Source organism: Lycium ferocissimum, chromosome 7, assembly GCF_029784015.1.
Source record: "Lycium ferocissimum isolate CSIRO_LF1 chromosome 7, AGI_CSIRO_Lferr_CH_V1, whole genome shotgun sequence".
NCBI classification, from domain to species: Eukaryota; Viridiplantae; Streptophyta; class Magnoliopsida; order Solanales; family Solanaceae; genus Lycium; species Lycium ferocissimum.
Genome location: NC_081348.1, coordinates 40,077,042 through 40,218,346, shown reverse-complemented (window position 1 = coordinate 40,218,346; position 141,305 = coordinate 40,077,042). Strand labels below are relative to the sequence as shown.

General features: G+C 35.4%; 12 protein-coding genes and 1 pseudogene across 20 annotated transcripts; 8 read left to right on the top strand and 5 right to left on the bottom strand.

Moving 5' to 3' along the window:
* Window positions 1–9,075: 9,075 nt before the first annotated feature.
* LOC132065011 (uncharacterized protein At1g01500-like) lies at window positions 9,076–12,682 on the top strand. Of its 4 annotated transcripts, none has more exons than XM_059458224.1 (3): window positions 9,076–9,171; window positions 9,983–10,792; window positions 12,031–12,682. In XM_059458224.1, the coding sequence occupies exons 2-3, from the start codon at window positions 10,079–10,081 to the stop codon at window positions 12,253–12,255; spliced, it is 939 nt and encodes a 312-aa protein (XP_059314207.1). In that variant the 5' UTR covers window positions 9,076–9,171; window positions 9,983–10,078; the 3' UTR covers window positions 12,256–12,682. The 4 variants fall into 4 exon arrangements, with proteins under 4 accessions (XP_059314207.1, XP_059314205.1, XP_059314206.1 ...); XM_059458222.1 differs by lacking the exon at window positions 9,076–9,171 and adding an exon at window positions 9,379–9,455; XM_059458223.1 differs by lacking the exon at window positions 9,076–9,171 and adding an exon at window positions 9,598–9,622.
* Window positions 12,683–13,288: 606 nt separating this feature from the next.
* On the bottom strand, window positions 13,289–17,424 carry LOC132065010 (BTB/POZ domain-containing protein At3g05675-like). Of its 2 annotated transcripts, none has more exons than XM_059458220.1 (2): window positions 16,008–17,399; window positions 13,289–13,795 (listed from the first exon to the last, which is right to left on the bottom strand). In XM_059458220.1, the coding sequence occupies exons 1-2, from the start codon at window positions 17,304–17,306 to the stop codon at window positions 13,523–13,525; spliced, it is 1,572 nt and encodes a 523-aa protein (XP_059314203.1). In that variant the 5' UTR covers window positions 17,307–17,399; the 3' UTR covers window positions 13,289–13,522. The 2 variants fall into 2 exon arrangements, 1 of the variants encoding a protein (XP_059314203.1); XR_009416676.1 differs by lacking the exon at window positions 13,289–13,795 and adding an exon at window positions 14,583–15,043 and having other exon boundaries at window positions 15,874–17,424.
* Window positions 17,425–27,536: 10,112 nt separating this feature from the next.
* On the top strand, window positions 27,537–32,800 carry LOC132065009 (probable receptor-like serine/threonine-protein kinase At4g34500). Its single transcript, XM_059458219.1, has 7 exons — window positions 27,537–28,273; window positions 29,306–29,410; window positions 29,503–29,625; window positions 30,034–30,204; window positions 30,295–30,424; window positions 30,605–30,814; window positions 32,428–32,800. Exons 1-7 carry the CDS (start codon window positions 27,720–27,722, stop codon window positions 32,545–32,547), a joined length of 1,413 nt encoding a protein of 470 aa, XP_059314202.1. The 5' UTR covers window positions 27,537–27,719; the 3' UTR covers window positions 32,548–32,800.
* A 3,290-nt stretch (window positions 32,801–36,090) lies between these two features.
* On the top strand, window positions 36,091–40,922 carry LOC132065007 (cyclase-associated protein 1). Its single transcript, XM_059458215.1, has 10 exons — window positions 36,091–36,615; window positions 37,543–37,711; window positions 37,786–37,850; window positions 38,690–38,999; window positions 39,071–39,218; window positions 39,300–39,409; window positions 39,506–39,561; window positions 39,657–39,713; window positions 39,849–39,992; window positions 40,499–40,922. The coding sequence occupies exons 1-10, from the start codon at window positions 36,331–36,333 to the stop codon at window positions 40,583–40,585; spliced, it is 1,431 nt and encodes a 476-aa protein (XP_059314198.1). The 5' UTR covers window positions 36,091–36,330; the 3' UTR covers window positions 40,586–40,922.
* A 4,928-nt stretch (window positions 40,923–45,850) lies between these two features.
* Window positions 45,851–65,960, top strand: LOC132065008 (glucan endo-1,3-beta-D-glucosidase). Of its 2 annotated transcripts, XM_059458218.1 has the most exons (8): window positions 45,851–46,101; window positions 46,815–47,189; window positions 48,087–48,376; window positions 50,638–50,961; window positions 51,530–51,713; window positions 51,820–51,875; window positions 52,466–52,629; window positions 65,702–65,960. In XM_059458218.1, exons 1-7 carry the CDS (start codon window positions 46,032–46,034, stop codon window positions 52,520–52,522), a joined length of 1,356 nt encoding a protein of 451 aa, XP_059314201.1. In that variant the 5' UTR covers window positions 45,851–46,031; the 3' UTR covers window positions 52,523–52,629; window positions 65,702–65,960. The 2 variants fall into 2 exon arrangements, with proteins under 2 accessions (XP_059314201.1, XP_059314199.1); XM_059458216.1 differs by having other exon boundaries at window positions 45,852–46,101; window positions 51,530–51,875; window positions 52,466–52,627.
* Window positions 65,961–69,025: 3,065 nt separating this feature from the next.
* Window positions 69,026–74,048, top strand: LOC132065005 (guanine nucleotide-binding protein subunit beta-2). 2 transcript variants are annotated; one of them, XM_059458213.1, is made up of 6 exons: window positions 69,026–69,294; window positions 69,374–69,468; window positions 71,812–72,236; window positions 72,361–72,721; window positions 72,993–73,106; window positions 73,684–74,048. In XM_059458213.1, exons 1-6 carry the CDS (start codon window positions 69,189–69,191, stop codon window positions 73,717–73,719), a joined length of 1,137 nt encoding a protein of 378 aa, XP_059314196.1. In that variant the 5' UTR covers window positions 69,026–69,188; the 3' UTR covers window positions 73,720–74,048. The 2 variants fall into 2 exon arrangements, with proteins under 2 accessions (XP_059314196.1, XP_059314197.1); XM_059458214.1 differs by lacking the exons at window positions 69,026–69,294; window positions 69,374–69,468 and adding exons at window positions 70,877–70,900; window positions 71,017–71,151.
* Window positions 74,049–75,666: 1,618 nt separating this feature from the next.
* Window positions 75,667–76,808, top strand: LOC132065004 (transcription termination factor MTEF1, chloroplastic). The gene has a single exon (XM_059458212.1). The coding sequence runs from the start codon at window positions 75,959–75,961 to the stop codon at window positions 76,787–76,789; it is 831 nt and encodes a 276-aa protein (XP_059314195.1). The 5' UTR covers window positions 75,667–75,958; the 3' UTR covers window positions 76,790–76,808.
* A 265-nt stretch (window positions 76,809–77,073) lies between these two features.
* On the bottom strand, window positions 77,074–86,911 carry LOC132065003 (coatomer subunit gamma). Its single transcript, XM_059458211.1, has 18 exons — window positions 86,621–86,911; window positions 85,363–85,460; window positions 85,172–85,222; window positions 83,461–83,574; window positions 83,170–83,370; window positions 82,976–83,077; window positions 82,216–82,323; window positions 81,857–82,087; window positions 81,213–81,463; window positions 80,927–81,098; window positions 80,645–80,800; window positions 80,513–80,563; window positions 79,426–79,566; window positions 79,151–79,348; window positions 78,925–79,056; window positions 78,669–78,842; window positions 77,761–78,000; window positions 77,074–77,590 (listed from the first exon to the last, which is right to left on the bottom strand). Exons 1-18 carry the CDS (start codon window positions 86,664–86,666, stop codon window positions 77,396–77,398), a joined length of 2,661 nt encoding a protein of 886 aa, XP_059314194.1. The 5' UTR covers window positions 86,667–86,911; the 3' UTR covers window positions 77,074–77,395.
* A 1,570-nt stretch (window positions 86,912–88,481) lies between these two features.
* Window positions 88,482–94,025, bottom strand: LOC132065002 (putative proline-rich receptor-like protein kinase PERK6). Its single transcript, XM_059458210.1, has 9 exons — window positions 93,894–94,025; window positions 92,736–93,573; window positions 91,398–91,958; window positions 90,830–90,916; window positions 90,658–90,728; window positions 90,470–90,546; window positions 89,703–89,844; window positions 89,393–89,554; window positions 88,482–89,037 (listed from the first exon to the last, which is right to left on the bottom strand). Exons 2-9 carry the CDS (start codon window positions 93,496–93,498, stop codon window positions 88,825–88,827), a joined length of 2,076 nt encoding a protein of 691 aa, XP_059314193.1. The 5' UTR covers window positions 93,499–93,573; window positions 93,894–94,025; the 3' UTR covers window positions 88,482–88,824.
* A 1,443-nt stretch (window positions 94,026–95,468) lies between these two features.
* On the top strand, window positions 95,469–100,002 carry LOC132065000 (ras-related protein Rab7). The gene is made up of 7 exons (XM_059458209.1): window positions 95,469–95,617; window positions 96,218–96,244; window positions 96,401–96,500; window positions 98,140–98,286; window positions 98,692–98,772; window positions 98,965–99,110; window positions 99,651–100,002. The coding sequence occupies exons 1-7, from the start codon at window positions 95,565–95,567 to the stop codon at window positions 99,718–99,720; spliced, it is 624 nt and encodes a 207-aa protein (XP_059314192.1). The 5' UTR covers window positions 95,469–95,564; the 3' UTR covers window positions 99,721–100,002.
* A 518-nt stretch (window positions 100,003–100,520) lies between these two features.
* Window positions 100,521–110,445, bottom strand: LOC132064999 (SWI/SNF complex subunit SWI3D). Of its 3 annotated transcripts, none has more exons than XR_009416675.1 (8): window positions 109,801–110,445; window positions 107,980–108,509; window positions 106,914–107,504; window positions 105,957–106,123; window positions 105,311–105,879; window positions 103,308–103,498; window positions 102,317–102,760; window positions 100,521–100,735 (listed from the first exon to the last, which is right to left on the bottom strand). XR_009416675.1 is itself a non-coding variant. In XM_059458208.1 (7 exons), exons 1-7 carry the CDS (start codon window positions 110,309–110,311, stop codon window positions 102,428–102,430), a joined length of 2,892 nt encoding a protein of 963 aa, XP_059314191.1. In that variant the 5' UTR covers window positions 110,312–110,445; the 3' UTR covers window positions 102,076–102,427. The 3 variants fall into 3 exon arrangements, 1 of the variants encoding a protein (XP_059314191.1); XR_009416674.1 differs by having other exon boundaries at window positions 102,321–102,760; XM_059458208.1 differs by lacking the exon at window positions 100,521–100,735 and having other exon boundaries at window positions 102,076–102,760.
* Window positions 110,446–125,884: 15,439 nt separating this feature from the next.
* Window positions 125,885–127,607, top strand: LOC132064998 (BURP domain protein USPL1-like). Its single transcript, XM_059458207.1, has 2 exons — window positions 125,885–126,034; window positions 126,173–127,607. The coding sequence occupies exons 1-2, from the start codon at window positions 125,981–125,983 to the stop codon at window positions 127,424–127,426; spliced, it is 1,308 nt and encodes a 435-aa protein (XP_059314190.1). The 5' UTR covers window positions 125,885–125,980; the 3' UTR covers window positions 127,427–127,607.
* Window positions 127,608–133,540: 5,933 nt separating this feature from the next.
* Window positions 133,541–136,758, bottom strand: LOC132062208 (cysteine--tRNA ligase CPS1 homolog, chloroplastic/mitochondrial-like; annotated as a pseudogene).
* Between the last annotated feature and the right edge of the window lie 4,547 nt (window positions 136,759–141,305).

The following is a 141,305-nucleotide window of genomic DNA, read 5'->3' as shown; positions in this document are numbered from 1 at the left end:
GAACCCACAACCTTGGGGTTTTAGGCGAAGGTCAAAACTTAAATGCCACCAATTTGAAGGACAAAAATTAAAGACCACCCCAAATGAAGGGCAATCCGCGCAAAAAAAAAGAAAGTCATCACTTAGAATAAACCTATCCAATCGGGCTCTTAATTCATTTATAAAAGGGAAACTTACACAATTAGTAGTAAATAAGTATTAAATTATATAATCTACAACTATTTTTTAATTTACAAAATCTACAATATATACTCTATAAATGAGTAAAGAAGAAATCTTTAAATATGGAATCTTCGTATAAATGAGGTAATATTTTCCGTATGAATGGATTAGGTATAGGTGGAAGGAGATGAAACCTGACACATAAGTAATGTAATGATAGCTAAGGGCTTTTTTTTTTACCGGTTTGAAAGAAAGAGTGTGCCATGGTGAAATGCAAGACAGAAGAGGAAAGCTTTGGATGTTTGCTTTAGCAACGACGGTAAAGGCGAGTTCTGTAGTCAATCGCACTTGGTCACTTCTCGCTTCCGTTCGGATCATTTGATTTTCTCAGTTCATTTAAGTAATTAGTTTCTACAAATTCTCCCTTCCTACCTATCAATAAGGAAACATTACCATCAAACCCTAGAAATACTCCACTAACAGACATTACAAATACTCTACAATTTGCTCACGCGCTACGTTATTTTCTTTTGAAGATTTTTCCACTTTCCTTTTAAACTTAATCTTCAAACATAGACAGTATTAATATAACATATATTGAACATAATATAACATATATATATATATATATATATATATATATATATATATGCGCATTGGTATACTATTTAAGTTAAGCATATAAGTCCATCGATATACTATATATTTTAGGGGAAATTTCATAAATATACAACTTGGTCACTTACATTGCAAAGCTTTAACCCATGTACAATATTATAACTGATACACCCATATACAATATTATACAATATTATAACCCATATAATTATATATACTCATGTACCCATGTACACCCATATACAATATTATAACCCATATACACCTGCGACCAGTCATCGCCGGAGCAACACCAACCACAATATTTATACACATATACACATATACACCCATATAGCATCATATATACCCATATACACCCATATAGCATCATATATACCCATATACACCCATATACCACCATATACACCAAAAGGGCACTCGTCGGTGTTCATGGAGGTCATCGGAAAACGCGAATCTGGCCAGATCTGTAACAATACAATTAACATTTAAACAAAAACAAAAGTCACTGGTGACTGCGTTAAAAAGAGTCCGGTCAGATCTGTAACAATATAGATCTGACCGGAGATGGCTTGCTTCACCGGAGTTAGACCGTTGACGGCGTTAAACAGCGAATTTGGTCAGATCGTTGGTCGTTGTTTGGTCGGAGATGGCTTGCTTCGCGGGAGTTAGCCTGGTGGAGTATTGACGGCGATGGAGGTGCGAGTGAGTGCAGAGAGAGGAGGAGGAAGTAGGTCATTTTTTGTAAAATTTTTAAAAAATGGGTCAATTTTGGTATCATTGCTACCCTAATTGACATGGGGTGTAATTTTCTCTATATTTTATGCAATGCATTAATATAAAAATGCCTTTGATAAACATTTCGAAACATCTCTCTCTCTCTCTCTCTCTCTATATATATATATATATATATATATATATATATATATATTCATATGTGTGTATTGATATACTATTTAAGTCCAGTCCAATATAATATTTCCTCTATATAGATTATATACATGTATATATGTGTGTATATATATGTGTGTGCGCGCGCACGCGCATCAATTTAATATTTCCATTATATAGATATTTTAGGAACGTCAAAAGTTGTATTTGTGTAATTAAAAAGTTAAAATTTTAAATAAATTGTATTCAAATAATTTTTAAAAAGTAATTGTAATCTTTTTAATTACTATTTTTAAAAGTTGTATTTGTGTGACTTTTCCTTTATAAAAGCTTGGTCCAACACCTTATATCTCTAAAAATAAACATTTCTAAAAAATAAATAAAGTAAGTAATGTTTATGTGTATAGTAATTATTTTATATTTTGACTTTTCTTAATAAAAATTAATTACCAACCACTCCTACAAATCGAAGGATCAACTAAATTTCTAACGAGACAATGAAAAAAGGGTTTGCAGAAAATTATTTCCGTAGAAAGATAGAATGGTTAGAATTCTTCAAGTATTGCTAGTTGAAGAACTCTCCTTTGTTCTACCGTGAAAGAATACTAGTCGTTAGTCTGATTACGTACAAACTATAGGCGGGGGCAAATCATTTGGGTCAGAAAAAGTTTTACACGCCTCAAAACCTTACCAATTACTATCATACTTTATTCATTTCAATTTATGTGGTAGTATTTAATAATATATAAAATTTAAAACTTTTTTTCAAAATTTATTATCTAAAAAAATTATAATATTTATGTAAGTATAAATAAAAATATTAGATTTTTTAAAATTACTTTTAGATGAATAAATATGACATCACATGTAAGGGTACTCCTTCCAATTCAGTCATTTTCCTCATTCAATGGACAGTGCTTCCAAAGAAATATTTTCCAACAAAATTTAAATGATTTGACCTGGACATAAATAAACGGCTGAAACTTAACCATCGTGTATAGAAGTACAAAAGAACCATCTTTACTGCATATTTAAGCACACACGTCTGCTAGTTTGGCTTTTAACTAATGATTAATTTGCGGTGTAATAATTAGAGATAAGGGTCAAAAACACACCTTAACTATCACTTTCTTTTTTTATTCATACTTAAACTATCAAAAGGTTAGAAAAGTACCTTTTTTATCACTATTTTTTTTTTAAAAATAACTCTTCCATTTTTTAAACTATTTTTTTAAAAATATATTTTTTTACAATAAATGTAGGAGCCGAATTATTTATCCAATGCGGACAACAATGGACAACTTTTTATATAAAAGACAGATCATACGAAAAAATGCAATTTAAAAATTTTTCAAAAAATTATTACGTAATATTTATGCGTACGTAATCGAATTGTGGGAAAGAGTGGCACCTATACAACTGTAAATTAAGAAATAATATTTTTTATAAAAAAAAACTGCATTATTTTTTTAAAAAAAAACTGCATTATTTTTTTTAAAAAAATCAGCATTTTTTAAAAAAAATAGCATTTTAAAAAATATCAAAACAATTAGAAAATTAGAAAAAAAAAAAGATTAAAAAAATGGAAAAGTTGATTTTTTTTTTTAAATGTGAAAACTAAATAATCAGTTTTTTTTTTTTTTTTTTTAAATAACTTTTCCATTTTTTAAACTATTTTTTTTTATTTTCTATAATATTTGATATTTTTTTACAAATATTATTTTTCAATTTGTTTTTTAAAACAAATAGTTTTTTTTTTTTTAGTTTCCATGTAGGAGCCATTGTGACATTATTTATCCACGTGGACAACACTTGACAACATTTTTATATAAAATGGAGAGTGTAGATCACATGCCATTCAAAAATAATTTGAGGTGTGTTTTGCAAAGTAGATAGTAATAGTTTAGCGTCCCTACCACCCTCCATTTTCTTAGTAGCTTTCTCAACCTTCTGATAGTTTATGTATGAAACAAAAAAAAAATGATGGTTGAGGTGTGTTTTTGACCCTTATCTCTAATATTTAAGGGTGTTTTGCTCTTCTTTACTCTCTGTACAATATTTACAGCAAATTATTGAAATTAATGACGAATGGTGTTTGACCACTGTTGGGAAAAGAGAGTTGAGAGCGTTTTCCTCTTTGTCACTCTGTTACAACTATAACTTACTCCCTCCGATTCAATTCATATGATACTTTTCATTTTTCAAGTGTCAATTTGACTAAGTTTTAAATCTAATTTAGATTAGATTAATTTAATATCTTGAGATTAAAATTTATATATATATGAACTACATGAAAAGTACTATGCAACTTTTTTCATATCATTTTGGTTAAAAATACATTTTAAAATATTGTTCAAAGTTCATGTAATTTTAATATCAACAAACAAAAAGTATTATATAATTGGATCAGAGGGAGCAGTAAAAATCACTCGTGTTTGTTTTGTGTGTCCCCTTTCGATTCTTGAAATTTATGAGTAATGGTGTTTGACCACTATGGGGACCAAAAAAGTTAAAAGGGGTTTTCCTCCTTTTTGTGCTGTACTAGAGGTGCATTTCCGTGCTGAGCACGGGCTCCATGTTGTAACGGTAAAATAATATGGAGCTTATATTTTCTCAACTTTTAGGGCCCGTTTGGCCATGACTTTTTTTTTTTTATTGAAAATATTTTTATTTTATTTAAAAATCGACCACATTTGGCTTGCAGAATCAAATATGGAGCTTGTTTTCACTTTCAATACATTCAAACAATCAAATATTTTTTACAAAAACTATAAGCAAACACAACTCCAACTCCAAAATATCAAATAAAGTGAAAAATATTTGATTTTCATGGCCAAACGCCTAATTAATCTATGCAAATCTATTTTGTCATTTAAAAAAAAATTAACTTGAACTTTTCATCTTGTCTATAATGAGAAGTTTTTATAGCCGTACAAGTTACAAATAGAAGTTTCAAAAGTTTTACGACTACACAAATGTTATGACATATTTAAGATCACAAATTTTAAGAAAAAATTCATTTCTTTCTTAAATACGGCACGCACACACCTGCTCTTTAGAGGGGTACATAGGCATAATCCTTGAAAAGCTTCTTGAAGCTCAATTTGATCTTCTCCGTGTGCATGAATCGTGATGCATACCACCATTTTGAAACTAAATTTCAGTTTTTTGTTAATCTATTTTTTGGAAAATGCATTATGAAATCGACAAAGTTAAAAATAGATAAAATTGTATCATGACATTTGCGGGATTTTTAACACACCCCATGGTAGAGAGGAAACGACATGTCTGCAATTATTCTTCCAAATTAAATCATACAAAATATATTTATAATAAAGTTAATAGATAAATAAACATAATATGAGATTTAAAATAAACAAAAGTTTAAACTTTTGATAATCCAAAGAAGTGTTTGCAGATGTCCCAAAAGTAATAGCATTCGAAATCGAAGAAGTAATTTCTCCGCAGCTGGAAAATGCATGTTATCGAATGATGCGTCCCTACCACCCTCCATTTCCTTAGTCAAGGTGAAATAATTAGTAGTGAATTGTCTTAGTATTACCTGATAAGATTCTCAAGTTGTATAATTGTATATGCACGAATTTTCTAAATATTATATTACTTACTTGATATTGACATTTCATGTCAGCTCTGATCCAATGGGAGTACTTGAAAACGTATGCTAATTGCTATATAAAGGGACTTAAAGAAGGTCTTATTTAAGCCCATCTAATCGGGTTCTTAATTCATTCATAAAAGCTTGGTTCAACACCTTATCTCTTCAAAAGTAAACACTTCTAAAAAATAAATAAAGTAAGTAATGTTTATGTGTATAGTAATTATTTTATATTTTGATTTTTTTAATAAAAATTCTGGCTCCTATAAATCGAAGGATCAACGAAATTTCTAATGAGATAATGATTATGACATTATGATTATTCTTTTCCGAGTGAAAGATTGATTAGAATTCTTCAAGTATTGCTAGTTGAAGAACTCTCCTTTGTTCTACTGTGAAAGAATACTTGTTAATCTGATCGCGTACAAAGTGGGGGCAAATCATTTCTAAAAAACAAAGTTTTACACGCCTCAAAAGTCAAAACCTTATCAATTACCATCATACTTTATTCGTTTCACCTGATGCGGTAGTATTTAATAATATATAAAATTTTAAACTTTTTTTTCAAAATTTATTATCTAAACAAATTATAAATATTTATGTGAGGTATAAATGAATAAAAATTAAATTTTTAAAAATTACTTTTAGATAAATAAATATGACATGACATCTTTTCTGAACGGACTAAAATCACATGTCGGACATCTTTACTGGACATATATAAACATATTTAAGCAAAAGAACCATCTTTACTGCATATTTAAGCACACACGTCTCTGCTAGTTCGGCTTTTAACTCAATAAAATAATTTGCGGTGTTTCATTTCACCACACTTGAAGACAATAAATATTTAAGGGTGTTTTCCTCTTCTTTACTCTCTGTATAATATTTACAGCTAATTCTTGAAATTAATGATGAATGGTGTGTAACCACTGTTGGGAAAAACAGAGTTGAGAGCGTTTTCCTCTTTGTCACTCTGTTACAACTGTAACTTACTCCCTCCGATCCAATTCATATGATAATTTTCGTTTTTTAAGTGTCAATTTGACTAAACTTTAAATCTAATTTGGACTAAATTAATTTAATATCTTAAGATTAAAATTTATATATATATATATATATGAACTATGTGAAAAGTACTATGCAACTTTTCTCGTACCATTTTGGTTAAAAATACATCTTAAAATATCGTTTAAAGTTCATGCAGTTTGAATATCAACAAACAAAAAGTATCACATAAATTGGATGAGAGAGAGCAGTAGAACACAATTCGTGAAATTTATGACTAATGGTGTTTGACCACTATGGGTACCCAAAAAAATTAAAGGGGTTTTCCTCGTTTTTATTCTGTATATCGTATTTACAGCTGAAACATAAAATTGATTAGCCATTCTTGAAGTGGATGAAGGTGTCTTTAATTTGATATTTTTCGTGTCCCTAATAGTGAAGCTTGTACAGTACAGGCAAAGAGGTGAGTTGTATGTTTTGTAAGGAAAATTGTTTGTTGGGTTTTGTTGCTGAATGATGATGCTGCCTTTCACACATAAAAGCAGACCTTTTTTTTTTATGAACATCATGAATGAATGGATGTTTGATCAGAAAAATAATATTATAAATATAATAGTATAGTATTATTTAAATGTTTGACAAAAAAATCTATCAACTGTAAGTGAAAAATAAACAACATGCAATGTAAAATAACAAATCAATTGTACTAAAGTAAATAAATTAAAATCGAAAATATAATCTAAATTCAAAATCCCAAAGAAAAAGTTTAACATAATACTCTTATATCAAATTGCAATATTATATAAATAAGTTTTAACGTGACTCAAGTAAATACAAGTAAGTTTCAACGTGATTTAAATAAATATAATTCAAAAGAAAGAAAAAATAAAGTCTATAACCTCATTCATAATGAAATTCTACTTTAATAACATTACTCATTATATGCTAAGTTTGTTAATGACTCATTCTTTCTAATATTAAGAGGTGTAGTTTCAAAAATTAGAATAATAGCACGATTATACTGAATTAATAAAATAAAAAAATACGAGCAATTACATGAAACCACAAAAAGTAAAAGTTGGAATTAAAAAGAAAGAAAATGAAAGATAAATAATATAAAAAGAAAATATATTTTCAAAAATAAAAATAATTAAAAATAAAAAAGAAAATGAAATCATAGAAATAAAAAATAAATTAAAAATAAAAGTAAATTAAAATAAAACAAAAAAGAAAGAAACTAAAAAGTATCCCTGAAATTTCAGGTGTAATTACATTCAATTCTCAGCCGCCTTGAGAATTGGAGAGTATAATTACACCTCTCAATTACACTCAATTTTTAGCTAACTGTGTAATTATTTGATCACATAAACAGAATAAATTATGTAATTACACCCAATTCCAATTACTTGGGTGGCTTTCCAAATAGGCCCTAAGGGTGTTTTCCTCTTCTTTACTCTCTGTATAATATTTACAGCTAATTCTTGAAACTAATGACGAATGGGGTTTGACCACTGTTGGGAAAAAAGAGTTGAGAGTCTTTTCCTCTTTGTCACTCTGTTACAACAATAACTTACTCCCTCCCACCCAATTCACATGATATTTTTCGTTTTTCAAGCGTCACATTGACAAAACTTTAAATTTAATTTGAATTAGATTATTCAATATCTTAAGATATATATATTACTATTATATATAAGAGGGAATGTGAGGACTTTTGTAGTCCTCACAATAATTTCCCAAATTTTTAAAAACTTTTTAATTAATTACTTTTATGTCCTAATTTTATTTATTTAAATCAATTTTTTTGTTTTTTTACTTTTTAAAGTTTCTTTTCAAAATTTGTGCCTGAAATTGACTTTTGTAGTCCTTACAATAATTTTCAAATTTTTTAAAACTTTTTAATTAATTACTTTAAGTCCTAATCTTATTTATTTATGTCAATTTTTTTGTTTTTGTTTTTAAAGTCTACTTTTCAAAAGCTATCGAACCTCCTACCTCATTTTTCACGTTCTTTGATTTTCTGATTGGTGCTCGATATCCGCATTTGAGCCCAATTAATCCGTATAATTCGCATCGCATCGCGCCTTTATTCGGGGGAGCGCTTTCTCCAAAGATTTTTTTTCATATCCATGTTCGAACCCCTAATCCCTAATTATGAGAGGAGCAGCTCCATCTGCTGCACAAGTTAAATTATGTATTTGTCTTAAAAATTCATTAACTATGTATAGATTATTTATTAGAATTAAATAACTGAAAATTAGGATACATAAGTTATAATGTCAAATTTTGGTTCCAAATTTGATTTGAATTAAATAATTTCATCAAATGGAAGTTAAAATATTAAAGGAGTGGAATGAAAATTTTACTTTTATATAACTACCCACTTATGGGGACTACAATGGGTATATGATTGTTGTTATTGTTATTGTACACTTGTACTAACACAAATTATATTTTTTTAGTTAAAATATCTGCTTTTATATCTTGAATTTGGGCCGTAAAGACGGGCCACATAACTAGTATATATATATGAACTATATGAAAAGTACTGTGCAAATTTTCTCATATCATTTTAGTTAAAAATATATCTTAAAATATTACTCAAATACATCTTAAAATATTATTCAAAGTTCATGCAGTTATCAACAAACAAAAAGTATCACATAATTTGGATCAGAGAGAGCAGTAAAAAACAATTCTTGAAATTTATGACTGGTGTTTGACCACTATGGGGGTTTTCCTCCTTTTTACTCTGTATATCGTATTTACAGCTGAAATTTAAAATTGATTAGCCATTCTTGAAGTGGATGAAGGTGTCTTTAATTTGATATTTTTCGTGTCACTAATGGTGAAGCTTGTACAGTACAGGCAAAGAGGTGAGTTGTATGTTTTGTAAGGAAAACTGTTTGTTGGGTTTTGTTGCTGAATGATGATGCTGTCTTTCACACATATTTTGTGTTTTATTATGTAATTTTGTTTGTGCACGTGACGTCTACATGACTCTGTCGTTTAGTGCTGCTGTGTCTTTTGTTGGAATTTGGTTTGCGTTTAAGTGCTGTATAAATGACCCTCTCTGTATACAAAAAAAAGATAAAATTGGTTTTGGAATTTGAAGGTGTTCACACACACACTCTCTCTCTCTCTGCTCTCTTGATCTGTGGTAATACATTCATCTTCTTGATTATTCACCATTATCATTTCTTGCTAATAGCTCTCTTTCATAAGGTTATAGTAATTCAAGATTTGAAATTTACGGTTACTGTGATGGAGTTTAGCTTTCTTATATCTCCAATTTATCCTTTGTTATCAGTTTGGCTTGCTGTCAAGGTGGTTTAGGCCTTCTTTATTCTTTGACTGTTTCATTGCTATTTTAACTTTTTACCAGTTATTAAAATTTTGCTCTATAAAGGTCCCACCTTTATGCTCCCAAGCTTTTTCTCTTTGATGAGATTCACTAGTTATAGCTCTCTTTTATTGTGCGTATGGCAAAGAAAGATTTTACTATTTAGATTCTTTTATGCACCCTTATAGTTATGAGCTACTCTGATTGGAAATTCATTGATTTCATCTCTCTTTCTCAGGAGTTCAATTAGTTGTTGGTACTTGTTTCATATTCTTTCCTTTTCTTAGTCCTTCAAATGTGTGGCACTCATAAAAATTCTGTCTTGTTGCTTTTTCTATTTCCAGGTTCTCTTCACTCTTATGAGTCCTAATAGTGGGGTTCCTAACAAACTAAATCTTGATGGATTTTGGTGAGCAATAAGCCTTACTTTTTGTGAAGGAATGGAGAATTCACACGAGAACGGGAATGGAGTAGTGGCTGAAAATGGCCACATCCTCATGAAGCACTCTCCTTATCAGCCAGGATTTAAGCTATCTTTACAATGGTTAGATCTGAGAGTGTTTTATGTTAGAATTAGCAAATGTGAGCTTGATGATTTAACCGCGGAGTACCTCACAATGAATCATGTTCCACTGAATCGTGATACCTTATTGGAAGTAAATGGTGCGCGGACTGGAATTTATTCTGATGGTGTGTCCACGGTACTTAGAAGAGATAGGTATGATAAGAAATCCGAGGAAGTTACTTTTGTTAGTACGGATAATATAAGTATGACAGGAAGTGTGAAATTCGAGGTTTTCGATAGGGATGTTGTTGTGTTGTATGGCTCATTAGAACTATGTGATAGCAATGGGTTTATTAATGAATCGGAAAATCATGGACAATCTTGGAGCATCAATTGTGAGACAGATGTGCTTGCTGGTTCTAGCTCTAGTAACTTTCTCAAAGGAAACCAACACATTGGGACGGATTTGGTTTCTCCTGTAATTGAAGTTTATGTGGCTGGTTGTTTCTCAGGGAAACCAATTATACTGACAAGGACCCTGGAACTCGGCCACCGGAAGAGGCAACTAAGGCAGGGAATGCTGGAATCTATACCGGAATATGAGGCAACCAAAAGCCAGTACCATGTTTCCTCTTCACATGCAATGCAGGTATCCTGGGATAATTACATTTTTGGACCTCTCAAAAAGATAATAACCGGAAAATATATATGTTTTGTATATTAAGTATAAATATATGTATAATATACATACTATATATACGATCATTGTATATGTTCTGTATATTTTGTTAGCGTCCGTAATTAATTTTGGCCCACAGGCCAAAAATGAAAAAGGCCCTATACTGTTTACAGTGATTTGATGTTTACACCTATACATTGGTTGGAGTTCTAGCTTTGCTTGAGATAATTTATCACTCAATGTTTAACCACTAGTCAATTAGCAATTTTAACCCTTCATGCCAAATAAGTTTTGTTTGTCTTTTGGTTGAACTTGCTTTTCCATATTTTATGTAGTAGCTTTTAGCTCCTCTATAATTGTATTTTCTTATCTTGTGCTGTCAGTACCCAGGACCAGCCAATAATCCTCGAGACCATGAGCAAACTTATCCTGAACTCTTGGGTAACAAAGGATAGATTCTGCTCCAGAATTATATATAATATAATTTATATATACACACACTCCTGCGGACATAGATGAATACCTATATGCACACACATATACACATATATGTATCTTGCCTTTTCGTTTTGTGTGTTGATGTTTCTACTTACCAGGATACCACATGGGTGAGAGGAAATAAAAAACTTTCCCTGCTATCTTGCATGAGCTAGCAGTTAAAATGGTATATGCTGGTGATTGAGATATTGCTTCTCTTATTACCTAATTAACCAGGAAACTGGCACCCACCATAACCATATTTTTTCAGTTACCAGAACTCCTCACAGTGCTCACGGGCTATATTACTGATTGCAATTTATGAAAATAGAGAGAAAGTGGAATTTAAAGCAGTAAACACTAGATCACAACTGACTAATGAGACCTTTGACTGGTTGAAGGCAGAGCAGCAATCTGCATGTATACTATAAGATTCCAATGCACTTCTTTTTTGCATAATTTAGGGATCAAATAAAGTCGGCTGTTAAACTAAAAAATAAAAAAAAAAAAAAAAAAGTAATAATAGATGGAACTTGTTAGAATTTGCAATGCCTGAACAAGCATTACTGAACTTTCACTATATGTGAGAAGCCAGTTCTCCGTTTATCTGAATGGGATATGTAATCGTGTCTTTGCTATGACTTTTTGATGTGTTATGCACCATCACCTGTTTTTTCTTTATCAGCTATTATGACTATGTTTTCACAAGTGGGCAAATAATGCATGTGCAGGTTACAGAGCATGCAAAACCCAAGCAGGAGCATGATGAATACAACAACCTTTACTCTAGGATGGAATATATAGAAGGCGAAGATGGGGAACTATCCTGGTTCAATGCTGGTGTAAGAGTTGGTGTTGGAATTGGCCTCAGTATGTGTGTTGGAATCGGTATAGGAGTCGGGCTTCTTGTTCGCACCTACCAAGGAACCACAAACTTCAGAAGGCGTCTATTATGAATTTTCGGACTGTTTGACTGCTATGACTCTAATGTCATCTATCCCAAGTAACCTGCTAACACGATGATTTTGACTAATAACTTTCGCTCAAACTTAAGCTCTATAGGATCCTCTTGAAAGCAGAAATGTCATGCCCTTTTTCCGTTTCTTCCTGAGCTGTTCTTTTATAAATAACTCGCAGCAGTAACATCTGGACATCGAATAAAACTTGAATCTTGTGCACTTGAGCTACAGTATAGGCATAGACCTTGTTGATAACTGTGGATACTCGTTAGAACCGTCTTCTCTGAATCATCTTTCTCATAGGTTTTCTTTCTTTTTTGTGTCAGTGATTCTTAGGTCTGCTGATGGCATTGTAACATGGTCAAATGTAATGGTGAACGTTTCGTCTGTTCAAAGGTTTTAAGCTAGTTCATGTTCATGCGAATTGGATAGCAGATTACTGTTTACAGCTTGGAAATAGTTTTAACTTTGTGTTTCTGGTTTCTCATCCTGCCATAGACCTTATTTTTGCTTTCGAAGCCTGTCTTATGCACCTTCTATGGGTGTCTAAATTTGCAAGCTTTATTATATACTTAAGCCTATAGATTCAAATTATTCATATTGAATTTCAATTGGTACATTTACTTCTCCACTAGAGACCCTGAGATTACACTAGGTCTGTTGTTACTTCTCCACTTTTATTACACCAGGTTTATTGTTGCTTGTTTTTACTTCTCCACTTGAGCTAAAAAGGTAAAACCGTTCAAGCTCAACCAAAGTTTAACCGATCAACTATAATCATAAATATGAATAGAACCTTTTGAAATCGTCAAAATTTCTGCAACCTCCGATTGCATGAATAAGTTTTGAAAGCTCCTAACAATGCCTACAATATTAGCTACACGGTTATACTATCCCTGTGAGTTGCGAAGTTTCCAGTTGCGCTTACCATTGATTAGCACCTTTAGCAAGGGGGCTATTGTGGACAATTTATATCTCCCCGTGTGAGAAAAGAGAAGAAATGCTATTAATAGATATAGAAAGGGGCAGATTTCATACGCCATAAGTCTATATACATGCGATCCATTCTCTTAAAAAACCGATTCTTACAGTCAAGGATACAGCGCAGCACAAAGTAACCAACCTAAGAGTCATGCAATCCACATTACTACCGGTAAGAAGGTGAGGGAACACTTTTTATGTACAAATAGCAGTGTCTCTTGGAATGGAGATACTAGTATGCACATTAGACACCAAGAAGTCTCCATGGTTATCCACCGAACCATCACATATCTGGTAAGGGGAATTTATTTGCTCGTCGGAACCAGGTGGTAAACGCACTGATTAAGTGAGGACAGTCTTCAACGTTCCTAGTTGAAAAGCTGAGACACTTTTGCAATAACTCCTGTGCATCAGACAAGGGAAGTGTGGATATAATCCTCAAAAACGTGTCTTCCAGCTCCACATATACTGTCTTGTGACTTGGCATCATGGGTGTTACATTGTCTTTGCACAAAATCAACACTGGAAGCCAGTCTTTCACGATCTTCATTCTAACCTGTTTAGTCATTAGAAAAATGAAGTAAAGCAGAAGCCATCATGGAAAAATTGCATCCCCATCTACGTCTATGATTTATTTTTTAGGCACAACATTCACTTGACCAGGTGATACAGAACAGACATAGCAGCAAAAATCAAAATGAAAGCTATTATTGCAGAATGCCCATGTTCTGGTTTTGAGTAAGTTTACCTTTAATAAAAATCAGTAATTTTAACAGTGTCAAATAAAACAAGGTACAAAATAAGGAGAAAATCTTGTCCATATCCAAACCATTTCTTTGAAACAATCCACATCATTTAAATGTTCAGCTGAAAAGGGCATAACTATATCCTCCTCTGATCTTTCCTTAGTACTTTTTAATTTGGGCTGAATGTTAACTAGAAACATAAATCATGTGCTACATCCATATATTAAAAAATTCAAGTTGTTCTGCAGGTGTAGCGTTATTAAAAATTCATGTGTATCGAGATTGACATTAGTACAGCAAGCATCCAACACCGGCACCTCCAACGTTCAAGAAGTAAAGCCAAGGAGCAGGTTGGCAAGACATAGCCAAGGAAATAACAGTTAAGCATTACATAGGCTAATAATAGGTGTCAAGCCTTGGCTTCAGGGGCGGATTTACATATAAAAAAATGCGGCACGTGAACACATGATCTCCCCGTAAAACTAGATACTTTATGTACATATTTTATAAAATGGATATAATATTAACTTCTGGCACCCATGCTCAAAAAAGACTGACTGGTGCACTTGGTTGAATGCTTAGTTATTTAGCTAGAGGATTAGGGATCAATTCCCACTTGCTACTTCTTTTTCCTTCTTTTTTAAGTGGTGCACATATGTTCTAGAAATCCTAGATTCACCTCTACTTGGCTTTAAGGTATGCCTTCAAGAACAACACTTGTTTCACTATGAGTCAATTTTTTTTTTTAACTTGTTCTTGCACTTGAAATTAGTGATCAGCCGAGGGTCTACCGGAAATAGCCTCTCTACCCCACAACAAAGGTAGAGGTAAGGTCTGCGTACATCTTGCCCTCCCCAGACCCCCCACTTGTGGGATTACACTAGGCATGTTATTGTTGTTGTATTAGTGATCAATAACGGGTAACTTTGTCTTTTAAGATTAGTAACTGATAAAGGGGTAACATTTTCTTTGTAAGCTCATCTGCTTCATCTATTTAATAAGTAAAAGGCGGGACAAATTGAATATTCTAGTTTGCAGCAGATGACCTGGGAAATGCTCTTTACCTCTCCTGCCCCGTCTTATCCTCTCGCACCCACAATCCTTATTGAGGACTTAGTTATGAAGATTATACTGCTTAGTTACTCCTATAAATATTCAACATTGAGAAGAGGGAACACAACAGCTATCACAAAAATAATAGGAAAAGAACAGAACCACTATGGTTTAGCAGCAATCCTTATACAATTAGTATTTGCTAACACGGATTCAGCCTATGAATAAACATTAAACCTGTAAAGCATTCATGATAACAGCTATATGATACCATAACTTGCAGTTGCTTTGACGAAGCATCACACCAAGTCCATGAATATCTAGAACTTACTGAAGTAGTTCACATTGTCATATAACATCCATAAGGCCAACTAACACGAGATGTCGCAGAACATCTAAAAGCCAATCACCATTTGGATAAAGACCCGAGAGACATGAAGTTGAATATAGCAAATGGATGGGAGAACTTCTAATTGATGTCCCACTATTACTTGCATTTAAAATTACAAGCCAAAATAGCTGAAAGCTAATGAAACAGTAGCACGAAACTCACTGCTATCCAATCTTAGAAGTATCCTTTGCTAATGCTACAATATGTTCAAGTGCAAGATGCTCCTAAGTCCTAAAGGTGTCCATGCGTTGCAATTAGTGAACAAGAATGTTGCAATAAGCATAACTTCTAAAGCCCTCATAGCACACAATTAACAGGTGCATTCCATAGGCTCTATTTTGCTGTCGTTATTTTCCTTTCTATCCCGCTTCAATTACACTTCCTTCGAGCTGAGGGTCTTTCAGAAACAAACTCTCTACCTCCACGAGGGTAAGGTCTACCTACACTCTACCCTCCCCAAACCCACCTGTCGGAGGGTATGTTGTTGTTGTTGTTGTTGTTATTCCCTAGGCTCTATGTTTAGCAATTACATATACTAGAAATAATCAACTGTAAAATTGAGAAAACGAAAAACGGACCTGTCTAGTAGCCAAGATAGTTCCCGTGGTGATTGCATTAGAAAGCTTGCAAGTGCATCGAAGCACAACTGCAGGGAGTCCCGGAACGATATTCCTCCACGCATCATCCCTTAGAGCCCTCAGCAAATCAGCAGTAAACGACGCCTGATTACTCCACTCTTGTACAGCAGTATCCGCAACTCTCAGTTCAACCATCCTCTCAACCAACCACAACAAATGCCTCCCATTCGTCATTGCAGTATGCAAATTCAACCTCTGAATCGCCTCAGTCTCATTATGATCACCTCTAAAATCAGGACTCGAATAATCCTCCAACGATTCCTTCACAATCTTCAAGCTACTATAAAAAGCGCGATCCAACACTCTCTTCGCTGTCTGTTTAGACGAAAAATCCCTCATAAGCTTAGCTACAAATGCCTTAGCAAATGCCATGTTAGGATGATTATGAAGTGCTGATAATATCAATCCATGAAGCATTTCTCCAGACGCATCGTTCCTATCAATCGAAACCCTAGCTAGAAGCTCTTCAGATTCCTCTTTACCTAACAACGGAACGATACTGAGTATTTTTCTTTCTTCATCTTCAGTCCATGGAACAGCCTCAATAAACCTCACACAAGCCTTAATACAATCCTCAAATATTAATTCCAAAGCCACAGGAAGTAAACACAAAGCTATCGAAACACTGTTTATAGTAATCGAAAAATCATTTGTATATAAGAGCTGAAGAACAGTTAAATGATGATCAATTGATCCAGTATGTGAAGGAACACCGAGATTAAGCTTTCGGAACATTCTAGAAGAGTTTCCTGAATCAACGACGTCGTTTGATTCCTTTTGCCAGCGATCAGATAAGAGAGCATCGAAATACTTACAACGACGAAGAACATTTGAGTGAAGATAGATCTGGACATCAGATTGAGATGAATCAACGGCTGAGATCGATTCGGAATCATCCGTATCGAATAACGGTAATTGATCGATGAATAAACGGAGCATGACGTCAGCCGTGGATGAATCGTTAAATCCACCGGTAGCAGTTATAACGGTGTAAGACGATGTACGGCGAATGCTTGACGGTTTTTGAGTCCGTTCCGTAAGGGTATTATCGGGACGAGAAGAGTCGATTATTCCGATAGTTGAAGAAAGTCGACTATTGCTACCAACACGGTGTCGTTTTTTGCCGGAGGTAACTCCGCCGGCACTACCAGCGCCACCGCCGACCGTCATGTGATTAAGTTTTGGATAAGGATGATTGGGATTTTTTTCTGATGGAAGTGTTGAGAACAGTATGCGCATGTGTAGTGAATTATTAAAAGGGGATATTTTAATTTAAAATCTTATCTTTTGCTAATCAAACTTGAATATATGGTTTGAGATGGCCGGATTTGATTTAGGAATATTTACTTGGCATAGCTAACTAAGAGATATTTATGATTGGTAAATATTTTCTCCATTCTAATTTGTGTGAATTCATTTGACTGGGCATGACATTTAAGAAAGAGTGAAGACTTTTAAAACTTGTGGTTCAAAATAAGCTTTGAATATTTGTGTGACTGTAAATTATTTCATAAAGTGAATTTATTTTCAAATTAGCAAAGAGGTCATTCATTTTGGCACGAACTAAAAAGAAAATAAGTTCACATAAATTGAAACAAAGGGTCTTCTCCCTCACCTCTCTCTTGTCAGATCTAAAACTTCTGGCACAGATGAATCGAGATCTGGCTCCGATAGCTTGCTGGAGAGGATAGATCTAAAGCTTTTTAGCACCGAAGAATCGAGATCTAGCTTCGATATCTCATCGGAGAGGATATATTTGAAGCTATCCGGTACATATAAGTCGAGATTTAGTAGCAATGGCACAAATCAACATTCTTAATGCATTTTCGTTACAATGATTGTTGTTGTTTTCTTCGCAACAACCTCAGGTCAGGAATTGGCTCAGGCACCGATACCTGACTCCGGAGCTGCGTTCTCTCTGGCTCATTCTGGTGCTTTGATGGCTACTTCTCTACTTGTCTCTATTGTTTCTCTCTTGAGGCAATAAGTATTAATGTATTTGTTTATTTTGTTCCTCGATTTTGCGAGATCTATTATTATACAGAGAGTTTGATTCGTTAGGGATTTAGGAACTTTGGTTGTTATTATTACTGGCAATAAATTTCGAATTTAAGTGTATTTTTATTTTTTTTCGTATAAATGACTTCTTCTCCTTTTTGTATCTCACATCTGAGTGTATTTGCGTGTATCGTCATTTTTTAGTGTAATATAAGTTATATATGTATTTGAGCTGATCGTATTTTTGGGCAAAACTGGATGTATTTTGACTCTATGTGTTGATTGTAGATCTATATACATATGTTTGTATACAATTTTTTTGGAGTAAACACAGTGTATCTGAAAATTTCTTCAAATACATTCAACCTTTGCGATGTCCGGCAACGAGCTTTCTGATTGAAGCTCGAATACATTCAAATACAGTCAAAACAAAATAATTCATCAATATATAAATACATTGGAATACACAGCTCTGTCGTGTATTTAAATAAACTTGAATACAATCATTTTTAATACATATGTATTCAAAGAAATTAAAGTTGAATATATTCAAATACATTCAAATACACGCGACATCAAATAAGGTTGGATACAACTGAACAGTGTGTTCAAATACACTTAAATACACGCGAATTGCCTAAATGTAGCTACGAATTGTAAATTTTAAAAAGGTAGCTATGGATGGTTAAAAGCTCCTAAGCTATAGCTATTTGTGAGATAAGTGGATAAAATCGAGTTGATGATCTGACGTGTTCGGGGTCCATCTTCTGATAAAGCCACTTTGTTTTTTGGATCACTGATTTTGAAATCTCTAATTGGGCATAGCCCGCAAGTGCACAAAATAATCGATTTTGGAATCTCCATTTAAGCCAATCGCGTAAGTTGATAATTTTTTAAAAAGTTTAGCTATTTCAGGAGGGGTAGAGGTAGGCCAAAGAAGCATTGGGAGAGATGATTAGATAGGACATGATGCAGGTCCAGCTTACCGAGGACATGACCTTAGATAGGAGGTTATGGAGGACATAGATTAGGGTAGAAGGTTAGTAGGTAGGTAGCGTTGTTCTACTTATTCTTCATACTAGTAGTTGTAGTATTACTCTTGTAGTTTATTGTTCTTTGATTTCTGCGACTATCTAATATTTTCTTGTGCTTCAATTATTGTATGCATTTGTGGTAGTTTAAATACTTTTTTTTTCTCTCAATAGCTTTATCATGCTTTTTATATTATTTTGCCATGACTTTTTATATCCACTTTGTCACACCCCGATCTTGATCAGGGTGTGATGGGCACCCGACCCTTTAGCGAACCACTACGACTCTTATTCCATGCGTAATTTTTTTTTTCTTTCCTCTAAGTTAATATACATGACAAAGCTTATTTCTTCATACTATATCGTAGTTGGCACACATAGTACTTTGGTACTCTTGTAGTCTTATTGTTCTTTGATTTCTGGAGCTTGCCAACCATTTGGAACATGACTATCTAATATTTTCTTGTGCTTCAATTATTGTATGCATAATAAGAGTTGTAGAGCATATCACGTGTAAAATGATAACCTGTGCGGAGTTAAATATAGACTTTTTTAAAGGAGTAACACAGCATGCGTATAGTGCCGCTTTCGGGGGCGGAGGCCGTGCGTACCTAGCTTTCCTTTTTACGATAGCTTTTTTTATTATTTTTTTTGTACATAGAAAACATGCTTTTTATATTATTTTGCCATGACTTTTTATATATATATATATATATATATATATCGGAAACGAACGCCGCGTATGTAAACTCCCATAAATCCCGTTTTGATAAGCCGGTATGGACACGGTTGCCCTCCCCCCATTCCCCCACATATACAATGCACACATTTACATTCTCTATACCTAATAACGACATAAGCCCAAGGAAAGTCATGTGTCTATCGGATGACGTAAGGTCGGTAACCCGATTACATTATAGATTGACGGGATCGCTTTGTCTCGCCTTGAAGGAACATTTTAAGGCGAGACTATCTCAATGAAAAGCAACATCATGAACAACGTAGAATAGGGTCCACTATTTCGGGAAAACAGTCATCATACTTTTTCTCATCTCTAGCATCATCATTATCATCATAGAACCATAATCGTTGTCTTAGTCTTTAAGGCTCTTCAATATTGTAAAACTTGATTTTTGGAGAAACAATGAAAATTTTGGAAAACATTCGTTGTTTAGTTAGAACTATTATAATAACAAATAATAAAGCCTAATGGAACAATAGGAGGGAATTCGGGAATAGTGGGCCCACCTCGGTCAAATTTGGCATGTGTGAAACACGTTTCGTGACACTATTTATAGGAAACAATATATTCGACAATACCTCCCCAAAATATTACACGAAATATGAAAAAGAAGGAAAGTAAATCCAAATCCAAGTTGCAAATCCGCCAGAATCTATGAATTGGTCACATTTACCAAATAGTAATTAGATCCTTTAGAGGTTAAATCTTGAATCAATATTCATCTACAGAAATTTCGGCAGCATTTCCCCTGTAAATGCGCCATCCCCGGATTCTAACTCGGCATTTTAATCACCGGCCAAACCAACAATCATAAAACAATATCAATACTCGACTCACAACCGAACATCTCGAACTTTCCAAATGCCATAAAATTCCAACAATGCATTTATTTCTTTCAAACTCATAAACTATATCACAATTTCATACATTTGCAGTTCCATGAATTCAAAAGAGCATATTCAAATCATATAACGTCCTAAATCAGTGTCCACCTTCAAAAAATCGAAATTTTCATCCTCAACAACAAGAAACAAAATATCAAGTAAACTCAATTTATTCCGAAGTTTGATAAAACCGAACTTTCATTTTCTAAGACAACAAACAACACACTACATAACATTAATCCACTTCCTTCCATACAACATAACACACACCGAAATTTAATACATTACCCCAAAAAAATTAAATATAAAAGGGAAGGTTGGATCATACCTTCTTCATTCCACTTTTCTACACGGCTAAACCTTGCTTAAAACGATTGGTTTTCTCGTTCCAAAAACTCTCCAATTAGTAATTGTAACAAGTCCTCTCTTTCTCTTCCACTTTCTTGAATTAAAAAGATGACCACACACACATGTTTATATATATATTGCATGAATGTTTCTCTCTCACTTCTCTAGATTTTCCTCTCTTTTTCTTGAGAAAATCAAATATCCTTATAATTTACAATTAACCCCGGGCACACCGTTCGTGACATTCTCCAAGAATTTTCAAGACTGTGAAATTCCCATTTTGGTTTAAATTTTCCAGGTCCTTTTTACTCTTAACCTTTCTCTTAATTATTAATGCTCATAACCTACTAATGCATTAAAATATAGAACATAGTCTTGTCCTTGACTTCTTGTTAATCCTATGCAAATGTGCAAAAATGCGAGGTGGTTGTCTTTATGATTTTCTATTCTCAGCGTATCCTCTATACCTTTATTCCACTTTGTGGGATTATTTGATTTTAATTGCAAAATTTTATGGTCTAGAGTTACAAATTTTGTGTGATATTTTATTGCTTTATTACACGAAATATGAAAAATAAAATCTTTACAGTAGACTAATAGTAGTATAGAAGTGTCACAAGTAGGGCTAGGCATAAATACTGAAAATCGAAAAATCGGACCGAATCGCTTCAAAAAATCGAATAAACTCATATCAAAAAATCGAAACCGAAATAGCAAACCGAAATAAAACCGAACCAAACTTCAAAAAATTAAAATAGTCGACCCGTTAAAGCCTAAAAAAACCTAATTGTAACAAGTCCTCTTTTGCTTTTGTATCCCTAATTTTCCACTTCAGTTGAGAAAATCAAATATCCTTAACAAAGGAAAGTGACTAGGATGTGTCTTTAGGTTTAATGTAGGTCCTTTATGTGTTTTCTTAATTATTCTTACGGTATGTATATAACACGTAGTAATCCTATATCATGGTTATGATTTTCTATTCTTGTGTATCTGGAGAATATGAATTAGTGTAAATGGAATCGCTAATATCATATCAAAAAAACCGAATTGAAAAAGCAAATCAAGCCGAAAAACTTAAAATCGAAAGCGAAAATAACGACAGAACTAGTTTGGTTCGGTGTTCAATCGAAACCGAAATAGTCGAACTGAAGTTTGATAAAATCGAACCGAAAAATCGAACGCCCACCCCTAATCACACTTAAAATTTCATGCGATGATTTATGTGTTACTACTATTTTGCAAACTTCAAATGTGAGAGGATATTTTATCCTCCACGCTATGGCCCTTCCGACAACATTTGAATTTGGTGAGTAGGGGACACACGGTACCAAAGGCGCCTAGTCAATGAATGCAATAAAAGATCTGAACCTATGAATGCTCTCACGTAGTCTGCCTCATTTCAAATTTCTCATCAATGAACTTCAGGGGACCGTCACACTTGTTTCGTTTGCTTGTTGCATTTGGCACCTCTTTGCTGTTGTATTACAGATATGTCCTTGTGTAATATTTCGTTGATTGTATTGCAATAATTAATCCTAGTGTAGAATTCCATGTAAGCAGATCGTACAATGGTTGGTTGACCGAATCAAAAAAAATAATCACCACATAATTAATATATTATTTGGTTTAAGATATGAAGTGATATCAATATTAATTTATGTGATAATCTGTGTAAAAATATGTGCATTAAAAAATGCAAAGATGAAACCATTTAAGATAAATACTCTTTTAGAATAAATATTTCACATATAATAATTTTTTCATTCATTAATCCCAATCATCATTAATTACTATATCAATAATCTATTATAGATTTTGTGTAACTATTATGTAACCAAATGATCTAGACCTTAGCTTATGGAGTCGAGGGAACACTTATACTTCTAATGTAAGATATTTTGAGAATTCAAATTTAGTCAACTCTAATACAAATACCAAACACCATGTGGGAAACTATAAAAAATGAGGTGCATCGAACACGTGGACTAACCAACCAAAATAATTATCGATCATTTTAAGCAATATAATATATTCAACCAAAACAATGACACAATCTTTTTAACCTACTCCTCATGCATCCCAATTTATGACTGTAGCTTTTATAATTTATTTTTACTTTAGAAAATCAAAAAGCAATCCATGTTCCCTTCACTCGACATGTACATACAAAAAGAAGATAAAAGAAAAACTTTAGGTAACACTATTCTCTTAATAATTGAGTGAGGTTTCAAACTATATACTACTATATAATTGTGGAATATTTTAATATTCCCTAAATTATTTAGCCACTATATAATTGTGGAATATTTTAATATTCCCTAAATTATTTAGCCCACTTACGTAATATATCTTGAATTGGATATATGGAATATCTTTCAATAATGAAAGAATAGCCAGAGAACTCCAGGAAAAAAGAAACCAAAAAACAAATTGTATAGTAGTAATACTCTTTTAATTCTTTCATTGACTGCTAGTCTACGCGCATGGCTGAGTAATCCATATTTTGCTGTAAATTGGGTGATGCTATGTTTCATATAAGAGAATTTAGGACCCGTAAAATAGAAAGTGTAGAATGGTATTAAATAGTTTCAGAGAAAAATAAAATTATAAAACATAGAACAAATCAATATTGACTAACTAACATGCTAATTTGTGAAAGGGGAATTATCGATTTTCTTAATTATTTGCTTAAACTCTCACATGGCACGCCAATTTTTTTCCCCCTTTGCACCACTAATAATGATCTTAACAAAGAATTTAATGGTACATGTGCATCAACAGTGTCCTTTTACCTACTTCACCAAACTTCTTTCGCTTAAGATATCGGTGAAAGGGAGAGGAGAATTAGTACTAATCAGAATTTAATTCTCATTTAAGCTATTGGTTTAATGGTAATTGAAATTATAACACACTAGAATTAGGTGCAGAGTTAACACTCGGCATCCACGTTCAAGTAGTTAACGTTCAGTCAGAGACTCCTTCAATTGCAGGCTAAAATTTTGGAGATATGTATACATAGATTGTGTTCTACGTAAAATGGTCTTTCGCCATTTTCATTCTACAAAATTGACTTTATTTAAACCATGAACAGTGCAAAATATACTCCTAAATATAAGTTGGAAAAATATAGATATAGGAAATTGTCTTGTTGCGATCTATCTAGCCATTAGCAAGTTTCTTCGGATATCGTGGATTTGAATTTTGATTTGTAGCAAAATGAAGATTTTAGGATCTAATATTCCTTCAATATCAATAACTGTTTGGAAAAAAAAAAATTGGGGAAAATTATCAGAGTTTTTGTTTGTATAAAACGTGCTCGGGAAGTCATTTTTTTCTTTTGAAGCTTTCGGAAGTGGTTTGTTAGTAGTATATGAAAGGAATTTGTCAATTTAATTAAAGAGGTCATAATATGTGAAGAAACAGGTAAATCTAAACTAATAGATTGTGTGTAAAAATTAACGGAAAAGGGCCAAAATTACCTCTGAACTTTGGAAAATAGTTCATTCATACCCTTCGTTATACTTTAGGGCTAATTATACCCTTATCGTTATACTATGGGATCAATTATACCCTTATGTATGTCTACAATTTTATACGTTAATCATCCAAACCTTCAAAATTATTTTTACTCAAATAATTTTTTACCCACTAAAATAACCCAACAAGACCCAATTTTTTTTTTCCAGTCAAACTGATACGGACCCAACCCATTACCCTTTGGCTGGGTAACAGTAGCTTGAGTAAATAAAAATGCCTAGCTAGGACAACGAGGATATCATCTACTTTGGTTGTTGCCTTCAGACTTTGCTTACTCAACACTCAAAGGAAGCCCTTCCCAAAGCAAAAATACAAAAGCAATTAACCAATATGGATATACATAACATGTAAGTTAATAAAGGTGTCTTTTGCATTTATAAAAAGCTTGTGCCTTGTAATATACCATAAATAAAATAACGCGTAAACAATCATCGTTTCAATTTGCTTGTCTTAGTTCTACTTGGAGAGTTAAATGGTATTTGCTTTGATCATAATTTTTTTAAATACTTTCTAAATATTTTGAATTGTTAACTATCGTGACTTATAATACTTTTTATGTAGTTTTAAAATAGACTTTTAAATATATAAATTTTATTTCAAAAATTCTATATTCGAATTCACACTGAACATTAGTTAATTTGACTTTCGTATTCCTAATTAAGCCAAACAAATTGAAAAACAGGAAGTATTAAATAAAAAAGTTCAAACAATTAGCTTCTTAGTTTAAGCCTACATAAAACTTAAATTCCTAAGTCAAACATATTGATGACCTCAAAAATGTAAACAATCTACTGTCAAACTAAACCATCAAAGAATTTTATACCATTAGATCATCCGAAAGATAATTATGCTTATATCACTATTTATAATAAATGGCATTAGCAGGGTAATTCTAAAAAGAAGGAAGACAACCTGTTACGATATAGTAAATTGTATTAAAATGACTCAAGCTACATATACTAACAACATAATTATTTTCACTATCTATAAAACTTGACTGATTATATTACCTTATGATATGAAGAGCTATATTGTTTGCTAAATCAATTTAGGGTGCGTTCGGTATGAAGGAAAATATTTTCTAATTTTTTCATGTTCGTTTGGTCAAAAATTTTGAAAAATATTTTTTTTAAGAAAAACAATTCTCAAAAAATGAGAAAAATGACTTCCTAATAAAAGTAGGGAAAATAAGTCATGAAGTGCATTAAATCACTACCCACCCACCCCAAACCCACCCAACACCCCACCCCCACTCTCGCCCCACCCCACCCCGCTCCCAAAAAAAAAAAATTAATTAAATTTTGAAAAAAAAGTTTTGAATTTTTTTTTTTTTTTTGGTTTTTGCACCACGCACCCTCACCCCCACCCCTGACCGCCAAACCCCAACCAAACTTGACACCCCACCGTTCAACCACCCCGCAACCCATGACCACTCCCCCACCCCGCACCCCGCCCCATCCCCCACCCCGAACCCCACCCTCCCACCCCCAACCCCCCGCCCCCCCCCCACCCTGTAACTCCCCGCCTTTATTTTTTTTTTAATTTTTCTTTTGGGTTTCTACACCACCACGTCCCTTCCCCTCTCTCCCCCCAACCACTCCCCCACCCCCCCCCCACCCGCCCCCCCCCTGCCTCGCCCCCTCCCAATTTAAAAAAAAAAAAAATTCTTTTTTCGTTTTCTACACCACCACATCCAGTCCCCCTCCCGCTCGATCCCACCCCACCACTCCCCCCCCCACCCCCCCCCCCCCCCCCCCCCATTTTTTTTCTTTTTTCTTAAAACGAGTTTTAAAAGTTTTTTTTTTCACCCGACGACCACCCCTCCTCTAGATACCCCCCCTCCCCCTAAAAAGAATTAATTTTTTAAAAAAGTTTTGGGAGGAGGGGTTGTGGTTTTGTAGAAAAACAAGAAAAGAAAATTTAAAACTTCAAAAAAAAAAAAAAAGGGAGTGGCGTGGGTGTGGTATAGGTCCACGCGGGGTGGTGAGAAGGGATGTGGTGGTTTAGAAAATCCAGAAAAAAAAATTAAAACTTCAAAAATAAAAATAAAAATTGGGGGTTGGGGGAGGGGGTGGTAGCGGGGGGGGGGGTGATTGTGGGGGTTGGTGTGGTATGGGTCCATGAGGGGTGGGAAGGAGGGATGTGGTGGTTTAGAAAATTCAGATTTTTATTTTTAAAACTTCAAAAAAAAATTGGGGGTTGGGGGGGGGGGGGCGTGGGTGGTTATGGGGTATGGGTCCACGGGGGTGGGGGGAGGGATGTGGTAGTTTAGAAAATCCAAAAAAATAAATTAATTAAAACTTCAAAAAAAAAATTAGGGGGGTTGGGGGGTAGAGGTAGTTTAGAAAATCCAGAAAATAAATAAATTAAAAACTTCAAAAAAAAATGGGTGGGGGTGTGGGGGTGGGGTGGGGTGGGGATTGGGGTGTAGTTGTGGGGCTTGCGTAGGTATTTTTCTGAAAATATTTTCTACCAACCAAACGAACACGAAAAAATAAGACAGAAATTCACTTATTTTTCGCTATCCAAACGAATATGAGAAAATAAATAGAAATATACTTATTGTCCAAGAACACATTTTTCCTTCATACCCAACACACCCTTAATCTGAAGCATTCCAGTTCTTTTCAGTGTCATTACACAAAACATGAATTCTTACATTAACGTGTCAATTTTTTTTTTATTTTTTTTTTGATAATACGTGTAACAATTCTTTAGTTGAATAGAATGAAATCCGAAAAAGTACAACATGATCAGCTCTCAAACTTTTGACATTATGAGAAAGATCAATTCCTAGGCCCCATTTATGTAATCAGTGAAATAGGATGATCAAAAAATTCAAAAGTAATTATCATAAAGGACGACAACGTCATTTCATCTGCTCAAACGGTCTCTACAACTCTCTCTATTTCCCTTTCTCTTTAGTCCCCACACTCCATACAAATGGCATTTCCTTAACAAACAAAAAAACATCACTGTATAACGTTGCTCAAACCCCTTCTACCTATAGCCAAAAACCTCTCATTCATTTCTTCTCTTTCTCTCTCTACAATGCTAACAACATATTAATCTCCTATACGCTTTGTTTCTTACTCCATTGTTACCGGAAATAATGGCGTTTTCCGGCAATTTTTTTACTTCAAAAACACCCATTCTAGGTCTTCAACTCTATATCGTGATCGCCGCCACCATTATCATTATGGTTATGATACTTTTCCTCATCTTTATATTTCTCAGATTAAATCGAACCTCAAAACAACGTCCTACCATAAGTAAGAAGAATAACACGTTGTTACCTTTATCTGATGTGATTCGCGAAAACAAAACAACAACCGATCTCAATAAAAAAGAGGATGAGACAATTGCGATACTACCGAAAGCAACTGATCAAGAAGTAATGGAGATTGAGTCTGAGGGTATAAAAGGAAGTTCAGGTAGTAATGAATCGAGTACTAGTCGAAGTGACACGTCATCATCGGCGATCTCTGGTTCTAATGAGTCGAATAATATTGGGTGGGGTCGTTGGTATAGTTTGAAAGAACTTGAGATTGCGACTAATGGATTTCGTGCTGAGAATGTGATCGGAGAAGGTGGATACGGTGTCGTCTTTCGAGGAGTATTGCAAGATAGTTCAGTCGTAGCTGTCAAGAAGCTTCTAAATAACAAGTGGGTATTATTTTAATTCTTCATGTTTTTGCATGATTTAAAAATAAGTGTCTAAAAATCCATTTTCTTATGTTTGAATTCGTATCTGTTTGTTTTTTTTTTTGGAATTTTTTGTTTTTCAAAATTCAAACTGCATGAGAAAAATTATAACTTGAAGTATTTTTCAGTTTTCAAATATATTAATTTCATAAAACATTAAGTTAGTTTAATTTAATTTAGCTTCAAAATTTAGTCATTCTGACTCTCGAAAATCGAAAAGTAAATAGAGTATTTTTAAAATTTATGCTCTTTTTCCATTTTTATCTTCTCTTCCCTTTGAAGTGTTCTGGTTGTTTGTTTGAGTTCACAGCTGGTGTAGCGTCTACATCTAGTTTTTTTCCTTGGAAAGAGAATCCAATCTTCTTAGATCTGGATTTATGTGATTATTTTTCTTTTTTTGTGGGTCAAAGTACAATATTTGTTACTCCAGAGGAAAAGAAAGTAAACGTTAGCTCTTTTTTATCCCTTTTTGTTCTTTTTTATCCTCTCTTTTACTTTTTTCCTCATCCCTTTTTTGTTCTTTTTTTTATCCTTTAACTATTTCTCTCTTTTACTTTTTCCTTTTTTAATTTTTATTTTCTTGTTATCATTCTGATGTACTGTACCAGCCCGAATTATGTTCTTTGCTAAAATCTTGACATATGATTGCTTATTTTGCTAAGGAATGATTTTACTTCCATTTACGCCAACCTTTATTAGCCGTAATGATGGTTGGCAACAGTGCAACGGGAAATTGAGTAGCTTTGCTCACTGTTATAATCAAAGTTATTGTGTTACAGAGGAAACTATAATGAAATTACTTCATTAGCTAAATACCGAATGAAAATTAGAACCAAATTGTACAGAAGTTGCAGTTATTACTTCTGTTTCTTTGCATATGTGGATGAGGTGTTCAAGGTTATTTTTTAAATACCTATTTTATGAATTTTCCTCCCTAAAAGTTTCTAGTTTAGTCCATTAATTGTTAAGTCTTTGTGACTTGATTGTCTATAGGGGTCAGGCAGAGAAGGAGTTCAAGGTGGAAGTTGAGGCCATTGGCAAAGTGAGACACAAAAACCTTGCCGGTCTTCTTGGTTATTGCTCAGAAGGTGCTCATAGGTAATTCATTACAGTTAATGTTCACAAACGTGCGTAATATGCATGTCTCTTGTCTTCAAATGTAACTGCTAAATTGTTTACTGCCTATCCAGGATACTAATTTATGAGTACATTGACAATGGCAATTTGGAGCAATGGCTACACGGTGATGTAGGGCCTGTGAGTCCTCTAACCTGGGAGATTAGGATGAAAATTGCAATTGGAACTGCTCGAGGGTAAGATTTCTACATTTTGTTTTAATTACATAATATATATCTTAATCCTTGTCATGAACTGAAATTGCTATTGACCTAAAGCATGTTCATTCCAATGCTGTTCGCTAGTGTAAACTCATGGTTATAGGAAGCTTTGTATCTCCTAACAATACCTTCATACATATCCTTTACAATATTTGTGTCTAAGATATGATATGTGTGACTAAATAGCAGTTTAAGTGCACATATTCACGCTTCGACAATTTGCTATTGGACAATCAACCCTGATCTTGAAATCTACGGGCTGCATATTTTTTCGTGTGCAAAAGAAGCAAGAGATACAATATTTATTACATTCACATGGCCTGCTTTATTTTTCCTATCTCATTCAATATCATTAAATTTTCATTTTTTTTTTTTTGGTGACAGACTTGCCTATTTGCACGAAGGTTTGGAACCCAAAGTTGTGCATCGTGATGTTAAATCAAGTAATATTCTGTTGGATAGGAAGTGGAATCCAAAAGTATCAGATTTTGGACTTGCCAAGCTGCTTGGATCTGAGAAAAGCTATGTCACTACCCGTGTTATGGGGACTTTTGGGTGTGTCCTTTTTTTAATCTTTCCAAACTTTTATAAACTAATACTAAGTAGATGCTTTGTGCTAATTATTGATGATGATTATTGCCACAGATATGTTTCTCCTGACTATGCCAGTACTGGTATGCTTAATGAGGGGAGCGACGTGTATAGTTTTGGTGTTATGCTCATGGAGATAATTACAGGAAGAAGTCCTGTTGACTATTCAAGAGCCCCTGGAGAGGTAAGAACAAGTTTTCCCTTATCATTTCTGCTCCCACCGCCAGAAAAGATATAAAAAACAAATAACAAAAGAAGTTACAAGAAGATAAGAACAGAAAGGACCTCCTCATGTGGGATTGAATCAGCTAGGTTCTGAAAGATCTTTTGGCATTATCTTGACATCATTATAAAAAAATTGCAGATGAACTTGGTCGAATGGTTTAAAGGAATGGTAGCAAATCGGCGTGGTGAAGAATTGGTCGACCCATTGATTGAAGTCCATCCTCCTCCTAGATCCCTAAAGCGGGTTTTGTTGATCTGCCTTCGCTGCATAGATATGGATGCCAACAAGCGGCCAAAGATGGGACAAATAGTACATATGCTAGAGGCTGATGAATTTCCTTTCCGTTCAGTAAGCCACCTCACACAGCGGTCTTTGATAGACTGAAAAATGTTTGCTCTATTTATGGTTTTAATTATAAGCCTTTACTATATTAAAAATTGAACATTGATTTTGGTTGACATATAATGCTCATTCGCTTGCCACTGGCCCTCGGATTACTCGGTTATCAAAAAGAACATGATCATTCACTTGTATCAGTTAGTTGTTTCTATTAGCTCTTCTCAAAGCATAATATAGGTCATGTAACTGTTTGTGAACTTGTAGCACATGATAAAAACTGCATTACAACTTATTCATCAAGACCTTCCAATTGCTGAAATTGGCTTTCTTCCCTTGTACTGCTTGCTATCACTGAAGTAGAGTAACCCTTAAAATCAGTTTGGTTAGGTGGTATCCCTTCTGTCCTTTTCCCAGTCGGTTAGAATTAGAGTGGTGGGTGCAACTACACATCAGTATGTTCACTTTACTTAAGTTAGTATGGCCCAGTATCAACAACAACGATAGCAAATTCATTGCTGAATCTTGAAACATTACTAGAGCACCAGACAATAGTTTATGTATATGCACTTGGTGAATGATGTTTCATGTTTCTCTGGTATGGACCAGGTTTTCTCTTTACATCAAATACATCATAGAAATTTACAATACCAGTAATGGATTAGAGATATATTAGGACTCTGTCTCGCTATAGCTCTTTTTTCCCTCTCCTTCACTAAGAAGGAAAGTCAGGTTCAATTTCTTAGTATCTTGGTTTTGACTTGTTTTTCCTGGGGTGGTGAGGGTTGGAGGAAGAGAAAGAATTAGCTAGCTCCTTATTTAGTTGATTTACATTTACCATGTTTCTCTGGTGTAGTGAACTCTTTTTCCTTTGTAATTTGTTTTTTTAATTGATTTCTTTTTTGCAGGAACCTCGACCAGTTCATCAGTTAGTTGTTTCTATTAGCTCTTCTCAAAGCATACTATAGGTTATGTAACTGTTTGTGAACTGTAGCACATGATAAAAACTGTATTACAACTTATTAATCAAGACCTTCCAATTGCTGAAATTGGCTTTCTTCCCTTGTACTGCTTGCTATCACTGAAGTAGAGTAACCCTTAAAATCAGTTTGGTTAGGTGGTATCCTCTTCTGTCCTTTTCCCAGTCGGTTAGAATTAGAGTGGTGGGTGCAACAACACATCAGTATGTTCACTTTACTTAAGTTAGTATGGCCCAGTATCAACAACAACGATAGCAAATTCATTGCTGAATCTTGAAACATTACTAGAGCACCAGACAATAGTGTATGTATATGCACTTGGTGAATGATGTTTCGTGTTTCTCTGGTATGAACCAGTTTTTCTCTTTACATCAAATACATCATAGAAATTTACAATACCGATAATGGATTAGAGATATATTAGGACTCTGTCTCGCTGTAGCTCTTTTTTCCTACTCCTTCACTAAGAAGGAAAGTCAGGTTCAATTTCTTAGCATCTTGGTTTTGCAGGGGTGGTGAGGGTTGGGGGAAGAGAAAGAATTAGCTAGCTCCTTATTTAGTTGATTTATGTTTCCCGGGTTCATATGGTGTAGTGAACTCTTTTTCCTTTGTAATTTGTTTTTTTAATTGATTTCTTTTTTGCAGGAACCCCGACCAGTCCAGGAAGTAGATCCTTTACCTCCACGTTCAGCCCGTACTAATAGAGTTCAAGTAGCTGCTAAGGACGGGGCGGGTGATGATGAACAGAAACCTAGAGGGAGATGATTACCCTTTATTTGGGATGAAGAATTATACAGGGTATTTTAGTATGTATATTCTTTTGAAACATTTCCGCTCAGTCCAAGTCTGTTGTTTCCTACAGTGTTAATTTTGTATCTCGAGCTGTGCTTATTGCCAATGTAGGCTCTATTTTGGTCAATTTTGTATATAAACATAGTTACACTACAGAATGTCCTTATATTGACTCGGAAAAAACATTTGCATTATCTTAGTATTTACAAACTAGTTTACTTAAGAAGTGCAGGACAGCAGACTGTTTAAGAAAAGGTTGTCCAACTTAATTTAGCCTGTGTTTCATGTCCGTTCGGTACAACTAGATAATTTCTATGGTTAACTTGATGGGTGCTTGTGTAGAGTAGCTACATCACTTTCTTGTTGTCGTAATGAATGTAGTCGTGACATGGGAAATTCAAGTAAAGGCTCCCTGGTGTTAAATTCCTCACTCATTTCACTCACGAGAACGAAATGAGTAAACCTTTGGGTCCATAATTTTATACATATTCAATTTTTGTGAGGCTCTACATTTGACATTCATTGAAATTCTTTCTTCGAATCTCCCAAATGGATGCTTTTGGTTTCATTATTTACAAGGTCACTCTGATAGGATAATTTTACGGATGGTCATTTAAATTTTACTTTGTTGCTTTAAAGTTAGTAGATTAATTTTTACTCAATTTTGTCTACGTGTGTCGTAGAAGGTCAGTAAACACTACTCCATCCGAATAAAAAAGAGTGTCCATTTAGTCATTTGGTTGGAAAAAAAAAATTAAGACTTCGGATAACTAATCCGGGGATTGTTATCTTGGAAACACTAGAGTCCAAGACAAAAGAGGTAATTTGATTAAACTATCTCTAATTAAATAGGTAATGGGATTTGATCATATATCACTTAATAGGGGAAATCCAAAAAATAATGGAATTAATTTTTTACTAGGGTTGATAAGTAGACAATCTTTTTTATGATTACAAAAAAAATTTGAATACTTGTCATTTTTGGTTGGAATTAACGGAGTGTTTTTAACCACAAAGTTATTCTGAAATTAACCCCACAAATGAAGGGACCTTTAAGTACTAAACCATTAGACTGTTACATCTAATACTAAGGAAGATGGACCCCGCGAGGACATCAAATCCGATAAGAAAATACCAAGGAAGATGTCTTTAATGAAGAATTGAAGATGCACTTTTTTTTATATTTGTTAATTTAATAACACATTGTTTCTTGAAAATATATTAATTAATAATCATATATTTGTAACTATTATTGTAAAAAATAATTGATATATAATTTTCAAATTAATAATATTTGAATTTTAATTAATTATAAAACTTAAAAGCAGACTTTTTTTTTTGTGAGAACATCATGGATGGGATGTTTGACAAAAAAAAAAAAAAATTATAAATATAATGCCATAACATTATTCAAATGTTTGACCAAAAAATCTATCAACTGTAAGTGAAAAATAAACAACATGTAATGTGAAGTAACAAGTCAATAGTACTAAAACAAATAAATTAAAATCGAAAATATAACCTAAATTTAAAATCCAAAAGAAAAAGTTTAACATAATACTCTTATGTCAAATTCCAACATTACATAAGTAAGTTCCAACGTGACTTAAGTAAATATAATTCAAAAGAAAGGAAAAATAAAGTCTATAACCTCATTCATAACGAAATTCTACTTTAATAACTATACTCATTATATGCCAAGTTTGTTAATGACTCATTCTTTCTAATATTAAGAGGTGTAGTTTCAAAAATTAGAATAATAGCACGGCTATGCTAAATTAATAAAATAAAAATATAAGTAATTACATAAAACCACAAGAAGTAAAGGTTGAGATTGAGAAGAAAGGAAATGAAAGATAAATAATTATAAAAATAAAATATTTTTTTAAAAAAAAAAATACTTAAAAAGTATAAATAAAAAACAATTTAAAAAATAAATTAAAAAAAAAAAAATTAAAATAAAATAAAAAAGAAAGAAACTAAAAGTAACCCCTCGAATTACGGGGTGTAATTACACCTAACTTGAGAATTGGAGAGTGTAATTACACCCTCTCAATTTCCACCTAACTATGTAATTATTTGATCAACCAAATGGACTAAACTGTGTAATTACACCCAATTTCAATTATCTGAGTGGCTTTTCAAACAGGTCCTAAATAAATCAACTCATTATGACTTGGAAGTACCCAAAGCCCATCCCTAAGTATAATAGTGTAAAATAATATACTCCCATAGTCTAAACGTACATTTTAAAAATCCATTATTTAATTAGAATTGCATAGAAGGATTAAAGAGGACAATTAAATCGATTGATGATGTAACTTGTAAGCCTGACTAATCAGTTATTACGAGGACGAGAGAACTTAAGACGGAAATTTGTCGTTATTTTTTCCATGAGTTGTGCTCTTCTATGTCGACTTTATTTCAGCATTTCCCATGAACCTATTACTGTGTTAACTTGACAAAATTTTAAGTTTTATTATGTGTTTCGCAATTGATAGTAGTTGTATGAGATACAATGTTTTGTCTAACGAAAAAAGTGAATTCAAATTTTACACTTTTAACTCTACAAATTTTTGTGAATCTCGCCATAATAAATAATTTTTTTAACGAACAATAAACTTTTACGTAGACTTCGCAAAACGAGAACTTGGATTAAGTCGCGGTATTTTCTAAATTTCATTGCTGTAATATAATGAAAGTATTCAGTTATGTCTTGATTAAAAAATAACACGCTTAAATCAAAATCTTAAAAAATAATACACACTTTTTCAAATAAACTTACTTCACAGTACGGCTTATCCAAACGTCTACGTATCCTTGTTTGTATTTCATTATTGTTCGCAGAAAAAAATATCGGGTTATTTTGGAGTCTTGACACCACATGAAAAAAACACTAAGTGTTGTAAAAAATAAAAGTTTGGATTGTTTTTGCTTTTTTAAAAACGCAATATTTTTCTTGCGTAAAGGTAGTTTTTGTAACTTTTTTTATTGGGATATTTTGATTAAAAGTGATTTTTTGCAAAAGAGGAAGACAAGTGGGCAGCTAATGACAACAAATGTCATTGGCTGAAATTTTTGGTTTGCTCATTCACGCACTAATTTAATTTAGTGCGTGAAAACAGATTTCAAGTATATATTTTTTTGCGGTTGTAAACCAAGAGAAGTTAAATTCGTGCGTGAATTATTTTTTTTTTTTTTTTTTAAATACTACTTTTGGTTGTTTATTTTAAGACAAAACGATGAACCTATTACTGTGTGTCAACTTTTATTATGTGTTTCGCAATTGATAGTAGTTGTATGAGATACATCTGTGAATTCAAATTTTACACTTTTAACTCTACACATTTTTGAATCTCGCCATAATAAATAATTTCTGTCAACTTTTACCTGCAAAACGAGAAGTTGGATTAAGTCAGTATTTTCTAAATTTCATTGCTATAATATAATAAAAGTAAGTAGAGTTTAAAAGGCTTTCTTCCTTGTAATAACTTGAACATGCTTTAGAAATTTGATTACAGATGTATTACAACGCAGAAAAAGCCATAAGTTTCTACTTATCCGACACGTGTACGCCCTTAATTCCATATTCGAACGTGCATTCTTCTCCTCTCAGCATTTCAGATTTTCAACCTTTAAGAAACATATAAATACACATTTCTCACAGATATAAACACTTTCTTCAACATCAAACAATCACCAGATCTGTAGCATTAAACTTCACTTATACATCGAGAAACTTCTAGAAGCTTCGCAATGCCAATGGAAGAGAAGTTGATACAGCGATTGGAATCGGCTGTGACGCGGCTAGAGGCACTATCATCCACCGGCTTCTGTTCCGGTGGTTCCGCCGTAACAGGCGATGACGTGGCGGTTTTAGATCCGTCGATTATTGCATTTGACGATCTACGGTCGCAATTCCTCGGAAAGGTTTTGAGTTCTGCAGACAAGATCGGAGGACAAGTTCTAGAAATTACTAAGATTGTCGAGGAAGCTTTCTCTGCTCAGAGAGAACTTTTGATTAAAATCAAGGAGACTAAGGTTGGGTCAATTATCTGATCAGCTCATTATACTGTATTATTCACCTCTTTAGTATGTGTTCAACATCCATCTGGCACCATTTGTGAACAAAAAAAAAAAAGAGAGTATACACCACACACCATCAGATACTAGTCGAGGTGTGTTTTGATAAATAGTTGGTGATAGTTCAGATAGGAAACACAACACGTGATAGTTCAGCCAGGAAACTCGCAAAAGAAATGATAGTATAGGTGTGTTTTTGACCATTATATCTATCCTGAATGATAGCTTTTATAGTGACACATGTTATGTCACGTTTAAGATAATAAGGTTCAAAAGTCTTATAGTTACACAAATGTTATGTCATATTTAAGATAGACAAATTTCAAAAGTCTTGCTTTCTCTTAAGCTCCATGTTGAGTCAAGTATAAATTGGAAGCCAGTGTATGTACTATTTTAGAATTCGGATGTAAGTTTTGTTTGACAATGTGCATACAATAGTGAAATTGCAAGGACTTATATTATGCAATATGTATGTTTTTTGGTTTTCATTGGAGTATCTGTTCCATATCGTTTGAGCTCAAGGAATAATCTCTTTCATTAGTCTAATTTGGAGTACAAGAACTGTTGCTTGAACCGTGTGTAGATAGAAGAATTTGAAATGAAACTGCTTGTTTGTTATCTTTTGCTAGCTGAAAAAGTGATGTGCTATCCCAGTCTCTTAATTGAACTCTGTATTTCGAGAAACAGGTGTAGGCTTTGTCAATTTGTATTGCATCATAGCAAGTCAGAAGTGTATTTCTTACGTTTTGCTTGAAATGTTTGAAGTTTATGTGTGTTAATTAGTGAAAATACAGGAAGGTACCGTCTAATAGTGCACAAAAGTATTTTCTTTGTCGAAGATGCTTTTATTTGTATACTGGTTCAATTTTTATCTCGATTGTGTAGAAACCAGACAACTCAGGTTTGGCTGAATTTCTCAAACCATTGAATGATGTGATCGTGAAAGCTACAAAAATGACGGAAGGACGCCGATCTGGTTTCTTCAACCACCTGAAGTCTGCTGCTGATAGTCTATCGGCTCTAGCGTGGATTGCCTACACTGGAAAAGACTGCGGTTAGACATTTTTCTTATCTTTACACATTCTAAGTCAGAGGGCAACTGCTGAACTTCTCATTTTTATTTTCTAGGCATGAGCATGCCTATTGCATACGTGGAAGAAAGTTGGCAGATGGCTGAATTTTATAGTAACAAGGTAATTAGGCCTTTTCTAGCAGTTCAGATTCTCCTCCCAATTGCTCTCTCTCGGTTGAAGGAATCTTTAAGATATGTTTACAGAGCCTGGACAAAATTAGGTGGAAAAGGGACTGTAGTTTTGTTATCCCCTAATTCTCTGGCACGATATGTTGGTTTTTCGATTGCTTCCCTTTCTTCTCCTTTTAAGTGATAGAACCATTTTCATGCAAAGTAGTGAATGCATTTTTTTGTCGCACCACCTTTTTTCTTGTCCTTCCCCAGTATGTTGGAGGTTGTATCTTGGAACATGTGCTTGAAAGAAAAGAGTACAGTTATTGTTTCCCATCTGAATGAAGGGACACACACAGATGGAACTTCCACATTGTCTGGAGGAGAATAGTAGGAAGATATGGAGGTGCCCTCGCATTTCATAGACTTTTCTTGGTGGTGAAGAGGGCTGAGGACTTACTATTATTGATGCTGTACTAGAATGAAAAGGATACAGTTAATAATTTCCCATCTGAATGATTGGACCTATGTAAATGCAACTTCCATATTTTCTGAAGGAGAATAATAGAAAGGTATCTGAAAAGATGCATATTGCATAGAAGTTTCATGGTGGTGACGAGGACAGATAGCTTACAATTATTGGCAATGGTTGCTCCCACATTTAGAACACAAAAAACTACCAAAAATACTAAAAAGGAAAACTATAATATTCAAGCTGCACTTTATCAATTTTGCTATAGTAAACACTTTTGGTTTTCTGAATTTGTGCACTGTTTGGTTTGTATCACCTCCTAGAAGTTTCGACGTCCTATCTTCTAACTTCTGTAAATTATTTGCAATGCATTTTAGATTCTTGTGGAGTTCAAAAGCAAGGACCCAAACCATGTTGAATGGGCAAAGGCTTTGAAAGAACTTTATCTCCCTGGATTGAGAGATTATGTTAAGAGTCACTATCCATTAGGTCCTGTATGGAGTGCTACAGGGAAAACTGCTGTATCTGCACCGTCGAAAGCTCCTTCACCAAGTGCTCCTGCTCCTCCGGCTCCTCCTCCGGCTTCTCTCTTCAGCTCTGAATCTCCTCAGGCTTCATCATCACGCCCCAAGCAAGGGATGTCTGCTGTCTTTGACGAAATTAATTCGGGAAAGCCAGTGACTTATGGTAATTTTTCCTTCCCACCCTCATGTATAATATAGATAAAAGTTTACCCTTATTTGAATGTTTCCTTCTAGGACTGAGAAAGGTAACAGATGACATGAAGACAAAGAACCGTGCCGACAGATCCGGCATTGTTAATGCTGGTGAAAAGGAAGCCCGTGTGAGCTCACCCTCTGTCTCTAAAACTGGACCTCCAAAATTGGAGCTTCAGATGGGCCGTAAGTGAGTAAAGAATAGGCTTCAATCTATCTCTATGTGCAGTTTGCTAGATCATTTCTAACTTTGCTGTCATGTTGTTGGCAGATGGGTGGTTGAGAATCAAGTGGGAGGAAAGAACTTAGTTATTGATGATTGTGATACAAAGCAATCAGTATATGTCTATGGGTGCAAAGGTTCAGTTCTGCAGATCAAAGGTAACTTAATTCTTCTCTATTAGTGAAGTAGCATAAACTGGACAATAACGAGGTGGGCTTATGTTGCACTTCTACTGATATACTGGTGTCACACAGGAAAAGTCAACAACATCACAATTGACAAATGCACTAAGATGGGAGTTGTATTCGCGGTCAGTGATGAACTTTAAGAAAAGTTCATTGAATATTGAAGGCTGCTGTATCCTCCACTAATTGGCTTACCTGATCATCTAAATTTGGTGAACAGGGTGTTGTCGCAGCTTGTGAGGTTGTCAATTGCAACGGTGTAGAGGTGCAATGTCAGGTATCAAAATTTATGGTTCAGAGGTTAAAACACAATGGTCTACAAAAGTGAAGTTTAATAAAATTTGAGTATTAACAATTATATGATTATGATTTCATGAAACTTATGTCAATCTCCTTTAATGTGGGCTACTAGGGCTCGGCTCCTACAATTTCAGTGGACAATACAAATGGCTGCCAGTTATACTTGAGCAAAGATTCTTTGAACGGTTCTATTACCACAGCTAAGTCAAGTGAAATCAATGTTTTGGTTCCTGGTGCAGGGCCTGATGATGATTGGGTAATGTTGTCTTCTCTCTCTCTCAGTTTCATTTTAATTGGTATTGTGGCTGAAGCTTTGCATTAAGTCAGATGTCGCCAATACTCCTTACATGTCTGCGTATGAAATTGAATTTGTATTTTGTAAGAAATGGTTACATGTGTAGGTATAGTGTTGGGGATTGTTATCTCTGCTAATTATGTTCTGTTTTGAGCGTTGTTTCCTAGAGAAACTAGACCATCTACAATGGCATGGTAAAGCTAAGCTACAGGGTTAAAAGGGATCATGCATTCTTGTTGCATTTTCCTTTTCTTTATTTTGCTTGGTGCTTTATCCTAATGCATTTCACCTAAGCAAGCAAGACTAGCTTTTCAACCTGGGAAAATGATCATGGTTTTCAGTGCCTCTTTCTCTTCTTTAAATAGAGATTAGACTGTATCTTATGAATCAAAAGGGTGAACTTCAAGTATCAGATTCATGTTTTAGATGAAACTAGTTAAAACTTTAATGTATGCACATTGTTGCAGGGTGAGCATGCTTTGCCACAGCAGTATGCTCATGAATACAAGGATGGACATTTCGTGACTACTCCTGTCTCCCACTCTGGAGCTTAACTGGTGAAAATTTCTACATCCAGTTGTTTTCCTTTTTTATTTTTTTACAAAATCTTTTTGTTTACCAATTTGATATGTTGGAGTGTTCGAAGATGGTCGATTCTTTCTTTCTTGATTGCAAGGTATGTTCTGTACCTTGTGCCTTTTTCCTGGAGTTCCTCTTGGCAGTTTGTTCAAAGTAAGGGGCTTTGTGACTTTTCTGTTGTCACATTTTTGTTATTTGTACCAAAGCTTGACCTTTTAGCTCATGTAATCTTACATTCAATGTTTAAAAATAGAGAAGTTATAATCAGTTGGAAAAACTGTGGTCCACAATGAAATTTTTCCGTTAAGCATATTCTAGTTGTGTTCTTACTCTTTCCGAAGCAGTGTTTGTAGTACTCCAATATAGCATGGCATTCGGTGGTAAATGAGCCTTATAGACTTAATAGTTACTTTCAGAATAATCGTTGATCATTTGTGAAGAGTTCAGAGAAATTGTAAAATTGAGATGAATTTTTAGATTTTTTTAGCTTTAAGCTTCTCAAAAAAGTGTTTTAGCTGTCTTTATATAGCAACTGGCAGATTGTTTCCCACGTGGTCATATTATAAACTCGGAACTTTCAATAGAATCCTTTAGCATGGGCTTATTTGGGGATTGAAGTTCTGGGAGCAGCTGACTGGTGGGCTAAGTGGAGATCAACGAAAAGTCACTCATCTATGTTCCGAGTGACCACTGTTTGTTTGTCTAGTCTGATAGAGTTTCTTAATAGACTTAATTAATGAATTAGTTATACCATTATGACCAACTTTTGTCCAAGCATAGCACTAACTTTCTCTCATTAAGTTGTCGAAGCAATCACATATAAAGCTTAAATACGTGGCACGCCAACGTTTGCTTAGAATGACTTCGCAATTGAGTCTTACACGATTAGATTACACGGTAACATAGCACCATGTTCCGCTGTACCATTAATATGTCTCTTAGAATAGCAAACATTTGAAACCGTTCACGGTTTAAGTTTATACATGTGGAGTAAACTCATCAAATAAGAACCCCATGGTACTCTCATACGCTATCAACTTTATCAAACTGCTTTCATAACCAACGAACAAAACAGGACACACAAACCTTAAATGTTCCTTTCTCTGACAACACGCTTTATACCATTGCCTTATGTGTGGTGGCACGTAAAATTTGGGAGGCATTGGGTAAAGGAATAGGGGCCAGGCGAGCCTGGTCCCCTAGTCTTTTTGTTTTTTCTCTGTAGCTTTTGGGATGTGGAGGTCCATCGAGTCGGAATAAAAGTCAAAATTTCTGCATTCCATCATATATTGCCATGATTATACACGTGTATTTCCTTTACATAGTAATTCCGCCATTTCAATTTATGTGATATAATTTGATTGGACATAAAATTTAAAAAATAAAGGAAGATTTTTGAATCATGTGGTCTAAAATAAGCTAAAGATATCTGATGGTTATAAATTATTTCGTTAAGCGTGAAAGGTAAAGTTTAAAGTTAAATTATTACCAAATAAAAAAATGTATCATTCTTTTTGGGACAGCCTAAAAAGAAAAGTGTATCACATAAATGGGGACAGAGCTAGTAGGTGATATGTTATTAGAAACTAATTAATGATTTGTAATCGTAACATTATGCCATTTGTTAGTTAGCATTCAGCACAAAGGGAAAGGAAACCAGTAATTGACATAAGGAGCTTAAATGCAAAGATTAAGGATATTTCTGCACTCTACGACAGAGTCGTATGCGGTAACGATTCCCTCCGTTTGACATTATTAATAGCTTCTTCAATTTAAAGATGTGTGAGAAAACTTTGTGCAATACAACCATTAATTTAGAAGGATACTTCTGTGTAGCAAATACTCCTATGTTTTTCCAAGGTTAGAGAAGCATTTTTGGAAACTTGACAACAACCCCCGACAAGAAAAGAGTGACAAAACACATGATTTATAGTATTTCGGGGTAAAGAATAGGTGCACTTTCTGGGTTTGTACGTTTATTAGGCAAAATGGTAACGATTCAGCTAAACTTCTTTAAATGGCTAGTCGCGTGAAATAAAAGCCACGCTAATGGCCTGCTTTATGTCGTCTTTTTTTTATTACACAAAACATACTACTATTACTAATGTTTACTCTGTTGCAGATATGTTTTTCGTATTTTAAAATCAAACACCTACCCGCAAATTACACTTATAATATGACTCACTTACAAGGAGCATAAAATTGATCTCGGACTCTTTCAATATTTTTCCTTCTTTCTTGTGTTTTTCCTCCTTTCCCTTCTACTTCTTTTCCCACCATCTTTGCTATTTTTATCCCAGCAAGCCTTCTTACCATTGGTTGTCTGCTTTTACTTGTCCAAGTAATTAGATCCATAGTTAAAAACTGGTAATCCCTCTTTATCAGACATAATTCTCTGACCCTTTGAATTCTAATAACGCATTTTCCTTTTGAAATATCCGAAAATATTCAGCATCATTTTAAAAATATTTTTCTCTGTAACTTTTACTCCATAATAATGAAAAATCCAAATAAAATATATCATGTTCTCTAAAACTAAATTTTCATTAATTCCTATTGTGATAACTTCTTTCACAATAAACCATATAAATAAATCCGACTATATAACTAAGACAATCAACTACAACTAATGACCACACTTCAATTTCAAGTAAGTTTTGAAGTTGAGTCGATTATATATAAACCTTATATTGTTCATAATGCTCCATTTAAGTTCATTTCAGTACAATATAATGTAAATCTTGGGATCCGTAAACACTAGAAGTTATTTGTAGTTTTTACTAGTAATATTTAATTCTATAACGAGGCTAGGCGTCTCCAAAAGAATCTAAAGTAAATAAACTAATGTGACTAAAGATCAATCTCAACTAATTCATGTCGCCTCTATAGTACTTTTTGTTGCATTTTACCCTATTTTTTGCTAGGTGATCCGCTTAAATTATTTACATGTTAGGTTTTTGAGTTAAAAAAAAAATAAAAAAAAGTTTTTTCGAGATAATTTTTTAATGTGATTTTATTTATCTTTTCGTCTAACATTTTAATTTACCGTAATTTCAAATATATGAACTTAAGATATGACAAATTATCTAGTAGCAATACTTTCACATCAAACAGTGTGGTAATATGAAAATTGACCAAAGGAGCAATAAGTCCGCCTTACCAAAGACCAAGACCTTAAACGAAACCGCTGCGAAACTTTCTGTCCTGTGTGCACACGGCCACGTTCATCCCCCCAAACTTCTCATTTCTTACATCTATACTCCACTTTCTCTACACTGGCCCTACTCTACCACCCAAAGTTCACACACAAACAAATCATAAATGTCAGAATTAAACCGTTAAAATCCTACTACCATTAATATATGTCTCTTAGAATAGCCAACATTTGAAACATGTGGAGTAAACTCATCAAATAAGAACCCCATGGTACTCTCATACGCTATCAACTTTATCAAACTGCTTTCATAACTAACGAACAAAACAGGACACACAAACCTTAAATGTTCCTTTCTCTGACAACACGCTTTATGCCATTGCCTTAAGTGTGGCAATGATATCTTTTTGGATAGATTAAAAAAAAATTTAAAGTTTAAAGTTAAATTATTTCGTTAAGCGTGAAAGGTAAAGTTTAAAGTTAAATTATTATTAAATAAAGTAATATTTTTTTTTTTAAACAGGCTAAAAAGGAAAGTATATCCCATAAATTGGGACAAAACTGATAGATGATATTGTTATTAGAAACTAATTAATGATTTGTAATTGGTAAAACATTATGCCATTTGTTAGTTAGCATTCACCACAAAGGGAAAGGAAACCAGTAATTGACATAAAGAGCTTAAATGCAAGATTAAGGATATTTCTGCACTCTGCGACGGAGTCGTATGCGGTAACGATTCCCTCCGTTTGACATTATTAATAACTTCTTCAATTTAAAGATGTGTGGGAAAACTTTGTGCAATACAACCGTCAATGTAGAAGGATACTTTTGTGTAGCAAATACCCCTATGTTTTTCCAAAGTTAGAGAGGCATTTTTGGAAACTTGACAACAACCCCCGACAAGAAAAGAGTGACAAAACACAAGATTTATAGCATTTCGGGGAAAAGAGTCGGTGCACTTTCTGGGTTTGTACGTTTTATTAGGCAAAATGGTAACGGTTCAGCTAAACTTCTTTAAATGGTTAGTTGCGTGAAATAAAAGCCACACTAAAGACCTGCTTTATGCTTGTCATTTTTATTACACAAAACATCCTAATACTAATATTTACTCTGTTGTAGATGTGTTTTTTGTATTTTTAAATCAAACACCTACATGCAAAATACTCTTATAATATGACTCACTTATATGGAGCATATGACCGATCCCCCCTTTTAATATATTTTTCTTCTTTCTCGTGTTTTTCCTCTTTTCCCTTCTAGTCTTCTACTTCTTTTTCCGCCATCTTTACTATTTTTATCCCAGCAAGGCTTGTCTGCTTTTACTTGTCCAAGTAATTAGATCCATAGTTAAAAAACTAGTAAACCCTCTTTATTAGAGATGATTCTCCGTCGGCCCTTTGAATTCTAATAACGCATTTTCCTTTCGAAATATCCGAAGATATTTTTCTCTATAAATTTTACTACATAATAATGAAAAATCCAATAAATATATCATGTTATCTAAAGCTAACTTTTCATTAATACAAAAACAATGACCACGCTTTAACCACAAATAACTTTTGAAGTTGAGTCGATTATGTATTAATCTTATTGCTCTATTTAAATTCAATATTGTGTAAATTTTGGCTTCTCAAAACACTAGAAGTTATATATTTGTAGTTTTTTATTAATATATAAATCTATAATGAGACTAGACATCTCCTAACTAACATTGAATTTAAAGTAAATATAGTAATGTGACTAAAAATCAATCTCAACTAATTCATATCGCCTATATAGAACTTTTTTTTTTTGTACTGCATCCTATTTTTTGCTGGGTGATCCGCTTAAATTCTTTACATGTTAGATTTTTGAGTTTAAAAAAAGGTTTTTTGAGATATTTTTTTGATGTGATTTGAGATTTATCTTTTCGTCTCACATTTTAATTCACCATCATTTCAAATATATGAACGTAAGATATGACAAATTATCTAGTAGCAATGCTTTCACATCAAACAGCACTCAAACAGTGTAGGAATATGAAATTGACCAAGGAGCTCGATATAAGTCCACCTTAACAAAGACCAAGACCTTAAACGAAACCACACCGAAACTTTCTGTCCTGTGTGCACACGGCCACGTTCATTCACTCAATCTTCTCACTCCTTACATTTATATTCCACTTTCTCTACACTGACCCCAGTCTACCACACACAAATCATAAATCTCAGAATTAAACCGTTAAAATCCTATTACTTCTTTTTCCATTCCACAAAGAAGCTTCAATGGCTACTCAAAAACTTCTCAGTTTCTTCCTTGTTTTCCTTGTTTTGTTGCAATTTCTTTCTTCCGCAGGTAAATCTTTTACTTTCTTTTTCGATTGTTTTCACTGGTTAAGACGTGGGTCAACTTTTTCCTGAGAATATATGCTTTCTGGATAAAAAAGCCTGGCTTCTTTTCAGCTCCTTAGCTTCCTTTTTTACTTTCTGTACACATATCCACAGTTTTTTTGCTTGAATTGTACGTATGATAAAAAATTAATCAGTATTGTCTAACCGCTTACGTTGTTATTACAGTTAGTGCACACTTGTTCACAATTTGTTCAAATAGGACAGCTCACAGAGGCAAAAAATTAAAATAAAATTCATTGTCCTTATCTGAAAATGATATGATGTAAACTACTTCCAAAGCGATTTCGTGCTTTGCACTGAGTCGACTCAGTCTGAGTCAGCTAAATCAGAATTAATTCACTAAGTAGGCGTTAGGCCATAGAAACCAAATATTTTTCGCTTCATTTGAAATTTTTGAAATTGAAGTTGAAGATTGAGTTGTGATTTATACTTTTTGAAAAAAAAATATGTAGTTATTTGTCTCTCTACCTTTACAAGTACACTCTATTCTCTCCGGACCTCATATGATGAAATTATACTAGGTATGTTGTCGTTGTACTTGTAAAAAAATGAAAGTGAACAAAGTGAAAATAGATACTAAATACATTTTCAAATAAAGTAGAAAATAATTCCTCATGGCCAAACGGGTACTAACTACAATCTTGTTTTGCAATTCAGAGTCACAGGCTTTTATCGGTATTAACTACGGCCAAGTCGCCGACAACCTCCCACCTCCATCAGAGACAGTTAAGCTCATTCAATCAACAAGCATTGAGAAAGTGCGTTTATACGGAGCAGATCCGGCTATCATAAAAGCATTAGCAAACACCGGTATCGGAATTGTGATCGGAGCTTCCAACGGCGATATACCGGCGTTAGCATCCGACCCGAATTTTGCGGGGCAATGGGTTAGTTCCAATGTGTTGGCGTATTATCCAGCGAGTAAGATTATTGTTATTAATGTCGGTAATGAAGTCGTCACCTCAGGAGATCAGAACCTTATTCCTCAACTCTTGCCTGCTATGCAAAATGTCCAAAATGCCCTTAATGCTGGTAGGTGGTTGTTCAATCAATGTCTTTGAGGATTTGACTGATGTTTCTTATGCGGAATTTACACGTCAAGTTATCTAATTACTACTACTATTAAAACCGACATAGACCTTTTAATATCTCAAATATAATGTACCAAAAAAGTTACATACTCCATCCGTTTCATTTACTCCTCCATTCACTTTTACTTATTCATTATTTTAAAAATAAATTTTCACTTTCACATATTAAGAAAAATATAATTTATTTTTTCGATTTTGCCCTTAGCATTGATTACTTATTCTAAATTATTTTTCAAATCTAATACAATTATACACCAATTAATATGGATATCATAGTAAAATATGCATTTCATTTATTATTTTGAGTGTGCAAAATCTATAATGGACAAGTAAAAGTGTATGGAGGAATTAATCTGGTAGCGTTGTTTATTACAAAAAGAGCATGGCACTGAATTTAAAAAGAAAGACGGTTGGCATTTACAAAAATTATCCAACTTGCGGTCTTAACGTGCCGTGCCATGACATTTTTATAGCTATAGGATCATGTAAAATGCGAAGTTTAACTACAAAAATTTCTCAACATAAAAAGATGTTATAGTAAAAAGGAAAGAGAGTCTATATAAAATTTTATTAAACATATGGAGTACTATATTTTAAAAATATCTAAATAAGTGTAGTTAATAAAAAAATATTCATTTCTTAAAGGTGATAGTGTCATTATGTAATGAATGGAATAATTAACAGTAAAAATTACCCGCCCGATAATTGTACCAAGCAAATAAGTAGTAATTGCAATAGAGGTGTTACTGTAATATGGTTAATAACCAGTCCAAATTATGTAGCCGTGCTAATTTTTAAGCAAAATGGTGCTGCCAACTTTAACTACGTGAAACTGCAGCTTCCCTTGGTGGGAAAATCAAGGTATCAACGGTACACGCCATGTCCATTTTGTCCCAGTCCGACCCGCCTTCTTCCGGATTGTTCAATCCAGTATTTGGGGACACACTGAAAGCTGTGCTGCAATTTCACAAGGAAAATGGTTCACCTCTGATGATCAATCCATACCCATTCTTTGCGTATCAGAGTGATCCAAGACCTGAAACTTTGGCATTCTGTCTCTTCCAACCAAATGCTGGCCGAGTTGATTCGGGGTCCGGTATCAAATACATGAACATGTTTGATGCACAGGTCAGTAATTCACTTTTAGTACTTTTCATGTAGTTTTTAAAAATGTATAAATTTTATTATTTTATTATAAAGAATTAAGAAGCTGTACATTTGTAGTTAACTAATTTTGTTTACTGCAACTTGCATCAACTCACATTCTATCAAGTGCATGTGCAGAAAAGCTAGTGGTAGTATAAGAAAATAGTTCTACTCTTAATTTTGATATTCTCTCCCTGTGAATTGTGCCTCGTCTAATTATTCTGTTAATCAAAGAAGGTAAGAACATTGTACTTATTGACTCCTTTTTTCTTCCTCTAGTAGTAATAAATAGTAATGTGATTGATCATTGGCAAGGCAATAATAATTAATAATTGACCATCCATAATTAGAACTCAGTGACCCCTATTTCTTGGCCTTGCCTTTTTTGTTCAATTTGATGGGACCTGAAAAGCATCTACTGCTTTGCATCTTGAGTCTGCGTGTTGATGACAGGCTGTATTCCATAAAAAATTAATTGGACAAGGTTCTGATTCTCAAGTGTTTTTGGTAGTACAATATTTAATGGGAAAGCTCGCCTCTTATTTCTGCATGGACAGCAATTTTGTAAACAAAATCATTGTGACTTCATTGAACCTGTTTGGACATATTTGAACTAAACAGTGAATTCAAACTAAAACTAGTTCTGCAAAGTTGGGTGTGCAGAGCCCCGCAAAATGTGTACTTTCAAAAGAATATATACCATCAAAATTCTGTAAATGAAAGTACACATTAGAAAAAGTAGGGCACATGTTATATTTTGAAAAATCATAGAGGGTGAAAATCATTCGCCATCCAATTTTGTTGTAAAAATCAAACTTTCCTCTTAACTGAACATAGACGTTACTGCTTTTATTTATTACATACGATGTCTATTTTATCCTTGACATTTTCAATCCTCATATAATGTAATACCTTTTTATATTATATAAAATTTATTTTTTAACCTAGGTATTTATAATTTTTTATTTAAGTTCATATTATAAGTAGAATAATCCTTTTATGAATTTATCACATTATCTAACGTTACTTTATGATTGATATTTTAATATTAAATGCATTAAGTTTATATTATATATGTACATGCATGTATATACACACACACAAAAGTCACAGCATACATATACATATTACTTGTTATGTTACACACACCAGAGACACACACACGCACACATATATATGTATAATGTATATTTAAATTTAAATTTCACTTCTCTCTATTCTCTATTGTCAATATATAAATGAGTTTGGTTGTCATTAATCGAATATTTTTTAAATAATAATTTAAAATTTATTGATAATATAAATTGATAATCTTTTAGGAATTTGTTATAGAATATACCTCTATTTTTATTAATTATTTTGTATTACCTGCATTGAAATATATTTACAAAGTTATTATTACCTGTTATTTTACTTGTATAAATACAAATATTAGAGTTTTGATAATTATTAATGAAAGAAGTTCTTATTCTTCTCATTTATTTCATTATAGAACGATATTAAGTTATACGCTCAATTAATATTTTTTACTTTTATTTTTCCGCCTTGAAAATAATATTTATTTTCTTATAGCAAATTTGTTACATAGATTAAGGATATAAAAAATATCATGATTTTAAGGAAATAAAAGAAAACAAGACAAGTTGATAATTTAAGATTAAAATAGGAATTTAAAAAAAGTTAGTTAGGATAAAGGGGGACGAATAACTATTGTTCAAAGTTGAGGGCGGAGTTTGATTTTTAAAGTAAAGTTGGGGGGTGACAATGATTTTCACCCAAATCATAAATGGTACCATATTGTTTTGATATTTTCATGTTGTCCAAGTCAGAGGCAGATTAAGATTTAGAACGAATACGTTTGGAGTGGACATTATTTTGTACACATTTTGAAGCTTATTATTTTGTCATCGATTGATTGTGTGTATATATAATCCGAGATGAATATAGCTGGCAGGGAGCGCTTTATCCGTAAAATGGTCTTGTGCGAATATGGATTAGTCAGGTCCCAAGAGCGGGTGATGGATACCGCTTGGGAAACCCAAAAAAAAGTAATTTAAGACTAATATAGAGTGGTCGAATCCGCTGTTCCGATATCTTAGCCGCTCTAGTACCATACCGATAAATTCTTTTTTACTTGCTCGGAAATCAACTGCTCCAATACCATAGCTGCTTCTATTCCCAGTATCAGTAAATTGTCCTTTAGTTGCTCAGTTTAATGTGAGGAAATTCTTGTGCGTGTGCAGGTTGATGCTGTACGTTCGGCGCTGAATGCTTGGGGATTCAAGGAAGTTCAAATTGTGGTTGCGGAGACAGGGTGGCCATACAAGGGAGATTCAAATGAAGTAGGCCCAAGTGTGGATAATGCAAAAGCTTATAACGGTAACTTAATAAGCCACTTGAGGTCTATGAAGGGCACTCCATTGATGCCTGGCATATCAGTCGATACCTATATCTTTGCCGTTTATGATGAGGATTTGAAACCCGGTCCTGGCTCAGAACGCTCTTTTGGGCTTTTCAAGCCTGATCTTTCCACGACTTACGACGTTGGCCTCTCAAAAAATGCGCAGGTGAAAACAATATTTTGCCATCCAACAAGTTTCAAATACATGTTTGAACCAAAAACAGAAAACAAGTTCCTAGGACATAAATAACATAACTATTTTCTCTCAAATTATAGATTTTAGGTTTTCAAGAGCCAAATAGGCAATTTCAAAAAATCATAATCATTTCGTATTATTTGACCAAAGAAGTAATTCCTACGATCCCAAATATTAGTCGTTTTGGCGAATTGTGTATATTTCAAATTGTAAGAGTTTTAGAAAGATGAGCACTTAGTAGTTCTTTTGTTCTTCAAATTGACCCTTGCTAATGCAACTAGTGGAGTGTTAATTAAGTGATACGTTTAAGAGAGACAAATGATAGTTTCGACAATTACTTTATGATTAAGGTTATTCAAATATCTTTCTTAATAAGTGTGCAAAAAAAACTTAAGAGACGAATAATATCGACAGAAGGTAGTAGTACATGCATTAGAATAAGATGCAGGGTATAGAGAGTACCATTAGGAATGAAGACCAGTATTCGATTCATGCTGAAGATTCTTATTATTTTTGTTGTTTTTTGGTCTTTTGTTAGACTCCTACAGCTCCAGTAACTCCAGTGACCCCTGCTCCAGCAACAACTCCCACGACACCGACAACTCCAGTAACTCCGGTTACACCAGCACCAAAACCAACAATAGCTTCTTGGTGCATGCCAAAGCCGGGAACTCCTGATTCTGAATTACAGGCGAATCTCGACTATGCCTGTAGCATGTCTGGTATCGACTGTAGCCCTATTCAAGCAGGCGGTCCCTGCTTTGAACCAAATACTGTAGCATCGCATGCTGCTTATGCTATGAATCTTCTTTATCAAATTGCTGGCAGGAATCCGTGGAACTGCGATTTCTCTCAGACCGCTTCCCTCACCTCAACAAATCCTAGTAAGTTTCTTCTTGTCTTGTACCAACACTTCTCCATAACACCATTTGAGTACTCCATCAATTATGTTGCTTCTCCTTTGGTTACGGGGATTGTGAGAAACTTCATTTGTTTGCGGGTTTTTTTCGTATAGGTAATATTGGTGTAATTTATAGAGGAATCTAGGTATGATTTTATACCACATCCTATGTGGGATAACAATCCAATGAGTAGCTATACCTGAGTAAAACAAATCAAACGACAAAAGTGTTCTTCTGTCATAGCCCTGTTCAGTTAATCCAAATTTAGACCGTTTAAAACTAAACACATATTTTGGATTATACATCGTTTATATTTTTTATGCAATGAACTATTTTTTTATATAAGTACTGCACGGTCATGGAGTTTTAGTTCCACTATTACAATCCATGTATTGTAATCCCAGCATAATTGTCTCCGAGACCCCCAAGAATTCCACAATACCCTATCAAAATATTCAACAAATTGATTATTTCTCCAGTTTGCTTTGCAAGGCTGTAGCTGCCATATTTGCTACTTGATTAATTGGCCCGTCCTTTTGTCAATAACATCTCTTTTTGTTTCTTCTTTTTAGGTTACGATGGCTGTACTTATCCTGGTGGCAACTTATGACGCAGAGAATCTACTCTAGTATCTAAATATATATTTGATTATGATGGAGTAGTTTATGGAACTATAAATGGTCGATAAATAATCCCCTCCTCCCTTTTTTTTCCGCTTGCTAAAATGACCAGTAGTGTTGTTTAACCTTAAAACGTAGAACAGTTAAATTTATATGAGATGCCTTTTTTTTCCGCTTGCTAAAATGACCAGTAGTGTTGTTTAACCTTAAAACGTAGAACAGTTAAATTTATGTGAGATGCCAAAGATATGTGACTAAATTCAATTAAGGATTTAAATAACGAGATATATAAGGAAAACAGACAAAGAGTCAGATCTAACCAAGTGCTGGATACGTACGACCTCGAGCTAGGAAACCGAGGTCGATATCCTTTCGTTACGAGCTATCACGAGACACAAATAAAGTGAAATTCAAGAATAGATGGTACTAATTTAATAAAATTCTTATGATTGTTGATTTGAACTATTTCTCTCCTTGTTGTTGCCAACCCTTTTCATGAATGAAGACCTCTCTTATATAGAGAGGAGTTTCAAACCTAGTACAATTCTAAATAAAGCAAGTAAATGCGGTAGCCGCATCGTCGAGATCGACGCCGATATATCCGGGTGAGGGCGGATATTTTGGTCTTCTGTTAATGGCAGTTAATCGCCCTTCCTTTATCGCCTCGTCCTGGCCCGAGCTCGAGACCTCGTTCTTGGTGAGATTGTTGCACCCGAGCATAACCATGACGATGGAAAATCGAGCATGCTTGTGTCCTCGGTTTTACCCGTATACAGATTGTCCCCCATTTCCCGCGGTGCGATCGACGGGGGGAATGGACCCTAATGAACCGAGCGCCGCCTCTAATTACCCAGGATGGAACCTTTAAGTCAAATCTCACTCTGCCCGATGCTGGGTCATTATTACCCGCCGCCAAATCTTTTTGGGAATCCTCCTGAATCGAACTCTTGATACGCTACAGATCTCTTAAATCTCCTTCTATATAAAGCCCATGCCTTTCTTTCTCATGCATCCTCACTTCAAATCTCACTTTTGTTCCTCCTCTAAACGTACCGATATTCCCGCATTGAATCCCACAATACTCCTGATTTTCAATCTTCGTGTTCCAAAGAGTAGCGAAGATACGTATTGTTAAGAAGAACCTTCCACGATCATGGCTTACGTCACGTTATCTTGATTGGGGGGTGAAGACCAATCGTCATTCATGCCATCGAGCCGGAACCGAAGGTCCCCGATAGGAGTTAGAATCTATTGTAACGGCATTGTCCCGTCGGGTTTTAGTTACATGAATATTTAAAGTTCTCCACCATCTTCGACCCGTGGAAGATTTCGAATCTCTTATCGATGATAGCGCCATTACCATGGTCGGTTGCCATCTAGGCGCGGAGGTTGACCTTCTCCCCTCGGGGGTGTGTGTGAAAATAACTCATCATGTTCCCGGTTACTCGTTGTTGTACACGTATCCCTTTGCCATAGGGTTCATCCTCCCCGTTCATAGAATCAACCGAGGACTTCGCCGTCGATATCGAGTATGTATCGGCATATCGCCCCGCAAATTGGAGGCTCGTGTTCTGCGTTGAAGTTGGCCAACGCGCAGTGAGTGGCTTTTACCCTCGATCACTTGCTTCATTTATATATACCGGGTGATCCGAGGGCAATTATTCGATTGGTTCCCAGGAAGCGGCCTCATCGACCCCGAAGACGATTATGATCGAGGGTGGCTAAATCGGTTCGTGATGGTATGCGCGGTTCAACCGCACCGCCGTCCGTCGATTTTCCTTCCCGGGCGTGGAACCCTTCACCGAACCCAGCTTGAGCCTCGCACGAAACTGCTTCTATCTTTGAGTGGGTGATTGCCCTTCCTCGGGACTTCTCGTAGCCTTAGGCGCTCTTGGAGAAGAATGGCGCTGAAGGGTGGAAAGGCAAGGACCATGGTAACTTCTTAATCTGAATGTTTCGATCCTTATTTCTCTGCATCATGTCTTAACTCAATATCTTCGGTTTCCAAGACTTCGGCCGAGGAGGGCTCCCAAGGGGAGATTGGTAACCGAGGACGTAGCTCGTGAAAGAAGAACACATGCTCCACCGAGGTCGCCCAGGCGTAGGGAGGCCGGCAGTTTTGCCATTGTGCATTCGGGGGTCGGATCTCGAGTCCGAACTCGCCATATTATGGGGACTAGCCGGGAGATGCCTTTGGGTGAAAAAGCACACCAAACCGATTGTACTTGATGAGGAAGATTTGCGAACCGGATATCCCCGGGTCCGCTCCGAAGGTGCCGCGGGTCATGGGGACGGTATCAACCGTCATTGCCGCATCCCGTGAATATACTCGGAGATCTCATCCTCCGACTTGTTAGTTTAAGCCGATGTGGGTACGTTTACTTTTGTTTTCCAATTACTGGTCGTAGAGTAGGGTTTCTTCTTGCTTTTTCTGATGTACCGATGTACCCTGCACAGTCGGGATTTTATGAAATGGAAAAAAAAATTTAATGGAATCTTGCAAACTGGTTGTTATTGGACTTTATCGAGCATCCCCCGTGTGATGTTTTGTACCCAAACTTTTAGCATATGCCTTTGTTGTATTCTATCAATAATTGTTTATTCCATACTCCGAATGAACCCGGCGTGTTTTGCTTTCGGTTTGAATTTCATAGTTCATAAACATTCATTCCACAACCGAGTATCCAGTTAGTAAACTCGGCCAAGACCGGTTCGAAACAACACCCTTTGCGAGATATTTGTAAGCTTTACATGGTCATGGAGGGGTTTGTACGAAGTCCCGATCTAGGTCTCTTCAGAAGGTCGATCTGTTCGAGCACGACCTGTCGGTTGAGCGGACCCCCTAGTTGCTTCTCTCGTACGCTTCCCATGATCAGATAGGATCAAGGTCCCATCCGTCTGACACCGACACGTGTCGGAGCCCCGTTGGCTCTGAAAGCGGTTGCAGAAGATCAACCGTCTCGGTCCCACTCTATAAAAGCGAGTTTTCTCCATCTTTTTTCACTTTTCGATTTTTACCAAAGGAAATTTTACCTTCGTGTGCTCTGAACTCTTTGATTTTCATATCTTCAAACCTTCAAACCTCCATACCTTCAAACCTCCATACCTTCATATCTTCTTCTTAATTTCCGTTCCAATCTTCAAACCTTCATTTTAGACATTTTTATCTTCACACTTTCAAAATGACGAGCAAATCTTCAAAGGCTAAGGCCGGTGAGACATCCTCGGCTCCTAAACTTGAGTCGCTGCTGTCTGACTTCGTTCCTCAAGACTATTCGACAATTCAAGACTTCAAAGTTGAGAAGCTTTCTCAGCAGGGGGATCGAGGTGTCGAAATATCCGCCTATCTGTGCACGATACCCCCGAATAAACTCGAACAAGTCAAGGAAGATTGTGGGTGGAAAGGGAAGGAGGTCGTTATTCCCGACCAAGATGAATCCATAACGACTCACGTAGATGGGTACTTGAGTGTTTATACCTACCCTTTCACCTTCACCACACTCGACCCGGTGGTGGTCGATTTCTGCAAGTGGTACGAGATCACCCTCGGCCAAATTCATCCGTCGTTTTGGAGGATCGTTGTGCTCCTTCGCTATTTTGCTACAAACGCGAATATTCCGTTCACGGTGCCACACCTTCTCCGCCTATACAGCCCCCGTGTCTTCAGAGGGGGAATGATAAAACTTTCTAAACTAGCTGCAAAAGCGCACTTCTCCGATTTAGACGAAGATAGGGATCGAGGCTGGCAAGGCAGATTTGTCCAAATGAGGACAGCGGACCTGATCCCTGCTGACAAATTACCATTTCCCGAGAAATGAAACTCAAAATGTAAATAAATTTATATCGATGTGATTCGGCCGCGTGCCCGCACCGATTCTAAACTTTTTATTTGTTCGTGTGTATGCAACGCTGATCCGAACCCTTGGTGCGGTTCCTAACCTCGACCAATGGATTGGGAAAATATGTTCCCAACTCACTTACGCCGAACGCACCTGGAGGCGTTTATCCCGGTCCCGTTGGGAGGCCGGGACCCATGGTAAGCCTTCTCCTTAGAGTGTCGTCCTTTCTGCCCTGTACAGTACGCCACATTAGTTAAGTAACGACCGTTCTTCCCTTTGCTTCGCAGGCTTGTCAAGGCCGCCGGAGGTCGGGGCCGGTGAACCGCCGAGGCCTCGGGCGATGAAGCGGGATATCGAAGCCGGCAGGTCAAGGGAGATCTGATTGTAAGGAGTAAAAGAAAATCCTTCGAATCATTTCAAGCTCCATCCCAGGCTAAGAAAAGATCAAGGGATGTCACTCGAGAGGCCTTATCAGAAGGTATCTCGGCCCTGCTGAGGTCGTTGGTCAATTATTGGACCATTCAGACGACGATGATCAGGTTTTGGGTAGGCATCGTCTTATTGACGAGCTCCTCGAGCATGATTTCCGGTTCGTCGCAACTCTCCACCCTTTGGATTGGTGGAAAGTTCAAATCGAATCTGAGCGATATCTTGAAGTCGACGGGCCGGATCTCCGGTGTCGAAAGTTGGTCTCTCGATTGTACTTCTACCCGGGTTCGCCGAGAAATTGCCAATCTGTGTTCCGCCGGATCGAGGGCAACTTCCTCGGTATCAGACTCTAAGGTACCTACTATCCCGCCTTTGTACGGTATTGGCTCCGTCCTCCCGATACAAGCTGTGGCCTCATTTGAAATGATAATTTGCATACAAGATTCTCCGCCGCCATTGGTGGACATCCCTGCTGATGATGAAAAGGCCAAAAGCGAGGTGACCGAGCAAATGGCGGCCGGTCATGGAGATTATGAAATACCCGCTCCGGGCATGTCGGGTTTCGAGCATTTGCCCATCCCTGTAGCGGAGCATTTCGGGGTTAATTCTGGCCTCAGGTTAGAGAAATCGTTTCCTGACCCCAGTGTCGACCCGAGTCGGAAGAAGCTAATTACCTTTAAGGTATCGACCCGAGTCGGAAGAAGCTAATTACCTTTAAGGTGTCGGCCGACATGAACATGTTATCGGGTCCTTTGTTAAGTATCCAAACATTCGTATCCTTTTTGTGTCCCAAGAGGACTGTAAGAAAATGGCCGAAGTTGGTGAATCGTGTCTGTTCAACGAGGCTCAGCACGCATTGAATCGGGTAAATCTCGTCCTTATATTCTTTTTACTCAGCTTTTAATTTCATGCCTCATTTTAATACCCGTTCTCTTTTTCCTTATAGGCCTCCGTGCTTTACCATGCAAGCTTCCACCGACTTAGGCACGAAGTGGGTCGACTCAAAGAGGAACTCGAAAATAAGAGTCAGGAGGTGGATGAGCTCATGGCCCTATATGAAAAGAAATTGCAATATATCTCTTCTCTTCCCCGATCTCTCCTCAGAAATCGGATCTCGGCCGAGGCGAAATTTCGGAAGCCAATCGGGAACGTGACCAGTTGGCAGATAAGGTAAAGGCTTTCGAAGTTTACAATAGATCTTTAATAGCCGATGCTAATGCCTTCTCTTCTCAGGCCCGAGCTTGTGTTAGCCAGATTGATCAACTCCGGGTAGAGTTTGATGGGATCAAACCCGAGCTTGATTCCCTCTGCGAAACAACCATTGGTGCTGTGGCTGAACGTGATGTTCTCCGGGAGCAGCTTCGGTCGTCGGAGGAACAAGTGAACGGCCTTAACGCATCACTTGTTGCGGCCGAAGTTGAAAGGGATCGATTGAGCCAGGTCGTCATCGATCTGCAAGCTGAGCATGGAAAGACTCTCGATCAGATCTTGGGTTATGATGACATGTTAGAGCAGTACAAGGCCGACGTCACTGCTGCCGAAAAGGCAAGTAACCGACCCTCGAAGAAGTTCAAGCCACTAATGTGAACTTATCAAGTTTGATCGAGAAAGCAAAAAAGCTTGAAGCAGAATCGAAAGCTGCGTTCGACCCCGAGGATTCGGATATTGACCTCGAGTCGGCTGATAAAGAGGTCGAGGAGTCGATGAAGAATAGTTTGGGGCCTCGCGCCCTCTTTTGTTTTGCATATTTGTTTTGAGGCCACGTCTGAGCCTTTGTAAATCTTACTTTATATATGAATGAATCGAAATTTGTGTTTGATTTTTGCAAGGTATTTCCACGTTTCAGTGTTTGCTTGGTTTATGTCTTCGTTATAATTTGCCATATTGCGGCCAAGATAAAATTCGAATGGTAACGGCCCACGATCGGGCTTTGGTTCGTGCTGTCGTTAGTCGCTGCTTTATTCATAATTTGCAAGACAGACCCGATTGTGATAATTTCACGTTTTTAGACCGTGGTCTTTGATCGTTTCAGGTCGCAGTTTTCGAGCCTGCATTTGTTTTTTAGACCGTAGCCTTTAACTGTTTATGCCATAGTTAGACCGTAGTCTTTAACTGTTATGCAATAGCACTTTCTGGTATTTGGCAACATTGGATCCTATTGATCGAAGTAAGTTTTTTATTGAAAAAACCGGCCAGGGATGCATTCGTAATTGTTGCCGTGGCAAGAACAAACTAAGCGGACACGATTAAATCGATCGTTTGGTCCTTACATCTGATCCTATTGTTCAGGCCTTGGCTTTTACATAGTTTTTACTTAACTTGTGGTATAGTAGTCCCCTAGTATTCGAGTTCGAAGTATGAGGGCTCGGGTACTACTTGATCGGAATATGCAGTCCCCGATTTTCGGTCTTTGATCTATGCTCCACATTCGTAGCACGCTGTTCGGCGCTGCCTCGTTAAAAACCTTGCCGAAAACCCACTTCGGGACAAAATAGTCGAAGGAAAAAAGAGTGCAGCACGTGCTTTCAGTCCTAAGTCTATGACTTTCGAGTAGCCGGTATCTTTGTTTTATTTCCTGCCGCATCCCTGCATGGTTAGATCGAAAAAGAAAGAAGCAAAAAGAAAGTTATTCAAACCATTAACAATAATATCGCTTTAGGTGTGCCATATCCCAGTTATTTTTCAGCTGGTGTCCGTCTTTATCCTCGAGCTGATAAGAACCTTTTCCGGTTATTCTTGTTACTCGGTATGGACCTTCCCAATTCGGGGCTAATTTCTCGTGAGGGTTCTTCGTATGAAGTGTGACCTTTCTCAGTACCAAGTTCAGGATTTGAAAATGTCTGAGGTTTGTCCTCCGGTTATAATACCTTTGCATCCTTTGTTTTGTGTGGCTATCCGGATATGCGCAGCTTCCCTTCTTTCATCCACGAGATCCAAATTGACGGTCATTGCTTCGTGGTTCGAGTTCTCAGTGGCATAACGAAATCTCAGAGCTCGGCCACCAACCTCAACGGGTATCGTGGCCTCGGCTCCATACAAGGGAGAATGGAGTCGCCCCGGCGCTGATCTACCGTTGTGCGGTAGGCCACATAAACCTCGGGGCAGAACCTCCTTCCATCGGTGCTTGGAACCGGCCAGTCTCTTCTTTAAATTCTGCAATATGATTTTATTGGTAGACTCGGCCCGGCATTCGCGCTTGGATGGTACGGGGTTGATAAGATTTTCTTAATTCTGTATTCTTCAAAAAACTTGCCGACCTTGCTACCTATGAATCGCTTCCCGTTATCACACGCGATCTCCGCCGGGTACCCCGAATCTACAGATTATATGGTCGTAAATGAAATCGATGACCTCTTTTTCCCTGACTTTCTCGAGTGCACGTGCTTCCACCCATTTAGAGAAATAATCGGTCATAAGTAAGATAAATTGCGTCTTACCCGGATCCCATGCAAAGGTCCCACTATATCCGTACCCCGTTTCAGAATAGCCGTGGGGAGAGGACCGGGTGAAGCTCCTCCCCGGGTTGATATATGGACGGGGCGTGCCTTTGACATTCGTTACATTTTTGAACGAAGGTTTTGGCGTCTCCCTCCATTTCGTTCCAGTAGTATCCTGCTCTGATCAATTTGTGGACCAATGAATCGGCTCCAAAGTGGTTTCCACAAGTGCCCTCGTGAACTTCCCCTCGAACGTAGTCGGTTTCTCCACGGTCCTAGGCATCTCGCCAAGGGGCCGTGGAATGATCTTCGGTACAATCGGCCATCGACCAAACAAAATCTAGCTGCCTTGGTTCGGAGGGCTCTTGATTCCTTGGCATCCTATGGTAACTTCCCTGTTTGGAGATAGTCTATGTATTTGTTCCTCTAATCCCAAGTGAGGCTAGTCGAGTTTATCTCGGCGTAGCCGGTCTCTATGACTGATTTTGTTAATCGTACCCAGCTCGGAGGCGAACCCTTCCGATTCGACCGAAGACCCCGGTTTGCCCGGGCGTCCCGGCCGTTATTTTGATCACGGGGTACGTGCTCCAAAGTCCACTCCTTGAGCCGGCGAAGGACAACTGCAACTTTTCTTTGGTATCTCCGCATTCGTCATCTTTGATTTCGAAGGTTCCGTTCGTTTGGTTGACCAACAAGAGAGAATCGCGTTGGCCTCTACGATCTCGCTCCCAAGCTTTTAGCATTCTAAACACTGCAATCATAGCCTCATACTCGGCTTCGTTGTTGGTTAAATCGCCATACCTAATAGATTATCTTATTATATCACCTGAGGGGGGCTTGAGAACGATCCCCAACCCGGACCCCTTTACATTAGACGCTCCATCCGTGTAAAGGGTCCAGACTTCCGTGCTAGTTCCCGAGGCAAAAAGCATTTTCTTGTCGACATCGGAGATTATGGCCGGTGCGAAATCGGCCACGAAATCCGCCAATATTTGGGATTTGATCGCAGTTCGGGGTTTGTATTCGATGTCATACCCGCTAATCTCCACAGCCCACTTTGCTAGTCTGCCTGAGAGTTCGGATTTATGCATGACGTTCCTTAGGGGGTACGATGTTACAACACATATGGGATGACACTGAAAGTAAGGTTTCAATTTTCCAGATGCACTCAACAAAGCCAAAGCAAGTTTTTCCAAATGCGGGTACCTGGTTTCGGCGTCACCGAGATTTCTACTTACATAGTAAACCGGATACTGCGTTCCATTCTCCTCTCGAACCAGACACCGCTCACCGCATGATCTCGACACCGCTGTGTATAAATATAATCGCTCGTTCGTCTTTGGTGTGTGGAGTAGAGGTGGACTTGATAAGTATCTTTTGAGTTTTGTCAAAGCCGCTTGACATTCGGGGTCCATGCAAAATCGGGCCTTTTTTCTTGAGCAACGAAGAAACGGTGACTCTTATCCGAGGATCTGGAGATGAATCGGCTTAGGGCGGCTATCCGTCCCGTTAATCTCTGTACCCCTTTAATGTCGTTTATCACAGTGATATCTTCGATTGCCTTTATCTTATCCGGATTGATTTCGATTCCCCGATTTGACACCATGAATCCGAGGAACTTACCCGATCCGACTCCGAAGGCACATTTTTCGGGTTCAGCTTCATGTTGTATTTTCTTAATATGCGAAAGTTTCTAAAAAATTTCCAAATGGTCCTCTACTCGGCAGGGACTTAACTACCATGTCATCTATATAAACTTCCATGGATCTCCCTATTTGGTGTTCAAACATTCGGTTGACTAGACGTTGATAGGTTGCACCGGCATTTTTTAAGCCGAAAGGCATTACATTATAACAATATGTGCGAACCTAGTTATAAAAAGGTTTTTTCTCGATCCTTCGGGTCTATTTGTATTTGGTTGTATCCGGAATATGCATCGAGGAAACTCAACGTGTCGTGACCCGCGGTAGCATCGATCGTACGCGATCGATCTTTGAAAGAAAAAGAATCCTTCGGACGAGGCTTTGTTTAGGTCTTTATAATCTACGCACATTCTAAACTTATTCCCCTTTTAGGCACTACCACAACGTTAGCTAATCAATCCGGATATTTTACCTCTCGAATGGACCCTATATTAAGGAGCTTGGTTACCTCGTCTTTGACAAATGCATGCTTTACCTCAGGTTGTGGCCTTCGCTTTTGTTTGACCGGGGAAAAACTTGGATCCAAGCTCAACTTGTGTGTCGTCACGTCCGGTGGGATACCTGTCATGTCTAAATGGGACCAAGCAAAGCAGTCTGAGTTAATTTTAAGAAACTCAATAAATTCTTTCTTGAGCTCGGGTGTTAACCCCGTGCCCAGGTATACCTTCTTTTCTGGCAGATGGGCAAACAATGTTACTTGTTCCAGTTCTTCAACGGTGGACTTGGTGGCGTCAGAATCATCGGGCACCACAAAGGTTCTCGGTACTCCGAATTTAAACTCCTCGTCTAGCGTGTCCCCGTTTCAATCTTCCGAAGATTCCGGGATCGGGTTCTGTGATTGCTATTTGGCATTCTCCCCTTCACCCCGATCTGGCGCTTTTATGGTCTTAGCAGATTCTTCAACCGCGAACATTTCTTTTGCGGCCTGCTGTTCACCACGGACGATTTTGATACCTTCTGGAGTCGGGAATTTCAACACCTGATGCATAGTCGAGGGAACCGCTCTTACGAGGTGAATCCACGGTGCACGCCGTGCCACGCATTATATCCCATATCCCCTTCTGTCATATAAAATTTCGTCTGCTGCGTAGTTCCTGCCATGCTGATCGGTATAGTGATCTCACTTTTAGTCATTTCGCATGCCATGTTGAATCCATTGAGGACTCGTATGGCCGACACGATCTGATCTAGTAGTCCCAGCTGTTCGATGACTTTCCATCGGATGATATTAGCCGAGCTACCTGGATCAATCAACACACGTTTAATTCTAAAATTATTGACAAGGACAGATATTACCAGTGCGTCATTATGCAGCTGGGTGATGCCTTCCATGTCCTCGTCATCGAACGTGATGGGGCCATCGGGATCATCGTTTCGGATACGCTTTTCCTTCGTTATGAAAATCTTCGTGCGCTTCGTAACCGGTCCCATGGGAACGTCGGTTCCTCCCATGATCATGTGTATCACCTGATGGGGCTCTTCCGGCCTATCCTGCTTGTTGGAATCCAGGTTTTTAAATGGGTTTTTGCTCGTTCACTTAAGAATTCTCGAAGATGCCCCAAATTGAACAGACGGGCCACCTCCTCCCTCAGCTGTCGGCAATCCTCGGTTTGATGACCGTGAGTATGATGATACTTACAAATAAGACTTTTGTCCCGCTTCTCCGGGTCAGATTGGATTGGCCTCGGATGCCTCGTTTCTTTGTTTCGGCTAACGGCTGCCGCTAAAGTCGCTACATCGATGCAAAAGTTGTACTCGGATAGCCTTGGGGTTTCTCTATTTCCCAGGACTCTATCGACAACATTTACTTTACCGGTCCACGGTTGTTTGGGCCTCGATCATTCCTTCGATCGCTTCTCGTATCATTCTTGCCCGATTCGTTGTTACGCCCATTTCTCTTGATCGAGCGAGTACGGTTGGTGTCTCGTCATATGACGATCTGGAATCTCGATCCATCACTTTTCTTGTGCGATCACTTTTCTTTTCAGGAATGCCACGACACCGAAGCGGCCACTCGAGAATCTTATCGTCTTCGACCCCGATTTTCGACCCGATATACGTTATGTACATCGGCCCTGGCGATTGCGGGTATTCTATCAAGTTTTGTTTCGGTTCATAGATGTGATCGAGCTCCTCGAATTAAGCCCTTGGGTGAAAGCCTGAACGGCCCAATCGTCGGTAACTGAAGGTAAGTCCATGCGCTCCATTTGAAATCGAGCCACGAACTCGCGGAGGGTCTCGTCATCTCGTTGCTTGACGTTGAATAAATTCGACTTTTGGGTTTCAACCTTGATGGCCCCAGCATGGGCCTTAACGAAAGCATCAGTGAGCATGGCAAATGAATCAATCGAGTGCTCGGGCAAGTTATGATACCAAATCATAGCTCCTTTCGACAAAGTTTCCCCGAATTTCTTAAGTAGCACTGATTCCCATTCGTCATCGGCGAGGTCGTTGCCCTTGATAACGCACGTATATGCAATCACATGCTTATTTGGGTCTGTTGTCCCGTTGTACTTCGGGATATCGGGCATGCGAAATCTCTTGGGGATTTTCATCGGCGCCGCACTTGGCGGAAACGGCATTTGAACAAACTTTTTCGAATCTGGACCCTTCAACACTGGCAGAGCCCCTGGGATTTGATCGACCCTCGAGTTGTAGTTCTCCACCTTCTTATCGTTCGCCTCTATCTTCTTTTCAACTGATTCGACTCGTTTGATCAATTCTTCGAGCATTCTTTTCAATTCGGTATTTTGTTCGGGGAGTACCTTGTTACCCCTTGAGACATGTCTTTCCTCCGTATCCTGGGTCGGTTTCGATGGGGCAACATCGGGTGCCTGACCCCGATTTTGTAATTGCACTATGATCTCTTGCTGGGCCTGCAACTGAGCCATGGCCATGTCTAACTGGTTCTGGAGCTGTTGCAGCATGGCCCCGTTGTTCTCACCGACCGGTACGTTGCCCACCGATGACCCGACTTGAGCTGGATTAACGGGGGGCGCGTTGTTGTTTGGTACGTCCCCGCCGTGATGCTCGTGATGGCTTGGTTCCACTTGGATGTTGACAGACTGTGAATCCGACATTTCCGGTATACCTGAAATCATACCCTAAAGAACAAGTGTAAAATATCGAGTGTGACCAGAATGTTATAACCGCCACTACTATCTAAGGCCCCACGGTGGGTGCCAAACTGTTTAACCTTAAAACGTAGAACAGTTAAATTTATATGAGATGCCAAAGATATGTGACTAACTTCAATTAAGGATTTAAATAACGAGATATATAAGGAAAACAGACAAAGAGTCAGATCTAACCAAGTGCTGGATACGTACGACCTCGGGCTAGGAAACCGAGGTCGATATCCTTTCGTTACGAGCTATCACGAGACACAAATAAAGTGAAATTCAAGAACAAATGGTACTAATTTAATAAAATTCTTATGATTGTTGATTTGAACTATTTCTCTCCTTGTTGTTGCCAACCCTTTTCATGAATGAAGACCTCCTCTTTATATAGTAGAGGAGTTTCAAACCTAGTACAATTCTAAATAAAGCAAGTAAATCGGTAGACGGTACCGCATCGCCGAGATCGATCTTAAATATCCAGGTGAGGGCGGATATTTCGGTCTTCTGTTAATGGCAGTTAATCGCCCTTCCTTTATCGCCTCGTCCTGGCCCGAGCTCAAGACCTCGTTCCCGATGAGATGGTCATGTTGCACCCGAGCATAACCATGACGACGGGAAACCGAGCGTGCTTGTGTCCTCGGTTTTACCCGTATACAAGTGTCTTTAAAGAAGAACTATATAAATTTAAAGTGTATAGTTCCTTAATGCTGGAGTACATCATTTTCTTTCCACCCTTATCCAAATACCCATTGCAATTGAGTGCAATTGATTGCTGCCTCGCGTCCTTCATTTGGCCAGGAAGTGCTACTGTCGGTTTAGTACGGTTTTGAAAGACTTCATTTGATATATTCCATTTTTGGTTTTAAAAATATTATACAAATGTTATATTGAAATAAATTCGTTATGGTTTATTTTTCGCTTCTCGCTTTCAGTTTGTTCGATAACTTGTGTATTACTCTTTAAAGTTATATTTTTTTAATCAAATTTAGAATAAACAAATAAAACTTGTAATCATGATTCATGAAATTAATATTTTAGAGAATTAATATTTTAGACTCAAGCAATAAAGTAAAAGATTAAAAGAAAAGAATTAAATCAAAATGTTAATGATGTCTCATTCTAAAACAAAAGTCTGTTCGTTTGAAGGAAAAAAGTAGCCAAAAATGTATCAGAAACAATACTATCAGTAGCCAAATGTCGCGAACTATCATATTTAAAGCGAATACGTTTGCATTCATTCAACAAAATTGATTCAGGTGACAAATTTCATTTACCATGTTTAATACAAAGGAGTCGACAATATTATTATTTTTACCGAATCGACAATAATTGACGGTCAGAAAGAGAGAGCGTTTACCTTAGGAAAAGCAGTTATGTTGAAAGTCCTAGACAAGGTCGAGTCAACCATAAAACCGTCAAACCCATTCTCTTAAAGCTAAAAAAAAATTGAATGCTCGTGGATGGAGCCCTTTTTTCCCTTTAAAATATATATATTTGAGCTATTCGTAAATGAAATTATTGACATTCTACTTTGAGATCACTATCACGTGAATAAACTATGTGAGACGCTCTTTTTTTCCTAATAAATTTGAACTATTCAAAATGTATGAAATTATCTTGATTTTATGCTTGAAGAGTGGAGATAACATTTAAGTCCACTTTACTGTGAGATAAAAAGAAATCACAACTAATATCAATTGTATGAGACATTTGGGGTTTTTCTATTGGGTCAACGACTTAACATAAGAGGGTCATTCGCACAGCTATCCTATTTCGGGGGTGGTCTTTAATTTTTATCCTTCCGCACTTTAAATGACCGAAAATATCCGTGAGATTCTGGGTTCGAACCCAAGCAGAGTATAAAAAAAAAATGCAAGGAAAGATATCATAGTAATTTATGTCTATTCAAGCAAAAGTTATGTCTCATGGCATAATTTCTATGTAAAAGTATGTCTTGTTCGGCATAGTTCTGTAGAAATTAAATCATACCATTATGCCGGAAAAGGAACTACATAGTAACTATGCCTTAAGACATAGTTCTGTAGAATACTATTGAACTATGCGTTATGGCATAACTTTTTCTTGAATAGACATAGTTTGTTATGAAATTTTACCTTGCGATTTTTTTTCCTCTGTTAGGGTTCAAAGCCGAATCTTTAATCTCATAGACCAGGGAATAAAGGTATTCTTGCCTATAAATTTTCATTAAATGAGAAATAGGGACAAAAGTTAAACTCACCGATTTGAGGGGTAAAAATTAGGAATTTTTACTAGTTTTAGCTTCTTTTAAGACCTAATTATTAATAATAACTACCCTTTTACTTAATTATAATTAGTAGCTAATTCACTTTTATAAATTACAATCGGTATCTATATCAAAATACATACCCAAATACATATATGTTTCTCTATTCCCACTCACTATCCATTTCATATTTTCTATCCTCTCAAAATCCTAAAAAACTCTCTCTCCCTCTTCACTACAACCGCTGCCGCCACAGTCCCGTAGCTCCGGCGACGACTCTAGTGGATCCCAACCAAAACAACCGCCTCTCTCTCTCTCTCTCTCTCTCTCTCCCTCTCTCTCCCCTTCTCTCATCTGGATCGGCTTTGAACATTTGAAGACGAAATAACGGTGGAGAGAATCAGATCTGCTTCCAGATCTGGTCGATTTTCGGCGTCGGCGCATCCAAATACAACTAATTCACTCGCAGACCAACTGATCTTCCACGTATTATACATCATCATTAATTTTCTTTTCTTTATGTAGTTGGTTCAGATCTGCGGATTTGAGTGTTTTTTGTATTTTTTGAGTGTATTTGTTAACAGTGTATTTGGCTGAATATATGAACAATGTATATCTCAGATATGGCCGGAAAATGGCTCAGATCTAGCTGGCTCAGATCTACGGATTTGAGTGTTGTTTGTAATTTTTGAGTATTTTTGTTAACAGTGTATTTGGCTGAATATATGAACAGTGTGTTCAAATACACGGAAATTTAAATGTTAGCTTCATATGTAGTTTGAATGTACACAATGTATTTGACATTTTGTTGAAATTCATTCAAATACATTGAATATATGAACAGTGTTTTCAAATACACGGATTTTTGAATGTATTTAGCTTCATATGTAGTTTGAATGTACACAATGTATTTGAAATTTTGTTGAAATGGCATCAAATACAATGAAAACCCATAAATGTAGCTACAGAATCAATATGTATTTGAAAACAAACAAATACACCCGTTAAAATACGTACGTTCATTAAATAGTAGCTATGGTTGGTAATATTAAAAAGGTAGCCACTAAAGGTAAGGACCTACTAAAGGGTAGCTATTTATGTAAGTTTACCTAAAAATTAAAGACCCAGTATAAGAAGCTTTCTTTTGGGGAAATTCGCAGTAATGCCCTTATTATGGGGTGGTCTTTAATTTTTTACCATCAAAATGAAAGTATTTAACTTTTTCCCTTCGCCTAAAACCTCAGGGTTTCGGGTTCGAACCCCCTGCTCAGGCGAAAATTTTAAAAAAATTCGCTACGCAGAGGTTGCCTACAAATTCTGCTCCATCGGGCATAGTTTGCAGGCAAATTATGCCTAATGGGGCAGAGTTTGCCTGCAAACTATGCCTTAAGATAGAGTTTTGCATGCCTTAGCAAACTCTCCCTTAATGCAGAGTTTTGGGTAAAATTCTGCCTTAAAATTCTACCTTAAAGCAGAGTTTTGAAGACAAAATTCTGCCTTAAAGCAGAGTTTCGCAGGCAAAACTTTATCTTATGAATTCAAGTTCTACCTGGTAAATTTTTTCAAACTTTTTGATTGAGCGGGGGTTCGAATCCGAAATCTAAAAGTTTTAGGCGAAGGGTAAAAATACAAAAATTAAAGACCAGCGCACTCAGCATTAAAAAAAAATGTTCATTGTGGACCCACTAGAAAAACACGTCATACAACGTGGACCCGGCGGCTACCAGTCAAACTACAATCTGTAAAAACACTTCACCACGCCCTCACACCACCACCAACTTCCGTGACTCGCCACTAACGCCTCTCCTTTTTCTCTTCCACAAAAAAAAAAAAAAAAAAACCTAAATTCAACCAAACATTTGTTTCGAAACGTTAAATTATGTTTAAATTTCCTTAAATAATGTCAGTTTCAGAGCTGAAAGAGCGGCACATGGCCGCTACACAGACTGTAAATGATCTCCGTGAAAAACTTAAGCAAAAACGTCTCCAATTACTCGACACTGATGGTTATTTCTTGCTCCTTGTTTCTTAATTTAACGTTGTTTGAGTAATTATTTAGAGATCTGATTGTTTTTTTTTGGGCAGTTTCTGATTATGCAAAGTCTCAAGGTAAAACTCCGGTTACCTTTGGCCCAACAGATCTGGTTTGTTGTAGGATCCTTCAAGGACACACTGGAAAGGTACATACTTTCTCTACATTTTCTCAATTTTAGGTTAAAATGTCCCAATTTATATACATATACACTATTTTCATTTGGGACATATTAAATGTTTGATTAATTAATTATTAAAACTCAAATTCATTGAATTATACGAATTCTAATTTTTGATGTGATTTTTTGTTTATGAAACTAACTTCTCAATTATTATTTCCAGTGTCTTATAAATGTACTAATGTACTACGATACATAAGCTAGGTTAACATCTTGAGTCGTCTACTTTCAAATATTGTCTACATTTAACATCCGTTATACGTTGGGAACAAATATACCCCTGCCGTTACTATACTTATCACATACCCAGCTATCAAATCGTACGTGGCCTGACATTTGAGTGAGGTGGACGCCACGTGGCATGCCAACCTTACCCTATTTTATCCCCTCCGTCAATAGCTTCTCTTTCCCTTACACACCTTCCTATAATAGATAACGTTATGGTATCACAACAAGTTATTTTAGATATAACAGAAATGCAAAGACGCTGCATATAATGCGTTCTTATCTCGGAAATGCTTTGACAGGAAGGTAATTACCAGACAAAGCACACTGATAAGGACAAACTTTTCAACCTTCCATCTACTCAAAGTGAATTATGCGAATACGTACCAAATGAATGCAGATTTCTATAACATTGCTCAGTATATTACCTAAATCTGCTGATAGATGATTTGTTTAGTAACTTTATAGCAGCAACATATTGGATTTGGTCCAATGTACCCATGTAACTGAATTAGTGCATAGTGGAAACATGATTAATTTATTAATCCCTGATTTGAGCCCAAATAGAACTTAAAACCCAGATTACACCAAGTTTTCAAATGAATTCACATAATGCAGCAGCTATACACGTAAAGGGGCTTATCTATGCTGAAAATTAACTCCCAAACTAGATGGGTAGACCATATGAAAATCAACCTCTTTTTTTTTTTTTTTTTTTTGATAAAGTAATCAAATGTCATTAGCAAAGCATCAAGAAGATGCAAGGTTACAGGTGGGCAAAAGAAGCTGCTTCAAACAAAACAGGAAGCAAACTTAGACTAAAAACCTGTAAAACAGCCAAAAGGAATCCTGCCTATTGTACTCAGCTAAAGACAGGGAGGGAACTAACCAAATCCAAAAAAGTATCCACACTGTTTACAGGGGTAAGAAAATGCCAACTAAATAAGCACTCTAAACATCTAGCCTTGAGAGTGCTAATAGGAGTTGAGATTCCATCAAAGCATTTGCTATTTCTCTTCTTCCAGAGACACCAAAAAATAACTGTATGGATCATTCTCCAGATTCTTTTGATGGTTTTTCCAACTCTCCGCAGTGACCAGCTTGCATAGGCATATTTCATGGATAAGGGCATTACCCAGTGAAGCCCAGTTAAGGAGTAGAACAAATGCCAAAGGTCAGCTGCTGCAGGGCAGTGTAAAAATAGATGGTTTACTGTTTCATTGTCCTGCGCACACATGAAACATCTATTGATAAGAATTATTCCTTTCTTCTTGAGATTGTCTGTGTTAGGCAGGATTCTCTGAGAGCAGTCCAAGTGAAGCAGGAGACTTTGAGAGGCTGCCTAGTTCTCCAGACATGTTTCCAAGGCCATTCCTCAAGAATGCCATTTTGAGAGCTCCAGTAATTATCACTCTCCTTCACAGTGTAAATCCCATCCTTTGCTTTGCCCCAAAGAATTATGTCTGTATCTTCATCCACCATATGCCTGCCCTCCAATGTTGCTAGAAGATTGTGGAAGTCATTGATTTCCCAATCTTGCAAGGTTCTTCTGAAAATTGGAAGCATCATACTCGTGAACTAACACAACTAAATAACACAATGTACCAGTACTCATGAATGAAGCGAGAATATTTTATTAATCAGACTTGCTCCGACGTTTTGCTTCTTTATGTGGGTATAACTTCCTTATACATAGTTAATGTATCTGAATGGTGTGTTGATGGAGAAGCAAAGCAAGTAAATAAGGGAATGTCATACTCGTTGTGAACTAAACTATATAACCGTTAATTACCAGTATCATTAATGGAGAATACTTTACATGATCATACTTTGCTCCTGACTTTTATTTCTGTACGTGCGTATAATATTCTCTAAAAACTTTGTTGATGTATCTGAATGATGTATTGATGGAGAGGCCAATGCAAGTAAATAAGGAAACAGCATATACAGATTACGTCATATGACCTTAAAAAACATCATAATCCATGGCAACTTAGTTGTGTATGTTGGATATCATAATGTGATAGGGGTATTACTTAGCAACTGTTAAGTAGTATGACCAAACTCTTAAAAAATATTTTGCAGGTATATTCACTGGACTGGACTCCTGAAAAAAATCGTATAGTCAGTGCATCCCAAGATGGTAGATTAATAGTGTGGAATGCTCTCACAAGCCAGAAAACCCATGCAATTAAGCTTCCATGCGCTTGGGTCATGACCTGCGCCTTCTCTCCTAGTGGACAGTCTGTTGCTTGCGGTGGCCTTGACAGTGCCTGCTCTATCTTCAACTTAAATTCACCGATTGATAAGGATGGGAACCATCCAGTAGCAAGAATGCTTAGTGGGCATAAGGGGTATGTGTCTTCATGTCAGTATGTCCCAGATGAGGATACTCACCTAATAACTAGTTCCGGTGATCAAACATGTGTTCTTTGGGATATTACTACTGGCCTAAGAACTTCTGTATTTGGAGGTGAATTTCAATCTGGACACACCGCAGATGTACTAAGGTAAGTTGGTGATCAATGGGCTATGCAATTATACTCTCTCAGAGTCCTTGAACTTTAAAGTATGTTAAACGTACTTTCTGCATATATATTGGGAAGCAATCTTATTCCTTTTCCATTTATACAGTGTCTCAATTAGTTCATCCAACCCCAGACTGTTTGTGTCTGGGTCCTGTGACACAACTGCTCGACTGTGGGACACCCGAGTTGCTAGTCGAGCTCAACGAACATTTCATGGTCACGAGGGAGATGTTAATACTGTAAAGTTCTTCCCTGATGGTAATAGATTTGGAACTGGTTCAGATGATGGAACCTGCAGATTATTTGACATTAGGACTGGACACCAGCTGCAAGTATACTACCAGCCACACGGTGACGGTGATATTATCCCTCATGTGACTTCCATGGCATTTTCTATCTCAGGCCGTCTTCTCTTCGTTGGGTACTCTAATGGTGATTGTTACGTGTGGGACACCCTACTAGCAAAGGTACAAGAAAGTCACATCTTGCTTTTAACTCATTTCTCCAAAATATTGTTCTATAAATATTTCAAGACAATTCTTGTCCAAGTATACTCATAAACTCTTCTTTTTTAACCCTTTTAATAGGTAACATTCAAATTTATTACTACCATTTTACTTTTCAGATTGCATTTTCATTTCTTGTAGTTTGATTGTTTGTACATGTTTTATGATGTCTTTGTTTTTTTTTTTATCTGACATCAGCCTTATTTCTTGCCTTAACACTTTGAATCAATAGGTGGTCCTAAACTTGGGATCAGTTCAAAACTCTCATGATGGGCGAATAAGTTGTTTGGGACTGTCAGCTGATGGAAGCGCCTTATGTACAGGAAGTTGGGATACAAACCTGAAGGTAAGCTCAAGTGGTTTTCTTTTTCTAATGAACAAGAAACTACATTATAGTTTTCAAGCATCAAACAAAATTCTAACGAAATGAGGAAATCTAATATATTAGAACCATTGAATTACAGAGTTATGTGCATGTGGGAAGAACTTATATTAATAATAAATGGAGCTCCTCTCCATTTCCCCAAGTTCTGTTCTTACTTGGATGAGACAGATTCATATTTTAAAATTAGTGATTGAGATTTGATTAATTAAACAAAGCCTCCCGTCCAAGTAAGAACTTGGGGAAATGGATAAATAGAAAAGAGCCAAATGCATAAATAATTACCCTGTTCTCAGTGAGAACTATTTCAGTACCTTGAAATTTTGGGGCCTCGGGTTTGCCCTTTGGAGCAGCCTTCATGACGGTTAGCCTTGAATATCAACTAATTACCTGAAAGAAAAGATTTACAATCAAGTGATGCTCAACCGTTATCTCTTTTGTTTTCCCCGCAATAGATTCCTTTGACTGCATTACAGTTCAGTTTCCCATGTATTCTACTGTTCAAATTAAAAACAAGATCAAAATTATGTTTCTTTGGCAGATTTGGGCTTTTGGAGGGCACAGAAGTGTGATATGAGTGATGAAACACCTCATTCTGTTATTTATTAACCATCCCTCTTCATTCTCATTTTCTTTCATGGCTAGCCTTTGTTTCGCGTTTAGTTTGGCATCTTCATAACCTGTAAATCTCTTGTATTCCAGTTAATATTTCAGTCAGATTACGAAACGTGTTCCTACTTGTGATCATATGAATCTGACATGTATTACTGGACCAGCACCAGTTGTCAAGGATATAACCTGTTTGTTTGTCAAAATTGTCCAAGCTGTTGAGATACCGAAATGCTCAATTGACAGAACAGCCAATGCATAAACTTTTGCTTTTGGGGTTTAGCCTCAATGTTTCCATTTTCTCCCTCCAGCTTCAATGTTTCCATTAAATTTCTTTTTCGCTTTTTTGTAAAAAATGCTCATTGTTATTGTCAGGCTTTCTATCAAAGTGTACGGAATTTGTAAAAATTATATAAAAATTACTGAAAATGTGTTTTGAGTTGTATAAAAATTAAAGAAAAAGTGTAAGTTGCTGAAGATGATGAATATTAATCTTATTAAGTCAACTCAATAAAGCTAAGGGAGACAAAATAATTAGCTCAAAATTGGCAAGTGAGAACTTATCTTGTAGTATATATTTTAGCCGATAAATAAGGGTGTGGCAAAACGCTTGGAATTATTTCCTGAGAAAATGTTGTGGTTTTGCCCATGGAAGTGTCATTTAGCTTGCAGATATTATGAATTGGTGGTTTTTCTATGTATGAATTGGTTAGCAGGGTCATTTATTCCCTTTGACTCCATGAAGCTTGGTGTTGCAATAAAGCAGAATTTTGAAACTTAGCATGAATTTTGGTTCAAAGTTATTGCTATTGGAGATGCTATTGAACCCACTTAATCTTTCAAGTTGTTTGAGCTAAGATCATCTTAAGAAGACAGTCTAGCCGTTTCTTGATACAAAATACAACCATTGAAGATTCAAGAAAAGCTTAAACTGCAAGTTACACAACTAATTCTGGTGACATAATCAAACTAATATTTTCACCAATATGTTGAATGTGGAACTTATGCATCTATCACTTGCATTGAGCAGATGAATATATCTGGTCTTCTCGCCTTAGTCAAAGGAATTTAGTCTACATTCATTCGGTAAATTTGATTTTCGATCATGAAGCCCTATTTAAAGTAGGCCAATCGCAACTTTTAACTTTCCTTGAAACAAAAATTTCTTTCTGAGATTGTCAAAACCGTAAATCCATCGAATACCCCAATAGCAGCAATTCAATTAACCGCGGAGCAATGGAGTTTCATCTATGCATATAGAGATTAAAATTATAATTTACATGTAGACATCAGAAGAGAGGAAAAAATCCTGACTGTCGTAACGTTGAGCTTGCTTTACAATCTTGGCGATGTAAACGAGATTCTCACATTCTTCGGAGGTAGTCATTCCCGATCTTTCTGACAATTTTTTCTGTGAGTTGAATTCCTTTTTCTTACTTTTTTAGTTTAAAAATGAATGTGCACTCTCTTTCCGCCAAGCAAAGAGATTTCAACAACGATAAAGCAATGACAAATATAAATGACAACGCTTATCGAGTGAGTATGCAATCCTCTCACATGAATACATATCAGGTTAAAACGTTTTTTGTATGGCTTGCCATCAATGACGCAATAAATACTAAAGTAACGGCATATCCTTTTAGATTACATGAATAGCGATCTACCCAGTAATTCTAATAGATGTTTGGTGGTCGAAGCAGAAAAAGAGCAACAATCAGTTGGACTGTGGGAGTCCCTTATCATGCATCCGATTTAGCATAACAAAATTATTCATTTAATTAAAGTTCGTTTTTTTTTTTTGGGGGGGATGATATTTTTCTAATTCAACTTTTAACTTGCGGACTTGAAGAGAATATTGAGGGGTTCGAATCGGACACCTTACCTAAGGAAGGTAGGAAGCTCACTAAGAAGAATGCGAGTAGAACACGCAAAATTCACTTCTCGAGGATTAGAGGGTTCTCCTATTTACAGTAGTTAAAAAAAAAAAAAAAAAAAAAAAAAAAAACGTATTGACCAATATATTAAAAGGCATTATTTCACCATTTCTTAAAATAAGAAAAACTGTTAAGTACTACTCGTATTGTGGACAATTTGGGAAGGAAGAAGCATAATATTGTCATAACTAACGATGACATATGGAGCCACATGACAAATACACAATGTAGATAAATGTGGATAAAGAGAACCAAGACAAGAGGAAAGAAGCTATGTTTCTTTGCTCTTCTATCCCAACAACAAAAATCTGCTTCTTTATCTCTGCCACAAATATCCCTTTTTCTTCATCTCCAAACCCAAATTTCCAACTTAGATTTCATACTTCTCACCGTGAAAATCTACGTTATCTAAAATCCCTTGGCATTATCAAGCCTGGTACCAAAACCTATAAAATAACCTCATCCTCAGAATCTCTTTCCCAAATTTTATCCACTGTGAACTTTCTCAATTCTCAAGGCTTCTCCGAGGCTGATATATCAAGAATTGCTCTTGTTTGTGACCATGTATTTTCTCCTGAATTTAATGTTGAATCTGTGTTTGATTTCTTCAAGTTTGATTTAGCTGCAACCCCAGACGAAACTCGAGGTTTAATTATCCGATGCCCTCAAATTCTTGAATCCAATGTCCCCTTCTGTTTGAGACCAACACTGCTTTATCTTAAAGAATTAGACATTGGAAATTTGAACTTGCCAACTACCTTAAATGCTCATCTACTGAATACCCGAGTAGATAAATTGCAAGAAAAGGTTAGATTTTTGCAGGGTATTGGGCTATCATATGAAGAATCAGCCAAGTGTTGTGCTAGATTTCCTGCTATATTTGGTTACAGTATTGAACACAACTTGTGGCCAAAGTATGAGTATTTGGTTAAGGAGATGAAGAGGGATCTTGAGGAACTGAAACTGTTTCCTCAGTACTTTGCTTTCAGCCTTAGAAACAGGATTGTTCCTAGACATTTGCATCTCAAGGAAAGAAATGTTATAATTCCCTTGAAAAGAATGTTGCTATGGAGTGATCAAAGATTTTATGCTAAATGGAAATGACATTATTTATTTCTGCTTCGTGATTTCTATGCTGTATCACATCTGTATTTTCTTTTTCCAGTGACGCAATTGTCTAGTGGTGAAAGATAAATTACATGTACATATATTTCGCCAGGTCCAGCCTAATAAAATGCATCATCTTTAAAGTGATCGGTACTCTCATTTAGTGATTTATTCACTTTGAGATCCTGACCCCTACCTTGCACAATTAATGGTATAAGAAGAGGCCAAGGGGCTGAGACTCAGACCAACTTAGCGTTAAGTCTTACTAACGCACTTCCATCATCACACAAAGAATGAACCATCTTGATCGCAAAATTTAGAATGAATACAACAATCATGGTGCCAACTTTGTAAGGACCAAGTACATCAGGTAACACTTTAACAATATTAAGCAAAATATACGGGCTAGAACTATCAACTACTTCCAACACAAAAACAGAACGAGAAAGTCAATTTTATGTTTGAATTCCCCAGCCGACTGACTCATTGAAGAGTGTCTCGCAGTTCTGAACTGATCAAATTTACTTTGTAAGGGAAGAAAAAAGAAGAGAAAAATAACTTCACTTTCCATTATGATACTGATCTTCAGCCCATCTAACAAAACTAGCCACTTGCAACAATTTCATGAATCGCATCACTGACAGATATATCTTCAGACCTAACAGCCAGTTTCATTGCAACCTCCTTTGGCCCACCCACTCCAAATGACAACCGAACTAGAACCTTTACATTGCCAATGTAAAGACCAGATAATAAACATGTGTGTGATCTTGAGTTGCTTGGGACTACCTCAGTGCCCTGGAAAAACATTATAGAATAGTTTAAGGTTCCACAGAAAGAGAAATACGCATAGTTGCTGAAAAAATGTTTGACCACAAATGAATGAGGTAATCTGTAAAGTATGCCCTTGCTTTAAATGAGTTCTAACAGAGTGTTTGAGTTGATTAAAACATGAATGAAAGACAAACCTCGCAAGGTTGCATGCCAAGAAGGGTGATGACTGCATTCACAGCTTCAGTCAAGCTTTCCATTGGTCCAAGACCATATTCATCTATCTTTTCACAATCATCTCCCAAACTCTCCCAGGCATTCCTAAAGTTGGACACTCCTACTTTTAGCATATAATCTGCAGAAACAACCTCAAGGTCTTCTAGCTGGTATTCGTCTTCGACACCATCGTCTTCAGCCTCGCCAGTAGATGGATCAACCTAGTGAATCACCAACGAATAGCATAGCATATCATCACATTGCATTAGGAAAGATGTTGTAGAAACACATTTGGAAAGTTAAAAAAGAGCTACATTTCAGAACAGAACTGTTGAATACTAACGGAAAGAAAAGAATCAGAAGTTTCTTTTTTTGTTTTTTTTTCTCCTTTTGGAGGTTGGGCTAGGAAGGATTGTTAAGAAGTCATTCACTCATGTTGTTTAGTTTTGTTGGTTCTGGAGTTTAATACTGTAGTTGAATAGTAACACAACTTATTTTTTAAACTGGTGACTGTAAGTAACACAACTTTTTTCTGATGCAGCTATTATTTTGAACAGACTGAGCTAAAAGATTGTTGTCGGGATGCAGCTATTATTACGGAAAGGAGATGACTTAGTCAAGATGCTCCACAGAGTTCACATGGCTGGTATAGTTGTTAACGAGTGATCACAGCTCAAAAATCCATATCCGGACTAAAATACCAGATATAAGATTCTTTATTCATAGACAATATAAAGAAGAGTTCTCAATACGTACAAGTTACATGAATACCAGAAAAGCTAAACAACCAGACAGAAAAAAGGAACGAAAGCCCAACATGGTCATCTCTCAAGTCATAGACAGAGACTCCATCCAGATCTGTTCACAAAATAATTCAGGAGAAGTATACCTCTTTAACGATGAACCTTAACGTGTTTGAGAATTTCCCAACAGCAGGGACTCCTTCCGGTCTCTCAAAGGCCACAAATGTCTGCCCTGGGGTATCGTATGGAAGGGACTTGAGAGGTTTGGATGCTACTTCAGAAAATTCCTCAGCTTCAGAAGCATCTACTATAACACTGACCTGCAGCAGGCAAATAACACTTCAAAATGGTGATTATCTCAAATTAAAATGCAAGAAGCTCCTCCAAAGAAAAGTTCAATACATTTTCCAGCAATTGCTCAGGAATAGTGTTGGTGCAGTTGTACTGGAACACGATATGACTGTCGAAAATGTGCTTGACAACATTAACTGCATATTCTGTTTCAGCTTCTGTAAGCTCCACTGGCGCAGATGACTGATAATACATGGGGAAAAAAAATGATTAGCTCAAACAAGTACAAAAGAAATCACCATACAAAATAAATACTTATGAATATGAATCAACGAACCTTGAAAAGCTTCCCGTAACTGGAAAATTCTGGAATAGAGGACAGTAATCTTTCATATGCATCAACAGTGGAAGTGGGGGCCACAGGTGGCGCGGCCAAACCGGTTGGCTTTTTACCAGGTGCTTTCTTCTCTGCCAAGGGTTGAGATTTGACTTCCTTGGGTACAGAATGAATATCAAATGGCTCCTCCGATGGCTCCTGCCACCATTATAGCAAAAAAATGAGAAAAGAAATGCAAAGAGAACTAGAGATCACAATATAGAGAAGCCACATACATAATTCTTCAAACTGGTTTCCAGATTGGTCAGAGGGACACCGAGTGAACCAAAAAGGAATTCCTTCACCTCTTCATCAGTTTCAACAACTGCACCATCACCACCAAGGGTATTCAAGTAAAGTGTTGCACGGTCACGAACCTGCCAAAAGATTGCAACATTGGTAAGCTAACTGAAAAAAAAATTATGAGGGTGTTTGGATTGGCTTATTTTAAGTGCTTACTGGCTTTTAAGCTCTTTTCTATTTTTTGTGGTGTTTGGGAAAGATAAAAAGTGCTTTTAAGCACTTAGTTTTAGGCCAAAAAAGTACAAAAATAAGCCAAAAGTTGGGTATTCCCAACTTATTGGTTTTAGCTTATAAGCTACTTTTAAAAAGCCAATCCGAACACCCTTATAACACAAGTAGAAACACATATTGCAATTGTTGAAGCCTATAGAAGAGCTAACTGTAAAAAAAATTATAACACAAATAAAAACACATATCCAATCATTGAAGACAATAGAGAACTATTTGATTCATTTACCAGAGCCCAGAGCTACAAAACATTGTGTTTCTGATGAGCAAGGAGATGCAGATAATCAGATACGTATTTCATTTCAGATGATTTCTCACATATGTAGGTTGCTAAAAACAAGTCCATGCAATACAAATGAAATGCAAGTTGCATGCTGCAAATGAATAGAAAACATAGTTAAACTGTAAAAAACAAGGAGAACTTCCTTTCTAGTTTACATACGAATGACGAAAAGATATGGGGGAGGGTCAGAAGACAGGCTGAAGCCTCAACCATTTTTAGTTGGTAAAGGGAATTCTTATGAGTAAATGCCAAAGAGGTCTGCAATCCCAACACCATGAATGAATATCAGGAATTATGGAATGTTTGGTTCGTTCTCTTCCTTCCTTTTTTTTGGATTGGAAACAATAATACTTTAGGAAAGCACGTGATTCCTCATATATATAGGGGCATAAATTAAGCAAATTAAAGAATGGTTCTCCTGATAAACACGAAACGGAAAAGGATAAAGTAATCATTAAAAAAGCAATAAAGCATAAAAATAACCAGAGGCATGAAATCTAAGGACTAACCTCATCATCACTGTCAAACAGACAACGCTTCAACAGCACAAATATACGAGGCTGCAGCACAATAAAGAAACAATTTTAAAGTCAAGATGCAGCATTCGGTAATGACACAAACTGAAACCAGAACAATTCTACCTTCAATGAATCAACCAAGGCACCAAACTTCGCTAAGGTGCTCACCGCACTCGCCCGAACTGTTGCATTTTCAAGTATCACCCGATTATATATGTATCGTATGTACTTACTGGGGTCAGAGGTCTTAGGTCCTTCATTTCCAAGAAAGTGTAGTATCTATGGATAGATCGAGGTGAGAAATAAATCAGTACAACACCTCATAAACCAACTGAAACAAAAGATACAATGAAATAATGTAGATAGAAAAGAAAACCATGATTAGCAAGAATAGAGGAAATTAACCTGAGTAGAAAGATATGTAAATTCACAGTCCTCAATGAATTCACACAGGTGGAGCAAGCCACCTTCTTTAGCATCTGGGATATCTCTAATCAGGATCACAATTGAATCAACAATGGCCTTCTTGTACTCAAATCCACCTTCTTCCCTCAAAATATTGCTCAAGAAATTCATCCTATTGTTATTAAAAAAACATAAAATATCCATGTCAAGTGATTGTGAAGAAGTAACCAAAAATTGACATATACTAATATCCAGGTTTCTAACAGAAGTCCATGATTATACTCACAAAGATCTGTACTTAAGGGGGAACTTCAAACACAATGATCTAATGGCTTCCACCACCACTATCTTAAACTCATCAGCAATGTCAGACATGAAGTTAGTGATCTGCTTCATTAGACGATCAACACTTGATTCATTCCCGGTCTTGAGTAGAGTTGTGATGGCCAGAGTTGCAATACTCCTGTTTTGATCAGAAATCAGGCTCTCCATATCAATGTTGCAATTCGTCACAGCCATAGGATGTGTCATTGCCACCTACACACGGTTCAAAAATTAATACTTGTGCTGCCTTCAGCACAAAGCAGTTGGTACTATAATAGATTAATCTCTTCTTGTTTTTTCTGAATAATAAGCTTCTTCTTTTTTTCCGAGAACGGTAACAGCTGAATAAATTAAGCTTTCTCAGTTACAAAGTTTAAGAAGGTTAATATTTTAACCAATCAGTACTATTTTTTAGTGGCATAAAAATCAACAAACTTAAGTTCTAATATTTGTTTAGAAAAACAGACATAGGAGTATCCGGATGTGGAAGCATTGGTTAATGTGCATCATTCAACTAAACAGCTAAATAATTATTCATGAATCGCAGTTACCAAATTAACCATTCATAATAAACTAGTAGACAAATGAAATACTAAAATGAATCACCTTATTCAAAGTGCGGACAGCAGCAAACCTAAGAACTGGCTTAGAAGAGCTTAAAAAGAGCTGAAGAACAGTAATAGCAGGAGTTAATTCTCGAGTAGTCACACCATTAAGCTCTGTGATTGCCCTAGCTGCTTCAAAAATAACCATTTCCGCTTTGTGACGAAGGCAACTCTCTAAATAGTCATAGAATGGCCGATCTCCTGTTTGACTAATGCCAGATTCTCTTATAACCTGAACATATATTAATCCAATGCACCATAAAAAAATCCAAAATTAGGATTTGTTTCCAGTAGGCAAAAGCCCAATCAAATAATTACGTTAAAACTAAAACTGGAGGGGAAGGGGGGGAAACAGGACACCTGACTAGTATAGCGAATCAAAAGGCATTGAGCTAGAGGCGAGCGGACACTCCCTTTTGTCAAACTTGTAACTAGCTTGCTAACAGCTAAACGGTCATTTTGCCGAATCTGCAAATGCAGGAAAAGAATCATATCAGGTACATGAACCTTGCACATGTCAAGACAGGGAAACATAACCTGTCATGTGATCTATTAGACTATTACCACTTTATCTTCAAACATTGTAAGAACCAACCAAAAATAAACTAAATGAAAGAAAAATACTGCTGAGATTTTGAAGAATAGTAGAATATAATAAAACACAACACTTAAGCGGTGGTAGGAAACCAGAGATCAAAAGCATGTTAAAACCTGAGCATTGAATGAAAGGGAATCCACCAAATATTTTAAGATTTAGAAACATGACATCAACTACGGATATATGAGGACTGGTACTGCTTCAATACTTCAATTTTTCTAATGACCACAAAATCTATCTGGGAACAACCCTCAGGACCAATGCCTTCGAAACTCTGTGGATAATGGGTCCACTCCTCTACCCTTTTCCACTTAGATACCAAGCTTAGTTTGCATGGCACAGGGCTCGAATCTGTAACCTAAGCCAACAAGTCCCTCAACCTTTGCCACTTGAACTGACCTTGGGGTCTTCAATACTTTAATTATGAGGACTTACTCGATATGATTGTGTTAACAAGGAAAATTTTATGATATAGATAAAAGTCCAAAGAAAAATTGGTTAAATATAAAGCACATATCATACCTGGTGCAGTAGGGCCAGTGCATGGAACTGAACAAGAGCTGCCCTTGATTGCACAGCTTCCTGTACCTCATTGCTCCATCTTTTCACAATTTCTGGATTTGTCTGTTGAAAAAAAAAAAAAACATAGGCCAAGGAGAGTTAGGAAGATACAACCAAACGAGCAAAAAATGAAAAAGGGTTCTTTGAAACCTTACCTGAAGCAAATGGATTCCACTCACAAGGGCAGCACTTGCGACAACAGGATTTTTGTCAACAATGGCTTGTTTCAAGTATCTCTCTATTTGGGTGAGAAGTGTCCCATCGGTGATTCGACAAAGGACCCGAATAGCATTTGCCCGATACATATCAGTTCTGCTATTCATGTCCTTCATAAGAGAGCTCGTAACAATGATAACCTTTAGAAGGAAAAGAGCCCACATGTTATTTTCATTCATAGAAGGAGTGGAACCTTACACTAACAAAGAAGAAATCAGTCCGTATCTAACCTCGTCTGCGGAAGGAGAAAGCTCTTTAATTATCAGATACACCATTCTCCTGAGACCAATATCCTTTGACTGAAAGAGTTTTGTGACAGAAAAGAAGACTCCTGTAGCCTCAACCTATAAAATTGAAACAAATTAAGTGGAAGTTCTCATAGGCAAATAGCGGCAGATAGAGAACGCCATCAAAGTGATGTAAGGAGATCTGTTGGAGCAACTGCTTTCGTGGATTTCCCATGAAGGAATCGTAATCTCGCTACTTCCCCTTTCTGTCCTAAGCGGGGAGAAGGATTAAAAGTTCTCAATTATAGAAAAGGCAGGAATATTTAATTTGCTTCAGTTTGTAAATTAAATATGGCAATAAAGAGAATTTCTGAAAGATCCATATTATGGACGTGCAGAGATATGTACACGGGTTAAAACAAGAATTTACATCACAACCAAATGGCTCCAGTTATATTAAAAGAGGGAAGTCCGGTGCACTAAGCTCCCGCTATGCGCAGGGTCCAGGGAAGGGCCAGACCACAAGGGTCAATTATACGGAGCCTTTCCCTGCATGTTGCAGGAGGTTGTTTCCACGGATTGAACCCATGACCTCCTGGTCACATGGCAGCGCCTTTACCAATTACGCCTAGGGTCCCCTTCAAATGGCTCTGTTTACAATAAAAAGGAAATATTGTACGGCAGAGAAAAGGTTAATTTGGGCACCAAGACAAATTAAAGGAAGTGAAAACACTTCAAGGGACGGAAACTATCTTTAATTTGTTGCATCTATTGGTTAGCTGTTTGACTAGGTCTCCAATCCAATTTGGCTAATAGACTTTAGTTTAAACATGAATGCAATTTCCCCGGTTGACTAGCCAAACATATAGATTCAAAAATTCTAACTGTTGGACAGTGTCTAGAGAAGGCATCGCATAATGTGAACATAGATCATGACCATAACAGACTAGTGCTTGAATAGCAGCATTGAGATGCTTCCGAGATCATTAATCATCAAAAATTATCATTAATGTGAAAAAAATCTATCATACTAACACACTATATGTAATGCATTACTGAAAAATATCCTTCACTCCAAGAAAACATGCAATAGCAGGTGATATTATCCTCTTTCTGTTTTTATTTTTCGATAAGGTAAATCACATATGATATGACCTACAGATTACAGACAAAATCAGCTAATTCCAATTCTATGTATGGCCACAAAAATCCAGATAAAAAAGTTGTTCTGTCATCTGTGAGATACAAAGTGAAGTAAAATTCATGAAAAATTATGCCCTTCACTGTGCAAAAACAATGGACTATGCATGTCAAGGAGTTATATATTATCCATAACTTCCAAAACCCCATGCTGCAAAGGAAGATTCAGAACCTTTTTACGTTTTCTCATAATATATAGAGGCTTTACTCTGATAGCTAATTACACATCTCTCAATTTCTTCCATTTTCCTTTTACCTCTTTAAATGGCGGTTTAGGACATTTAAAGGGCAGCTTGGTGTACGAAGCATCCCGCATTTATGCAGGTCTTTTTTTTTGGGGGGTAAGGTAAGATATTCATGCAGGATCTGTTGTGATGGGAAGCTTACCCTAACGCAAGCATCAGTGTGATTCCATGGTTTGGACATTTAATTTGTAATATTTCGTTGTGCAGTCATGCCGGGGGAAAAAAAAAATAGATGTTTTACTGCCAAAACTAATAACTCTAGAGCTAACCTTTGCAAATGTCTCGCCCTGATTCAGAAGATACAAAAGCTTTGTGATGACCTGAAACACCGAAAAAGCACCCAAAAATCGATGAACAAATCAGTCCAACCAATTTAACATGCCACCAAAACAGAATGGGTGTTAATTTACTTTCGCACAGCAAAAATTTTTTCTAAAAAAAAAGGACCAAAACAACATACCTGTGAGCATCTCCTTGCATCCAATTGAGGATCATTGAAAACCCTAGCTTCCTGAAGAACAGCGCCCTTCTCAATCCCCATAAACGGGGAATAGTCCACTGTATTGTCATATAAATCCAACATGAAAATGCCATTTCACCACTAATACGTATATTCAATCCTACGTTACATAGATCTAAGCAGAAAATGATTATTCTACAGTGTAAAACTACACTGCAACAATCTGAACAAATTAAGTTCCCCCACATCATTCCAATACACGCCTACAGCACTAGTTTGGAGAACTTAAAAAGTTAAATACACTGAATTATGTATTGCCAAAGAAATCCAACATGAAAATGCCATTTCACCCACTAAAACGTGTATTCAATCCTACTTCAAATAGATCTGAGAATAAAATGATTATTCTACATTGTAAAAACTACACCGTAACAATCTGAGAAATTAACTTCCCTGGCATCATTCCAGTACACACCGATCACACTATTTTCGAGAACTAAAAAAAATTAAATATACCGAATAGAGATTTATTACTGAATTATGCAGCATTGATAAGAAGTTATCAGAAGAAAATCAAAATAATTAAAAAAAAACAGCTCATTATCGTCCAGTTTCACTTGACTACATAAAACCTAACGAAGAATCAACACTGCAATGCAGATCTATACGCAGCATCAATCGACAATCTCAGGCGAAAGCAATAATACAATCAATTAAATGCAAAACCACCGACAAATTAACATGAGAAATGAAACAAAAAGCATGTGCTACAATCTACGTTAACAGAGTGAAAATGACATTTCACCGCTAAAACGCATATTCGATCCTACTTTACATAGATCTAAGCAGAAGATGATTATTCTCCAGTATAAAACTACACTGTAATAACCTGTGCAACCTATCGCGCCACTTTTGGAGTCTTACAAAATTAAATATTCCAAATAGCAATTTAAAACTGAATTACATATTGCAGCATAGAAAAGTAGTGCTCAGAAGGAAATAAAAAACAGCTAGTAACAAAAGCTGATTCACAAATATTCCACTGAAATCAGACTTATTATCGTCCAGATTCACTTAAACACATAAACAACTAACGAAGAATGATAAACCACAATGTAGATCTATACGCAGCATCAATCGAATCAATTAAATGAAAAAAACACCGACAAATTAACAAGAGGAATCAAACAAAAAGCTTGTGCTACAATCTACGTTAACACAATAAAAACACCAATTCAATTAAGAAAATAAATCCTACTTTCGTCATCGCGATCGTCGTCCTTCTTCACTAGAGGTTGAGCCATTTCTGAAAGTACAACACAGATCTGTAAGGATTCAGGTAAAATAAAGAGAAACCTAGTGGATCAGAATGTAATCGGAAAAAAGCTGAGATCCGATTTGTGAATAACAGAAAGAATTAGTTTGTAGAGTATTTATATGGGCGAAGCAGCGATGTTGAATTACAGATCTCTCGATCTCCCTTAACGTACAAGTTCACTGAAGAGGGTTATAAGGGTGAAGTGGGTGAAATATAACCCGATCCGGTTTAACCGATCACTATTTTATTTTACTGTTAAAGAGAACGGAGGTCAGTAACTAATGGGTTGTGTCCACGTTATATCGTGAAATAAATCTCTCCATTTCTAAAAATTACATTCCACCTATATACACTTTTTGTATTTTGACAAATCCTTATATTATTGTAATCTTACACAAGTAGAATATCCTTATTTCTATTTTTCAAAATCGAAACATTTAATAGGTGTTTGGACATAAATTGATTAATATTTAAAAAACAATAGATTTGAAGTTGAAGTTGAAAAATAGTATTTGAAAGTCGAATTATGTATGGACATGTATTTCACTTGGAAACAAAAATTAAAGTTTTGTGAGTAACTTTTTCAAATTTGAATACTTGTCTTCAAAAACTAATTTACAAATCATTATAAATATAGCTAAATATTATATTGAAAAGTTTTTTCTAGAAAAAAAAAAACCAATGGCCGAACGGGGCCATCGGACCCTTAGGGCCCGTTTGGACATGATTTGGAATTATTGATTTGAACATAAGTTTATTTGAAGTTGAAATTTTATTTGGACATATAATTTGGATTTCTTAAGTTGTATCTTTTCACATAAACATAAAACCTCACACTGTGTGAAAATTATCAACATTTTCTCAACTCTTATACAATTTTACCAAATGAGCAAATTATAGTTCATAAACAAGATACCAAAAAATCCTAAGGCGCCGCATTAATAAATCGCGCATCATAAACTTTCAAATACTTGTAATCTTACAAAGTTTCACTGGTCTAATAAATTTTGCAGCTAGCTATTCTTTAATCTAGTCCTTTGACATGTACGGACAATCTATTCATGTCGAGCATAGGTTTTTTTGCAAAATTTAAAATGACGGGTCTTGTCTGTAGGCAAAGTCAATTTATCCATCACCAAGGAAAATAGGAACGAGCTAAGCTTTAACTCTTTATATCTGTAAATAATATCTTGTTGACATTTGAAATTGGGAATATCTTAAGGCATTCCATGAATGCACGTTCCTCATTAGGAGTACCAAGTGAGTACCAATGTTGTTTTCTCGAGATACTTGAACTTCTACAAAATATCTAAGTAGCAAATAATCAATTGCACACCCTCTTTATATATGTGTGTGTATGCGTTTTTATGTGTGTATATGTGAGTGAATTAAAAAAAGCAGTGAATCCCAATTTTCAAACACGAAAGATTACAATGAAATTGGTGTGTGCGAACAAAAACATTTCATGTTGACTTCCTAGTTTGTAGTATAATATTTTTTTTTCAGTGTAGCTGTTTGGCCATAAATATGATTGAAATTTGACACATGAGTGCGTTAAACTTTAGATTAAAATTTAAAAAATGACATTTGAAAGTAATTTTCTATAGTATTTATCATTTGGTCCTTTTAATTATAACAAAACTAGTTATATATTCTAACTTCATCTGATTTTTAATAAAGATGCAAACGTATTAGAAAATGGACTCGGCTAGTCGCCTTGGTGAAAAATGTAAAACAAAACTAAGATGTTAATATGGGTTAAAGCTTGCCTATAGAATATCAAATACAAATATTCAAAACATGAAAATTAAATTGCATAACATGATTCAAAATGTATTGTGCAAACTAATGCACATCAATTGTTTCCCAAATTTCAACAAAATTTGATGACGAACTCAAAAATAATTCAAACTTAAAATTTTAACCGCCTAAGCTTCGCGATAGAAGAATATTATTATTCACCAAAAGACTCAATCTTAAGTACCTGAAGCATCTTTGTGATCAAGTTCAATTGGTCAATGATTGTGTGTCGTGTCTACAATTTAATAATTATACATAAATAAATACAATTTATAATTATATCAGGAGTCGAAGTAAACACCCCTTCTTTTCAAAAGCAATGATTCTGATTAAGGGCTACATGTTCACTTCTTGTTCTGACGAAATTCACGAGATTCACCGTTCTCACTGCTTGAGTATTCTTGACTCGACATGCTGGATTTTCTGAACTTCTTTAAGTCATATGAACCTCCATCGTGCTCAGAGCTTCCACCGGAACTGAGAGTTGCACTATGACCCAGTTTTCCTCCTTCATTTAAATCGTCCAAAGTAACATCATCTTCTAAAGCACGTACAACCTGTGTGTGTAAAGTACTTCATTGATTAATATTATTTCATGATATCATAACATTACGTTTTTTCTCAAATGAGAACGTATACATAAAATCACAATAAAAATAACAAAGGAACGTAAAACATAATATACTTTTAAGTTACTCACCAAAAAAAGTAAACTAAACCTTAAACTAAGGAGGATTTTGGTTTTGAAAAGGATAATAGTACTTTTGGTCCTTCAACTATTGATAATTTATAATTGTGATGTATAACTAATCATCACATTCAACTAATTAAATATTTATTTCTAATTCATTTATATAAGATTGACCGTAAAATTAATAAAAAGGAAAAAGAAAAGATCAAAAGGAAATTAACCTGACTCATTTTTGGACGCCTTTTTGCAGAATGTCTGATTGTTGCAGCAGCACATGCTACCATACATAACATCTGTTGGGCATCAAAGTTCCCCTCTAAACGTGGATCTATCAATTCATCATAATTCCCGCCTTCCGTTGCACGCATGAGAATAGGCCTTGCCTGCATATATATAAATCGTAGCAAACTTACCAACTAATATAGAAAAATAAGTAAAAAAATAATAATATATTTTTCATAAAATATGTACTGATCATAGATAAATTATGTGGAATACATAACTTGTATTAAACAAAGTTAAGGTATATACCCATTCCACTAAGGTATCATCGTCACCATCCATGTCTATCGGACGACGTCCAGTTATAAGTTCCAAAAGCATAACTCCATACGAATAGACATCAGATTTCTCAGTTAGTTTGCCACTTGAAGCATACTCAGGTGCTAGGTACCTGTTATTCCATATAATTAATTACACTTCAGTTATTTCATTTTAAGTGAACGCACCGAGATATTGTTCAATATTTAAGAAACTAAAGTCCACACTTTAGGAAAACGCAAACATTAGAATAGTAGAAGAGAAAATTGGAATAACTACAACAACAACAACAACGTACTCACGGAAATTCCACAAAGTGGGCTTTAGGGAGGGGAGAGTATACCCAGACCTTACCCCTACCATGTGAGGTAGAAAAGATGTTTCTGGTAGACCCTCAGCACAAGGACAAACATTCAAAGCAATACGAAAAAAGAAATAACAAGAGCGAATAAGCCATAGCAAAATACTCTAAAAACATGTTAGAGCAGTCTGAAAAAAAAGAGTCCTAACTACCACAAATTAATACGATAATAGAAATATAAGAAACAACGGATAATAGTAGAAATTGAATGATAAGAAACTATAAGAGTAATACTACGGCTACTAATATGCAAGAATACGCGTGACAACGCTCAACTACTCACTAACTTTCTACCCTAATATGTGTTCTCCATAACCTCTTATCTAAGGTCATGTCCTCGGTAAAAATAAAACAAAACAAAGATGTTATTGTTAAAAATATTTTACAAAATACTCACCCAAAAGTTCCCATGATACGAGTGGATACATGAGTATGGTTGTCAGATGAAAGCTTAGCTAGACCAAAATCAGCCACCTAATAAAAATATTATTAGAATCATGATATAAGAATTTGTTTGTATATCTAAGTAAAACTGAAATTCCCCATGTAATTGGTATGCTATGTTATTTTCTTAGATAGAAATACCTTTGCATCAAAATTTTCGTCCAATAGGATATTTGCAGCTTTAATGTCTCTATGGATTATTTTAGGGTGACCTGTAATTTATATATAAAAAATGAATACTTAGATATGAAAATACATGTATATATATAAGTTAAATATTAAAAGTGAAAATTATGAAAAGTTCAAAAATTACAATCTTCATGAAGATAAGCAAAGCCTTTCGCAGCTCCTAATGCAATTTTGTGTCTTGTATTGAAATCCATTGGGGGACGACCAGATCCTAAATTAATGAAACAATGAAATATGAGATAAAATCCAAATACGAAATAAAAATAACAAGCTTTTTAAACTTAATGCCTGGTAGGATGTAAAATAACTTTCTAAAAAATAAGTCATTTTCTAGTGTTTTGTTATTTGAAAAATACTTTCTTACAAAAATATTTCTACCTAAAGAGAGAAGATGACTCCTCATACTTTTAGGTGAAAGTTATTTCTGTTACGATCATCTCAAACCTTAACTTCATCTCATTTCTTTAATCGATAATTAGATATTGTCATCAATCTTTAATGTTCAAGAATTAAATTAAAATATCACCCAGCTTGTTAATATTATTATCAATCTTGATAATAAATAATTTTTTCGAAAAGTAAAGTTTCTCTCCAACCTAGAAAATATATCAGTTTTTGAAAAAAAGTCTCTCTCTAAATTAAACATGCCAAGATTTTTCAATTTTAGTGTCTTGCAAATAAAACATACATACCGTGAAGGTGATATTCAAGAGTGCTGTTAGCAACAAATTCGTACACTAACATCCTTTGAGAGCCGGCAATGCAGTACCCAACTAAAGACACGAGATGTCGATGATGTACACGACTTATAATATCAACCTCTGCTTGAAACTCTCTTTCTCCTTGTCCACTATTAGATTTCAAACTTTTCACAGCAACCTCTTTACCATTAGGCAATACTCCTTTATGTACATATCCAAACCCACCTTGTCCCAAAAGATTTTCCTTAGCAAATCCTCTAGTTGCAACTGCTAAGTCATCATAAGTGAAACTACTTTGGTTATAACCAAGAGCCATTGCTGGATGTGGAGGTGGCAAAGGAGGTTGATGTGGACCAGAGAAAGCCGCAGAGCTCATTTCACTACTACTCATCATTGGTGGTGGTGGTGGTGGTGCTATTGGCCAACTATGTTCTGAGCTTACTTGTCCACTGCCTGGAGGAGGCATCTTATGAAACTGATCAGTTGATTGGAGTTTGTTGTTATTCTGCCAATTGTTCCCATGTTGCCCACTATTATAGTATTGTTGATTATCTGTAAAATACATAATGAATGTTAGAAATTTGATAAAGTAAAAATAAAGAAATATATATATAGAGAGAAATTAACAAAAGTCACGAGGCATAATATTATTGCACAAGCTTTTCCAAAAGAGTGATTGTCTTGCTAAGTTATGATGATAACATTGTGGCTGGACAAGCCTGCTAATTTCAATTGAAATTATAACCTTTCTAGTAGACATGTTGCTTTTCCCATCAGACATATAAACTACAGACAAGTACTTTTTAATTAAGAAAAAAATATACAAAGACGTATAAAGTCCCGTTTCCAATTTCATTTCTAACATGGAACTCTAAGGATGATGTATGTTAAATAAGATAAAAATGAGTTTCTTTTACAATCACGCTCAAACGTGAAATATAATTTCAATATAAACAAGTTATAAAAAAATAAAGCAATAGAATTTTATATTTTTAAAATTTCACAAATGTACTTAACATCATTAGTAAAGAAATAAATTGAAATTGTAAAATGAACAAAGATGAGCTATTGAGAAAGAAGCGTTTATTTTATATGATACAATCAAATAACAGGGGATGCAAAGTAGAGATGGGGAAAAAGAATGAAAGATCAAAAATCTAATTTTCATACTTTTTCGGTTTCTGTATTTATAAACCAAACTAGTATTCAACAATTTTACTTTCATTGATCTTTTTACTAATGTAGTGTTTTCCCTTAATGTAAAATACTAAGTCGAAATTAAACACACAATAACGTAAGACAACATAGAAAATCAAGTAAGATGTATACTCATAGCTCCGTGAGAATTGTCTCGATAGTAGCCCATTTGATCACGCTTTCTTTTCTTTTTTCGTTTACAACAAGAAATGAGGAAAACTATCATGACAAGAAATAATAGTCCTGCTCCAGCAGCAACTCCTATTTTGAGGGCTGTCTTGTTATCCTTATTATCCGACTTTGTTGGTTGATGCTTTGGAGGGGAGAGAGATCTAGAGTTAGGAGAATAATGTGATGGCGGAGGGGGTGGAGGAGGTGGTGGTGGTGGTGGAGGAGGAGGCGATGAGCCTCCTTTTGATGAATCTGATGATTTTGGTGAAGGATGTGACTTGTTATCAGAATTGTTACTATTATTACTGTTGTTGTTATTGTTGTTGTTGTTGTTGTTGTTACTGTTATCATTTGAAGAGGAGTTATTATCTTTTCCAGATGATGAATCATTATTAGAAGGGGGAGATTGAGAATTTGAATTATTATCGTTGTTGTTGTTGCTGTTATTGCTGTTATTACCGTTATTATTAGCGGAAGAGGAGCTATTATCTTTTCCAGATGATGAATCGTTGTTAGAAGGGGGAGATTGAGAGTTTGAATTATTATTATTGTTGTTATCATTAGAAGTAGAAGAAGAACTATTATCTTTTTCAGATGATGAATTGTTGTTAGAAGGAGGAGATTGAGAGTTTGAATTATTTGGTGGAGACGAAGAGGATGATGGTGATGAATTTGATGATGATGAACTTGATGGTGGAGAGTCCCCAGTCGATGACGAAGACATTTTTATAAAAGTCTTTGTCACGATCTGCGCTAGAACAAGTTACGCAGATTCCGCCGATCTCCTAAGTATTGATCCCTGTTCATTAAAGATCCAAACAAAAATTTACTTATCATTCAAGAATTCACAAAAGTTATCAATATAATAACAAAAAAACATGAAACTAAAGACATGATCCTAATAAGAAGAAAATCTGAAAGTAATGATAATCAATGATCCCATTATTTGAAACATTATTATTTATTTCTTAACGATGAGGATTATTACCACACGGAATCAATACTTCATATAATTATTTCCAAATGATACAAAATGCCTCTATCTTACAAAACCGAAGATTAAAGAGATGAAATCTTAAAGAGGAAGAAAGAGACACATAAGAGAAGAAAATGTGATACCTTTAGGAGAAGGGCAGTGAGGATTCTCAAAGGAAGGAAAGTAAAAACATGTCGCCTGATAATAATTTTTACCAAGAAACTAAGAGATGACTTTCCATCCTCATACTCCTCCTAAAATAAGGGAACTAATCTCTACATTTAAAGAAAACCAGTACATTTAGTTAATTCCTGTCTTATTAATTAGAGGACGAAATTTACGGGAAAAAACTTAAATATGATTTAAATAACTTTGTTTAGACACTTTATCTATCAAATTAAACGAACAATCATATTTTCACTTAATTAATTTTATACAATTTGGTCAATCTAGTTTGATCTTAGTAATTTACTTGAATAAGAAGTTAGTGCTTTTGATGTATATGATTTTTTTTCGTGTCATTATACTTTTGACCACACATATGACTTTCTTCCGTATATAACGCTCTATTATTTCATCCAAAATGTCAACCACATATTTAAAATGTAAAAAAAATTCTAAGTAGTTTGGTTTCGTTTTGAATTTACTGTTTCTTTTTCTTCCAAATTCTATGTAATGCTTTCATTTTCTTATTTGAGCCGAAGGTCTATTGAGATTTGAGAACACTTTCTCTATCTCTACGAAGTAGAGGTAAGGTCTACTTACACTCTACTCTCCCTGAACCCCACTTGTGGAATCACATTAGGTATGTTGTTGATGAGACATAAAAATTCTACCTATGCTTTTTATTTTTATTTTTTTTGAAAAAAAAAACTAAGATGGCTTATCAATGTTACTATCAGAGGTTAATATACACAGATATACCACTGATATACATGGTATATGTAGTGCAATTTTCAGATGGAGACAACAATGGTGCAAGGATGCAAGATGGTGGAGCTGGGATGCATGGAAGGAATTCAAGATTGCATGGACAAGTTACTATATCATTAGATACTTATTCATAAGTATTAGTTCATTTTTAGCATATTTTAGTATCAGCTTTGGACATTTTGGTCCTAAGATGATCACTAGGTTTAATTTCTGCATTTTATTAGTCATTTTGGCTACATTTATAAAGACACTTTGCTGGTTTTGCTAGGAGAAAAATATATAAAATCAACCCTAGGCCAAAAGCCTAGTGGACTTTTTTTTTTTTTTAAATGTTACTATCTAGTGTTAGAGATTTAGAAGTTGCCATTACAAAGTGAAGAAAGACTAAGTAGGTGTTTGGCCATGAAAACAAAAATCTATAAACTTTATTTGGAATTTTGAAGTTGGAGTTGAAGATGGAGTTGTATTTGGTTATAGTTTTTGCAAAGAATATTTGGTTGTTTGAACGTAATGAAAGTGAAAAAAGTAAAAGCAAAATTTTTGGTGTTTTTCAAGAAGTTGTATTTAGAATTTTCATATCCAAACACTTATTTTCAAATGATTGAGCATTTACTTTAATAATTAATAATAATAATAATAATGATAATGATTCCAATATTGAGCACAAACTCGACCGGGCCGGACCCGACCCGACTGTAGAAAGATGTGTTGTTGACTGTCTAGTCCTCTCAGCTAAGTATAATCATGTTATACAACTGCGGCAATCATTTATTTTTTCTTACCAGAAACGTCTAAATTTGCCAACTGTCTGTTGTCCTCACGCACGCGCGCACACACACACACACACACACGCGGGCGCAGAGTTGTCGTCAGATCGGAATATGCCTTCTCGCCGGCGAACACTTTTGAAAGTCATCATCCTCGGCGACAGCGGGTTAGTTAGTTTTTGTAAACACATACATACAGATGCTAAATATTACTGTACTATACAACTTTCTTCTAATTCTAGGGTTCAGTAACGCATCATGTTTAATTTCGCCCTTCTCTTTTTCCTGTTAACAGATTGATTTTTGAATTTTGAGTTTTTGATTATCGTGATCTATGTTTCGGATAGAGGCCTTGTTGATTTGATTACTTTGATTTATCCTGATCTAAGTTCCATAAGTTGCTGAATTTTCACTTCTTACTTCATCACATGTTTTTTCGTCTTCTAAATACAGATGCTAAATATTTTACAACTTTGTTCTAGGGTTCAGTAACGTATGAGCATCCCTCTTCATGTTTAGTCCGCCAATTCCAAGTTTTGCTTGGCCTGTTAACAGATTGATTCTTGAATTTGAATTTTTGATTATCGTGATCTGAGTCTGGGATAGAGCGGAATGATTAGAGAGGATTCATGCATACAGTCGAGTCTAACTAGTTGGCAATTGAGGCGTTGTTGGTTTGATTACTTTGAAAATTATCGCGATCTAAGTTCCACAAGCTGCTGAATTTTCAGTATCTGTCCATGAACCACTTCTCTTTTGTTTTGCAGGGTTGGGAAGACCTCGTTGATGAATCAGTATCCTCGAAAACTTTGTAGCTAACTTTTTTTAGTAGTGTTCAATTAATAACAAGTGCAAGCGTATTATGAAGAAACAGCTTGATTCACTTTTCAGATGTGATTATACCTTATAATAGAATTGCCTTATTGTTGGCCTTAAATGATTCTTTATAGATATGTAAATAAGAAGTTCAGCAATCAGTACAAAGCAACTATTGGAGCTGATTTCTTGACAAAGGAAGTGCAGTTTGAAGATCGGCTCTTTACTTTACAGGTTAGTCAGACAGTGTCTCTTTGCTGTGTATTACTGTATGAAATCAACCAAGTTGATTTTTCTGTATCAAATTGTCAATCCTAGGGCTATATTACTTTACTCATCAGTGATCCCTCATAACCCCTACAAAGAGGGCGAGAGGTGTTCCTCTGATTCACCTATGAAGACCAAACTACCAAAAAGTTAGCTGAGAATAATGAAAAATTGAATATACTTAAGTATGATGCTGTTCATTGTGTTTGTTGAAGTTTGGACATGTTTTTCTCTTTCAAGAAGACGATAATCATATTTAGCCATTTTCACTAGAAAGCTACAAAATGGGAGGAAAAGAGAAAACATCAGGGCAACTTTTACCTTATCAAAATAATGAAAAAAACTTTTACCTTAGCAAAAAAAAGAGGTCAGGATAAGGGAGGTCAATTGGTGACTTTGTATATGGCAGGCTATAGTAATTGTCTAAATTCTCTTAGCTAACCGCTGAGAAAAGAAGATGCATGTGACAAATGTCAGTTTCTTAAGGAAGATTAGGACTGATTTATCTCTATCACTATGTGTAGGTATATCAACGACTCCAAGACATGTGCAAAAAGATTCTCATGTGGGAGATTATCTTACTTTGGATGAATAATTGTGTTTATAATCCAATTTATGTACAGGTTAATGGATGGTTTTCGTCATGGACTAACCGAACTAGGGCATTTATTTTGGATATAAGATTATAGAAGTAATTTACACGCATTGATCTCCTAGAAATACATTGTGCATGATGATATTATGTCAGTGGTGGATTCCTTTTTGGGTTCTAAGCACTTATGTGTCAGTAATGGATCTATATTTCAGTGTTTCTCAAGAACTGGACTTCTTTCAGGAATGATAATATGTTATTCTTGAGAGGGAATGATAATATGCTTATATAGTGTTCTTTATCATACTAATGAGAAAAAGAAGAATTACCTTAGCGAAAAAGGAAAAAGATGATCAAAAAGAAAAAAGAGAAATTGAACAAATATTTCTCAGTCCTTTCATATAGAAATATTCTATGTGGGTCAAAGATTGGTTTCCTGGGAGTAGAGACATTTGTTTCCTGCTCCTTATCTTTAGCCATCTTCACTCCCAGTATGTTTTCCTCATTCAGCTGAGAATCTTAAGTCATACTTCAGCTTATTTAACCCCCTCTCCTCAAATTAAAAAAAAAAAGAGAGAGAGAAAATATTTTATGTACAGATGTTTCTCCTCTTTTTCCAAATTGTTCCTGTCTTTGTCCTTCGGTTTGGTTCAATTCCGTCTCTGGATCCACTGAAATGAAAACAACAGAATAAGCATTGCCTTGCAGATTCTTTTTCATTTCTCAAAATATCCAATCTAGAGAACTCATGGTGTATCCAATCCATTTCTCGCTTGGTCAAGACTTCATCTGTTTCTCAAATCTACTCTTTGGTTCATATAAGTTCTGATATCTATAAACACACTCTATTGTTTTTCAGCTTGAAAATGAGCCGTTATTCCAAACATCTGCATGTATTAGGTTTGGTATTGAGGAGAGGTAGTTGGTGGATGTTTACCAGTGTTTATATTTTACTCATGGACAGGACAACCTGGTCTGTTTCCTGCTCTAACTTTGATATTTCTGGTGGTCCAGATTTGGGACACTGCTGGCCAAGAGAGATTTCAGAGTCTTGGTGTTGCCTTCTACCGTGGTGCTGATTGCTGTGTCCTTGTTTATGATGTAAATTCAATGAAGTCATTTGAAAATCTAAACAACTGGAGAGAAGAGTTTTTAATTCAGGTATTTCTTATTTCTTTGCCTGTGATTGTTTACCAGGCATTTCTTCTGTATTTGATTCTATTGTTTCCAGTTTACATTATTAACTAATTATAGGCTTATAGCCCTATTTGCTTCTTGCTGAGATGAAGGCTTTATGAGCTTTTCCCTCACGGAGCTTGTTATGCTTCATCTTTCATGAGTTGCTAATTCAGTGCTCCTCCCTTTGGTATAGCCGCTTGTATATGTTAGTGCCCACCAGCTACGTGTTATTGATCTTTTTTCCTAGGATTACATGCAAATTGGTGGCAAAAATGATAAATTTAGTTGTTTGGTATCTTCACCATTTATCACACTAATTTTTCTTGTGGAACAACTATTCTGTAATCTCCAAATGAATATTCTGATTGGTTAGGAATTTTGCTGCAGGCAAGCCCACCTGATCCAGAAAATTTTCCATTTGTTGTGCTGGGGAACAAAGTTGACATTGATGGTGGAAATAGTAGAGTGGTAAGTTCCTGGTCTAACAAATTGTACATTGTCCCAGTTCCTCCTCTTTTTACTCCCTTAGGGTATGTTGTTGTAGTCTATTGCTCTCACCTGTCCACTTCTTTGGTCAGCCGCCTATAGGACTACTATTGTTCCATAGAGGTATACTATTCTTTTTTTTCCCACTTCAGATACTTGTCTGGTCTGTTTTAGGTGTCTGAGAAGAAGGCTCGGGCCTGGTGTGTTTCAAAGGGTAACATTCCCTACTTTGAGACTTCGGCCAAGGAAGGCACCAACGTAGAAGAGGCTTTCCAATGCATTGCTAAGGATGCCCTTAAGAGTGGAGAGGAGGAAGAAATGTAAGTTGAAACGTTATTTATACTATATGTTGTCCATAAGATTATAATAGCATGGTTGTTACCTTTTTTTAAAAAAAGATTATAATAGCATGGTGCACTGCTCAAGGTAAAAATATTTATCTTCCGAAAAGAGAGTCAAGCCTAAATAATAATGTGGGACATTATCTGGGAAACGAGGGATGTAACAATCCGGGTGTGTAATTCCGTAGGACCTAGGTGTCTTAGCACAGCTGCTCTTGCCAAGTCGAATAAGCCAGTGCCTTCTGACCATTTCTGGTTTACATTATTGTTTTCTCTCGTCCAATTTTTTTTTATTCTGGTGCTTTCCCCAGGTGTCCTATTAGGTTTTCAATCGTTTTTAAGCTAGACTGTTTGTGGGCAAGTGTTGTTAAAAATGGGTGATATTATGAGCTGAGCTCTGCCAGATTTATACTCAAATAAAAATTTGTTTCAATACAAGATATTTATTACCTTTACATTGATCATGATACTAATATGTTTTGATTATTTTTTTTCTGCTGCAACTTTTATATGGTAAAGATACTTGCCCGACACCATTGATGTTGGCGCTAGCAGTCAGCCGAGGACAGGTGGTGGATGCGAGTGTTAAACAGTTCTTCATTTCGAGCTGATTATAAATCTTGCAGCTGAAAAGATTGGATTCTCTTTTGCCCTCGTTTTGTTAATTACTTCTCTTGGTGTGCTTTTCCCCGTAAATTATCAAGTTGTACCTGTATATTAGCTTTTGCACGAGAAGCTGGTTGGTTTCTTAGTGCTCGAATTCTGTTGATGTTATCTTCACTTTCATAAACCTTCAAGATTTGTTGGATCCATGTTCGTCTGTGATGAAAACTCTTGCTTTGCAATAATCTTAAAATCCATATTCAGTTGATTTGTTTTACCTCGCTCATTAGTTCACCAAACAACGTGCTTCAGATATACATCATGTAGAAACGATGAAACTTTTGAGGCGTTTGCATATTTTGGCAAACATAAATTCTTGTACAACTTTACTGACCCATAGCAGACGGTCATATGTTCGGGTTCGTCAAATCACATTATCACCGTACCATAACGTAAAGATGTAACAAACGTGTCGCAAATCAATAAATTGATGCACGGCATGCATACGCATAAATATTTTTCTCACTTAATTATAATTAGTTAATTAATTAATATATATCTACTACGTTACATACAAGTAGATTTTTACTAAGATTGCTGCCCTGCCTGAGTTTTCTAGGAAGCTGATAAAAAGCGCAGGTGAGAAGTGTTGGAAACCATTTGTGTTTATACTGTAATCATCTAGAAGAAAGTCTATTCTCTTCATTATAATCTTACAGAACAGTTGCTTAAATACATTCATGAACTAGTGTGCAAAAGCAGATCATTCAACACCAGTCCACCAAAGGCCACAAATCCATCACTATTTGATGACGGACAACAAATCGTAACCATAACATTACAGGTACAGCGGTTTTTGGTGAAACACTGAATATCCAAAAGTTTCACTTTGAATCAATTTCAATGATCAAGAGAACATGCCAATCCCGGTCATCAGCACCCACTAGAGAAGTAAAATGGTACTATTTGAGGATAACACCAATTCAAACCAGTCGGACTATCTGTGACAACAATATAGCAGCCTCAGGTTCATGCAATTAACCAGAGGAAACAGAATGATAATCATACTGCTACATAACAAGAGACCTATACACTACCATAAAAATGTTCAAGAATAGGAGAAAGGAAACAATGTACAACACATCTGCAACGACTGCAGATTCATCTTTAAAATAGTACACATGATTAAGTGATGCAACAGCAACATCAGTCTGTTAGACGTCAAATCAGGAGGTTGTGGGGATGTGACCAGTGAATGACACAGGTGAAAGATAAAACAAAAATGTAAAGTTTACATTCATCACATATATAAGCCTAAAAGATCTGGCGTTTACAAAATGCTGACAAGATTTAATGCGTCAGAAACCATTTCCGTTTTGCTGTCCAGTAGTTTAATAGATAAAACTTAGCTTTCAGCAACAAAACAACTAGCAGATATCAATCCTAAATCACTATTGCCAGAATCTGATTAACACGTGACGACAAGTGCTAAAATCTATGGAGACACTAACTAGCAAATAAAACTGGGCAATTTCTCTGCTCTGAAAATATACCACAACTTCGCATCAGTGGCAAGTTTGAACGCGAATAGGAGAAGAAAAAGGAGCCGATATCTCTAAAATATTTCACTATCATAACTTATGTAATTCTGATATGTGATTATGGCCAGAAAACTAGTTTCAAAGCAGTTTGGATAGATGAATGGATCAAATTCAACAATTATACTTGCCATATTCAGTCAAATAATATAGCAGTATTTGCAAAATGAACTAGTAAACAGAAAAGTCGTTCTAGCTAGTAGCTAATAAGAAGCACGTCTAAACTAAGTAAAATGGGCTCTGAGCATTATCTTTTGAAATTATCGACAAATTTACCTCTAAATGGTCTCAAAACATGATCCATCAAACACATAAAAGTATTAGGTGCTTTAGTTAATCAAAAGGCATAACTAACCATTCATACAAGCCATTTTTAGCTTTAAAAATGGTGTCCACTCACCACCGGTGGTTCATCCTCATTTGATGATATCCACTTCTCAAATCAAGGTAGACAAATAACTGACCCTACTCTTAGATCCACCAGATCCCCTTATCCTTTCTCTTCAATCAAAGCTAAATACTGGTTAAAACACTTCCAGACTGAAAGGTTTGGCGACATGATGTTAACAGAATAATTGGTTGTGGAAAATGGACGAAAGCTATCTACTTCCAGTTGCAAATTGACAAAAAACGAGATACACCGCCCACAGAAGTTTGTAGCTTTAGTGAAAGTAAAATTCCCCTTTGCCCAGACATCTCACATCTGTCGTGCCCGAAATCCAGCAAGATGTGAACAAAAAGTAGACCGAGGACAATTACCAACCTATTGCCCATTCTTTCCAAGTCCCCAGATGTTGAACATTTATGTAGGTCTCAGAATTTTAACAATCAGTCCTCAGATTTCTTCTCATATAGAATAAAAAATATATTATCTAACCTAATCCTTTCAGCTGGAGTTTGGATACAAAAAGAGAACTTCTAACTTCTGCTGATTAACAAGTTTAGCTTAATGACTCAGGACAACATGAAAGGGTAAACACGTACTCACATGATGAAAGATATCTGAAGACCATTTCTTCGCTCTTGATTTCTAGATGAGTTCATCCTCATGCACTTGAGCAGATATTACTTAGTTCTAACTGAAAGAAGCTTATCCTACTTTGAAGGCTGCATTGAATTTCCTGAAACTGCTGTAGACATAAAAGAGCTTGGTATAGGAGTTCCTGCTATAATGGGTCTTGAATTCGGTAGCCTCTGGGAGCTCATTGCAGTTAGATGCCTAGGCACTGAATTAGTAGGAGGCACTCCAGGCCGGTTAGCAGGTACTGAAGGTGGCATAGAACGAGCTGAAGAACCATATCTTGATGCAATTATTTGATTACGTTCATGGATAAGCCTCTGTTTTGACCTCTCCAACAGTTCTCTGACCCTCATAACAACATTATCCATGTCATTGAAGAAGGTTAACTTGCTCTCCAGCTTGTGTAACTGCAAAGAAGAAACTTGAGTGGTTGAGACTCATTGAGACAGATCAAAGCTAAGAAAGGGAAACTCAAATCAGCCCAAAATCAAGTCAGCAGAACCTTGGAGAATATGGTCAGAATTTGACCAGACAAGTCCTAACTCAATGATTAAACTCGGGTTAGTATTCCTCCAATGTAAAGCAACATAAACATTCAACCAAAGAAAGGAGAATAGAGGACGTATTTCCCAAGAGAGAGAGACTGTCTAGTGTCTACTACTCATCTATATGACATCACAAATTTTTTGTACTAAAAGGAAGACAAACATTTTACACTCAAAACTTATTATCCATCTCTTAATTACACACAAATCATCCTGAGCTGCTTTGATTGCTCAAGATCTATTTCAGCCTAAATCTTGCATTAAAGCTCATTAGCTGACCAGTCTCAATATTGACTGAAAGCATTGCCAAGAAGCGGGTGAAAAGCTTGCATCTGTTGAATGATTCCCATAGAACATAATTGGGAGCCTAAAAGATACAATTTTCAAAGAGCTGGTTGGCCTTGATTACCTGCTTCTCTATTAATGACGTGGTAAGCTGCCGAATTTGGTCCTCTTCTTGATCTGCAAGATATTTCGCCTTGACTGCAGCAGCTGATAAAGCAGTGACTGCTGCATGTTTGATCTTATCAATATCCAGATCATCTTTGGTCTTCAAAGGATCTTTTCTCCCATCTACACTGTCTTTCGCTTCTCCAGCACCTGAGCAACAGCGCACCAAGGGACAATTCAGAATTATAGGAGGATTTACAAATTCTTAAAAGCCTCAGTTAAGTGCAGAGAGAAGAATATGACAGTTTTTCCGCTTTGGCAAGAGACCATAAAGAGAAACCCACAGTTTAGCCCCGAGGATATAGCAAGGGCACTAAACGGATATTTAAGATCCAATTTTGGTCTTTGCAACATTTCAGCATTAAGGATATAATTGTTTTAACGGCCGCCTTACTTGACCAACTTTGCCCATCATTTGCCTTCCACCTCCAGCAATCCATCAACTCACTACAGCTCCTTCTCCTTCTCCTCCTCCTTCCCCTCCCAGCTTTGGATCTCCTTACTTAAACTCCTGAAATTCCTATCCCAATCCCACATAGAATCCACTTGTCCTCCCAACTCCACACCCCTCCTGTATTATTTAAACTTTTTTTTAATTTCAAGGTCAACTTATCTCTCGTTTCTCTCTATCTACCTCTGCCTGTGGATTTGTACCAATGATTCACAAGAGGGGACTATGTGTGTAACACTCTCCACGTCCCCTACTGTGTTGGTTTAACTTATTTTCATTTCAAGCTCAACTTATCTCCTTCTCTCTCTATCTGCCTCTACCTGTGGATTTTCATCAATGATTCTCACCTTACAAAAGGGGACAATGTATGTGCACACTCTCCATAACATTTTATGTGATGCTAGACAGCTAGAGGGAGAAAGATATCATTGTATATGCCGGTTTTTTGACAAGGTAGGAAGTTTAAGATGATAATTTAACTTGAGTATTATAGTAGTGGTAGTAAAAACAGTTAGTTGGACAAAAGAATTATATCTATGTCTAAAATTTGTACAGTAAATGACTTGGAATTCTTGAAACCACAAAAGTTGTATTGTATAATGATGGTATTAATGGCATAGCGTCAAACACTTTTAGACATCCCTAAGTGAAAAGAGTGACAATATAAATTGAGCGGGAGGGGGATTTAGGTACAAGATCTTTAGCATGACAAAGGCAGTATCGGTACAGGGATTCTATAGCAACCAAAATGAATGCAGCAACCATCATTACAACTTTATGTTATATGTTGGGAGAGGGGTTGCAGGTTACAATGGATGACAAAGGGGAATATGAGAGTTTGAAGAAGAGGGAGAAAAGAGGAATTAGAGGAGACTAGTGCATTGTGGCGAAATAGGAAAGCGAGGGTGCTGGAATAAACTTCAGTCGTGTTTTAATTTGAAGATCTGGATTTGGTGATGACAACTAAAGCACTTTCACATTATCAATTACAAACTCAAAGATACTGGCGATAGTCAACAAGCTACATGCCACTGACTGAAGACTCAAAAGATCCTTTGTGATTCTCTTAGTTGAGAGATTAATTTATAAAACTACTAGATTGCTGATTCCCTCACAAATGCATGTCATGCATTTTTTTTTTTTTTTTTGATAGCTAATAGATTTTCTATAGCTTTATGTCTCTACTTTTCCTATTCACTGTCAATCATGTTACCAGATTTAATTCCAAGAATCATATCCACTCCTTTGTTGCGCTTCACTCCATGATTAACATAACTTTTTATTTAATTGAGAAATCTGTTGTACCAGCTTGGACCTCAACGGATAATAAACCCACCCTCTACCCTTCTCCACTTCAATACCAGAGTTGATTGACCAGCTAGGATTCAAACTCGTTACATGCACCTACCACACATCCTGTGCTAACTTCTCCATTGAACAAAAACCCCAAAGACAACATGATTAGCATAACTTATATGCATAAAACATAATACTAAATTGAGAACTTGGACCTTTATTTTCGTCAATTTCAAGTGCAGAGTTTGATTTCATGGATTGCTCAGGCTCCTTTGTTTGCAAAGCAGGCATCATGTCCTCGTCTTTAGGAGTATCTGGAGAATCAGTATGAATGGCCACTAAAGCTCCATCAACTGATTCCTTTTCGAAACCGGGTGGGAGCTCTAAATTAGACGTTAAAACATCTGATTCTGCTGTGGTACTTGGTGTCTGTCCCACTGCCAAGCCTGCATCATCTGGTTCTTTAAGTGATGCAGGTTCGCCCTCTTTGTCAGTAGGAATTTGACCAGATTGCTTTACAGTATCAGATTTCTCTGGATTTTCGTCACTCGTAGAAACCAAATGTGTCGCTTCTTCAAGTTCCTTTTCATTTTTCTCTTCATGGTTTTCACCATCCGGCTCTTCGCACTTTTTGTCAACGTTTGCTTCACCTTTGGTCTCTTTATCTTGTCCAATTGTCAAGCCATTCTCATCAGTAACTGATGTCAATTTTTCCTCTTTCTCCATTTCAACATTGCCATCCTCATCTTTCTTATCGTCTAGATCAACTGATCCATTAGCAGGTCTGCATAACTAAATTAGCAATTAGACTCTAAATCAATTCAATACCTGTTAACTAAAGCTAAAAGGACGAACACAAACCTATCTGAATCAGGTGATGTCTTCCCATCATCTGGTGGATCTTCCAAAACAAAACAGTGCCTTAAGGCTAGCTGCTCACCAGAAGGATTACTAGAAATGGATTTCAAAGAGCTTCGTACTGAGGCAGTGACCCTTTTAGCTTCTACCACTTTCACCAGGAACGCTGCCTAGACAAAGAAAACATCACAATGAAAACAACCGAAACATTTCCAGTCATCACTTCGGTTTTCCCGGTTTTAACTCCCCCCTTCCCCTCTACTTTTTCAAGGGCAAACAAGAATATTAAAAAAGAAAAGATGGATGGATCAGTAAGTCATTGTGTTCATCCATATATTAATAAAGAATAATTAGAGTTTTAACAGCAACATAGAAAACCAACTGGATTCTACTTCTAACAACTTCCCTCTTTTTTCTTTTTCATCGGTAAAGAGCAGCTTTTCATATATAATAAGACCAGCAAGTAGAAGTTGCTAGATAAGTTACAACCAAAAGTACACCATTACAAATTGTGTAATACGCTGATGAAGTCAATCACGGCACTAGGGTCAGGAGCATGAACATCTTCCATGTTACACCAAAAACTAAGCAAAACTTTACATTTGTGTTTGATATCAATTATTGTTCTTCCTACTTCTAAACAACCTATCATTTCTTTCCTTCCAGAAGAACAACTACCTCTTTTGAACAAGATTAAAGTATCCCATTGAAACTTCTGTGGTAGAATGAAAACCCTATCCTTTTCAAAACAAGGTCACAACCTGTGAAAATGGTGAGAAAAGACTTCCACCGGCAGAAAGATCTTACCTTGATCAAGTAAATAACACAAATTTAAAAAATTTGATTTCATTATTCAGTGAGAGGCATGTACAGATTGTTAGCTTTTAGTAGAGTGCCTTAAGTGCTCAGTTGCATCAAAATTGTGATTGAGCCTACGAAAAGTAAAAGAAACCAACATACCAGTGCCATTACAGGATTGCCAGCTTCAGCAAATGAAACACGTTCTCCAGGTGGAGGATAAAAACCAACAGCTGTAAATGCGTCCCTCAGTGCATTGAGTGCACAGTTCTCACCAACTTCCTCCTGAGGAGTTAGCCCATTAACATTCTCTGGCTTCGATGTTTCCACTGTGGATGATGTTTCCACTGTGGATGAAAACTGATTGTCATTTCCATCATCCTTACTCTCAGTCGTTTCTGGGGCATCAATACCGGCTGATGTATCATCTTTAGACAAAACTGCATCCTCATTTTCTTTAACACGCTTGTTACTTTCAGGATCAGTATCCAGGAATATATCCTCTATTGGCATTTCAATGAAGTGCAGAATACACTGAGCTTTGGTCTTTGTAGCCACATGCTCAGCAATCTCATTCCAGTTTTCCTTATAAAGCTCTAATGCCTCAAGGAGAAGAAGAGTCTCCTGATCTGTCCACTTCCCACCACTTGCACCACCAGCCTCACCAGGCTCCATAAGAAGGAAATCTGAAGGGACCATCCCAGATCCAAACTTCCCATTGTTGAAGCATTCGCTACACAAGTCAAAATCTGCCTACGTAGTAAAAACCATCAACACAGAGAAGATAGTAAGGCATTTAAGTAAGTACTCAAGTTTTGACAAGACATACTTCAGCAGTGAAGATGGCCTTTTAATATGTAAGTAAAAACAGAAATTATGAATAATACGACCTAAGGATATAAAAACATTGCATGCAACAGGTTTGCTAAGGCAGAAAGAGTTTCATAATGAGTATAATAAGCAACAAATCTACAGGGTTGTCTCAAGCACACGCCTTTTATGCCCAGAAGGAAATAATCTGTACTTCTGAATCACATTCTTCTATCTGCGACAAGTATATGACATTAACCAAGATGATGATCCCTTTATCTGAATAATGATAAGAACAGAAAGAAAACACTGGTGGTGATGCCTAAAGCAGTAGGCAAACCATAATCATTTCTCATATCAATATCTTATCTCATTAGCCCCAAAACAAAAAAGGACATTAGTGTTGAGAAAAAAATACCTCCTTTTGGCAATGATACCGCTTTCTTGAGCAGTCAGCTGAGCAAGAGTCGCAATGGTACTCAACAGCTGGGCCTTCAGACTTCATTAGTTCTTCAGCAATAGCCGACTCTGGAAAGAACCCAGAAGACACAGAAGGAGTAGCTACACTAGACCTGGGAAGAACCGGGGTCCATGTTTCATCTGATTCGAATCGAAAAAGCTTATCAATCAAAGAATCTGTCTTTGCAGCCTCGTCCGCATCAATATCAGCTTGCATAACCGAATTGGTTTGTGGGAAAGGGTGGTAATTAATTAAACCCCAGTAGTCCAAAAACTCCATCACTTCCTGTTTTACGTCCAAATCTCCTGCTGAGAGCTCGGACAAATCATTCAACTCAATTTGACTATTTGGGTCAGTGTGATACTTTTTCATGATCCAATTCCTTATCTCCATGTATATTTCTGGAGTCCTACTTTGCGACTTCTCATTGAAGAATGACGGCATTGTTCGCTTCTCCAAAGGATGAACTTTTGACCAAGAGAACCAACCTAAAAACTTTCAAAATGTCAGAGAATATCTGGAAAAGCCCTAATGCTTTTAAACTTTAGTAACAGACTATAGATAAAAAAAAAAAAAAAAAAAAAGGAGAGAGCAATTTCCAGTTTGAACTTTTGACAAACTGAAAAATGCAAAAATTGTATACTTCCTTTTGTCCCAATTTATATGACACATTCCTTTTTGGAACACTTAAATTGTTCAACGTTCCGTTTTTATATAATTCCAGTAACTGTCAAGAACTAAAATCGTTTACTGTTCAAATTCTAACCTATGATATGGTATTTTTAATGTCAAGCTAACTTTCCACCATTACTTTATTTCTTGTACTATAACTATAAAGTATTTAAGTCAAATTAACATCTTAACTCCATACCCAATGAAGCAACATGGCATAAAAGACAAAAAGAGTATTTTCTTCATCACAAAAAAAAAAGACAAAAAGAGTATTTACTATGAAAATGTAAATGAAAAAACTCCTCTTTATTGGTAAAGTAACACTAAAATCTATCTCAAAAATAACTTAACCTCGGGACATTGAATTCCTTGTTTCCAGCATATCTTCAGCTTACTATATCAACATGTTTTAACTTTTTCATTCCTCAATTTCCAATTTTACAAAAATCTATTTAGATCTAAGCTCGCGTTTGGCCATAGATTTCGGATCAGATTTTAAAAATTTATCTTCAAATATATCAGATTTTGAAAATTTATCTTCAAATATCTGTTCGGCCGTTAAATTAGATAAGATTTTGAAAATTTTATCTTCAAAATATTTTCAAGTTCCATAAATTGGCTCACAAAATATTTTCAGACCAGTTTTTGGGAGAAATTTCACTTTCACGCACAAAACTTCAAATTTCTTCCACGTAAAATGCATGTTCATACACAACTTCAAGTTCTAAAAATCACAACTTCAAAAACTTTCAAGGTTCAACTTCAAAATCTATGGCAAATTGAGGGTTCAAAGACAGCAATTGAAACTCACCAGCATGAGTCGGCATTAACGTGTACATTAGGATCTCGAGATCTAATTGCCTCCATTTCAGTCTCTAATTCAATGTCCTGAGGTTAGGTTTTATATTTTTGAGATAGATTTAGTGTTACTTTATAATTAAGAGGAGTTTTTTACATTTACAGTTTCCAGCATATCTTCAGCTTACTATATCAACATGTTTTAACTTTTTCGATTCCTCAATTTCCAATTTTACAAAAATCTAGCCCTAATAGCAAGTAAACCTACTAAATTGAGAGTTCAAAGACAACAATTGAAATGAAACTCACCAGCATGAGTAGGCACAACATGAACATTAGGATTTCGTGACCTAATTGCCTCAATTTCAGCTTCAATTTCATTCTCTAATGCTTCCAAATCTTCCTTCGCTTTATTCGACTCTTTGTCAACCTTCACCGCCTCTTCTCCGCCGCCCTCCGCCTTCGGCGGCACCTCCGATTCGCTCTTAACACCAAAACCTAACGGAGAACCAGCTCCGGCGGCGTTGTTTGGCTGTTGCCTAGCTCTTGTGAGCGGTCCATTGTGGATCGGTGGGAAAGGCACTACTAACTGCTTCTCACGTGCCTCACGCGCCTCACGCGCGTGTCGTTTCGAGGAAGTTGAAGGAGGAGTTGAACTAGCGCCGCTACTTCCAATGGCGCTTGCTTTTCGTTTATGGCCGCCACCTCTCCGGCGAGATGTAGGTGCTTCAACGGATGGAACATCAGGCGCGTGAGAAGCAGCGTCGGTGGCTGCGGGTGGTGGTGGAGTTCCGGTGTTGTCTTTCCGTTTGTCTTCCATTATTTGTGAGAGCTGAACGAACTACGCTCAGATCGTCGTCTTCAAAAAGGATGTGTGTTTTTTTGAGCCTAATAAGGGTTGATTCGGTGCGCCGGCGGTACATGTAATTTACATGGACTGTTTAATCAGAACCGTGGATATTTATCTAATTAAATAATTCTGAACCGTAGATGATTAATGCTACCAGTCTTTGCTTTCGGTGGGAGAGGGGGAAACAAAATTTTAAAGAATTTTAGCAACTTACTGAAATTGGGTTAATTAATGGTGTTACTATCTTTTATTAATTGTTAATTGATTACCTTTTGATAAATTTGTAATGAATAAACAACACTTAACATCTTAACTTAAATTTTGTGTGATAAAAAGGTGCGACCAAAACTTAAAAGGCAAATTCTACAAAGTGGTGGTTAGACCAACTTTGTTGTATGGGGCGGAGCGTTGGCCAGTCAAGAACTCTTACGTTCAAAAGATGAAAGTCGTGGATATGAGAACGTTGCGATGGATGTGGGCACACTAGGACAAATAGGATTAGGAATGAAAATATCCAAGACAAGGTGGGAGTGGCCTCGATGGAGGACGAGATGCGGGAAGCGAGACTGAGATGGTTTGGACATGTGATGATGAGAGACACCGATGGCCCAGTGCAGAGATATGAGAGATTGGCTATGGACGATTTCATGAGAGGTAGAGGTAAGCCGAAAAAACATCCGAGAGAGATGTTTAGACAGGGCATGGCGCCGTTCTAGCTTACCGAGGAAATAACCTCAGTAGGAGGCGATGGAGGACTCGTATTAGGGTACAAGACTAGTAGGTAGTCTCGCTTATCCTTCTATACTAGTAGTCGCAGTTTTACTTTATAGTTTCTTGTCCTTTGATTTATGTAACTATCTTTTATTTCTTATACTTGAATTTTCTTATTTATCCGTGGTAGCTACTGCTCCTTTTTTCAGACTGCTTTATCATGACTTTTTCGCTTTCATTATTTTCATTTCATTTTCATACTGCTTTGAATTACTTGTCCTTATCTAACATTTTTTGCCTTGCTTTTTCTTGAGCCGAGGATATTTCGGAAACAGCCTCCCTACCAAAAAGTAACAATAATGTTGCTTATCAATCAAAATTTTACTTTTTTTCCCGTAGTACTTACTCTGTCTATTATAGACCACCATCTACAATAAGGAGCCGTTTGGACATGAAATGGAATCTTTGGACATGCAATTTGAATTTCTTAAGTTGCAGTTTTTTTTATAAACATAAAAACCCCACAAGTTGTGAAAACTATCAAAATTTTCACAATTCTTATACAATCTTACCAAATGAGTAAATCATAGTTCATAATAAAATTAATATGCTACTAGAAGGTCTTTCTAAAAAATATAACATCAATTGATCAAATTTTAGTTCAATAAAAAGGAAAATTTAACATGAATAGTAATGTAACTACTCTTTAATATAATTCTCTCAATATTACATTTAACAATATATCTACCAACTTATGGTTGGTAAACATGATTGGTAGATGAAATCAAATGTTCAAATGCCTATTAACATGATACAGTTTCATCTTTACAAAGTTTCAACGTAAATAATCCTTGCACCATTAAATTATAAAATACAATATACCATAAATATGTAAGTTAAATATACTATATAACATGTTGACGATGGCAAGTTGATGTTGCAAGATTCAATCAAGCAAGTCAATATGTCCAAAGGGAATATATAACATCTTTGTAGTCAAGGGCTAATTAATGTGTTGGCCGTGAACATTGAACACTTCATTTAGGGTAGCACATCGATTTATCTAATCTATTTGATTAGTTACATTAAAGGATGATTGTATTTTATTGTCTCCGGTAGTTCTCTAATTATGGACAATGAAAACATCTAAGTTTTGCCAATCCTCTAAATTCTAAGCATCTTTCTTGCTTTTGTTAATATCGAACTTGGTTTGATTCAATTATTATTTCAATTTTATTTTTCCTTTATTGACTACTTATTTGCTTATATTTGGAAAATAAAATTTCTAAAATTTTGATTTCTCTAATTCCCCATTTTTAGGTAGGAATACATAATTTTATTTCATAATATGATACTAAGTTATTTTATAAAGAAGAAGCAAAAGAAAAGTAAAAAAGAAAAGTTAATAGATGCTTTAGAGAGTTAAAAAAAAAAAAACTTTAGCTATTTTAGATTTATTCAGTTGTCTTTGAAAATTCAATTTTCTAATCGTAATCATACCTCTTAGATAGTGTAACTTATTTTCGTTTAGGTGATTATAGGAATTTTTACGTGCTATAGCTAACTATAAGAATTATTTAAGTATAATAATTACACTTTTAATATATCACCATACGTAGCTACGGCCAAATATATATTACGGCTCGTAGCTATATTTGTGTTTGTGTATTCCATTTCTCTTTTTTCTTCTTTCGCTCTCTTCTCTCAAGCCATTAGTGTTTTTAATGTGGCTAGTGTTATTGTCCCTTATAGTGGGTTGTTAAGATAATATGAATTTGCATTTACAAAGTTCTCCATGGAATCAAGAGAATAATGGGTTACCAATAACTATGTCAACTTCCTTTTGCCCCTTAAAGTGGATGAATTCTTCCTCGTTCTCAGATCTTTCACTTATGTTCTGTTCAAATCCCCAATCCGAATTTCATGTTCCTTGCTTCCGCTGCCGTCGTCGCCGGACTTGGTGGAGCAGATCTGTAACTAGTTGTTTGAGCATGAGATGACGACGACCGAGCGTAAGATGACGACGGTCATCGATTCGTGTCAGAGATCGATTTTTGAAAAAAAAAAGATTCCGGTGGGTAGGTTCACAGGTTTCCGACGTGTTTCTGTCGGAAATTTCAATCGCCATGAGGGAAATTCGAAAATGGATCTTCTTCTTCGTCTATTGTGTTGAGACAGAAAGACATGGTCCATATCCTTCTTCTTGTTGTTGAGTCGTCTAAGAAACTGGGTGAATCAGTCGTTCATAGCATTGAATAATAGAGGCGGATACCAATTTCTCAGATCTGAGTGTATTTCTTAGGTTTGAGTGCACTTTATTGAGTGTTTTCTCCATTTTTAAGTGCAAATACAGTGTATTTTGTATTTTATCGGATCTCCGACCGGATTTAATTGTATTCTCCATTTTTAAATACAGTGTATTTTAAATTTTCGCTGAAGATTTGATCGGATTTGACTGTATTCTTCATTCTGATCTATATACATGTGTATTTGGATGATTATATTTTGGAACTGTGTATATGAATACATCTGAATATATGCGAAACAGGTAAAATATTGTTGTATTTAACTGACTGTATTTTTAAAACTGTGTATTTGAATACACCCGAAATAGCTATAACATAGCTACGAATTATAATTAAGAAAACGAAAAAGGCTTAAATATGTCATTCAACTATCAGAAATGACTCATTTATGTTACTCGTTAATAGTTTGGCTCATTTATGCCATTGAATTATAGGAAATGACTCATTTATGCCATCAAACTATAGGAAATAGCTCATTTATGCCACTCATCAATAGTTTGACTTATTTATGCCATCGCCAGTTACCAAAATGACTCATTCATGCCATTTTTCATTCATGCCGGTTTTATAATACTAGATATGACACGTGGCCTCCAATTAGAGGTCTACGTCGTTTAATTAAATCAGCTCAATTTTAAATACCAAATTAATAAAAAATCCGATCTATACACTTTTGTCACGACCCAACCCCGTAGGGCGTGACTAGTGCCCGAGCATGGACACTCGTATACACCCCTGTTAGCTAATATCAATCTATATACAACCCACACATATGTCTACAGACCTCTAAGAGTATCAATAGTAACATATGATGGGACGAGTGGCCCCGCCGTACCCCCGAATAAACATATACATAAATCGCCAGATACGTGCCAAAAGTCTAGGCTCCGAACAACGGAGCACTCCAAGACAAAGAGTAGAAGTCCTAAGTCGAAGGATCACCAAATCGAGTATCCGTACCGCGGGTACGAAACGCACCCCCCCCGAAGAAAGCGGGTCGATTTAAATATGTACTGAATATATAAAGCATGAAATACATTAAGGAACATCATAACTGAAGTAGAGTTTTCAGGAGACAAGTATGATAATCAAGGAATCACTGTACCTGTGCCTTATGAAATAAAATCATACATGACTATATCATATATCATATCATATCCGGCCCATCATGGACTCGGTGAATCTGTCATATACATGTATATCATAATCGGCCCATCATCGGGCTCGGCCATCATCATCATCATATCATCATATATATAATCATATATATATATATATATATATATATATATATATATATATATATATATATATACCCGGCCCCCTCAGCCGAGGGACTCGGTGAACAATGCGGTGAAACCGTGCACGATAACGTACCCGGCCCGGACTCGGTGAAAGATGTAATAACGATGCACGAGCGAGTAGTGAGCAACCATATGCAAATTAAATCATCATCGAGACTCATAGAGTAAGTAGAATAAACTTGCACTTGAGTATCAAAGGCGATAGTCATATTAAGTATCCCTTGAATGTTACTATGGACTATATCAAATAGAGCCTCAAGAATCACAAACATGTATCAAGATAAATGTGAAATAGCTTATGGAAGTTAAGGACATTAGTCGTTGTAGAGTCTTTAAGAATAGGAACTTTCACATACCAACTACTATCCAACGTATAAAAGACTCGAGGGGCAGAAGCTAAACTACTTTAAGAGTTCCAACATCAAGAAGTGAATAAGAATTATAAATTTCACTCGGAACTTATGAATGGAATTACCCTAAAGCTCATATCGTACATCACTTACATCTAAGACATGCCAAAAGAAAGAAGGGGTAGCTTCACATACCTTTAATGCTTATCCGAGACACCATACGTATACGCTGCCCGAAGTGTCTCAACCTATATTAAGACGTTAAGAACTATAGTTAAGCTACAGAAAGGTTTAAAACGTATTCCAACGTTAACAGCGCGTTTCTAGAAAGTTAGACGACGTTTCCTTTACATTCCACCAACTACACAATAGCCAAGTCAACATCAACAACCACACGTACAAGTACTATGTTGGGACTATTCAAGACAAGATTCGAGAGCACCCCGAACAACCCGCACAACATCCCAACAGCCCACATTTACAACATTCGATAATAATCCACATACGACTACGACATATTCAAGTTATTCTTAATGATCCATAGTCACAATATTTTCATCTAAACAACCCTATAACAAAATTTCAACCAATCTAATAACATAATGTATAACCTTAGTCATACTTAATCCTCCAAGCTCAACAAGAACAACAACAACATATCAAAATTTCCCTAACTAACAACGTAAAGATGCCTGATAACCTTACGAACACCTACGAATACACCAAGCAAACCACATACGCTTCTTATACGTTATCTCATATACTCTTTTCATCCAAATTCGTGATTTATACCAGCCCACACACGACAACAACATCATTCATTCATATGCAAGAAAACTACATTAATATCATCACAAGTTCTACAACAGCCCACAAAACAATACAACTTCAACTTTAACCATTTAATTCCTTCATTCTTATCACATAATCCATAACAACAACAACCAAAATGTTACTTAAAATTAATTCACCAATTCCAACTAAAACAGCCTCCTACATGGCTTCAACAACACTTCAACATCAACATACACAATTCCTTCACTTTTAACATATAATCCATAACAATAATAACAACAACAACAATCAAACCCAACCTAATTTGAACAACTCCAATTCTGTCCAATTTACAACTCCAACTAAATCATGCAATTTTCTTACTTCCAATTCCACTCAATACAATTTAATCTTCCCATTACAACATCATTAACTTCAATTCCATAACAAAGAAGAAACCTTACCTCAAATTCAACTTGGCATTCCATAATGACTTGCACCATTTGCACCATTTCATCTTCTTCAACTTAAATCCCATGTTGCTTTACTCCTGGAACATTTAGAACACTTTAGGGATTTATAAAGTTTTTTTTTTTTTTTTTTTGGAGCTCGTGAACGATAGCAAAGAGTGCATGGCCGTTCTTGATTCTCTCTCTCTAATTCACTTTGTTAAAGATGAAAATGAATAAGCTTGTCATCATTTCAATATATATATCTGTCATATATGGTTGACAAGTGTCCGGCCCACTTGATATGTGTCCCACTCAATCAAGAGCCAATAAAATTCAGCCACCTCTTGGTGGGGCCCACTTAGTGGTCTAATTAGACTAATTAATCATAATTAATCACTAATCTCCACTTAATAATCTAATCATGGTTAATTAATCCCTAATCTCCATTAATATTTCCATACCAAATAAAATTGCAAGCAAGTCGTGCACTTATTAAAATCGGGGATTAAAAGTCCTTGTCTCATATCCAAAAATAATCTCGTCCTTGAACTTATGTTGATTAGCTTACGAATAATCCGTCGTATAAAAATACGGGACATAACAACTTTATCCACCCACAATCAAAATCTAGTTGGAGGTCACGTGTCATATATGGTATTGTAAAACCAATTTTAATGAAATATGGCATGGATGAGTCATTTTGGTAACATGCGATGACATAAATGAGTCAAACTATTGATGAGTGACATAAATGAGCCATTTCCTATAGTTCGATGGCATAAATGAGTCATTTTCTATAGTTCGATGGCACAAATGAGCCATTTTCTATAGTTCGATGGCACAAATGAGCCAAACTATTGACGAGTGACATAAATGAGCCATTTCTGATAGTTGAATGACATATTTGAGCCTTTTCTATTAAGAAAACAATAGCTACTTTGGTTAGAAGCCTAAAAACTATAACTATTCATAGAAGTTACCTGTGATTATATTTCTAACATTTCTAAAACAAAAACAAAAGAAAGGAAAATGATGGCCAAGCCCAATTCGGCTAAACAAGGCCAAGCTCAATTGGCTAAGACCATTTATCCAAATGTTGTGCCACCTTCATAGCCCAATACCACGCAAGCTTAGTCCGTCGGGCAATTTGCAGGATTGTCCTTCGCTGGGGGTGGTCTTTAATTTTTGTCCTCTGCCTTTGCAAATTCTGTTTTAAGACAGAATTTGCAAAGGCAGAGGGCAAAAGTTAAAAACCACCAATTTGAGGGACAAAACTTAAAGACCACCAATTTAGAGGACAAAAATTAAAGACCAACCCAAATGAAGGGCAATCTGCGCAAAAAAAAGTAGTCCGTCAACCCAAATCTTTGGACCAAATGCCTCTCCTCCCATTTCAACATTTTTGATCTCCTCTACTGAGAGCGGACAAGATGAGACATTGTATCACTTGTTACTTGAAATTTTAGCTCTTCACAGAATCGGAAAAATGGATGGGGAAGTTCCGGAGAAGAACATAAAATATTGGTCGCGCGCTTGTGCTACAAAGGTTACTGTTAGTATCAAGGGCGAACTTAAGTAGAGGGATGTTGAAAAACTATATTGTATAAATAGGATAAAAAATATATTAATCCACATGCTCAAATTTTAAGTGTGACATTCTAATATTGTTTAGATCTCATTGAATAAATTCCTTAAGACACCACTGATTAGTAACTTACTTTTATGATGACAATTTTCTGTGACCAAGTGTCCGATAACATCAGAGAATTCAGTAATGCAAAGAAGAAAACGTTTCTCTCATAAGTCGTTCTTTACATTCTTATTTTACGCTCAACTTACCATTTACTTTATCTCAATTTTACTATGACTTTAATGACTTCATCTTGAATTTTGCAAGCAATTTCGTTTCGGAGTCTCCTAGGTTTATTATAACCGCTGCCTTAGTTTTGGAATTTTTACAGTTTAATTTTACAAACCCTGTTAAAAGTTACACCAAATTCTCCACTTTTGAAAATTAAGGGATATTTTATATACATAAAGTATAATAGTATATGACCCAGAACTTCAGAATTACGAAAATAGGCGTCATCCTATCTCATGAGATCGCTCCCTAATTCCTACCGAGCGAAAATACAATCAAGACACAATTTCCCATCTATTTGTTTTCTTCTTCACTATTTCAGGAAATAATCAGTCAGTAAATGCCGACATTAAACACACACCAAACTTTATGTCGCCTGTGTCCATACACCATTAATAATGGAGTGAATACACATGTAGGATATTCGAAGGATCAAGTCACTCGACTTGCTCCCTATTTAAGCCGATCAGTATGTCTCGAATCAAAACCATAAGAACTTAATTAGTATCACTGAGAAATTAAAATCAATTCGAGCTAGCTTGCACTCCCTCTGATTGCCAATAGAAGAAAAATCAGTCCACAGATAATATATAATGCATTTTAATTCTTTCAAATTCTGGTCTCAGGGCCACTTTCTTTTCCCTGTTTGATTTAAGTATTGTCTTTTTTGTCTTAATGAAAACCATTTCAATATATCTAAGCATCTAGCTTGTTTTACTCATTTAGTTATGTTTGTGAATCTGAGTTTTGATATTATTATTCTGAATAAATTCATTCTCTCTAGGACAGATCACATAAAGTAGTAATTAATTGAAAATTTGACACGCATGCACATGTATCATGCAATTGTCAGCCATGAACCATAATTTCGTAGAGTAGATAATATTGACAATTTGGTTAAGTTGCCCGTAATCTGAACATCACATATATGTGACTTTCTAAACAATGGATAGTTTAGTAAATTTGGATTCATGTGCCAGACAGGGCGGTCCTATGTGGTTTCATATGAACCCATTTCGTTGAAAAATAACACTGTATATACATGTATATTTAATCTATTTTTAAAAAATATATATGTATATATAGTGTTATTTATATATTTCTTATATATTGAACCCGCTTGGTAAAAATCCTAGGTCTACCACTGGTGCCAGAACACGTGTATCTCACATATCATGCAATTGTCTGCCAGGTTTGACCCTTTTTTTCTTTCCTTCTCCTCGCTCTTCGGTGAGAGTGGGAAGGAAATTATTAGTTGCTCTGGCAATTTACATCATATGTATATATTATTAGTATATATGAAGTGTTATTTATATATTTTTAAATAAAACTAACTTTTATATACCACAATAATTAACAACTTAAAATATTTAAAAGTGAAATTTCGATAGTTTTTTTTTTTGTTTTTGATTTTCAAAAATTACAATCAAAGCGCTTACAAAATTATATTTAATGGAATATTTATTTAATTGACATATATACCGCGTCAGCGTAAGTTTTCTCTAATGAAAAATAATTGTCATGTCATGTTAATGTTTTTATAGACTTGTTACATGTCGAGTTTCTTAACTGATCAGGGCCATGTACTTATGTGTCACGGTGCAACTGAGTGTCTAAGTGATAGAGATCACGCCATGTCATTAACACTTTCTGAATCTCTATGAAGAGCATCGCCCCTGCTTTGATTAAAGCTTGCACCTCCTCCTTTTCCCTCTGAATTCGTCCCTCACTCCACTCATTTTTCAATCTAAATAGACCCAGCTGAGCTTGGAACGATATGTTTGATTAAAGAAGTGAAGTGATATAGATCATAGGGTCGTTCATAGGCACAACTAATTAAATACAGGAAAAGAGGAAAGAGGTTAATCTAATCCGAAATTGTCGAAACGAATTGTTTGCTTTATCGAAAAGAAGCTTTATTATGAGGTCTTGATTGACGAGTGCTTGTTTTCTTTCCTATCTCACGTAGCAAGAATTAACATTTACATTCTTTTCTCAAGTATGTCATGAGTGTGGCCAACAACGAAAGCTGATGTTTGGTTGATTGCTCTTCTTCAACCTCCTCATATTTTATTTAGTTTCAATGTTTCATGACCATGGTTCACGTGATAATTCAAAGGACAAATAGTAGTATATAAATAAATTTAAGATCATTTTGTGGACGTTCAACCACCAAACGTTTGAGGCAGTGAGGTGACTTTAAGGAATTAATTAATATAGGTGACTTAAGTAACTAATATCTCAGGGAACTTAATCAACACTTTTGAGGGCCGTTTGATCGGGGGATTTAATGGATTATTCCGATATAAAATTTGAGATTAAATCTATCATGTGTTTGATTGAGAATATTAGTGAATAACAAGATGAATTTTATTCCACAATCATGTGATTATATATCTAATAGAGAAAGTAAAATAGATAATTTTAATTATAACCCCGAAATAACCCCATGAAAATGACTCCTCAGATTTGTATTAGTCACACATGCACGCGTTACTCCTTGGATTATATGCTTTTGGAATTGTTCCATACACGTTTTTCTGTGAGCCTTTGCCCAAGAGTGTTTTTAAAAAACGTCTCTTTTATGTATTTGGCTAGAAATAGTATTATGTTGTTCAATAGTTAAGATTTCATGACTTATCATTATGCACATAGTATGTATTTTGCGTAGATAATTATTAAAATCTTGCTTAAAACGTTTTTCTGTTTCACTTTTAAAAAGAAAAAAGTTACCATTATTGTAAAATCATTCTAAAAGAGTTAGTACAATATATCAAAAGATGAAGCAAGAACAATAAAGAGATAAAGAGAGACAAGAGATGAGAGTTTTCTTATTCATCCCAATATGTTTCAAGTGTTGTTCAAGTCAATTACATATGAAAACTTATGCCTCTATTTATAATAATATGAGATAATGGAAGAGCATTAAAATATTTAAAAGGCAAAACCGTGGGATATGAAGGAAAAAAGAGAGTACACATATTTAGTAACATCCATTCATTAAAAAACCTTTCTAATTCGGGACAAAACTTGGTTATCGAGTAAAAACGCTTATTTGAAAAAAGCCTCCCAATGCATGAAGGAAAAAAGAGTACATAAGACCAATATTAAAAACCTTACCAAGAAAATCTAATGGGACAAAACTTGGTTAAGGAAAAAAAAAAAGAGTCTTTGCATTCCAATATTCTTGAAATATCATCTTCTCAAGAGTTGAAGTTGGCAAAGATTTGGTGAACAAATAATTGTCACTTAAATGAATTTGTTTCAATTTTTTCATGTGTGAAAAATAACTTTGGTGAAACGATCTCCTTTTATATAATCCTCCTTTTAATTGAGTTATGCATGTAGCATTATCTTCATATAATACGCGTGGTAATTTTGTATCACACTTCAAAGCCACATCTCTTCTCTCGATGAAATGTATCACTAATCTCATACCACACACATTCTCTCACGAGAATAGTTATTATCTCAAAGATGATTCGAAAAGTAGCAACAATATTTATTTAATTGACATATATACCTTTGTTAGTATAAAACGGACTCCATATCGCTCTATATGCTTAATGCTCCATTCCAATGTCTTCGTGTAGGAGAAGAGTTATTCTCTAATGAAAAAAGTGCACCAATTGCACTAAGATATGGTACTTGGGACCAAGATGTTCATTTTCTTTAGGTCGGAACATGATGGGCATTGTCCATGTAAAATCGTTTTTATAGACTTGGATAAAGATCCCATCTCGATGTTCAATCGGCAAAGTTTTGCTTTTCTATGGTGGACATCTTATTTCAAACTGATCATGTCCATTAATAGATGTGTCACGGTAAACTGAGTGTCTAAAAAATGAAAAAGAGATATATATCGTAATACATTGTTAGTCGCCATGTCATTAAAGTATCACTTAATTCTTGGAGACAACACCTCAAATCTTGTATATACGCTTCTCAAATGTCGAGGTTAGCAATGCTTTAGTGAACATGTCGTCAAATTATCAATCGAAAAACCTATCCTTTCTCGTCCCTTCTTTGATATATCCTTCTTTTTCAATTGAGCTATGCCACACTTCATAAATATTGTCCTTCATTTCCAAATAAACATCATATTATTGCAAAATGTGTTGAAATATCTCGACCCAGCTTTGTATAAGTATCAACAATTGGAACGATATGTTTGATTAAAGCAAACTTCATGAATAATATAAATAATGCCACTGATTTAGATGTTGTTAGGACAAACAAATCGATAGATCATCATTATCACGGATGATTATTTATATTTAGTCGTTCATATAAAGGTTTGTTGAAGCTTTATTTTTGTAAACAACCAATTTAAATTAATATAGCCATATTGACAACAATGAATTATACGATTCAAAATTTTCATATATTGCAGGATAAGAAACCTCATTCTGGTTAACAATAATGTCGACTTTTGCGAAAAATCTTTATGCCACAAGGCACAAGCCGTAATTATTTTTACGGTTTTATTTCCGAAATTGTCGATCAACGAAACAAAATTGTTTTTTATTTTACCAATCATTATATCCGCTTTGTGATTTGATCGAAAAGAAGCTTTTGATATTATCCAATGTGACATAATTTATCGAGATCTCTTCATTTTTCATCAATTGACCTTTCCCGATAAAGTATTTATGTCGTGGTGCTCTTTTAAAGCACCTGTTATTATGACCATCTTGATCATTTGCTCCTCTCCTTCTTCAAGGTTTTATGTGTGGAACCGCCATTGTCCATCAAGGACTTTAGTTCTAATTGGAGCATTTGCAGCTGGAATATAATATTGTCTTTTGGGTCAACAAATGCGTCTGGCAGTTAACTTGAATTATCTTTTCAACGAGGATCATAACTATGATAATTCATTAAATATACATTATTTCCAGCCACCTATCATCCCTCGTGTTAGGAAATCAACGTTTACCTTCCAACCTTATTTGGGGACCCAGAATCATACATTTACGCACATTCATCTTAGATGGGAATTATTTGGTTCCGACCACAACCAATAATAGGGGAACTTATTATAACTTGGCTAGATGCTTACAAGTGCTACTACATATAGTATCTCAAACCAAATTTCCTTTTGGGAGAGTTGTTTAGCTATAATTGGAGACATACAATTTCAAACCAACTTGAACAAACCATATCAACATAATTTTCATAGTTTGGGCTGAATAATTTGAGCAAACAATCTTGCAATAACCAAATCACAAATGATACCAAATGCTTCTTCAACCTCCATATAATAGTAAACCGGTTTTATACATATATCACCTTTATACGTTCCAAAATCATGGATACAATCCCAACATTGGCTGGTAAATTAACCAATTTATTATCATGAGAACAAGCGACAAGAGAATTCTTGAAGAATCTCTTTATTTCTTCAAAATATAACCACATGAATTCTCAATTATTTTCGCATCATTTGTGGTCAAACGATCATGCCAACCTCGATGGCATGTGATTCCATCATGCTTATATTTATGTGGTACAAATTCAGAGGAAAAAAATGGGCAACATTTCACAACATTTTGTTTCCCCGCTATAGTATATAAACCTTCCCAAATTTAAGTCTCAATATAATTTTATGTGGACGTTCAACACCAATATTATGGACAATTTCAAACGTTTGTACGGGGTGAACAACTCCTTTTAGGTGTCATCAGGTGACCTTTATAAGCAAGATTTATTTTTTTACCCTTTGGTAATTCATGATAAAACACATCACAATATTTGTGACGTACTAAAAGTGACCAATATAAAATTTCTTTATTTTCTCGTAACTAATCCAACCATACATGAGCACGTCCTTATCCATAATGTATATATTCACATTTTACTTTCAAAATGGGCGAGCATTCACGATGCTCAATCAACACAATATTATGCTCAAGGAATGGACTATAGTTATATATATACGTGCTTCATAAATTTTCATTATAAGCCCATTGTCTTTATCATATTCATAGACCCATCAAAATTGTATCTTTTGCTTTAATGGAGGATTTATAAAATTTCATCATCACAACCGTGTGTTTTCATACCACATCTTGATGGAAAAAATTACCTTAGGACCATTTTAGAGAACTCATAATGTTCTTCCACATATTACCACAATGATTATTTTGTCCTTTGCCATGTCCAAACCACTTATTTTCATTCCATTCCCTCAAATCAGCATATCAAGTGGGACAAAGCTTCACGATTTTTAATCAAATGCACATTATTTTGCCTTAGTCATCATTACATCATCAATATAGTGCATCGGGACTCAAACCCAACGTCTTATCCATACAAAAGTGTGTTAGGCCATAAATCGTGATTATATATCTTATATTATCATCAGAGACTCAAACCCGATACCCAAACAAGACTTGAATCCACCATCTTACCCTCAACCAATAGCATAGTAGGCCAAAGTACAATAAATAACTCATGAAAAAGTATTACCACTTCATGATTATGTATAAGTGAATTAGTCATCACATTAATAGAGAATCTTTATGCAGATTGTTTAATCTAGTGCACTTATCTATTGTAAATTATATATCAATACTAGACAACAGGCCAAGCAGAATTTTAAAATAATTAGGATAAGTTGTTCCATGTTGATAAGTAAAATATATTTAGAAGAGAGCAATAATATATACAAACCTTTGAGGAAAATCACTTTCCTACATGGTTCAAAGAATCAAGAGTTATTGGGTTTCATTACTATAAATCAAGGAATCTGCGAATGCAAGCTATTGATATTAATTTTCTTTTATAAACAAAATTAAGTTTTCCTAAAAAAAAAGAAACCGTCTCTTTTGTAAATTGTAAAAACGGGGATTTGCTGAATCGACGACCTATTCTAAGTAAGAAGAGCTTTTTGGATTTGAAAAAAAAAAAAACAACTATTACATATTTTTGATTGTTCAATATTTAAACCAAGGAAAAGCAGAAGGCTAAAATCACCTTGCACATTTGAAACGAAGACACAGAATGGTTTTGACAAATAGAGGTAGGAGGCACCAATAGGGACACAAACTTATCATTATGCAAGAGAGCATAATAGTATGTTTGAAACAAACCTGATGATCATGTTAATATACGAATTGAATGTTTATGTATTTGTCTTACCAATTACCATACGCACTAAGCCTTCCCGATATCATCTCTCTTGACAAAGAGTTTTCGTCGATACGTATTGTAAAAATCATTCTAAAAGAGTTAAGACAATATAAAAAGATGAAGCAAGAACAATAAAGAGATTGAGAGTTTCTCTTATTCATCCCAATATGTTTCAAGTGTTGTTCAAGTCAATTACATATGAAAACTTATGCCTCTATTTATAGTGCTACATATGCATTCAATATATGAGATAATGGAAGAACCATCAATATTTGTGTAGTGGACATCCATTCTATATTTCATAACAACCATCAAATATTTGCGGGGCTTACATTCTGTCCTTTCGGAATAACCCCTCACGCATAGGCTGAGGCAAATACGTCCTTCACGTGATTCGCGATATGGTTAGAATAAAATAATTGATTCTTAATTATTTGTGCAGATAATGATAGATACATTATGTTTCCAAGATATTGACGTTCTTGATAATTGAGTGTAGTATAAAATATAAACTGTAATAGTACCAAATAGCAAGTTGCCACAACAGTCCATCTACAAAACAGTGGTATTTTAACAAGGATAGACTAAAGTATGCAACTGCATTATTTCCAATCAGATAAATAAACAGTGGTATTTTGATTTCCAATTATTTGCATTCTTTTCTCGCTTTTTATTTTTTTTTATTTTCTGGTCAGTTTACATCTCTACTATTTATCTACCTCAGGAAAGTTTTTACTCAACAGAACAATAATGGATCTTAAGCTTGGTTTTTGTGTTATCTCCCTGAATCTCCTAATTCTGCTGGTAATTTTCACTCTTTTCTCCTCAGTCTTAAATACTACTAGTAGAGTAGTAGTAGTGTTTGTTCAAAATTGGTAATACTTATACAAACTCTGATTTAAATTAAGGCCATTTATATATGTTGCTTACCTCATATGGCAGGTTGTTAATGGAACAGAAGCTAGGAAAGTGGCTGAAGGAAACCTGCAGGGAAAAAGATTGAACTTTCCAGTTGCTGATGAAGTTGTCCAGAAGACTAATGATATCTATTTTTGGATTTATGATAACCAAGGAGAAAAAGATTATCACAGAGCAGTAAAAGAGAATGCCCAAGTTCATCCATCATCAAATAACAAGAATCTTGAAAACAAGGATGACACTTATTTCTGGATATACCTGGGTGAAAATATTCAGCTGAGCAATCACAAAAGCAAGAAAGAGAATGTCGATAATTATTCTTGGATATACAATAACCGAGGAGAAAATACTAAGCAAACTAGACAAGAAGAGAGTGACAAACAAGGAGAAAAAATTCACCAGCAAGCAAAAACAGAGAATTCCTATTTCCGGATTTACGGCAAACAAGGAGAAAAGATGCATCGGCAAGCAAAAAAAGAGAATTCCCATCTTAGGATTCTTGAGAAACGAGGAGAAAATAAGCATCAGCAAGGAAAAACAGAGAAGACACATATCCATCCATCATCCCATATGGATCATGTAGATCCTTCTCTAAGAGTTTTCTTCCTTATGGATGATCTAAGGATAGGAAAAGCAATAACTGTTTCTTTCCCAAGAAGGGATCTTTCTTCTTCTCCAAGTTTCTTGCCCAGAGAAGAAGCCGATTCCATTCCATTTTCACTAAAGGAACTACCAAACCTTCTTCAACGTTTCTCATTCTCTAAAAACTCTCCACAAGCTAAAGCTATTGAAGATACACTGAGAGAATGTGAAGTTCCACCTATAAAGGGAGAGACAAAGTACTGTGCCTCATCCTCCGAGGCAATGCTTGATTTTGTTCAAGGAATCATGGGAGAAAAAACCCAATTCAAAGCTCTGTCCACAACTCATTTATCAAACTCAACTCCACTGCTTCAAAAGTATATTATTTTAGATGCTCCACTAGAAGTTGCAGCTCCAAAAATGGTGGCATGTCATACCATGCCTTACGCTTATGCGGTGTTCTACTGTCATTACACAATTAGCAAAAGCAAGGTGTTCAAGGTTTCATTAGGTGGTGAAAATGGTGATAAAGTGGAAGCAATTGCTGTTTGTCATTTGGATACCTCTGAATGGAGTCCATCTCATGTATCTTTCCAAGTGCTCGGTATATTACCAGGAATGTCACCTATCTGTCACTTTTTTCCATCAGATAATCTAGTGTGGGTTCCAAAAATTGCCACTGTACAAGCGCTTTGAAGGAGCAGTAGCACCATGTTGGCAGTAGTTTTTACTTCTTTACTTCTTTAGTGCCTTATCTGTTATTGCTTATATGTGTGCTAGTATTTGCATGTATCTTTTTTCTGTTTTTTCAGTGTACTTTTATCTAGCTTTCTTTCCAGTTGTGTGATCTTAATAAAACAATGAGATTTTCTGGTAATGGAACTCCCACACCTGATTTGTAAACTGTAATCATAATATATAGAGTTCACAGAACAAAGATTACAGCTTAAAAGTGCGGATTAGACACATTTTTTTTGGTAAGTACGGATTAGAAACATTAAAAGAACCTGTTGCTAAATGCAAGAAGAAAATATTGTACTAACAGACAGCATTATGTAAAGACACCACCAAGAATATAGCTTCTTTCATATTTCGATTCCAGTTCAAGTCCAATTCAAAGTAAAATTACTGGATGTTAAACTTTGCTTTAGAAATCAGACTCCCTCTTCAACTTTGAACAATAGACATTCTCCCCCCTTTATCCTATACAATGACTATTTCACCCTTGTTTTTTTCAATCCTCCATTTATGTAATACATTTTTATATTACTAGTTTTCTCGGCACATGCGTTGCACGTATATGTCAAGTCATATATAATATGTAATTAAATGAAAGTATAAATACAAGTTTCTGTGAATGATAAGTGTGTGTAGTGACTTGTTTGTCAAGGTCAAGATAATTGGGTGTCGTCTAAATCTAAAAAGATGAACAATCAAAAATTAATTAGATAAATGTGAAACTTCGTTACTTATTTTGATTTGTAGGTAAAAAAAAATACCTCACCTAATACTTCCTTATAGGTGATATTTCTAGTATATATTCCTTTCATCTATTTCAGTTGTTCTCTCCTAACTAAGACTCTTGTTGTCAACATTGATATACCTCTTGAATGTGTATCATAGTTGATCACGTGAGAAACTATGAGTAGTAGATACAACCCAACATGAGGTGTTGTTTACCCCTGTATTTTGTTTATCGTAATTGCAAAACTAATTAAATGTATAAGAAATTATTTACAGAAAAAATGGAAAGGATATCCATCAATTTTAAGGGGGGAAAGTTAAATTTTTTAGATGAACACATTCTTGGTAGTAGATTGAGATACTAACATAACAAAAGCCAAGTATTGGTTTATCATATTTCAAAACATTCACCATTCTTTTAAGTAAAATCTATGAATAAAGTAACAGTTGTATGATCATACATCCAACATAAAGTACATGAACTGATCGAATGATATAGTACATGAAAATTTATATTAATTGTAACTTACCTATCATTTGTAAGTATTATATCTTTTCACCTGCTCCGTCCTTCTCAAATAAGTGATGTTTTGTTACTAACTTGTAAACATATGAGTTTAAAATTAGTGAAAACATCAAGTAATTGTTGTTATAGCTTAATTTACCCAAGAAACCCATGTGGAAAACTAACTTTTTCAAAAAAATAAAAGTCATATCACTATCTTTATTTAAAAAACTGCGGTCATGAATTTCAAAAGAAAAACAAGACATTAAACATATGATCCTTTTTCACAATAACCTTTAATTTTATTTTTTGCAAATCTTGCCAAATCTCAAACCATATAAGTACTACTAAATAATATTTTTTAATGAGACAATTGGAGAAATTATCTATAAATTAAGAAGCGAGACTCTCAAACTTGCAAGGCTCAACAATGTTAACAAAAGTCGGAAACTTAATTTTGAAACGTACTTACTTTAAAAATTGGATGAATTGGTTGAACTCATACCGCAAGTGAAGCGGTCAATACAACACGAGCAATCATAGATTCTAATATTGTAGGTGTTGCCAATCAATATCTTTAGAATTACAAATTGTATAAGTTAAATAAACTAGTCGAGAATTTAAAGTTAACTTTAACATACCCATCAATTGTAACTATTGTCTCTCTGCACCTAGTCCATCGTTCTCCAATACGTAATGTTACTATTATTAACATGCCAGCATCTGAAAAGTATGAGAATATATTTAATGATAAATATCAAGTGATTGTTGTTATAACTTAATTCTCCCAAGAAACAAAAGTAGAAATTTAACTTTAACAAAACAAAAATATTTTTTATTTATGAAACGACGTCAAGTAATTTCAAAGCAGATACAAGCCATTCAACACGTAAATCCTTTTTACTATGACCTTTACTTCCATTCTCTTCCCAAATTTTGTTTTCTCAAATCTTACTAAATCACAAACAAAATAAGTACTTTTATCAAATAAAATTAAAAATTTCTAATGAGACAACTGGAGCAAGTACTAATAATAAATTAGAAAACAAGATTTTAATACTGTCAAGGCTTAACAAAAGATATTAACAAAAGCATGAACTTGATTTGGCAATGCACTTACTTTGAAATCTGAATGAATTGGTTGAACTCCTCAGTTGAAGCGATAAATACAACGCCGTACCTTTGAATCAAGTGTTGCCTACAAATAACAATAATGGACACTGTCAACAACCGTCTTCATTACCAATTTTAAAAAGATAACTTAGCAGAAAGTCTCAGCCTCATTTGCCTTAAGGACTATGTTTGTACCTGTCGATGAATATCATAAAATAAGAACAAAAGTCCAAAAATTTCAATTAAATCTTTATAGCTTAATAAGTAGGTTTTCTAAGCTTGTCCAAACAAGCTTTCTAGTTAATGGTTTTTTTTTTTTTTTTTTTTTTTTTGGAAATCAATTAGTAAAGTAAGAAGTATTACCAATGTGATGCGTAATTCAGCTAACATGTTAGAATAATCCAAAATAAGTTAATATTGAATACAATATCAAATCTGTCAGGAAAAAAATGTCAATTTTCAAATGAAAGTTTGCTCCAAACAGACACCAAACTGCAAAAGTTCGCCTTTGAAAAATACTGAACTCTGCAAACAAACGATTAACTTAAACTATGCAATAACTTCACTACCAAGTAAAACATCCCTCATATACAGGATGTCAACTGAAGGAGCCGAATTATTTTTAAAAAAAAATGATGCTAACACATCTGACTATAAAACGATCCATTATTGCTCATGTACTCACACACTAAATAATAACTAATCTACCTGATTGTAAATTTTTTAATTTTTAGTCTATTCATCAATTGTTGTTTGGCTTTTAAGGAAAAAACTGTATATAAACTAATTTTTGTCTTTTCTTTAAATGTGTCTTTCTTCACTAAAGTAGGTGCTTCATTTGTGACTTTGCTATCTGTTAACAAAATGTATAGTAGCAAAAAATAAACAATCAATTGAAAATCTCTCAAGCTATCTATAGGAGGAGAAATGGAGCACCCATTCTCATTAATACCTCATTAAAATCTAATATCATAATGTAAAATACACACAGAACAGATATCCAATAATCTTTAACATATGGAGTAGCAAAATTAAACATCAGGCTAAAATTGATTAAACCAGTCCTCAAAAATAAAGAAGCAACATTCACCAACGTATACACATAGTGTGTGCCCAAAAACTTGTTTCAAGCATAGTTACACGCTAACAACAATGACAACAACATACCCAGGTAATTCCACAAGTGGGGTTTAGATACATGCTAACATTCAACTAAAATAAAATTCTCAAGCGTGTTTGAAGAAAAAATGAAGAGCAAACCCCGGAAATACTGCCTCAGCCAACAACCAATATATATGATGTAACACCCACACATAACACCACAAGAAGCTTTCGATCTTGAAATGTAAAAAGAAATAAACCAATAACACAAGTCTGTCAAAAAAAATTGCAGGGAAAAAATCAATAACCAAATATAGGATTCACTGTGATAGTAGTGTTATATATTGTCGCCGTAAAATCAATGCTATATATTATCGGTACAAATAACAAAATGTATAGGGACTTATTTTTGAATACATGTGAAAGGAGTAAATCTTGCAGCAACCGGAAACAAAAATCACCATACCCGTAAAATAGTTGCCTGATTATTGATGGAGTATGAAGCATTCGCTTAGGGCTGTTCATGAGGGATCATTCGGCCCCACAGTTCAAGGCTTAACCGTTGGCTTTTTTGATTTCTCTGAAGCATTTGGTTTCCTTCGTTTCTTTTGAAGCGTGGCTTCTCTTGTTGTTTTTTTTTTTTTTGGTTCCATACGGCTGTTAGGTTTAATTTAAGTAGTTTAGTTAGGTAATTCTAATTAGGTTTTTAGGAAGGGTAAATATGTAATTTAACTTTTAAATTTAGGAGTTCATGCTTTTAATATAGTATAGATATATAATAATTTTTTTTTTAATATAGGTATATTTCGATTATTATTTAAGTTCATTAACATTATACGTAGAATAATACTTTTATGAATTTGTAACAAACTTTAATGCTATTTTTTATGATTGTTATTTCAATATTATATGCAGTAAGTATGTATATAAGCATGTACATGCATGTGTGTATTTAAGTTTCACTTCTCTGTTATTCTCTATTGTTTATCTAAATAAACAAGTTTTGGCTGTCACTAATGGAATATTTATTAAATTATAATAAAATTCATTTACAGTATAAATAAGTCATTTTTAAAATTTGTCTGTATTTTATAATTGTTTTTTGCATTACCTGCATAGAAATTATATTTATAAAGTTATTATGACCTGCTATTTTTCACTTGTATAAATAAATATTAAAGTATTGATTATTTTTAATAAATTTTTTTTCTTTATCCTGCTAATTTATTTTATTATAGAACATCATTAACTTGTATACTCAGTTAGTATTTCTCACGTTTTCTTTGTCTAGAAAATAATATTTATTTTTTATAAGAAATTTGTTACATAAATTTAAAAAAAAAAAAAAGAAAAATATCATGATTTTAAAGAAGTGAAAAAAAAAGAGACTAAAAGTTGATAATGTAAGGGTAAAATAGGCATTGAAAAAAGTCAATTAGGATAAGGGGGAAGAATGTATATTGTTCAAAGTTGAGGGGGGAGTTTGATTTTCAAAGCATAGTTGGGGGTGTAACCAACACACAGATAGTAGCATTCAACCGAAGAAATTATAATCTTACCTTGCAATGCGTCCAAAATTTAAGTTACATGTGGATTTTTGGATTCAGATCCAGAAGTGATGAGCTATAAAACACAATTTAACAGATAACCTTCTATTAACAGGCGGAACAAAGCTATTACAAAGAAAGGATAATCATAAAAGAACTCAGACAAGATTTCGACAGCTTCAATACTTTTCTTCAATGGTTCTCGTTCTCTCAAAACTCTCTACAAGCTAAAGTGACGGAACGTATATTGAGAGAATGTGAAGCACCAACTATAAAGGGAGAGACAAGGATTTCTTTCCAGTAGCGGGATCTTAATAAAACAACAAGATTTTCTGGAAATGAAAGCTAAAACTTGGTCTGTTGTCCGTAAATTTTGAGTTTTCACAAAACACAGTTCGCAAACTCAAAAGTGCAGATTGGGTACATAAAAATACCTGTTAGTAAATGCAAAAAGATAACACTGTACTAATAGACATCATGATGTCAAGAAACATGATTATAACTCTATCCTATTATCGATTCCAATTCAAGTACAGCACTTTAAAATTTATACCTGTACAATACTTCTTTTGATGAGTTGGACCATGTACAATAGTCAAGGGCAGAATAAAGCTGTAGCAGAAAAGGGATATCATAAAAGAATTTAGAGAAGAGTTTAACAAACTCTAATACAAATTATGCAGAGATGTTGGCTTTTAAAGGAACATCAACAATTCAACATGCATCTATCTAAAAGGAGAAAAGAAGTTCAAACTTTTTCAGTTTTGAGCACATACGAAACATTAAGTGATACAAAGTCGAAAATGCAAGATTTTTAACTCTCTAAAACCACATTTGGCATGAATAAACGAGCGTGCAAACTAATTAATGATTTATTTGATGTTCAAATAAGAAAGTACAAAAGGGTAAGAAACTAATGAAAGGATAGTGTAGCGAAGACTTCATTATGGCTTCAAGTACTAGTCAATTCAGTATCAACACGAGTAAAGTGATTCACGAGCAAGTGATGCACAAAAGTTCAATAAGCTAGAGAGAAGTATAAAGGGTAAAAAAAAAAAAAACAGATAACTATAGGGAATATCATTGTCCAGGACCAGGTCTTACACAAGGCTTCCAAACTGTTTCTGCTCCTCTATCCATCAAAGCAATTCCCTTGGCCTCTAGATCCCTTCTAATTTGATCGCTTCTTGCGTACTCCCTATTTTTCCTAGCTAGCACTCTTTCCTATATCGCATGCAGGATATCTTATTCGGTCAACTCAGCTCTTTTTAATGAGCTCTCCTTCAACTGTTGCAAAACCTCAGCACAAGTTGAACCAGCAGCTAGCAAACCAAGGACATCCAGCACTGCCTTCACTTCTTTGGCGAGTTCAGTTAGGGACAAAACAACAGATAATTGTTGTTCGCTTTTCAAATAAGTATTCATAAGTTTGAGGGCTTTCTGAAGAGCATATTTTAAAATTGAGGGCGTATGCAAATCATCAGCAAGTTTTATTTCCAACTCATTACGCAGCTTGTCAATGCATATCTGGGCCTGAGGGATAACAGGTGCAGGCACCCCTTCTAGTACTTTTGATGACAATAAGGCTTCTTCACAATCATGTAAGTTTTGATAAATATAGAACACAGATTCTGAAGCAATTTCTATCTCTGACACTGAGTAATTAACAGGAGAGCGGTAGTGCGTCCCCAACAAGAAGTAACTCAATGCAAGGGGATGGTACAATCGAGTAACCTCACGTATAGTAAAGAAGTTCCCTAAAGATTTCGACATCTTCTCACCATCTTTATTAACAAAACCATTATGCATCCAGCAGCTAACATTACTCTCAGGGTTAGCAGCGATATTGCTCACTCATTGCACTGTATTCCATATGCCAACCTGGTCTTCCAGGACCCCATGGGTTCTCCCAACTTGGTTCACCAGCAGAGGCGGACCTACATGGAAGGGTGGCAGTGCACATCGGAAAAAATTATGTATATATATGTGTATATACGTTGAGAAATTAATATATATTTAATTGTGCACTCTAACAAACGAAAGTGTCTTTGGGGCACGTTGGTTGCAACTGCTGCTTCCCTTACATGTCACCCCGGATCGAACCCGAATGTCACTTTTAATTATTTTTTGAGCCTATTTTTAGGAAAACAATAAGCGTTAAATGAGCTCGCCCAGATTCGAACCTGTACTGTCACCACATGTTGCACAACCTTGGCCACTGAGCTATTTCTTTCATTTGGTTCACTGTGTTAAATTTTATTTATACACATATTTGACCTATAGTGACCGGTCCGGCACAGTATTATCCCTCAGTCGTCATTAAAAATTTTGTTGGCGTTTATGTTAAGATAATAGTGCCTCAGCCGTCTTAAAATCCTGGTCCACCTCTGTTCACCAGGCTTTGCAGCCTTCCATAAGGCGAAGCCAGCAGGATTTCGCTTTCTTGAATCAACTATAACTCGTTTTCCAGCAATATTATCTTCTAATTTACGTCCACCAGATAATGCACGACCATATTCCGGAAAACTATCGACAGAAAAAAAAAACATCTCCCTCAACTGTGTATGCACGTACATTATAAATTATTTTAGCAATCATATCCTTAATCTTCTCCATATGCTTTGTAACACGTGGCTGATGAGTTGGCGGAAGGCACTGGAGATCATCCATGTCTTTTAAAAACTCTTGGCTGAATCGCGAACTTAGTGCAATCGGATCATCAACTTCTCCAAGCTCTTTAGCAACGGATTATATTGTCCTCAATATCAGTGAAATTGCGCACGTAAACAACATCATATTTCAAGTATTTTAGGTACCTGTAGAGAATGGCGAATGCTACATAGGCACGAGCATGTCCCATGTGACTAAAATCGTAAGGTGTAACGCCACACCCGTACATTTTAACCTTCCTTGGTTCCTTTGATTTGAATACTTCTTTCCGCTTTGACATTGTATGTACACCCGAAATTCCACGTTGTCCGCCATTGCGATGCTCGGAAAATTGCTGCTTTGATCGAATTTGCTAAAGTTTGTGTATATATATTGAAGTGTGGGCGGTGAATTCTATAGCTATTGGGTTTCCCCCTTTTTCCTTAAGCGAATAGGTTTTGAATCCAATAAAACGGTCCTCTTTTAAGCTGTTATATTATTGGTAAGTTAATTACTACTTCCCGTATTATAAGGTACACTTTTATGAATAAAACTATACTACTTAAATCGTCTATTACATTAACAGTAAAAATTGATTACTTTTGTGGAATGTTAAATTAAAGTAATGAACACATTGTAAAAGTATTTCCAAAACTACATTAGTTGGTAATTTGGTACAGTACTGTTAGTACTCCCTCCGTCCCAAAATAAGTTTCACATTAGCAAAAATCAACCCATTAAGAAACCAATAAATACAATATGGAGTTTAGTCATACACTATTTATTAGATTTTTTTTTTTTAATATTAAAGATGACTGCTCTTTAATGCTAAGGACATAGTTAAAAAGACTTGCCATTTTTGTTTTGAATTCCTACGATGACACTTGTTTTCGACAATTTATTTTGCTAATGTGAGACTTATTTTAGGATACAGCGAGTAATATTTTATACAACTACATATTATTGGCATACCAGTTTATATTCATTAGTGTACTATATACTATATTATTGTCTCCTTGTTGTATTTCCTTTACTCATTTCCCCCACAAACTAAAAACCGACTGCTCATACATGGGAAATCCAGGAAAAGAAGAACTAAAACTTACATACGGAAGCCTTAGCACAATTTTATGGATTAAAACTTTTGTTGAAAAAAGAAAATCCTTTCTTCCTCTACTGATGCAAACAAATTATATCATAAGCATCTCATTAACATGTTATCTAACAATAGTTGTCTTTATTGTAACGTGATTGATTATTGCATATTTCTTCTCCATATGCTTTGTAACACGTGGCTGATGAGTTGGCGGAAGGCACTGGAGATCATCCATGTCTTTTAAAAACTCTTGGCTGAATCTCGATCTTAGAGCAATCGGATCATCAACTTCTCCAAGCTCTTTAGCACGACGGATTATATTGTCATCAACATCAGTGAAATTGCGCACGTAAACAACGTCATATTTCAAGTATTTTAGGTACCTATAGATAATGTCGAATGCGACATAGGCCCGGGCATGTCCCATGCGACTAAAATCGTAAGGTGTAACGCCACACCCGTACATTTTAACCTTCCCTGGTTCCTTTGATTTGAATGCTTCTTTCTGCTTTGACATGGTATTGTACACCCGAAATTCGACGTTGTCCGCCATTGCGATCGCTCGGATAATTGTTGCTTTGATCGAATTTGCTAAGTTTGTGTATACATATTGAAGTGTGGGCGGTGAAAAACCTAAATTGTTAACTATTGGGTTCCCCTTTTTCCTTAAGTGAATAGGTTTTGAATCCAATAAAACGGGTCCTTTTTTTAATTACTACTTCCTGTATTATAAGGTAGGGGTGGGCATGGTACGGTTTTTGAAACTTCAGTATGTTAATTTCAGTTTTCGGTTTCTAAAAATACTATACCATTACCATACTATACCATTAATTTGGTATGGTTCGGTATTTTAACGTTCGATTTCGGTATTTTACGGTACGATAAATCGGTACCATAGTTTGTCCGACTTCGACTTACATATACTCATATCATGGAGAATTATGACTTCCGTTACTTAAGAAACGTCTCAATTATATGTACTAAACACCTTACACATGTAAAATATTAAAAGAAAGTACAAGCAATCCCCTTCGTAAATCAATTACACAAAAAAAGACATTTAAATCAAGATAGAGTAATAAAAGTTCAAAAGATAGAGTAGTAAAAGTTCAAATGTTTAAACAATTAGTTTTCTAATAATACTAGTTTATATATTTGTTAGTATTATAATACTAAGATATATCAATTGTATAATTATATACTTCGGTATTTTGGTATTTTCTTTATGAATAACGAATACCGTACCGAATATCAAACGTTTTAAAAATGCATACCAAATACCGTAATACCGAAACCGCGGTATAAAATTTTTTGATGTCAGTATGGTAATCGATATCCACCATACCATGCCCACCCCTATTATAAGGTACACTTTTATGAATAAAACTACTACTTAAGTCGTATATTACATTAACAGTAAAAATTGATTACTTTTGTGGAATATTAAATTAAAGTAATGAACACATTGTAAAAGTATTTCCAAAACTACATTAGTTCGTAATTTGGTACAGTACTGTTAGTACTCCCTCCGTCCCAAAATAAGTGTCACATTAGCAAAATCACGCCCATTAAGAAATCAATAAATACAATATGGAGTTTAGTCAAACTACGCCATTTATTAGATTTTTTTTTAATTATTAGTTTTTTATTTTAGAATTGAGCAATATTAAAGATGACTACTCTTTAATGCTAAGGGCATAGTTAAAAACACTTGTCAATTTTTGTCTTGAATCCTACGATGACACTTATTTTCGACAATTTATTTTGCAAAGATGACACTTATTTTAGGACACAGGGAGTAATATTTTATACAATTATATATTATTGGCATACTAGTTTATATTCATTAGTATACTATATACTATTTCTCCTTGTTGTCTTTCCTTTACTCATTTCCCCCACAAACTAAACACGGACTGCTCATACACGGGAAATCCAGGAAAAGGAGGACTAAAACTTACATACGGGAAGCCTTAGCACAATTTTATGGATTAAAACTTTTGTTGAAAAAAGAAAATCCTTTCTTCCTCTAGTAATCCAAGCAGATTATATCATAAGGATCTCATTAACATGTTGTCTAACAATAATTGTCTTTATTGTAACATGATTGATTATTGCAGATGCCTACGGGTTAGAGCTGGAAACCCGCCATTCAAGCATGTGTTTAAAGATGTTAATAGAGTTGCCGATCTGATGGCAAAGAATGAACGTAATTAATCTAGATATTTTTGGAGCCTAATGACATATTTTGCTCCTCATGCTTTTGTTATTTCTGCATTGGAAAAAAATAGCATAGATATATGTTTCCTAGGCTAGTTTTCGAAACCATCACACGGATTCCGACCCAACTACCGTAAGAACAGAATGGAAGGGCAAAAAAGGACGCTTAATTCTCTTATGATAAACATCCTTATTATTAGAAAAAAATCTTGTTGTACCAGCGTCAAACCAATTTTTATAAAGTAAAAATTTCATTACACTATTTTTGTTCTTTATTTTATTGGTATAGGTTTAAGTTCTATATATGCATTGATGGTATAAAAAATATTTACACGATCAGGTCACTTGAAAACTAATTACATGTAAACCTCACGATAATCATTAATTAATTACATGATAAAAATGATAATTAACCAGCTATAACATGTTAAAATCACTCGTAATGTAGCTAGTAACTCGAAGTGTGATCTAAAAGTTAATCTGGTGTTAGTAAAGTTTATTTATTAATTTATTCTATTCTATTGTTTTGCAATTGGCCGGGGTGGGGGGGGGAAGTTTTGTTTTGGGGCGGGGGGGGGGGGGGGGGGGGGGCGCTCAAGCATATTTGTGGCCTAAAGCAAATACTAATGAGACCTTATATTTTGTTTAAAACGACTAATAGCCTGTTTGGTCAAGCTTAGCTTATTTTGAAAAATATTTTTTGCAAAAGTGTTTTTCAAAAAAGTACTTGCCAAAAAGCAGTTTGTGTTTGGCCAAATTAATTTTAAAAACACTTTTGAGCAACAATTAGTGTTTGGCCAAACTTTTAAAAGTGCTTCTAAGTGTATTTTTCTCAAAAGTGTTTTTCAAATAAGTGTTTTTGGGGAAAAACTATTTTTTTTAGCTTCTAAAAAACTGCTTCTGCTGCTCCCCTAAAGCACTTATTTTCTCCCAAAAACTTGGTCAAACACCTCACCCTTTAAAAATAAGCACTTAATAAAAAAAATAAGTATTTTTGGGGAAAAATAAGCTTGGCCAAACAGGCTATAAATGCTAGAGCATTTGAAATCTATTTTCCTAACATTCTGAAATCCAATTTTTTTTTTTTTAACCTTTTATAATCGATTTCAGCAGTAACCTTTTACAGGTTGTATTATAGTTTTAATTTATAATTTTTTGGATAACCGGATTCATACTATAGACATATTTAAATTATAATAAATTTTGAAAATATAATATATAATTATAAAGTGAAAATAACAAACATAACAAATATGTGATAAAAATAAAAGTTGAAAAATTAGAATAATAGAATGATCCAAAAAATTGATGATATTGCTAAATATTTATTTGCTGCTTCAGTAACTCTTCGCAATGCTTGAAACGCGAGGAAAAAATAGAAAAAAGAGGGACTATATATATTTTATCAATATAGTACTTTTAAGTTATGGTTTTTCAGAAAATAATAGTATAACTTATCATACTTGAACTCAGAAAAGACAAGAAAGAGAATATAGAAATGCGTAATATTAAAATTGATGATATTGCTAAATATTTATTTGATGCTTCAGCAACTCTTCACTATGCTTGAAACGCGAGGAAAAAATAGAAAAAAGAGTGCACTTAAGTTCTGATTTTTCAGAAAATAATACTATAACTTATCATACTTGAACTCGAAAAAAGCAAAAAAGCGAATATAGAAGTGCGTAATGTTAAATTGATGATATTGCTAAATATTTATTTGGTGCTTCAGTAACTCTTCGCAATGCTTGAAACGAGAGAAAAAAATAGAAAAAAGAGCGCACTATATATATTTTATCAATATAGTACTTTTAAGTTATGATTTTTCAGAAAATAATACTATAACTTATCATACTTGAACTCGGAAAAGGCAAGAAAGAGAATATAAAAGTGCGTAATGTTAAAATTGATGATATTGCTAAATATTTATGTGGTGCTTCAGTAACTCTTCGCAATGCTTGAAACGCGAGGAAAAAATAAGAAAAAGAGTGCACTATATATATTTTATCAATATAGTATTTTTAAGTTATGATTTTTCAGAAAATAATACTATAACTTATCATACTTGAACTTGGAAAAGGCAAGAAAGAGAATATAGAAGTGCGTAATGTCATGTGAGATATAGACTCTTGATTAGCAAGTAGAGAGTGAATAATGTTAAAATATAATTTACTACTCTAAATGTATTCTGATAAAAATAAGGTAAGAAATGGAATAAAATAATTTCACATATCAGATTTTTATTCATACGTAGAAAGTTTGAAAGAGTGATTCTTCTTTACCAAATTTTTACACATAAAAGGTTTGGAAGAGTGATTCATATTTATCAAATTTTACTCAAATTGTCACTTTAAAAAAAAAAAATTGTTTTATTACATAGGGATAGGGGAAGGGAAAATAGGGGAGAAGGATTACAACGTGGGAATTCAAACCCTCACCAACAAAGTGAAAATTCAGGTAGCAACCAATTGAGCTACTAGATCCCTACCTCAAATTAGGGGTGGGCATGGTACGGTATTAGAAACTTCAGTATGGTAATTTCAGTTCTCGGTACTTAAAAATACTATATCGTTACCATACCAAATTAATTCAGTATGGTTCGGTATTTTGAAGTTCGGTTTCGGTATTTTACGGTACGGTAAATCGGTAACCATAGTTTGTTCGATTTCGACTTATATATACTCATATAATTGAGAATTATCACTTCGGCTATTTAAGAAATGTCTCAATAATTAATATCGTGCTAACACCTTACACATGTAAAATATTCATAAGAAAGCACAAGCAATCCCCTTCGTAAATCAATTAGACAAAAAGGGCATTTCAATCAAGTTTAATTAGTCAAAATTCCAACATCTAAACAATTAATTTTGTACTAAT

Coding starts and splice junctions, on each gene's coding strand:
- LOC132065011 (XM_059458224.1), top strand. CDS start 10,079: ATGGAGAATTCACACGAGAACGGGAATGGAGTAGTGGCTGAAAATGGC. Junction 10,793..12,030: donor CCTCTTCACATGCAATGCAG/GTATCCTGGGAT, acceptor ATGCATGTGCAG/GTTACAGAGCATGCAAAACC.
- LOC132065010 (XM_059458220.1), bottom strand. CDS start 17,306: ATGCGCATACTGTTCTCAACACTTCCATCAGAAAAAAATCCCAATCAT. Junction 13,796..16,007: donor CTATCTTGGCTACTAGACAG/GTCCGTTTTTCG, acceptor ATGACTAAACAG/GTTAGAATGAAGATCGTGAA.
- LOC132065009 (XM_059458219.1), top strand. CDS start 27,720: ATGGCGTTTTCCGGCAATTTTTTTACTTCAAAAACACCCATTCTAGGT. Junction 29,411..29,502: donor TGCTCAGAAGGTGCTCATAG/GTAATTCATTAC, acceptor CTGCCTATCCAG/GATACTAATTTATGAGTACA. Junction 29,626..30,033: donor GCAATTGGAACTGCTCGAGG/GTAAGATTTCTA, acceptor TTTTGGTGACAG/ACTTGCCTATTTGCACGAAG.
- LOC132065007 (XM_059458215.1), top strand. CDS start 36,331: ATGCCAATGGAAGAGAAGTTGATACAGCGATTGGAATCGGCTGTGACG. Junction 37,712..37,785: donor CTACACTGGAAAAGACTGCG/GTTAGACATTTT, acceptor TTTATTTTCTAG/GCATGAGCATGCCTATTGCA. Junction 37,851..38,689: donor CTGAATTTTATAGTAACAAG/GTAATTAGGCCT, acceptor AATGCATTTTAG/ATTCTTGTGGAGTTCAAAAG.
- LOC132065008 (XM_059458216.1), top strand. CDS start 46,032: ATGGCTACTCAAAAACTTCTCAGTTTCTTCCTTGTTTTCCTTGTTTTG. Junction 46,102..46,814: donor GCAATTTCTTTCTTCCGCAG/GTAAATCTTTTA, acceptor TTTGCAATTCAG/AGTCACAGGCTTTTATCGGT. Junction 47,190..48,086: donor CCAAAATGCCCTTAATGCTG/GTAGGTGGTTGT, acceptor GTGAAACTGCAG/CTTCCCTTGGTGGGAAAATC.
- LOC132065005 (XM_059458213.1), top strand. CDS start 69,189: ATGTCAGTTTCAGAGCTGAAAGAGCGGCACATGGCCGCTACACAGACT. Junction 69,295..69,373: donor CCAATTACTCGACACTGATG/GTTATTTCTTGC, acceptor TTTTTTGGGCAG/TTTCTGATTATGCAAAGTCT. Junction 69,469..71,811: donor TTCAAGGACACACTGGAAAG/GTACATACTTTC, acceptor AATATTTTGCAG/GTATATTCACTGGACTGGAC.
- LOC132065004 (XM_059458212.1), top strand. CDS start 75,959: ATGTTTCTTTGCTCTTCTATCCCAACAACAAAAATCTGCTTCTTTATC.
- LOC132065003 (XM_059458211.1), bottom strand. CDS start 86,666: ATGGCTCAACCTCTAGTGAAGAAGGACGACGATCGCGATGACGAAA. Junction 80,564..80,644: donor CCTTGGTTGATTCATTGAAG/GTAGAATTGTTC, acceptor ATTGTGCTGCAG/CCTCGTATATTTGTGCTGTT. Junction 77,591..77,760: donor TTGGCATGCAACCTTGCGAG/GTTTGTCTTTCA, acceptor ATGTTTTTCCAG/GGCACTGAGGTAGTCCCAAG.
- LOC132065002 (XM_059458210.1), bottom strand. CDS start 93,498: ATGTCTTCGTCATCGACTGGGGACTCTCCACCATCAAGTTCATCATCA. Junction 91,959..92,735: donor CAATTCTCACGGAGCTATGA/GTATACATCTTA, acceptor TGTATTTTACAG/ATAATCAACAATACTATAAT. Junction 90,917..91,397: donor TCTTGAATATCACCTTCACG/GTATGTATGTTT, acceptor TCATTAATTTAG/GATCTGGTCGTCCCCCAATG.
- LOC132065000 (XM_059458209.1), top strand. CDS start 95,565: ATGCCTTCTCGCCGGCGAACACTTTTGAAAGTCATCATCCTCGGCGAC. Junction 95,618..96,217: donor ATCATCCTCGGCGACAGCGG/GTTAGTTAGTTT, acceptor TTTGTTTTGCAG/GGTTGGGAAGACCTCGTTGA. Junction 98,287..98,691: donor GAGAAGAGTTTTTAATTCAG/GTATTTCTTATT, acceptor ATTTTGCTGCAG/GCAAGCCCACCTGATCCAGA.
- LOC132064999 (XM_059458208.1), bottom strand. CDS start 110,311: ATGGAAGACAAACGGAAAGACAACACCGGAACTCCACCACCACCCGCA. Junction 103,499..105,310: donor TGAAATTGACGAAAATAAAG/GTCCAAGTTCTC, acceptor GCTGTTGCTCAG/GTGCTGGAGAAGCGAAAGAC. Junction 102,761..103,307: donor CGTCATTAATAGAGAAGCAG/GTAATCAAGGCC, acceptor TCTTCTTTGCAG/TTACACAAGCTGGAGAGCAA.
- LOC132064998 (XM_059458207.1), top strand. CDS start 125,981: ATGGATCTTAAGCTTGGTTTTTGTGTTATCTCCCTGAATCTCCTAATT. Junction 126,035..126,172: donor TGAATCTCCTAATTCTGCTG/GTAATTTTCACT, acceptor CTCATATGGCAG/GTTGTTAATGGAACAGAAGC.